At 37.4% G+C, this 102,915-nt stretch overlaps 1 protein-coding gene and 1 long non-coding RNA gene across 3 annotated transcripts; one reads left to right on the top strand and one right to left on the bottom strand.

Moving 5' to 3' along the window:
* Positions 1-7,141: 7,141 nt before the first annotated feature.
* On the bottom strand, positions 7,142-97,230 carry PPP2R5C (protein phosphatase 2 regulatory subunit B'gamma). 2 transcript variants are annotated; one of them, XM_068947064.1, is made up of 16 exons: positions 97,097-97,230; positions 95,311-95,376; positions 77,691-77,850; positions 43,509-43,708; positions 35,024-35,134; positions 34,246-34,338; positions 33,981-34,111; positions 29,961-30,020; positions 26,281-26,389; positions 22,034-22,087; positions 19,286-19,456; positions 18,478-18,605; positions 16,762-16,863; positions 14,398-14,470; positions 11,807-11,923; positions 7,142-9,780 (listed from the first exon to the last, which is right to left on the bottom strand). In XM_068947064.1, exons 1-16 carry the CDS (start codon positions 97,121-97,123, stop codon positions 9,649-9,651), a joined length of 1,734 nt encoding a protein of 577 aa, XP_068803165.1. In that variant the 5' UTR covers positions 97,124-97,230; the 3' UTR covers positions 7,142-9,648. The 2 variants fall into 2 exon arrangements, with proteins under 2 accessions (XP_068803165.1, XP_009673796.1); XM_009675501.2 differs by lacking the exons at positions 77,691-77,850; positions 95,311-95,376; positions 97,097-97,230 and adding an exon at positions 65,621-65,835.
* Positions 65,905-84,986, top strand: LOC138067528 (uncharacterized). The gene is made up of 3 exons (XR_011141651.1): positions 65,905-66,033; positions 83,560-83,667; positions 84,819-84,986. It is a non-coding gene; the product is annotated as an uncharacterized lncRNA (long non-coding RNA).
* Positions 97,231-102,915: the final 5,685 nt, after the last annotated feature.

The following is a 102,915-nucleotide window of genomic DNA, read 5'->3' as shown; positions in this document are numbered from 1 at the left end:
GAAGGACAGAAAGGACAAAGATGCAAGCAAAGAGACCTTTCTTTCAGAATCTCATCTCATTTTTGAAAAACTCTGAAGCCTTCTTTCCATGGCTGCTGTATCCCAGTGTACGTGCTTGCCTGACCTAAGCTACAGTTGGACAAGTCTAGCACACTGCCACTGCAACGGACAATCCTGTTCCTCCCTGCCTAGTCCTCTCCCTTGCCTGGTTCTAGCTGATATTTTTCTGTTGGTTCAATAAACTGGATTAAGTCAGACAGCACCTAGAAAGGGACAGGACTCCTCAGATCCTGAAAAAGCATCCTGGGGTCACTGGGTGACTCACAGACTTTCCAGAAGCTCCAGGTCTTGTTCAAAGCTGAAGAAGAGGAAGCCCTGAAACAAACAAACAAAAAACCACCACACACAAAAAAAAACCCCAAACCCCACATGCGTTTCCTCAGGTGGACACACAGGCACATGAATCTTGAATGTGTGCAGAGACCATCACACTCAGAATCTGTTCACATATATTGCCTGAGAAATAAGAAAGCCTGGTTAGAATATACTGCCTGATATAAGCAGTTAAGTCCCGATCTGTAAGCCACTACATAAAAGCAATTCACTCACATGCAAATACATTCAGGCATGTATTTCCAGCCAGAATACTAGATATCCAGGAAGCCCAACCACACATCCCAACTACTCTATTCTTACATAGATAACATTACAGTGTAGAAAACACAGGTGTTCTTTCCCATTGATATTTAGTAGTTCCAGACCTAGGTGTGAGATCGAAGCCAAGAGCTTTACCAAGTCTTGCTTCTAATGCCTAGATTGGAATATACTGTTCAAAATAGGATTCACGAAGGGAAGAAAGTTCTTTCTGAAGTTTATAGAGGAAAGTGTGCCTACGCTCATAAGGCCTAGTCTCCTAAGGGGTTCAGGAGTCCAACTGCACTTGGAACTGGTTTCTAAAATAACAGAAATCTCAAGCATTCTTGTCTGGAAGGAAAATCATCTACTCAGCAATTGAGTTTCAACTACAAGCACCAGAACTTGATACAGATGATTCATCCAAAACCGATCTAAAAAACAAAACACAACACTCCTAAAAGACCTCTCTATTAAAAAAAGTTAAATTTATTTTCGGTTAAAAATAGTGAAAATAGTGAGAGATATTTTGAGTTACCTCAGTATTGTATATACAGAATACCGTTACTGAGATACTGTGTGTTCAACGTAACGTTCACCTACTTCCTTTCCATTACTTTTTTTTTTTTTTTTTTTTTTTTTTTTTTTAAGTCCAGCTTATTCATTCCCTACCGTTCTTCTACCTGTAGTTTATGTTTGAGGATGACATTTAATATGGGAAAAGACCTTGTCTTTGCGAGGCTGTCTGAATCCCGCCAGCCTGCCACTCCACACCGGGTGCTGCCTGACTGCTTTCCAGTGGGGAAGCAAGTAGCTGCTTCTCTCATCCACACAGCAAGTGTCAGCACAGGCCAAGCAACCAAAAGCACAAGTTAAATCAACATCTTAGCTTTCAGTTTGTTCAGTAAAAGACTCGACAAAACCTAGATGTATTTTGAGCGTAACCTGGCCTCTCTTAAGAGGTTAGCTGAAGCTATGTTAAAGTGCTAGTACGCTCATTCTTCTAAACGGCCATCATCTGATGCACCAAAATGTCACAACGTTTTTACAGCTTACAAAGCAAGGTGCAGCATCTCATTTCTATAAAATTGCTGCCCGGGAAAAAATAAGGAAAGAAAAATACAGAAATATAGAGAAGAAAGAATGACAAAGATCAAGAATTCAGATAATTGTTTATATGCGTTGCTGCTGAATCACAGAGAAAGCAATGTAAAAAGATCCCAGCAAATCTCATCTTACTGTTGTTCTTTAAAAATACGGGAATATTCTGTATATGACAAGATTTTACAGTCAAGAACAAGTCTAGGGTTTTGATATTTAAATGCTAGACCATTTGGAACTAAAAATCAGCTCAGATAAGACTCTATAATCACTTTGGCCTTATCTCCTGTGCCAAAGGGAGTGGGGGGGGGAGGAGGGAAGGGCATTTTAAATCAAATTAACAGACTGAAGCAAAGACGAGATAAACTAGCTTTTTTTGCACACGTTCTCAGGTTCAGTCAATGCCTATGGAAAGAATAGGCTTTAGCTTGCTCCACCACCATGAAAACTAGTTTGCCTTGATCTGTCTCCAGTTAATTATGAATATCCTTTTTTCTGGATACAACAAGGACCAGGCCCTTCTTGCCGATGCATGAGAAGCCATTAAAATCAGCCATCCAAAAGGTAGGATTGCCAGTTTTTCCCCATAAACATAAAGTTTTCCATCAGACAAAGGTACTTCTTTTATAAAACTAGGCTTTAAATAGATTCAAATACGCAAAACCAAAACTGAACGTTGGTCCAAACAGCAAAGGATGAATTTCTATATTGACCTCAAGAAACTGATCTCTGTCCTCTGCGACAGGATCATCACAGCTGGCAGTAGGGTGAACAGTCTTCAAAAATCAAGAGTGTTTTGTGCTCATAATCAGCTCTGAGACAGGCACAAAGGAGAAAAAAAGCAAGCATGCCAGTTCAAGCGAAGAAATACATCTCTCTCCATTGCAATAATGTTGTCTTATTTTGTACTCATACGAAGTATGCACCCTTTTAAAAACACCTAATATTAACACCTACAAATTAAACTGATAGTTGCTGATAAGTTACGTTAGGGCCTATACGATATGGTATCAAAAGAAAGTTTTCAGAACAGCTAAGCTGCTTATTTCACTTAGGCTTACACTGCAATTTCAACAGTAACCTTTTACAACCCCTGTGCGGTTGTCTAAACATTACTATCTTGTCTACAGAAAGGGTAATTCTGTATTACACAGAAAACTGTGAAAGCTTACAAGAATTTTTAAAGACTTAATTCCATCGCTCATGCTTGTATCACAAAAAAAAATGAGTCATATGTTAAGTGAGTCGAGGAGTATAGTTTAGAACGTCTACACAACTGAGGCATTACAAGCGTTTTCCCATATAATAAAACCAGCTATGATTTTAAAATACTGTCAGATGTTTTATACAACACTTTAAATTGATAAAGATGCTCAGAAAAGTTAACAAGATTCCTTCAACTCTTCCGCACCTAGTATGACAGTCGTTTTGTTATCCAAATGTGTTCTAAAATTTATATTCAAAAATATACCTGAAGTGACCTCATCTTAGCATCAAAACAAGAAGATTGATCCTCAACACCGGTCTCAGAATCCTGGTGTTTACAAAACCTCCCCACAGGCAATAAGGAAAAGAAATCAATGTGATCTTACTCATCACTCTGTTAGTAAAGAGGTCAGTTACCTCGGTGACCAAAGATCAAAAGCAATCTTTGTTCTCTCCATTCTCTTATTAATTTTTTTCCTCATCTTTCAATTCAGCCTTTTCTACATTTGCTTTATACTTTCAAGCCTTTTTTTTTTTATTTTAACACAAGCCACTCACCTTTATGTAATACACAATAAAAAGAATTACTAAATATTTCATCACAGATGTTATAAATAAAAGGAGAACAATAATATCGAGTAAATTTATGAGAAAATCCTACTTTCAGATTAAATGTCAAATAAAGTGTTTGGAGCCTAGATAAATCACTGCACAACAACTGTTGGGGGATGAGATTAGTTGAAACAAAACTTCACATCCAAATTAAGCAATGTCTCAAGTGGGGAAAGAGAGTAATGCATTAAGAGCCTACGTTCAAAATAAGTGAACTAGGGACGTAAAAGGAGAGAAAAAGAACAGGCAGTTGCAGGTAGAAGATACTCATCTCCTCGTATTATACTTCGAAGTAAAATTTGTCATAGTTAACTTGAAAACTTAAAAACCTTGTCAGTTTCCAATTTTTCCCTACTACTCTTAACCCTCCTCCATTCTCATCGGGCTTGTTTACCCACATGTCACCTCACCGGCACCTGCCAATTCTTTACTCTTCTGAGTAGCGCCGTGCCAAACCAACCCATTTGCTCCCTCCCCCAGCTCCATTCTCATGGAGGCCAAGGACTGGCCACCTAACTTTTCAGCAACTCATCAGTACTCCTCCTTAGCATTCAGCCATGCCACCCCAAATTTTCCTATCCAAAAAGTCTATTTCCCATACCTTCGGATCTCCTCCTCTGTTTTGCTACTTCCTTCAAGCTCAGAAGCAAAATACCAAGCCAATCTTTACACCAGAAGCGGGGTCAGAGGCAGCAAGGAAAAGCTTCGCTAGGAGGAGCAGACAGTCACAAAGACCCTGTCTGTTAACAGGAAGGGCATTTCATTTTTCATATATATACACATATATTTTTTTCAATGTGATGTCCCCCTTCTGCTGCTTGTTGGGGATGTCAATTAAAGGCAAGAAACATCCTCTTCTTCCAAAGAGGATATCTGCTCCTTAATGGAGCGGCACTGAGGCAGCAGACATTACTAGTCTCAGCTATGTGCAATCAGGTTGCTGAGAACCGGTATCTCCAGGTGTCTAGCTATCCATGGTTAAATGGGTATCAAAATAACTTTGTGGCCTATAAAAAAAGCATGGAGCTGACAAACAAGAGCAACTAATAATAAAAGTGTCATACGTAGCATTAAATAGATACATAAAATTATCGTTATGTCATGCATATAAAGAATTCATACCCCGCCCTTTTATTGTGGTACATATACATTATGGGTAAGTTTAAAATAAGGAACTCTTAGGCTAAGGAAGACTAAACTTTCTGAAAAAACTTTAAAAGTATTTTAGGAGAATTGGAAAGAAAATTAGAACTTGTCAAGACAGAAAATTTGCTCCCAGTAAATGCTGTAGAAACCTATATAGAAGGAAATGTTTTTGCATAAATTGCAAAAGAAACCACTTTAGCAAAACATAAAAGCTGTATTTGTTCAATAGTAATTTGGTAGTATTTCAGGGAAAAAAAAAAAAAAAACCCACAACCTCTGCTTGAAAACAAGCAACATTGAAACAAAACAAACTTCATTTGCTTTCTCATCTAATTCTCTTGCAGCCATTTTCTACTGATAGAATACTGGAAAAACATCTCCTGGATCACACAAATGCCTAAAATAGCTTGAAGCAAACTATGTGAATACTCTTCCCCCTTGTATCAAAACAGTGGAAGCCCCCGCTCATCAAAACCCCAAAGATAGATGCTTATGAAACTTCGTCTTTTGTGCTTGCCGCTCTCCATTTGTTCAGGAGTGAAAACCGTCCCGGTATGAATGGGATAGGAGGAAGGGACGTGCAGTCATGCTGCTCTTCCGTTAAAAAAGGAGGGAATAAAGTAGTATCTTCCTCAGCTCGCCAATAAATTATCCCTCGGGAATTTTTTTCATACATAGTATTTAATGACATAAGTTTTAATCGTAAGGCAAAGACCGCCCAAGCTGAGTCAACTCATCAATTACAAGATATCATAATCTAGGGAGACAGTGATGATGATGAGAATGGCATTTCTTAATTAGCTATATGCAACACAACTTTCCACAATCCATATGCACAGTAAAGACAAGATCCAGCAAGCAGAAACGCTTTGCTTTTAGGTGAACTGGCTCTGGCACGCAACGGATGAGAAGGGGTCAGTCAAGGCCCCCCGTAATGGAACCCGAACAATCTCTCCATAGCCTGGAACCTTAGCTACCTCCTGAAGTCATCTTTCCACTGTACAACAATAGTTTCCATAAAGCAAACAAACAAAAACTCAACCACAACTGGAAGTGGTGCTGTGCTACCACCTTCCTTTACGTCTCAAAGAAGTCAAAGCAAGCTACCAACGCCAAACAAGTTGTTTAAAGCCTCTGAGCTTAATTCCCTCAGACAGAAGGGATTCAAGCCTCCTCCTTCTTCTGCCTGCTGAGAGTGCTCACAACTCAAAAGGATATTAATAAACACACATATATGTATAAATAAAGGGTGTTATTGTCACTATTTTAAAACAATACCTACTACTGTGTTTTGAGAAGTACTTTGACCCTATGCTTGCAGGGGGAATGACTGAATCCTCAGTCATTTCAACATCCAGGTTTTGGTTCACGATTAAACTTGGGAGTGTGTCTGATGAATTTACTTCTGGGCCCATGCAGAAAACCACTTCTTTCAATACCCAGAGGCTTCACAGAGCAATGGCTATCGAATTTAGTTTTTTTAGCGTTCTTTTGCATTTAGTCTTACGTTTATAACTCAAGTCAAAATGGTCAGATATCGATCCCAGGCTTACAAAGAAAAACAAAACAAAACCCAACCTCCCCCCAGCCTAGGATCAGTACAAAAACTGAAACATCACTTTTGAAAGTCAGCTTTCTGTGAGTCGTTACCTTAGTTCTTTTGCTTATGGAGACTTTTATTGATTCAGGAGGGAAGGAAGATTTGGAAGGAAGACACTTTCTACGGTGGATTTTAAAAGTTTTTTCTTATATCCTTGCCATCTGACAATGTCTCATCTACTATGCTGAAATCCTTAAATTTATGGCTGCTTTGCTGGAAACCTGTCAATAGAGAAGTGTTACAGGGGAAAATATTACGGTACGAATGGTATGAAAGGTAGGTCTTCCATATTTGTACCTAGATTAGAGATGCGATCAAACTCCTTTTAGGACTTGACATCTGTCCTAAAAGGTGTCTGATTTTTGTAGTGAATATCCTCATCTCCATATTTATTATTTCTTTTCCCCTAGAATTCATTTGTATTTTTGCTTTTGTGAAGTTTATGAATCATTTTATTCTTTAACTCATGCAGCTAATTCTGAAAGCTGTGATGACCTGAACATGCACCCAAAGGTTCTGTGCTAAATTTAGTTTCATGATGAGCAAGTAAAATTCATGTGTTCTTTATTTGTCCATATAATACACCTTTTTTTTTTTTTTTTAATTTTAAAGGTAGATAAAAGCATATTAAATGGCAGGTGTATGAGGTTCTTCAGAAACAATGTCAGAACAAAATATTGAATTACAAAACATTAAAAAATATGTAGGTACATTTGAACTTAACATTCCACTAAAGCATAAAGTTACAGATATAATCTAAAGAAAAATAATTGTGCCACTTACCTATTTTTGCTGTTTCTAGGAACTTTTTATTCTGTACATAGGACGATTCTGTACAAAATATGAAGTCTACATTTTTATTACTTATTACCATAAAACAAGGTACAATGTATGTACAATATTAAAATGAAGCCATACTAAAGCCACACTAGAAAGACACTTGTAATATTACTTTTGACATTCCTGATGTACAGGTGTAATTTTGGAAAACAAGGGGAAGGTGTCAAACACAGAACTTTATGAAGAACAACAGTCACCAAAATTCTGCTTTCATTTTTCTTTTTATTTTGGATGTATTCGTTCTAGAAGGGTTTAGTACACGACTGTAAGAAGTATATAAATGGTGGCAATAAACATACCAAACCATTAGTGGTGATAAATTTTGGAACACTGCCTAAGCAAATTTCTGTGGTCCAAAACCTCAAATATGAATTTGTGGAGAGCTTTAAGCCTCTAAAATACCAAAATATTTCCCTTTTTGGTGAATGTTTGTCTTCAATAAAGAACAGAAACAAAATCTAGACAGTGAAAGATGTTCTTATACGTTGAGCATCACAAAATCAACCAAACATTGATATACAGGTTTTCTCCTTGGTAAAGTAAGAATAATTCCTTCCAGCAACCTCTTGCACAAACATACTGAACACCCAAAATCAAAGGTATCTGATAATCTACCAGCTAAAGATGGAAGTTCAAACAATGGTATATCAAAATACATAGACATTGCTTTATACAATTAAAAAAGCACCCTTTTTCCCTCAAAAGGAGAAGGCATCTTTAAACTGTTTTAATATGGTTAATCATAATGGTGAAGAGTATTTTTCAAGTTTAACAGGAAATGTTTTCAGACACAGTGGACGTTCCACTTGAAGCTTGGGTTGGTTTTAAATTTAGTTGTTGTAAGCCAATATTTACCACCCACTATTTTCTTCCAATAGACAATGCAATAAATATTGGAAATTGTATGTTAAATGCAACCAACAAACAGCAGGCACTACATATGCACAAGGTTACTATGAATGTCTGCTTTGCGCAATATTTTTATGGATGCGGGAGACATTATACTTCCTTAAAAAATAAAACAAAACTATTTTTAAAGAAGCCACATTTTTATCTCTTTATGCATCAAGACATTAAACATTAAGTTCTATCAATGTTACTGCCAGAGACGAAGGAAACTAATCACCCATTTAGAATAGCAGAACACATTCCAAACAGCTCGTAAGCAGGATAAGTAAGTTAAAATACTGGCCACCCTGAGAGAAATCAAATATTGAAGACAAAGCACTATATTTTAAAAAGAGATTTTCCTCCCGTGCTTTTCCATCTACAACAAAAAGCTCTTTACATGCAAGTATTCTTGTGGAATATATAGCAGCATTTGAAGATCATCAGCAACTCAGATGCATTTTCAATTCACTTGTGAGGTGTTTTTGCAGCACATGTGCTCTTTACAACAACGGCAAAAAATATTTTCACGGTAAAATTATGGTCACTATCTTCTCAGCTCTTAGACTTGTTTAAGAAGAGGCAGAATGGAACTCAAGGGTCTGTTGTTTTACTGATTTTACTTTACTATATAAGCTTATGGTGTTGTGTTTCCTGACAGGCCATGTTCATCTTTCAGATAAAAACTGATGCAACTTAAATGACACACAATATCTGCCATAGAACGCTGAACTCCTAGAGCCCGAGAAAAAATGCTGAGTATTAAAAGCTCAGATAAGGGAGAAAACAGTGAAAGAGTATTTTATCAACTTGAAAAAAACTTAAACTGAAATCTCATATTCAGACTATTCCCAGTCACGGTAAACAGGTTTTCATTTTAGGAAAAATTATTCTACCAGTTCATATCTGGAATACTGGTGTGTGCTGTATTATACACTGAAGACTGGAAAATATGGCTTTAAATATACGTAAAATATTAGGATATGGTATATATAGATATATATCTTTATCCTAAGTAGAGGAGAAATCAATTTACAGAACTCTTAGAAAGGAATCATGATCAAGGATTGTCATGAAAGTTACCAGTTTGTAAGCCACGTTTTATAATATGAAAGAATAATTGTGTATTTTCAAAACTGCTGGTATATTACAAGACAGCAATAATGTGGAAACAACTGTAAAATTGAGAAATCCTAGAAAAAGTTTTACACTTAAGTTTGAAATATTTTTGCTTTTGAAAACACACACTTATTAGTACCAACTATTGTTCACTCAAAGGATTTATTTAGATGGAAATAGTTTATAGAATGCTCTTCTCAAATATGACTATAAAAACTACATATGTTATCACTAGCTGGTACTATGATAACACCTCCAGGAAAATGTATTCATTTGACTATAGTCAACCCAATGTTCTGCATATGGAACTGGGTATTTTACCATTGTTTGAACTACTGATCTTGAGCTGTGTATTCCATTAAGTTATTGCCTACAGAACTGGGTTGAAGAAAGCTTTGACTGTGTGTAACTGATTGGTATGGCACAAAAAAAGTTAAGTTCTACTGTAGAACTGAGTCCAGAAAAAAAAAATTTCCTCCAAAATAACATTTCACTGTAAGAGTCTAATGCCCATCATGTGATATTAATTCATCAGCTCTGCAATGGGATTCCAAGGCTTTCATGGTATAGATATCCTGAGGCAGTTCTGACTTGCGTCGCACAAGAGGACGATCTTTTTTCTGATCTTTCTGTGCCTGGAATCAAAATGGAACACAGTTGGCTAAAAATGTTAATCGCTAAACAATTACTTAAAATATTTCTTGCACGTCAGTATATTCGCTTACTGGAAAAGGATTAAAACGCACACTGAAAAAAGTTTACACTTTCTCTTCTTTACCCCATCTACTATCCCGTTTCAAGTCTTCAAACTACTTGTTCTTGCTAAGTGAAGAGGAAAAATTAACAACAACAAATTCAAAACATTTAAGCTGGTACCAATCGTGACATCAATACCATCATCACTTGATTATAATCTTTCTTCAGCTAAAACAAAACTATTATCTATCTTCTCTCTTCAGTTTTTCCATTTTGCTACTTTCAGGAACAGGACCTGGAAATCCGGTTCCTCTCTCAACTTACTGCCCTAACTACTAGCATACAGTTATACTTTGCTTTCGTTCTAGAACGACAGTTAGAGGACTCTCCTTTGAGGTAGGAGGTACGAGTTTTAATTCCCTCAGGCCAGGATGGAAAGTGAACCAAGGTCTCATACATCTTGATTACATGCTTATGCCCTAGGGAACAGCAGAATAAGAGATGGACACTATCATCAACACAACTCTAACAGTAAGCAGTGCTCATTTCTTTCAAGAATGGACGTATGTGCTGTTCTCCACTAGAATGGGTGCTAGGCTCTAGACCCAGTGGAAAAAGGCCTCCCAGGCCCCCGTGAGCCTTGCTAAGCTATCCGAGGTCTGAAGAACGATAGAGCTTTTGGAAACTCTAGTACGCCCCATACTTCTTGCTGGCTAACTCTAGGCAGCTTCCCATTCAAGGGAATGCCGCTCTTCATCCATTGTCCTCAACAGGCAGGTAATCCAGCCACCAAGATTTACATGTACCGCACAAGGTTCTGCAATCCTCTCCAAAGGTAAGTGTTTATAAAACAGCCTTCACAAAACATATCCTGGAAGCATTCCAGCATTTTCTGACTTCAATCTAGTGGACCCAAAATGCCACAGTAGAACAAATTACAAACAAAATATAATCTTGCAGGATAATCACATGGGGATTTTGAGAGAGTAATGTAGGAAGTTAGGTTGCCCGTACGTTATTTTTATTAAAACCCTCATTTGATACCATGGTTAAAATTAACTGAATGCATTTCTGATCTCAACTAGTTTCTGAGCTCCAGATCAGTTCTCTGGTTTTAGATTTGCTGGATATAGAGATAGTCACATGACTGATATTCCTACCAGACATCTTAGTTGTACTGCAGTGCTCCTTGGCACCTCTCCATTTTCCATTCAGCTCCTAGTTTAAACAGTTCTCCCAACCTTTATTTTGTCTGCCAGGACTCTGGTTCCACTTAACTAAAGTGAAATAAAAAACACCTGACAATCACTAAGCATTAGCTAAAGATAAAAAGATTAGAACGACCTTGAGATTTTTGCCTTGTAGTAGGTAATAGAATATGACAGATTCTGGACTGAGGAAGATGGCCCATTTGTGGGCAAGACTACTTTAATATTATGGTGGACACATCACACGCTTTTTCAAAACATACTGGCGTTAGACACTAAGAGGGCTCTGAACAACAGACAAAACCTCCCAGATGTCACCGTTAGAATTTGACTACATTTACACAAGTTTTCCTTAGCGTAAAATGAAAATAGAAAAGAGAATAGAACATGATACGATAGATTTTAGCCATTTTTTCAATTATCCTTAAAATAGAACCATTGTTTCCATCATCATATGAACAGCTATTTCTAGGTGAAAAGGAAATAAATGTTTCTGTAGAAGAAATCTCAAAAGAGACCCACATAGCATAAAACAGGCATTAAAAAGATTCCTGGCTACTACAGAATCACTTTAAAGTAGCAGCTCTAATGACTTCTATTACCGTAGGATACAACGGTGAAAGGGCTGAAAACAGAACCCCAGTTTATTTCTAGGATTAACAGTCACTTTAATTCATAATTTAGAGTCACTTGCCATATTTATAAATTTGTTAATTCAGTATGCAAAGAGTGGTTTACTATCTTCATACGGCTTTACCTGACAAGCCTCTTCTTTCACTGTCTTTTTCAGCGTCTGCAAATCTTCAATTAAAGGCCCATCTGTTTCCATTGCAACAGGACTGTTCAGCAAATTCGTGTCACTATACGTTGGGTACTAATAAAATGCAAAGTGTTAAAATAATCATTCTTAGTAGTAATACATAAATACTAAGAGTGATTTAGAGCATTTGAATGCCATGATTACTTATTTGAGATTAACTTCATTATCTTATGCTTCCAGGTACCCAGTAAGAAATTATCTACCAAGTGTAAATGAAAGATGGAGAAAAATTGAACTCCGAAACTTTCTTTTTGGCAGAAATGTCCTGTGGAAATATATAGTTACCCCCCCCCCCCCCCCAAAAAAAATATATATATATAAAGAGAGAGAGAGAGAGAGAGAGAGAGAGAGAGAGAGAGAGAGAGACCAAAAAAAAAGGAAAAAGCTCTGATCATCTGATTTTGAATTTTAGACTATTCAGATTTTACCAGTATTCAATTTCAGCTTTGCCAAACACGTAATTCTAACCTTATTAATACATCGTATAATAATCTATGAACAGTGTAGCAACACAGACATATAATGATTTTACTTACTGAAACAATTTTGTATTTGAAGAGAAAAATACATTGTCAAAAGGCCAAATTAGATTAATATAGATTTAAAATAGTTTCATAAACAAAAACTATTCGTTTTTGAGAAATTAGAAGAGCCATGCAACTCTCTTGGGAATAAAAAAAAAAAACCTGAATAAAGCACTTGCATAGTATCTAAAACAGTGTACAGGACTCTCAGTATTTTAAATTCTATTTTAATTCAGAAGAGGTGTATGTGCTCTTGAAATCAACCAACAAAACTGATTTATGAACACACACCCCCCCCATCCATTTTTCCTCATAAATATCGTAGCATCTGAGTGCGACAGTAACTTAATGTAGATAAGATAAAAAGATAAAAAAGAAAATTGAGAGCAAGAATTTAACAAAGATAATTATCATGAGCTAAAATAGATCTTAAGATGTATTCGTGTGGCATGCAGAGTCAGAAATAGCTCTGAACAACACGAACTGTCAAAAAATCAAACAAATTAGATAAAGGTCAATAGAAACTCTGGAAAAAAAATTGTTAAAATCCATATGTAGAGAGTGTTAAAAGTATCTTTATCCTTATGTCAATTCTTCATTCACTGGAGCACCTGGTGTTCAAATTAATCATTTTTATTTTAAATTGCTTGCAACTATCAACTGTCTTTCAAATATACTATGCAGAACAAACATTGTTTACAGGTTGTGCTAACCAGCTGCAGAAAATTTACAAAGTTAGATAAAATTGCTTGGGAAGAACAAAGGGTTTTACACTGTAGAACTGTAAATTTATGACTACAAGTCAATCCACTTATTTAGTCAGACACACAATAGTTTATCATTTCTGATAACAAATTACCATGTACATCAAGTACTCGTCAGTCAAAGCTTTCCTAAGACATATCTGATTAGAGAATGTTCTGTTACTGAAAGTCAATCACTGCTTTCATACAAATGGTTTTTTTTTAACCAAATTCAACTGACCTATTCTCAGCTGACTTATTGTCCAATTTTAACAACTGGATTTTATTTGAGCACTTTAGTAGTTGCTCCCTGAGAAACGTCACAAGAGGGAGGAAAAAAAATATTCATGAAATGCCCCCTTGTTAGAAAAAAGATGGCTGCATCCTTTACGATATCAGTGCCATTTTAAAACAGAAAGTGACTCACTCCTATTAATAAAGTACAGTCATTCAAAGTAACTGACACATTTGCATTTTTGCCTATAGCAGCAATCAGCATGACTGAGATCAAGAAAGAGGACCTTTCCGGGAAAGGAGAGAAAATTAGGAAGTTCCCCAAACAAAGTAAGCAAGAGGGCGGGAGGGCGGGGGGGGGGGGGGGGGGGGGGAAGGAAAACAAAAACACCCCACCACCCTAAACCATCCCTTCCCTCCCACAATACAAAATACCCTGAACAGTCTGAAATTTTGATAAACAAAAGTTTCTTTAAATACATCAGGTTACTTCAGGAACTGCCTGATAGGATGTTTCACTTTTAGTAAGAACCTGATGCGCAGGGTCCACACAAAACCAGTCCATTTCAAGTATGAGAACAAATGCAGCAGACGAGAAAGTGCAATATTATTTTAATCCATTTGACACAAAGGAAAACTGACCATTCATAACTCACAGTTTGCAAAAAGATCTCTTTTGTAATATACTATTTATAAAACCGCTTTTCAAGAGAAACCAGTTATGGCATCTCTATATTTTCCATAATTTTGAATAACTTTTCAAACCACAATACGGTATATCTTCTATTATAAAAAAGAAAAGGAAAAAGTACTTCACATCATACTTTCAGAAGCTTTTTTTTTGTTTTAAATAATTACTTGCACAAGAGAAAGGTTACAAATTTTAAAAGTATTTTTATTGTAGATCTTTCATATACAATTAGTGAAATTGCTTTATTTCCAGGATCAGTCAGACCCGTTTCCCCTACTGATATTTAACAAAACTAAAACACTTAAACACTTAAACATGTTAATCTTTTCTAAATACCTGGGGATTTGATTTGGCTAGATTTTCTATTTTAACCCATGCTTCTTCTCGTTCCTTCAATTTTAGCTTCTCTCTGAAAAAAAGTTCAAAACCAAAAATGGCAAGAGAACCTTGGTGAATCTTGCATCACAACTTGTTTACTTGCTTAAACATAACAAAATTAACTACAAGAATTCAACAGAATAAAATATTTAGGTAACATCGCCTGCTTCAGCTAACTGCCCAGAGTATCACTTACCATTGACAAGACAGTTTGCATCACATCAACACCGTGTGATATCAAAGCAACATTGAAAGGGAAAAAATTTGTATTTGCTCACAAAAATAACACATAAACTGGACAATATCAGTTAATCTTTTTTATAATTGTACACTGTTAAAGGGTTATGATTAAAACAGAAAGAAGTCTTCATCTATACTGAAGTGTGTTTGGGTTTTAACTTTACACTCTAGAATTTTATATTGAAATGTAGGAAACTTAATATATGACTATATAATGTGGGCGGAGATTTTTAATGTCAGACCAATGGCTTCAGGTAACACTCCTAAGTAAAAGACCCAAAGACATTTTCGAACCGAACATTAATGGAGAAATAGCTGACAAAACCACAATCACTCAAGGGAATCACAAGTCAGGAGGGTACCATGGGATGCTTTTTTTTTTTTTTTTTTTTAAAAGTGGTGGGGGGAGGTGTGTTTCCTTATACTTGATGTAATTCAAAATGATAAAACTTTATCTATTTTTGTTTCTTTCTTTCTTATAGATGAACAACTTCTTGCAGAGACTAGAACAGGCACCCACCTTTGAAACTGGGTAGGGTTTAAAAGGGCTTTTAGCTTAAGAGGGTTAAAAAGCCTCTCAGGCTTCAATGGACAGAGCAGACGAGCCAAGTGTTCGAAAACCTTGTAGTTACATTAAAACATATACACAATTTGCCTCCAACTCCCCAGTAAGGTAAATTTGGGGTGGGCAAAGCTCTTACCCCCCCAACCTCTTGTGCGGTGTGTGGGGGTGTGGGTGGTGTTTTTGTTTTGTTTTCACTAACTCCTCTTGGCCCTCTGCCCGTATTCGGTCCCATTTAAAGACACCTCCCCCTCAAAAAGTCAAACAGAAGAGACAAGATTGCTATCTAATTGAAAAAGGGTTCTACTTGTTTTTTTTACTAGGGACAAGAGATGTATAGCCTTTTTAGCCTTTATATATATATATATATATATATATATATATATATATATATCAAAATGTGTACATTCGCTTTCTAAAAAAACCTTTAAAGTCTGCATCATATTACAATCTCATTTCTGCCTAAATTTTAAGATGCAGCTTCAAAACTTGGATAAATTAATCTACATCAAGATTTTGTATTGCTTCCAGTATATTGGTTCAAAATAGATATCACTAAATAGTATATGTATGGCATTGCAGTCTGCAGAGCCACTACTTGAAGAAATCACTGTTCACTTTGAAATTAAAATCCGGGTATGTTCAATACCCACTTCCTAACTATGCTCCCCAATTCCTAAAATGAGAGACGAATCCAGATCGCACGTTATGAGGGCTCTGTATTTATCAAATTAAGTCCATTTAACAAATTCAAAACAGAGGAACAGAAGTTATACGATTTCATGATCATAAAAGTCAGCTGAATTTTGGAGAATAAAATGGAAAAATTCCAGCTTCTAATTCCCTGCTGGGTTCACTAGCCTATGCTATATTGTTCAAATAAGAACTTTGGAAAAGTTGTTATCATTGCTTGGTCTGGCAAAAGAAAGCCTCGCTCTCACCATTGAAACTTGGCGCTATAGATAAGGATGAAGTTAAACAGAATGGAACATTTCACTTTGCAGAGGGGTTGCAAGAATATATCGGATTTATCAGGATTATTCTGACAAATAATGTACCAACGCCCTGTATTACAAACGGAGTGACTTTTTCACAGGTAATTTTTAGAAAAAAATGCACACGTGCACATGTACAATGCAACGCTGAGAAACACTAGAATAGTGTTTTGGGAAGAACTCCGTGAAAACATGAAGCATGCTAAACGAAACACAGGATGTAAAGTAAACTATTTAATAGACCTTTTACACCGATTTCAAGACTAGCAGTGTCCATCTCCAAAAATTAAATTTTAAGATGGCCACCTGCAACAGTATTAGGCCAGAGACTATACAAAACAACCTACTCTTACGCAGACTTTACAGTTCATATATGATGGCAAGTTTCAACAAGCGAATTTTGAGACGGTTGTACTATAATCAAATAGGCATAAATTCCCAGTAAAGACACAGTAGTTTTTCAGAGCTAAAGCACTCTGAATACATTATTCAAGGACAGACAGACACACTGACATGAAAACTTACTTCAGTTTTTCTGCTTTAAATTGCTGTGTGCAGTCATCGAACAGTTTTTGGTTCATCTCCATGAAGAGTTTCAGAGCATTGTATATCAAGCCATGTATTGTCCTATAAGTAAAACTTCTGGTTGAAACTCAGAGTACTTTAAACTTTGAAATCTATTTTTTCTGGTCAACAGTAGCCAATAGCCTACATAACTGGAAAATTACATCATTTCAGAATATGTGGAAACAAAACTAGATAATGGAAGTTTCAGTTTACTGAATAAGGGCTAATAGAATTATTAAAATTATTAACTTTGAACGCAGTTTAGTTACTGCATAGTGCTGCTCGTCACACTTTTGAAGTTTGAACTTAATTTTAAAAACTGTATGTATCAATATAGGACTAAATTGAAAATGAGAAGTTGACACTAATCAAACCTGAGTTAAAAAAATACAAGACAGCATAAAAGACCTAGGTGTAAGAAACTTACTGTCAACAGACAAATTCCAGGGGGAAAAAAAAAAACACTATTATGATTAAAAGGAGCCTAGAAAATATACCATTCATTTGGAGAAAAGTCACAGAGCAACAGCACTCACTTCAACACAATTATACTGTGACTCTTTAGAAAAGTATTACTACTTAAATGTAGAAAACAGACCAATTAAACAGAAGAAATCACCTGCCTTGTATAGCACTTATTTTTATAGAGTAATTTAAAATCCTAGTCTGTAATCTTTTGCAAATTACTGATCGCCAGATCCACAAAGCAATCAGTTAAATGCTTATTTTGTATCATGCATGTGAGTTACAAATAAGAGTGCAGCTGTACTGGGTACCATGACATCACTCATGCTCAGAGCAGAATGAATGGATGGCCCTGAAAGCCAGAAAAACAACCCAAAGCAATCCATATTTGCTACGTACAATCACATCACTGAATCCACATTTTATGAAAAAAATAAGCGCGTTATTTGTTGCTGCTTACATCCAGTGACAGTAAATCGACCACTTTTAACATCACTGTACTTTTGATTTCTTTTGCTATGTTTAGTGGCAGATTCATTATGCATTCGTAGCCAAGCCATCATCGGTCCTCAATTCACAGCTAGCCCTAGACTGTGGGACTTCCACCACCCCAGCAGTAACACAATAGCTCAAACAAAGAAGTGCTTTACAATGAAACAGCTGTAGAAAGGATCTGACCAGGACTGTTTTCATGCCCAAGTACTACATTACTGTGCAGAAAGAAAGTGAAAAAACAAAGGAGACAGCTAACTGGAGAAAGGAGAGAAAATGGTAAATAAAAAGGAAAAAAGAAACGCATAAAGTGACCTGAACTACAATGTATCCCACTAGTACGCAGAAGAAATGCAAATTAGCGGAAGGTTTAGAAATCAGTAATCAAAATATGTTTCTAAAAGCATCTGAACTGCCGATAAATTAATGTCAAATTTGCTTCATATTAATAAAAATATTTCATTGATTAGATGCACTGAAACACTATTTTCAGTTTAAAGAAAAAAAAACTATTCTTTTCAATTCTTTCATATTTCCTGAGCGTTTTGACAACAGTAATCTCTCTCTCTCACCCACTAAATTTAATGTTATGGAAGAAACAGCTCAACACGCTGTTATAACTAGCGCTTCAAAAAACAAGACCTGAACCACATTTAAACCTTAAAGTGGAGATAACAGAATAAGTAGCAGAATTTTATTTGTACAAGTGTTTCTTACTTGTTCCAATGTGTCTTTGAATTCCGGTACAAGGATGGAAACATGATGGGTAAAATCTTTGCTGCATTATCACTAATTAAACTCATAATATACTCATTATTCCAGTAGTATAACGCTCGCTCTGCCACCTAAGACAACATTAAAAAAAAAACAAAAAATAAACTTTTTCAAATAATCTCTTAAACAGCAAATAATTGAAACATAATAGAGAAAAAAATAAGGGAAAGGTGAGAAAAATTACAACTTAGATTTAGATTGTTTCAAGGTAAACTAGAAGCTACAGAGGGAGCTGAGGTTGGGGAAAAAAAGGAGAGGTGGGTTTCCTTTTTCCTTCATAGTAACACGATTCAAACTATAGCCAATGAACTCTCAATTCAAGCTGTTGAACGAACGTTTTGCCAGAGAAAGTGTATTTGTAGAACTTTATAATATAAGCAGCAAAATATATACATTACGTACTGAAAGGGTTGACAATGTCATTAGATCTTTACAGATCTGCTATAGTGGTTCTTTCCTACTGACAGACTGTGGAAAACTTTATTGAACAGGTACTTCTGAAAACAGCAAGATTTTCAGTCGAATGTTAGACATTGAGCTGAAGTGAATAACCCCATATGAACTCACATACTGCATTCCTGAAAGGAAAACACAAAGCTAACATTTGGATCCCCAAAATTTGACAACAACACTTGAGGACATTTTTCCATCACAAACAAAGTTCATTACAGTGAATGACAGTAGGTAGTATCAATAACAAGTCTCTTAATATAAAAATTCTGATATTATTGTACATTCAGTAAGTACAGACCTGAAAGTGCGGACTAGACACACATTTGGCTAGCTGTCTGAAGAGAGGCTCCATGACTTTTACAAATTCAGATGGTTCAATAACATCTAAAATTTCTTCTAGTTCATTTAGAAACATGACTTCTTTTGGACTGTGAGTCTTTGGCCAGTATTTTAGCAGTGCCATTACAACCTGTAGAAACAAAGTTTGCAGCAAAACAATGAAAATAATTTTCACAGTAATTTACCTTTGCCTTGCACTAAGTTAAATGTCATTAAAAAGTCTGACATTTTATTACACAAAATCAAAGAACACAAAACTAAAATTTCTTGTTCTATATGACAGATATGATAGGGTTCATTATCATGGAAATAACTGTTAATAGGGTTAAAAACATTACTGCAGAAAACAAAGTTATACACTTAAACTTGATTTTTTATTTTTATTTTTAAGAAACAAAAAGACTAGAGAAAGTAACCCTGAAATCTAGCTTAACACGATTATCAACTCAAAGTGCAAATATGTTACTATGCTATAAGGAAAATCATCTGCCATTGAAGTGACATCAGCTTTCAATCTCTTTTTTCTTGAAGGCGCACTCTTAAAGCTTGAAAAAATAGGCTTCCACCGTTACATTTTAAGAAAAGACTTACAGTACTTTGTAATGGAAGGATGATGCTTTTTTCAAACACGTCAGTTTTCAAACCAATTAAAATGTAAGATTAAGCTTTTTGTTACTATAAAAACCATTTTCCATCTGTGGAAATTTAGTGATAAACACTATCCCAGTAGCAAGACATTTGCTTTTAAAGGGTATTTAAAATACACTAAATAAATGTTTCAAAATGACTGGCACAGCACTCCACCTTAAATTTAGGTATTTTTGGTATGAAATTCATACGCCCCTGATTATACAGTTTTTATGTTTTGTAGTTCAAGACTCCAAAATCTGCAGTCCTCGGAGGCTCTGGACATTTACGTACTTACGTCAGCTAGCAGTTTCCAGCTAATGGCGTTTTGATAAACTAAACCAACACACAAAGTGATAGCAACTCAAACTGCAATTCACATCAATATATTTAATGATAAATGAATCTGTATCTCGACAAGACAGTCATTTTCCCCTTTTCCACTCTACATTTTGACTTACTTTCTAGGAGAATACAGAAAGTTTAATACTTCTAATATCTTTTTCTCTGAAATTTTCCTTTCACCTGAAAATTTTTTTCCTCTTATATTGACTTCTTTTCAATCACTAAAATCTACTTCTTTCAACAAATTCTTTAAAAACTCTGTACCTTCTATGATGCCTTTCATGTGCACGCTTAATACTAATTAGTGTCAGATATTTTAAAACGATATCCTGGAAGTAAGAAACTTGCAATGGAAGTGCCTCCATCTGCATGATGCCATACTGAGAACCACAGCATACATCATGTTTGAAATTAGAACGTTACTCTCAAGTGTACATACAGCGCTCCAAAACCACATAAAAACCAAAAATATGATAGTGTCTGCCTAGTCCTAGAGATAGAACCGGGGAAGGGGGGAAGTACACATTTCTTAAACCCTGAAAACAACATTTATATTGCAATTGTTGATGTAGTTTGAAGGTGCAACAATCCATTAGTCATTCTCAGCACATTTACCTTCTCATTTAGAAAAAAGCAGCAGTCTCTTTTTTGTCCTCTGAAACAAGAGGAAGTGATTAAAAGGGTTTTTTTTGTTTGTTTGTTTTAAATAACTTAAATGATACTAAGTGTTGCTTATAGCTTTTAAGTGACAGCTCATTGAGAAATAAGTGTATCTTCATGTATCTTCTTGTATGTATCACTGGACTGTCAAACTGGACAACCTGTTCTCAGCAAAGCCTTGGGAAATTCATGCAATGTTGTAATCATTACGTAGTAACTTGGGATCAAGAAGAAAAACAGACCTGGATGCTTATTAGCTCAGAGTTGTACTAGGAAATATGTAATACCATAGCTGATGTCTGGAATACAGCTAAATTTTAAGATTTTATATAGCACGAGCGACAGAAACAATGTCTGGGATTTGAAACCTCAACAAACATTAAAACCTCCAAGTAGAAGAGTTCTTGCACAGCTGCACACTTGATTTGTTTCAAGGATCACAGTTTCTATTTTACAGTAGAAATAGCTATAACGTAACAACGTCCACTTTTGTTAGTAGAAACTGTTTTACTAATCGCTAACTAGCGATGAAACGTATTAGTTCTTTCTTACCTAACAGTGGCTTAGCAATGCAAAACACTGTATACTATTGAGGACAATTGAAAGCATTTGTCTATGCAGCTATGCGCGGACAGACTAAAGCTTGTTTTTGTCTGTGGTCCAAGCTTGGTAGACAGGAACCAAGACCCTACTCCAAAGCCTTGTACTGGTATCTCGGTGTGCCAGAAAGAAAGATCAGCCTCTCAAAAGAGTGCACTTCAGGCACAGCTAATACCTGAGTCAAGTGCTTCTAGATCAACTGTTTTGTATCCAGTCAGCTAAAACAAAATAAGTAGAGTAAACTCTGGTCTATTTGTAAAAGGTATACTCTGAAGGTTTTTTAACTAATTCTGGACATTGTTGAAATAACTGCTGAAAAAACGGCATTTGATTCACCAAAATGATTCAATAATTAGTTTTTACTAATAAAACTAATTACATATGAATACTTTGTCCCCCAAACCTCCTTGCACAGTCTACAGATGAAAGGAACATTAATATTCCAAAATATATAAAAATAGCAAGATAAACTTACCGGTTCTGTAAGTGTGCTGTCCTTTTCTAAGAATTGAACTACACAGTACGCCAGCTAAAGTAAAAGAAAAAGGCTGTATTAACATTCACCATGAAACCACACGTTAAAATTACTAGCATAAGTGAAGAGCTCTACTGAATTCAAATAAACACAAAAGTCTTTAAAAATAATTTCTCTGAATTACTTAGCAGGCAATTTAAACAGCAAAAAAGTAACTAGCCTTTTCTGATACTTTCCCAACCTTCCCACATTTGTTTTCATCTTTTTCTGAGTTATCATATAGACAAACACATAACCTTTCAACTACTGAAAGACTTTAGTACTATTCTCTTGAGAAAGCAAGAGTTCACAGAAGAGGGAGAATGGCTTCAACGGAAATTACCTCTACTACAGTTTTTTCTTCTCCTGTTGTACAGCAGAATGAATATATTGTTATCAGAAAACAAGGAAATAAAAAGAGTTAGGAAGAATGATACTGATTGACCCAATATATATATTAGGATGCCTAAATAATGCCCAGTGTGCAAAAAAGACATCAAAATGGAGAAGAAGAAATGATGAACGAGCACTTACATCTGCAGATGATGCCCCAACAGCTGCCCTCCAATGGAGGTGTACACAAGTGTAATAATTAGCGCATGTAATGGAAGGTTTGCCTCAAGCGGCTGCCTAAAACACTAGCTGTATGCAGCTTCCTTCCTCTACGAAGAGCCAGTTTATTTCATATAGTGGTAATAGTATAACCAACAGAAAAACTAATCTCCTGGATACAGGAACACACATCATTTACTTGCTCTATCACACTTTTGCCCTGCTTGTTCTACGTAGCTTTTGACTTGTCATCTTTTAACTAAACAAATTTAATTTTAAGCTCTCATTTATAGAAAACTAATTGCTCACTCTAATACAAAGACAAACTTTAGAATTTCCCTGAACCAAACAGCCAGTTGGAGGTCAGCACTGAATCAGCTTCTGATGGCAAGGCAATAACCTCCACATCTGTAGGTGCCTCGTGTCCTTTGCTGATTAGGGAGGGGAATTTGCACATACTTTTGGTGATGAAAGCATTCTGTAAATCATTGCTCTAAATCTAAAACTTCATCTCTTTATCTTGAAGAAAAAAATCCTAATCCACAGGAATCTTAACATTTGGAAATAAAGAATGTGGAGATACTGTGCAAGAAATTGAGAGAACACAACTGGCTTCATTAAGCCCGTATGCAGAGTAGCAAAGGAAGATGTTTCGTCTCCCAGTGGGCCTCATCAAGGCCGCTGGTGAAAAGCCAGAAAGTCCCAACAGCTGACTTCAGTAAGAATGGGAAGAAAATCTGAAAATAGGAGTCTCTATTGAAGATGCCCATACCTAGAAGCTGCTCACTTTAAAGGTCTGAATGCCCAATCTCCCTCTACACAGGCTAATCTTAGGACTGAAGCAGGGTGAAAAAAGGTACGGCGGCAACTGAAAGACCACGCCTATTTGCTCATAGAGGCACTCTGCGAGCATACATACAGACTTCTAGGCCCAAGCAGGAGAAACGTACTAATTCAGGCTGCCCCTGTGCATGGATCTCCCATCTCAGACTGATGGTAGCCCGGGGATCTCGAATGTCATTGCTTAGGACAGATATATCAGATTTCTTTCCAATGGTTATTTCTCTACTTCCATCTCAATCTTCTCGTCTAGATTACACAAACCATTTCTCCCCATCTGTTTTTACTCCTAGATTACAGCTTCTAGGACTTTCTAGTTTTGTCCTCTCTGTTCTTGCTCTTATTTAGCCATCCTTTCTTAAAGTAAAGCACCTAATACTGGACAAAATATTCTATAGAGGGCTCACTAGAGTTACGTGCGGTAGGACAGTTATCTCCTATACCTCATATACCTTCTAGAACAACATTTGTCTTTTTTTGCAGTAGCACAGCACTGCTGACTAACTCTGGTTTTAATTTCACAATAACTGGCATTATTCCCCCTTCCACATTTGCAAATTTGACACTTTCTTTTTAGATAGAGTACTCTGCATTTCAGTACATTCCATCTTTTTAGTCTTGCCCCTATATAAAGTGCTTTCTACTTCCTAGCCTTTTGGTGTCAGGCACTGATTTATTAAATGCTTCCTATTTCATCAGCTAGGCTGGTCATAAAAACACTGAACAATCCTAAGTCCTAGGATTTGCCATATATTACAAAGTACTACTGATAACTATGCATATTATTTTTCAAGCAGATGCAAGTCTAGGCTGAAATATTGTATTTACCAACTTCAGTTTTGAGAATGACATTTTAAATCTGTGCCTAAACACTCAATTATCACACCACTTGTATCCTACATCCACATCTCATGAACTGTTTAACCATTTGTTCTAATGTCTCTCCCTTTACTGAAGCTCATTAGCCTAATTCCTTTCCTCTTTTTTACGACAGCTACCAAGAACATCTCTAGGCAACTTGAGGACTGTACAAAGACTACTACACCTAGTGTTCTCAGCTATTTTAAAGTCAATTTGAACTAAACAGGGAGAATAGCTTGCTTTATGTATATCTAGATTTAGCAGTCCAGTCCTTCTGAAAATCTGCCACTGCTGGGGTACGAATCTTCGTAGTTTTACTCTACTGTTTCAGCAGACCGTGATAATCTTGTAGTATACACAAAAGGGTAGTTCTGTCCTTTGCAATGGTAGAAAGCAATCCTTTAAGTCACAAGCAAGATATTCAGAAGTTACTGCAACACATAGAGAATTTATGGCAGCAGCAGTAACACTTTGGTGTTTAAATACTAGTATTGAAAGCCTCTTCTGGGTTCCAAAAGCTGAATACTACACGTATACCCATGCCACCACTATGACTGAATAAAGACTGCTGACATTTTATTCACTCTAGGCCCTGTCAAATCATTTAAATTGTACGCTTCGAAGCAATAGTCAGACAGATCTTTCTTCTAGAAAGAAAGCCACTAGCAGTGAAGACAAAGGATAAATTCACTTGAAGTGCCTTCCCATTTCATTCAGTAGGACATACCATAGTGAAGAACAGACTGAACTGCCAAGAAATAACTGTGATGCCTCAGTAACTGAACTGCACTAGACCCAGAAATCTGACACAAATAAATAGAACAACAAACACAACATCGTGGCTTTGCAACACGGCTGTCGCATCTGGATAGACTAGCATGGCTGCTGACACGGCTAGTCCGAGTTAAGCCTCTACAGGAAGAGAGGCACCCCCTATGTCACTGTCGTGTTTTTACCAAGTACTAATAACAGTGATAGGCATGAGGAAGAAATGGAAGTCACCTGAAGGTTTAGAAGAACTAGTCTGTGAAGTAGGAATAAGTAAAGATCCAGCTATCTCAGGCAGGTTACAAGAAAAGGTGACCGTCATGCCAGATGTCTGTAGTAAGAAGGATTGTAAAAAACGTCAGACTGGCCACTTCCCAAGAGGTTTTTATCTTCACAGCATGGTGGAGGGGAGTAAAGGAGAAGTCTTGAAACAGGAGCCACTCTAGCCTGTTACCTCAGCAGGAACTGTTGCGAGACCCAATAGGCAAGATCTAAAGCAAGTGCTTATAAGCACCTTGAATTGCCAGAGAATCATACTTATACAAATATTATTATTATTTTTTAAAATATTCTAAATTGTTAACAGTTTTATTTTAAGAAATGGTACTTAAAACTTGGAGTACTTAAACTGATGCAGAAAACGCTTTTCCAAATTATAAATAAAGCCATATAACAACTTTTTATGAAGATAATTTCAGCACATCATAATAATGTCTCTTCTCTAACCTTGCATGATTTTTCACTCTTCTAAGGATTTTGAATGGAACTAGAACTGAGCATGTAGAAGATGCAGCTTGTTTAAAAGCATAACACTACTTGGACAACTCCCTTTTCCCTGTGTACTTCTAAAAAGGCCCGCTGTATTAAACAATTATGTTCTATTTAGTGCCTACTTCCTTTAAAAACAACAAAACCTGTAAGATACTGAATTCAGCTCAAATTCTCCATGCAGTTTATAAAAACTCGTTCATTAAAAAACACATTTTCCTGAAATTTATGTATCTTTATACATTAACGGCAAGAATACAGATACAGAGAGATTAAATAATTTCCCCAAGGCCTCTTAGCAGACAAGTGTCAGAGACTGGAAGAGATTCCAAGCCAGGGTGACCAGACACTCCATCTGACCTTTGTCCGCAAGCTTACTTTTATAATAATATAAAACAAATGCCAATCAAACAACTTACCTGTGGATGGTAGACACTGAGTGATTTCACTTTGTGCAATGGTAACAAAACCTTCAATAGAAATATTTTGTGCTCTTCTTTTAATGGTAAGGCAAACCCATTAATTATGCTGGCAGGGAAAAAAAATTAAAAATAAAAATCAATAATTACTCAAAATACGCACTGCTGTACAGGATATGTTAAAACCCTTCTTTTCATCATATCTTTTTTGGGATTTCCTGGAGAACATGATTCAACTGAAAAATTTAGAAATTATGCATCAGAGACTACAGACATTAGCATTTTTTAAAATTATCTTTTTACCTCTTTCTTTAAAGAATTCTTCTTCCACGTAACTTATATGATTAGACTCTATTTCAGATCTTAACTTTCCTATTCACTATGAACAAAGCTCTGAATACATATTCCTCACAGCTTCTTCACCTAATTGAAGAATGAACGAGACACTGCACGCTGAACAGATCAGTCCAGGACAGCAGACAAACGAACACATACATACACTACTAAAACATCACTAGTTCTGCAAGACCTTAAATGCAGCCAAATGGCATCTCTCACACATAATTTCTTAGTTCTAGGTAGGTGAGTGCTGATGTTACTCAATACTGGTCTATGGCATCTTTATCTAGAAAGACAGTACTAGAACTCTGTTTTGTGTTCATCCACTTTGCTGGCACTAACTTCAGCAGGTACCTCCAGAATCCTATCGTCTATTTACTATTTTAAATCTTACGTTACTAAGTCTAATGTTTTTCTCTCCAGCTAACAAGCACAGAAGACACCTAGGGAAAGGGACACTGACAAATTTCTATCTTAAAAAACACTTTTAAAGAATTCAAAGTAACACATATTTGAGATATCAGAAATTAGAAGATGCTCCAGAAATAAAGCTTACTTCATGGCACTTGCTCACTCCTGCCATGCACGCTTTAAATAATGTTCACTAGTAAGCGATATAATTATTGTGGAAGGAAAAAAAAAAAGTTACTCCTAAAGCCTCAAACTTGATTTAGTGCACATTAACATTTCTATGATGCTCTGGCCTTGACTTCCTTGAAGAAAAAACTTCTTCACTGTGAGGGTGACTGAGCATTGGAACAGGTTGCCCGGAGAGGTAGTGGAGTCTCCTTCCCTGGAGATATTCAAAACCCATCTGGATGGGATCCTGGGAAATATGCTCTAGGTGACCCTGCTGGAGCAGGGAGGTTGGACTAGATGATCTCCAGAGGTCCCTTCCAACCTAAACGATTCTGTGATTCTGTGATTCCACGTACTTGACATTTTACGTATACATGTACGCATACATGTACCTGACATGTACATATACATTCATTTCACCTTAAAAAAAAAAAGTTTCTCTAAAATGCTTCGGTATTAACAAGCACAGAGAGGAGTAGAAGTGTAGGGAAAGTTTCGCCTTGATTTTAGGTGTCAAGAACTTCTGCAATCCTGTCAAGGTCTGTGTCAGAAAAAACACGACTACATTAGTAGTTCCTACTGAAACTGTTCATTTGCCCAGCATCATATCATATTTGGCAAAGAAAAAAGGATGAAATCCAGTACTTCAGCATGAAATTCAATTCCTCCTCTTCAACATTCTGTTTCAGGTATCAAATCCTACTCTTTCCTACTCACTTCCTTTCAGTTGTTTCCTGCCTCCTCTCACTCCCAGGCACTGCTCATCACATATCTTCTCTTGAATACACACACATACAGCCCAAGGAAATCTTGACGTATTTTTGAAGAGCTGAAAGATGATCTTATGGGAAAAGTACTAGGCAGTCCTAACTCTAAGCATACAGTACCACGTAATACAGAGGCGACAAAAGAAGTCAACGAACCAGGAATTAAAACTGAAAACAGCTGCTTTTTCCAGCCTAAACTTTTAGGGACTTTTTTTTTTTTTTTTTTAAATAAAGAATTCTCCCAAAAGAATTAACTATGGATGCAACTAATATCCAGAAGATGAAAAGTCAAAACCCAGGAACCCAACTAAAAACCATTATTCTGAGCTGTATAAGAAGCTCTGTGTCAACAACAGGCTGTGTGAAACTCCCTACTCTGCTGTAAGGATAGCTGGTATACAACAGCTACAGGCCAATAGCCTAATTTAGCTAATAGAAATTTTGATTTAGAAACCCGAGTAAAAAGTTAAGCAATACTTAACTTTTAAGTTTGCAAACTCTTAAATCCATACTGACAAACCCTAAATTGAAAAAGCTGGTGGCTTAAGTATTAGTTCCCAACAGTTAGCTCCACATTCCGAGATTTCAGTTTTACAGTCTTCATTTTAACTTGATCAGTGATCATTTGATTATACAATGTTGAAATAACAATAAGATTCGTAACTTAAGAACCATTAAGCATTTCACTGAAAATTAAATAAAAGTAACTATTCTAGGCAGACACACAGGCCCAGAAAATTTTAAAACGTTTTTCAAATTTCAACAGTAACCCAGGCTGCATCAGGAAGAGCACTGCCAGCAGGTCGAGGGAGGTGATTTTTCCCTTCTTCTCAGCACTGGTGAGACCATATCTGGAGTGCTGGGCCCAGTTCTGGGCTCCTCAGTATAAGGAAGACATGGACCTGCTGGAGCAAGTCCAGCAGAGAACCATGAAGATGATTAAGGGATGAGAACACCCATTATACAAGGAGAAGCTGAGAAAGTTGGGACTATTCAGCCTGGAAAAGAGCTCTGGGGGAACTTGTCAGTGTGTACAAATATCTGACGGGAGGCGCTAAAGACAGAGTTGAACTCTTCTCAGTAGTGCCCAGCGAAAGAAAAAGAAGCAACAGGCACAAACTGAAATGCAGAGAATTCCACTTTCATGTAAGAAAATATTTTTCACTGTGAGGGTGGTTGAATACTGGAATAGGTTGCCCAGAGATGTGTGCAGTTTTCACCCTTGGAGATACTGAAAATCCAACCGGGCATGGTCCTGGGCACCTTGCTCTAGGTGATTCTGCTTGAGCAAGGGGTTGGACTAGACAATCTCCAGAGCGCCCTACCAAACTCAACGATTCTCTGATTCTGTGAAATCTTCCTAAAAGTAAACCACCAGTGTCATTAAACTGTTTATGCTCACATGCAAAGATATGGGAAAACTATGAAGTGAACCTAACTATTCTTTTCAAGTATATTAATGTATTTAAAATAAAAGTTTCATAAAAACACGCCAGTTTTGACTAAGCTATTGGCTTTTAAAGTTGCACAGTTTTAGATTCAAGGGCTCTCAGACAAATCAGTGAAGTTTACTACACAACGAGATTAACAAAACAAGGTTTCCTGAAGATTTAATTACCTATGTTTCCTGTTTGCCTACTATACGCTTAGTCACATGAGAAGAATTCAAAAATAAATTTTAACTAATTACTTGCAAAATAAATACAGTTTCATTACAACTAATCTTAATCATGAGAATCATAAACTAGAAAATAAAAGACTTAAAAAATAAGGTTTAATATTGTCACATCCCAAGACACTGTCACGAGACTGAAGTTTTGTTCTGTTTTTGCAAACTTATGCACAATTTGTTCTCAGTCACAGCTTTGCCACTTTATAGGAAGCTTTTATTAATCTCATCTCAAAACAATCTACCATTGCCAACCCGATTTTTAAAGTCTCATCTCTGAAATCCAAGTGGTTGATGAGTTTAATTAGACAAAAACTACAACTTACCTTCCGAGTATTTCCAGTAATTCTGCTATGCCATTGTGATGTTCTGTTTCATAAATAAACCTAAACAACAAAAGCACAGTTTTACTCAGTTAAGAGTACCAAGATAACCATCTAACATTACATCTAGCCTTAACCTACCAGATTTTAGTCACTTAGTAAAAGGAAAACAGAAACACACAGTGGAAAAGGAACCCTCAGCAGAGTTCACCTCAATGTTTTAGTAGTCTGAGAAACTTTTCTAAAATCCTCAATTTAGAAACATATTTAATTTTTGGATAATTGTGTTTTAAGAACTACTTTCTCGCTGTACTCAGAATATTCTAGTGATGAGAATAAGAAGCCATTTTGAATATTCTCATACTTTAGATGATAAATTGTAATGTCTGAGGGCTAAAGACAGTGTCGCTGTTTTTTTCTTTAAAAATCTGTTCTGTAGATGTGCATACTGCATACAGAAGCGCAAATCAATAGCGCGTCAAGCTGCTTTCAACCTTCAAACTTGCGTGCTCTTTTCTCCCACATTTAACAACAACGCATGCATTTGAACTTTCTTCTAGTAGTCGTATTCTATACCTTTTCAATAATGCACAACTGAACATAACAAATGATGCCTTAAATATTAAGATAACACAGAGCATCTGGCACAATTAAATGCCATGACTCAGCCTCCTGTAGGACATGTGAACACAACATGTTCAAACAGTCCCTACTTGCAGATCTAAAAAGCTCTCTGGCATTACAGACTTCTGTGCATACAAAAGGCCCTGTAAAAAGCAGAGGAAGTAACTTTTTCTTGAATTTTCTTTTGATAGAGACGCAGTTTACTATACAGACCCCTTTTCTCTTCCCTTTTTCTCAGTTGCCTGAATGCAACTTTGGGAGACTTCCACGGACAACTTCAGGTGTCTTGTAAATAATTATACAAAATTTCATACTTAAAAAATTATTTTCTAATGTAATAGAAAACTTGCCAGACTGGCACTCTAATAACTACTTTTAATCCAGAATATTTCATATGGCAGTTTTTTCTCCTTAAAAAGCACCCTACGTATAATTCAGGACAATGGATTTCAGTGAAACTGAATACACTGATATGAAAATCTTAAGAATAAGTCAACTGGAACATACTGTGCTCCCCTCACCAGTGTAACATATAAGATCAACACATTATCAGAACAGAATTTATGTATTTCTGGTTAGTGACTAAAAACATAAAAGACCACACACTCCTTAGGTAAGCCTAGTCAAAAACAGAAGACTTGCAGAAAAAAAGTGCAAGAAAAGGAAATCTCAGAAATTCTACACACACTTTAAGAGCTCATCATGCGCACTCTACTGATTCAAGACAGAAGCTGAAACAACTTTCTTCCCTAGTGTCCACATTCAGGAACACTACTTTACATTCAGAGGCAAAAAAATGCAATTTCTAGCTCCTAAGCATTATACAGCTCAGGATAAACAAGTGAGAGGTGTTTTTTTGTTGCCCCCCCTTTTTTTTTTTTTTTTAAACTTAACTCTGTACTGTAGAAACTGCTTTTCTCTACAAATGATATCATTTCTCACGTAAATTTTAGATTAAAAAAATTTTTTTTGAAGTTTAAACCATTATAAAGTTGATGTAATGATTAAGTGTTTCAAAAGTCAGGCACCAGAACAATCTATAGTCTAAGACTCTGCTTCCATTATTTCTGAACGTAACTAGTACAAGAAGTGACAAATAAAATGAAGTTCAGAAGTGAATTATAATAGACTACGATGTTGCTGTACCATCTGGCTCAGCTATTTTACGAAATTACACTTTTTAATATTAATTTAATGAAAACTATGCACAGACAAAAAAGTTTAAATCCTTTCATCTGAAAAATATACCTGTACCTTTTCTTCAGCAAACACTGGCTTTTCACACATCCAGTCAAGAGCTGTTGCCTGCAGGACAGCGAGGGCTTATTCACTATTTTAAAGCAGCTTCTTCGAATATCCTCTAAAGGCTTACTTGCTGCTCTCTACAGAGATGATAAACTCCCTCTACAGCTGGTACTGCTGGGTGCCATTCATAAAACAGCAAAAAGCTGTCACACATTCAGTGCTGTTTTCTTAAGGGGGTAGCACCACACATTCATTTTGGGAAGAAAATGACAGTGGTAGAGCAAGAGGGAAGCACGATGGAAAGCATAAAAGACTGCTACACAATATACTGACTTTAGGGAAAAAACTGTACTCAAACAAAGAGACTAAAAAAAGCTTTCTGTTGCCCCCTCATTAACATGAAGTGTCACAGTGTACGCTTACAAACAGAGAAACAAACCCAAACTGTTTTAGCACATACCCAGACTCTTGTTGTGTAACTGTGAAACGCACAAACACTGAAATTATTTGCAGAGAGTGCCTATATGTTTGGATATCTCCTTAGTAGATTTATGTTAGGCATCAAGCAGGTTGTATCTGCTGACTAGACGTTCAGAAACGGTCACTTCACGGCATTCTTGAAATCACAACGTGCATTTGTCTAGCTTTTGCTTTCTCTTCTCATGAAGTGTAAAGGTATTTCCAACCTCTCTATTTCAGAAAGTTAAGTACAGTATTTTAATTATATAAAATCCGCTGAATAACCTGCAGACATCCTTATTTTGCCAGTTTCATACTTGATAGTTTAAGTATTAATTTCAGTAACACTGACAACATGCAAGTGAAAATCTGTTTTGTATATATATACATATAGGTGGTAGAACCAGCTGCCAAATTATAGGATTTCTTATGATTTACTGCACTGAGAACGGCAAACTCACGGTATCTAACTGCTTTTTTCCAACATTCTGAATTCATATTTATTGCACTAACTTAAATAAGTTCCAATCTTTACAGTCTGTAAAATACAGTAACTTTGGTTATGTAGCAAGATACATAAGGGAGGGGCTCTATCCATGATTAAAGCTATAGCAGCTGAAATACTACACATTTGGTCTAAGATTACACAAGTATTCATGGATATCATGCAGGAATCTAAATAAGTTCCCTAAAAATACTGTCCATAATCCAAGTGAACAAACATTAAGAGCAATACTGAGGAATAAATAAGTAGGCAAAGTCAACTGTAAGTTAAATTTCAGCTCTTAAAAAAAAAAAAAAAAGTCTATACTGGTCTCACTTCTCAGTAATATATTCTAGATGGTAGCCTTCAACTCTTGTCAAGTTCAGTAGCATTGATGATTGGAAGCATTCCAACCCTAGATAAGAAGGGCATTCAGGTGATGACACAAGAATGCCAATATATTCTCTTATCTTTCAAGGTACAAGCATCATCAGTTAAATAGTAGCAACTGAGCACCTGCAGCACCCAATTCCTTAAAGCGTTTCTTGAATGTTCCAATCTTAGCAGTTCTCTCAATTCAAATGGGATTTGCCACAGTATTAGGCCAGAGAATTCGAAAAGGTACTGTAATTTTGTATTCACACCTGATACAATGGCAGTGAAAACACACTTCAAAACAGCTTTGTTAACACAGCAGGTTAATTTTTCATCTTAGACATTTTTGGATTGGAGGAGTAATACTGCAGTATATTTTATGGCAATTAAAAAAAAAAGTTTTCACTAGCCACAAATGGTATATCTTAATTCTAAGGAAAGAAAATGCAGTAAATATATTCCTTAAACCAAATTCCAGATTTCTCAGTCATTCCATTTGAGTAGCAATATGTGCATTATGAAGAGCTATGTTTTATTAAAGCACTACGGTAATAGAAATAATGCCACCCGATGATAAAAAGGCTTATAGATGAAGATACCAAGCCACCCACTGAATCACCAACAAACAAAAATTTCAGTTGCTCAATCTATGTTGCGTGCAAGACTTCCCTAACTTAAATCTCCAGACTGGTATTAGCTCTTGTTAGATGTAACATTATTAGGTTTAAACTTAAGAAGAATTAAAAATAATAATAATAAAATTGCTAACAGTGTCTTGTAGTATATTTAGTCATATATTTGATTATATGCACCATAATGTGAAGATATTGACATACCTATAAAATATATTATTAATTTGTTTCCGGATGTAAGCTCTTAGGCCTAAGAATTTCCCATATATTCTGTGAAGAGTAGTTTTAAGAAAATCTCTTTCACGAGGATCTTCACTGTCAAAGAGCTCTAAAAGCTGCAAAGAAGCAAAAAAAAAAAAAAAAAAAAAAGGTGTACTTTATTCTGCAATGCATTAGATTCAAGTAATTTTGATTCAGAGCTTGAAGTTAAAAATGCTTTTTTTTTTTTTTTTTTTTTTTAAAACCTCACCTGTAATACAAACTTCTGATCAATATATTTCTTAGCTATATTAGGTTGGAAATCCGGAGATTCTAAAAATCTTAAGAAAAATTCATAAACAAGCTGAAAGAAAAAAGAAACAGTGAGTCTTTTAAAGCAGGAACAATTTTATAAGCAGTACATTGCTAGACTTACTAATTAGCTACTCCAAAATGCACTATGTTTTTATTTATATACCACAGTTGTGTCAAAAAGCTATTGCTATGCTAACAGCTTTGTTCCTGCCCTCCCCATATAGTATGTTTCTATACTTTCTCCCGTGCCCTCCCATGTAGCATGCACAAGAACTTTACGTTCTTTAAACTGCACTGATATTCTGTAGAACTACATTCCTAGATTTCACTCAAGTGATAATCGGTAATCTAAAATTCACCCTGCCCAGAAACGTGTGTTCTGAAAAGTAGGTTCTCCTCTGTTTGTCTCAGAGGACCTCTGAAAACCAGAGCTGTACCAGAATCAGATCAAAGTATTAAGAGTGACAAACCGAAGCTAATTTAAAGTCACAGCAGTTATATTTGTACTGCAAGAAACAGGCAAGCCCGTGGCCTCTAATATAATAAATTAGGTTTTTGGAAAAGATCATCAGTATAAATTCAAGAAATACTTTAAATATTATAGACAAATATAATTGACTTAGCTAACTTAAGATAACCGCTAAACACATACCCTGAATTATTTTGAGTCAATAAACAATGACTTCAATGTCAAAATTCTTTTGGACTATGACTTCCTAGTCTTCATTAAATACCTGTAGATGAGGCCACGCGGCTTCTAAAGTTGGTTCATCTTCCTCTGGATCAAACTCTGCTCCCGTTGGATTGGAAGATGGTGGCAATGTTCGAAACATATTAACTGCAAACTGAAAGCACATGTGACCTTAAGAACTTGGAAACAAATTAACCACTCAAGAAAAATGACTTTAGGCTCTTTCTGTGAGAATTCTTTACATGAACTATTTCAAATATATGCAAAAACACAGGCTACATACTCCAGATAGTTTGAACAAAATGAGCTATGTTCATTTTTCTTTAAAGATTTTCAATTTGGAGAACACTTCACCATGTAGTACTCTCTAAAGCACAAACCTTCTGACAGGATGTATTTTATAAAAATATTGCTCATATTTTATTTACATATATATATATTTATATAAACACACACAAATATATATGTATAAACACACACACATTTTGAAAGTCCATGCGAATATATAAAAAAACATTTATACATATACATTTTACAAGGTCTTGCAACAATCATCAGAAGTGGAAGCCCCAGCCAGACATGCAAAAATAAATACTAGCTTCAACTGTTCTTCTCAGTAAAGTATTATCAGCGTTTCATTTCACACTGCGGGTACACATATGCAGGAACACTTCAGAACCGAATTCCTCCCTTGCCCTCTTAGTGGTGCTTCTAAGGCATTCTCTTAAACCTCATCCACCTAGCATCATGAAGGTGGGGGGCCTGGGGGAAAGAAATGCACGTGCTAATCTTTGATCTTTCATTTCATCTCAACTCTCAAACCTTCCAATAACCTTTAGGATCCTCATGGAAGGGGAGCAGATTACAGGGATGAAATGCTTTTAAAGATATTTATATACAGACAGGTAAATGACTTCTGTGCTGCCTAGTGCTTGTCCAGACATACATTCATACTGTGTGGGAATCCAAGCAGTAAAACCCCTTTAACGTGAAGTGTGTTTCAAAGTCCTTAATAAAGGCCCGGGAGAAAGAGAGAGAGAGAGAGAGAGAGAGAGAGAGACACAGACAGACAGACAGACAGAGTAACTCAACTGGCGACATTTAAGGAAGCTCTGCATTTCTCGAGACCAGAAACATTCCAGGAGGAAGACAGTATGCTGACTGTGCTCCTGCAGACTGCATTAACTAGTGTAGGTATTGCCAGTGTCATGATTTTATAACAAAATTCTGATATAGTCATTTACCCAGCGAAATAGCTTGTACTGAAATAGTCATTTTGTTCAATTTTTTGGTCACCGAAACAGAATACCTTTCTAAGGGAGCCTGTTCTAGGTAAAACAATCTCATCATTGGATGCATTTAGCTGGAATATTTTTTTATTATATGTATATTTATATATATATATATATGCATATACATGTGTACACATACACATATATTTTAAAAATCAGATATAATTACAACTGTATCAATAACATATAATCACAAATGCAAAGGAAAGTTATTCGTTGGCTGAGAAAAAACACTTACATGATTTTTGGGATAAGCTTACTCTTGAGGACGTGTGCTAAATCCCCCAAATTTTGCTCATCTAAAAAGTTTTAGTGCAGAGATTTAAAGTCTGCAGTACTTGAAATTCTCCACCTGAAATGACAGCTAGCACAGACAGCTAGCTTCCCTGTGAAGACAAGGAAGAAGAGCTAGCCACTGAGGGTTGTTCTTGCATCCCCGAGAAGCTGATGATTAAAGCCTTACTGATTAATTGGAGAGAATCGGTTTCTGAGCATGTCCGTGAGAAAACCTGAAAAACCTTTATGTGGATACATAAAACAGCTATGCCTTCGGCTATACTGAATGAGATTAATTCCTCAATTCCACTTGTAATCCACAGTATTAACTAGGGCAGACCTTGGGAGTTGGCTCCTTGGGAGGAGCCAACTACAAATGCCTCAGCCTTTCAATAAATTGAGCGCGTTGCAGAAACGATGACAAGACTGTCAAAATAGAACATAGCAGGGTACCGTCCTAACCTTTCGTAATGATTCGACGTATTAGGCCACATAAAGGAATTCTCTTCAACTTGCAACACTGAAGTATATTTTGCTTGCAAATATATAGACTAATCATTTCAGGCTTTATAAAAGCACTAAAATTTTTGTAAGTTTAAGCCGACACCTGCTCACGATGAGAACATGGTGGTTATGCTGAATGGAAGGGAAGATGACATCTTACATAAAACTGATTTATCAAATCCACTCTGCAGCTATCTATGCGGAGCTTCGGTGCAAGACATATATATACTCCCTTCTAAATACGCATGACAGATACTAGAGAGAAATACCCTACGCACTGTTATTGATATTCAATAGCTGCATTGGAGGTGTCGTTTTGGAAGTATTTAGGGGGAATTTGAGAATATGTTTCCTAAGTCCGGCCAAGTAAGAGATAACCAAACAACAGAGACTAATTTCCCAGGAAAAAAGTTCTCTGCAAAAGGCTACATCTCTGAGAGCAACAGAAAAACCTTTTCAAGAAAAACAATACATGGCTCAGCAAACATGCCAACACAGGGCACTTCCAGGACGAGCCAGGAGGAGGTGGGGGGGGGGGGGGGAGAGAAAGGTGAGAGCGAAGAGTATTCCTACACTGAATGTCCGATTCCTGGAGGCAAAAGAATGTTTTATTTTCTTCATAAACCAAAATGTTTCTACAGTTTGAGCAAGTGTACAACATAGTTCAATTTAAGAAAAAAATAAATAAATGCCGCAAAATAGAGCTTGAAGTCTGGTTACTTTTAATATAGCTATTCTGAACGTAAAGTCTACGCCAGTACAACAGACAATCTATTCTTTATGCCATAATGCCAGTGTTCATCGCTTCCAAGTTGTACTGGAAATGATCACACATACACATATTTTTGTTTATTTTCCTCACAATTGTTTTTTGTGTGTTTGTTTTTAAAAACAGCGTCAACGCTTTCTTGCTGATCATCTGAAGATGACCCAAAAGCTCTGGGAGATTAAGCTGCAACAGTGTAAAGATATTAATTAGCAGAGGAATCCATTCCACCCATCTTTGGCGCACATTGGGAAGAGCAACAGAACGACATGTCCCTTCACATTTTGCTTTATCATCTTTAACATGGTATAAAATCAAGCTGTAAATTACATATTAACTGGCACAGCTAAGGAGCATATGTATGTGCAATTCTGACATCCCACATCGGGCAGACAGGCAAAGCAGACAGTGGGAGGCAGTATCAAACTGCATTAGCTAAAATCACAAGAATTAGTGCATCGCATTTCCAAGAAGGTAAAGTCAACCTGATGCTCCTTTATGCTTCAGAATATTCTTTCCTTTCAAGAATAGAGATGTAGATCTGATACAGACCAAGACCGGCGTATCAAAGTAATGATTTTTTCAGAGAATTAGAAGTAAAGCTAAGACATCTTTAAACTCCCCTTTTAAAATAGCAGACATTAAGTAACAAACACCCTCTAGCCTTTCTTATAAAGAAAAATATCTTTTAAGTAAGGTGAAAATTTACAATAAACAACGCTCTTCCAAGAGAGCAAACCCAGAAAGGCTAAACTTGAAATTCCCACTTGCTGAGGTTCTTAGGCAAATGGAAGAGTAATCGGTCTTTTCTACACGAGCCTTTCAGAGAAAGGCTCAGTCTCCGGCTATAAAGAAAGAGAAAACGGTGCGTCGCACAGTGTTAGGTACAATGTTTTATATCCTTTTGGGGGAAGGGATATCAAATAAAAAATTAAAACTGCAAAACACAGAACAGCTCGTTCCACGAGCAAAGAAATCAATTCCTTACCGACTTTGTGAAGTTTTACATCCTCCGCCAACAGGAGAGAAAACTGCCGAACTCAAACTGCAGCATTTCCCGGTGAGGGCACAAATTGAAACTCTCATTTATCAAGCTACTGAAATTTCAGAAAACTTTCAGTGAGCTAACATCTTTGACACCTCTACCTTTCTGTCAAATGGATGAAGTTTTCCCTAACTTCTCAACCTTCTGACCAAACTAATGAGACTCCGAAACCGCAAACCCCAATTTCCTTTGGGAACAAAGCTAAATTCCTAGAAAAGTGCTAAGTAAACGTGGTATAAAGCATTAATTTTAAATCCTCTTCCTCCTCCAAATAAAAACAAACAAACAAACAAAAAAACCCCAATCCAAACCCTCAAATCCCAACAACTTTATCTAATTTTAGTTTTACTGAACCTGGGCTAACGTGCCTGAAGTCTCTCTGTGAACCATTAGCATTAACGTACTTGGCTCCAAAGGATGCAACTTAGGAGGATGGGAGAACAAAAAAGAAAAACAAACAACCTGAATTTTCACTGCCTCACAGGTATGTTTTATATGTAGTTTTGCACCCTGTTTTTCTGGTTGCCTATTCTGCATAACAGGGGAGAACATTTCTCAAGCAAGTTAGTGCCACAGTGATATTATTATACCCATTTTCTCCTTTATTCTGCTGAGCAGCCTGAACGCTGACATGAACAGCTCTAAGTGACAGCTTTAAAATCGGAAAGTCTTCCGTATTAACACGAATAAAGACACCTTAATGGATTAATTAAGCCACAAGGTATACACTTTTACACACAGTATCATCTTTTACTCCATACTGAAGATCAGAGTAAAAGATAGAAAAAAACAAAAACTAAAACAACAAAAAACACACCCACCCCCACCTCCACATATAACCAAGTCAGCTCATTTCAACAGCGCGGTGAGAACTGCTTTAGCTGCCAAAGTTTCCTATTATAAAATTAGATCCGTTCCTATAGATTTTATAAAGGACCTCTCCAGTGAAATTAACTATATATTAGCCATTAAGAAGTAATATTAGTTTATGTACTTCATGAAAATACTATTAACTTACTATCCACAAATATTTTGTCATCATCGTTATTTCTGTAGCTCTTGGAATAGTTTCCTTTAATTAAGCCCTATTCTTATGAATGTTTGATCTACTTGGAGAAGGTCTAGAGTTGTACTGTTATAAGAAACCAAAGTCGGGATTTCCCTAGCCTCCTCTTAGCTCCTTCTGATATCATCTCATTGGTTAGCTGGACAAATGGGTATCCAAATCAATGGTCATGTTGATACACCACATTAAAATGGATAAAATCTGTACATCATCCATACTTTCCTGAGACAGCAAGTAGCATTAACTTGGGTCTGTATTCTGTGTAACTATTAATTCTCACAAAAGTTCCAGGAAACCAATGTCCTCAGCTTCTGCCTCTCCGATGCCTCCGTTTGCAACAAAACAACTGCATAAAGCATTGTTTTCTTCAAAACCTAGGCTAAAAAAAAAAAAATCCTTTTTCTAAATAAGAATCTGTAACAGATGCTTTTGATCATAAACATTAAATTCATCATTTACATTTATAAGATTCAAACATGTCTAAATATCTTCCAGTTTTGGGAAAAGGTAAATTCCTGCTTTGAGGATAATCCATACTTACTACAATACATGTGAAGAAAAAAAAAAACACCCCAAACAGGTAACACAAGTGCTCAATAAAAATATTTCCCTTCACATCTTTGCTACAAATGTAAAGAGTACATGTCAGGTGGCTCTCCAGGGAAGGAGGGGAAGTCACTCTTGCATCCAAACTGGAGAATAATATTTAAGCCATTTGAGGAACTTTTCTCCCACATTTTTTTTTAAAGAGGAAACTTATGATTTACGTTAAGTAATTGAACTAAACTGCCAGTTAAGTATATAGCTTAAAGACATTATCTTAGTATAAATTAATCCAGGATACTTAAAGCAAGAACAAATTGGAGGGAGGGGAGAGGAAGGAGGGGAAAGGGGGAATAAAGAGCTATGACACAGCCACTGGAATTGTAACAGAATCAGAGGATAAACAGATATTTCTGTTTTATCGGAACAAAAGAAAAGTCCAAGACAGTGAAAAGGAAAAAAACATTTTTAATGTAGATTATAACTTGTGAAATTCATTGCCCAGAGTTTGTCCTAAATAATATATTAACAAATTCAAACAATAATTAGGCATTATATAGAAGAGTAACCCCCAAATTGTGAAAGCTGTACAGAATGGTATACTAAAGCCCTAATTTCTAAGCCAACTACCAACTCACAGAGAGACAGAAAGAAAAGCAACAACAACAAAACTTCATAATTAACACCCCTATGTCCAAAAACAATAAAAACAATACTAAGTATATTTTTAATGGCTGCTTGGACTCCATTACAATTAGAATTGTGAATGTCCTCAAAGCTAAATCATTGCAACTGTGCTGGAAAACCACATTTCACATAGATACACAACAAGGACAGCAAAAAAGAATGCTAGACGCTTGGTCAAGCTAGTGAAGGTATGTCCCCAAGCTTTCCAAACCAAGATAACCCCTGCCAAATACGAGCACTTCTTGATCAACACCCTCATACTTCTACTGGAAAAACTGCTCCTTATTAATATAGTTTAATGGAAGTAGCAGCACACCACTTACCAACATCTCTTGGAAGAGTCTGAAAGCACACAGAAACCATTAAGTTCATTTTTCCTTAAAACCCACACATAATCAACTCAAATCTGCTACTTCATTCTCCATAGAACTTAGCAAAAGTACATCTCAGGCTAAATGTACATGCCTGAAAGAGAGGCTTGTAACATCACCACAGGAGGAAGATAGTTGTTTCAGAATAGGTGACTGAAAGAAAAATGTTCCATAAAGGCAGCCTAAGAAAAATGCTATCAGAATTTAACCTCAAAAGTATGAGTCCAGGAGCCTTCACTGACAGTGTCTACCATAGCGCTGTGCAAGTCATGCTATGACTTGCATAGCATGACTAGCGCTCATGCTAGGGAATTCCAGGCCATTTAGAATCTTACAAAATAAAAATATTTTAAATTCACTGAAAGGCAATTGTCAAACTGAAAGACAAATTGTCAAGATGTAGTGCGCTTCCAGTAAGAAACTGGTGATTAAGATGACAGACAAATTCTGCCCTAAGATATATTAAAGTGACAGAAGTTCAGACTACATTATCAGTAGTTGTATCTGAAAGCGAAGGAAGTATATATTCCCCAGGACAAATGTATTGTGGCCATAGCTGCTTGATGTAAGAAAATTACACAGGCACATAACACACAAGTTATGAACTTATGGGTGGTTAAAACTTCACACACAGAACAAACGCTTATGTTGGACACTGAACCCCTCATCATGCGTTTAATTTTATCTAAATTAAATCTCAGTAAGCTTATTTTCTTTCATACCTTCCTCAGACAGAGCCAGATATTCCAAAAAGAGCAACCAAATAGCAAAAAAAAAAAAAACAAAAAAAACACACAAACCCAAAAAACAGAAGAAAAACAAGCTATCAACATACAGGAAAAGCCATGACCCCTTTTTTCCTCATTAACTGCCCTTTTTTTGGAACACGGTTGACATATATGGCTATATGCAGTCCTGCAGAAGTTCTCATGCAAATAAATTCTACATCAGTAAACACTTAGGGGGCTGACTTAGGCAACAAGCAATCTTCAGTATAAGTGAGGAGGCTATATTCAAGTCATACTGTAAATCCTTAGACTCTTTTCTGAAGAAGCTTTAAGGTCTCTATAATTTGAAGCAGGACCTTAACATTTGAGTTCATGTTTACGTTAAAGATGTGCCGTCTTCTTATTCCCTTGAAAATTCACCCCAAGCTATAAAGTCTTGGGAAAAAATGTCATGTCACACATGCTCAAGAGGTTTGTGTGGGCTTAGCAGTTAACTGCTCCAAATATTGCTCTCTGTTCTCAGAGTATCCAGCCAACAACGACAAGGACTGAGGCCCCAGCTCAACCGCTACTCCGGGCAACTGGCGTGCGGCGAGAGCAGAAAGACTCTCTTCTAGCTTCAGAGTCTCTTGCTCCTGAGTAGACTTCAGTGGATTTAGCATGACAGATAAAATAAACTATGCACAGTTGGCCAAAATCGGGATAGTGAGCTAGGAGAAATGATACAGGTCTAAACAGTTTACATAACTTGTTCCAATAGGATCCTCACTTTCCATCCTGTGTACTATATAAGGTCTGAATCCCTACCCCAGCTCTAACTACAGAGTTAAATCAATCACTCATGGGTACTGAATGTGATCATATAAGTGTCAAGCTTGTAAGGTGATCTTAATTCTAATCTCCTTAAATTTTTTTTTCAAATTTTCAGTTCTTTTCTCCCAATTTTATATATGCCTGTTCCAAAAATGATTCATGAAAAGAAAGTGTTTAGAAGATTTCATTTTGCCAACTTAAACCATAATTCTGCTGCTTACAGGCATAACAATTTCTATCTTAACAAGAAGAGGAATCGACACTGCCAACAGCATTTAAAAGTGTTTTCTTTTCTTTTTCTTTTTTTTGCAAATGCGCAAATGTATTGAAATCTTATAAAAAGGGATCAACTAAACTTAAGATAAATTAATACAGCTAAAGAAGCAAATGTGAATTAAAAAAAAATTTCAAAATGTTCCAATTGTTAAATCACTTACCATATGTACTACTTCTGGGTATATAGGTTCTGTAATCACATTGCGATTGTGTGTGATATATTCTACCATTTCACTTAAAGCTGCTCGTTTTACTTCCTTCCACTTTAGGTCACTTAGCGGATCAGAAACAAAGTCAAAAAGAACACAACATTGTCGCAACTTCTGGATAAAAAGCTTTTCTTGATCAGCAGGAGGAACATCTGAAAAGTGAAAATATTTGGTTATAAATGATATTGTAATGGACTTTACTCTTGTCCCCATTTTTATTTCCCCAAACACTGAAGTAACAGCAGTTAAGACTACAAGCAAACATTCTGAATCTTCAAACAACTTTCAGGAATCCAGCGGTCCAGAGTATGAGCCCCAGGACACCACATTGCGTGACAGGGTGAATCAGCGCTGCAGCAGTGATGCGTACTTGCCTTTCCTAGAAATAGTTACCGCATGGAGGAAAAGAAAACCCCAATACTGGAATAACCGTCTATCAAGGAATTCCCAAAAGAACTCATTTTGTGGACTACATCGGCAGAAATACTCTCTTCTAACTATTAGAGATAAACGGGTGGATCTTCAGTTTCTTTAGTAGATGTAACCAGTCTCACTTTACTTCAGGAGCTATCACCTCCCAAATCTCCCTGCCTGTTTTTCAGCAAGCATCACTACTGCAGTAATCACATCCAGGAAAAAGGGGGTTCACAAGTTTTTGAGAAACTTCATTAACACAAGAAACATTTAAACAAGTGGGAGAAGACAGGCTAAGGATCTGCAATTATTTGGTCGATTTGTAAGAATAATGACTATTTTGAATGTTTGCTTTGCATGTGCAAGACTTAACATTATCAATCTTTTTAACGTAAGCTTCTGTTAGTTCTGTTAATTATGGCCAGGACTGCAAGATTAAACAATATTGGTGCTCTAGAAAAGATCACACTTGATTACTGAGTACAAATCATGAACTGAAATACACATTCAGAAATAACATTTTGAACTCTCACCAAGGTGGGTATAAGATATGAAAAAAAGGTTAACGATAAATTTAAAAACAAACCTAGTAAACACCTGGGTTGATATTTACCCACTATTTAATCATCATTCAAGTGCAACTGGTAAGAACACATTAATTAATAGAAACTATAATGTTTCTGCTCCTTTATTTTCCTTTTAAAACTCCCAGTCCCTCTTCTGTTAATCATCATAACTCTTTTTCTCTGAAGCATCTTTGACCGTATGCCAGTCGCTATCCACTTTTAACATTTTTGAATAGGTAAGCTGGTGCTTTGTCAAACTGCTCCCCAAGTTTAGAGCATCTCTTATCCTCCTTGAAGACAAAGGAGGGAGTCTTTAGGCGGTGCTTTGTACAGTGATATTTTTAGCGTCTGACAAGGATACCTAGTTTCTCTGAAGAGTTTAAGTTACTACCTCCCTATTTTTGCTTCCTCTGCCTCACGCCTTAATCCTCCCTGCTGATCCTGAGCAATTAAATATTTAGTGCTTGCATGTAAAGTGAAATTAGACTGCATGGTTCAAACATGATGCAGAGAATTGCTAAGCACATAGCTAGCACTACTGTTACCATAAGCGTTTCTAAAATATTGAATCTTCAGAAGATTAAGTATATACCAACAGGTACTCCATAATTTTAATTTGAAACTAAAGGATTTAAGGTAAGCCTAAATCACTTTGGAGTCCATGTACAGGCATAGGACCTTAGTTTAAGGTTACTGTTAGGAAAAAAAAAAAACGCTAGACTATTGTTTATAAATATTCATAAAAATGTATCAAATTGTCAACCTATTTAATGGCTAACACTGAAACAATTATAAAACAAAAATTTATGCTTTTTAAATTGCTCAGTGCTTTAGCCTTGATGCCACAAAATTCTGTATATACCTTTTTCTTTTTCCTTTTTTTCCCATTTGCTCAGGTAATTCCATAAGTAGTTACACTACATAATATACCACAAAAGTATCCTGGAGCAGGACTTTTAACTTTCAATACTTTGGGTTGTACTTACCGCACAAGACACTGAAGGAAGTGGCCAGAGATAAACAAAGCAGCATCATACTTTGTCAGCAGCAAAAATTTATGCTCAATTGAAATGGCCACATAACCACAAAATAAAGTCTAGGACAAGAGAAGTGAATACACCACAAAGTCTGCCACAAATTAGAGTTGTAATAACATACTTTGTTTTTGCATAATGACGTTTTTATTGTTAGATATGAACCGCAAGGGCATTAACGGCATGTTAGAAACAAAGCAAGTCTAGACTGTTTTTCCAAATACTTCCACAGTTTGCCTCTGCTTCTTCCAAATGATAGCTTTTCTTTTTCCTTAAGAGTACCATAAAATGCTAAAGTTTTCTTAAAAACAAGCAGCAAGAGCTATCATCACTACAATATATTTCAAACAGTACTACTGAGTACATATAACATATAACCCGATTCATACACATCTACATGCAGTCCAATAAACTGAACATTCTGACAGCTTTCTACAGTCCAGCTGAGTAGTTAATACAGTGAGCAGCTCTCCTTTTAGTGCCTGACAAACTTAAGATAGTAGAAACCGGAGGGTTTTCTTTTCCCAGAAGAAGGTGCTTTCAAAAGTATTTCTGCTATAATAAACCTGGATTACATATTTGGTTTAAAACGGTTAGCAAATAGGTTAAAAACAAACAAAAAAACACCAACAAAAAAGCCCCAACCACATACACAGAGCTACGCACACTGAATTGCTCCACAGATTAATTCCAGAAAAAACTGTAAAGCAACAGACCCGAAGAACATCATAACTAACACCCAGCATACAGGAAAGCAACCATAACCAGCTACAGACCTCAGTGTCTCCTGCACAACACTGATAGGAAAGAGCTCTATACCTAAATGACAGGTGTCCTTAACCAGAGCAACAACTGTCTAGCAAATATAACAAAATTCCAGTATTATGAACAATCTGAAAGTACTTTAATCCACACGGACATAAATTTTGTATCTAAATGTACAAACATTGTCTATTTTGATTTAAAACAATACAAAGGAATGATTTTTCCTGGAAAGATTATTTAACTGAGTAGTCTGCATAGTGAAAGCCAGATATATTTATGGCCTATATTTAAAAGCTCTTGTATGCACAAAGTGGTTAAAATGGTTACCTTTTTCCAATTAATTGTAAAACAGAGAGTGGCTCAGCTTGAAGCATAACGCAATTTCACATAGGGATATTGTGTTCTGAGTGTACGCTACAAAATTCAAAGGGTAAATAGAGACCGTAATCATACACGTAATGGACATATGCTTATTACAATGATTTACGATACACTAACATGAAAGGAGAGGAAGCATTAAATTATTACTAACCTTTGAAGTCACAGAATGACAACTAAGAGGGTCAGGCAACACTCTCACAAGGCAAGCCACCTGCCTGACCATTTGTTTTGAATTGGCTTAAATTTTTAAATAACTTCAGTCCTCGTGCATGACTACTCCATACTAAGTGTAGAGAGACAGACGTTCTTTCTGCAGACTGAGAACCTCATGTATTTTTGAGGATTCCCGCCCCCCAAGAACGTTCATCAACAGCTTTCAAGTGTCCAGACCTCATATCTTTTGTAATACTCATCTGGTAATTGCTATCAAACCAAGATCATCTCTACTTTTAAGGCTTGAAGGGATGATTTTAGCACAGCAGAAAACAGAGAAAGTAGCTAAGAAGTTGACTTGATTAGATCATATTTTTGTGCAGAAAACTTATGCAAACCGGCAAAATAATTCTGAGATGCTACAAAAAGTCATTTATCCTTAGCCACATGCTGAGGACTATGTGACTATGTTCTTTCAGTTACTGTATGGCAACTGTCTCTTCTACATCACGTTTTTTTCAATTAATTGATAGCCACCGACTTCTGATTGCTCAACTGCCATATTTGAACAGAGTGGCATCAAGTAAAACTTTCACTGGGAAACTCTGGTGTTTGATTTCTCAAAGACTGAGAAGACGGTGGTTATTCAAAAGCTACTCCTTACAATTACTCTTAAAACCAATATTTGGAGTTATTCACCGAGAATTATTTAAAGAAATTCCATTTGCTAGCCACTGTTTGCATTAGGTGTTATTGAATACTTGCAGAATTCGTTTCTAAACGGTAGCACTATCATCATCTTGAGACTGTCTATCAATTCCACACACCTATCCTTGTCAGTAAGGATACTTTAACAACAGTACTATTTCTGGGCTTCCTCTAGAATAGAAAGTTTTTCAAAAATCAAGAACTCCATCAGTCTCATGTTTGGATCCGATGTCTAATAATTCTTAACGCAGGTTTACATAAACAAATACTATAATGCCAGATTTTATGCCTAAACCTGCACTATTCATCCTACTGTGAGACAGTTTCTAACACACTAGAAAATACCTACGTATTTTTGATATACTATGATTGCAAGGTTACCCTCTGGGCTTGAGTGGATCAGTATTTTTTCTTGCTGAAGTATTTTAAAGTTTCCCTTCTTCCAAGCCTGGAAGAACTCTGTTCAATAACTAAACAGAAACAACCTACAGAGATGCTTGCTCTACGCTTTCTATCTTAACGTATTTATTCAGAAGTAACAATTCAGTTTAAAATTCCTAACGCCAACTTGCACTGTGGCCTTGCCAGACAGACTTGCTGATGAGTATAAAGCAACTGATACTTGCCATGCTTTTATCATCGTGCTATATATACACCAATATCCTATCCCCCAAAACACAGCACCTTCAGTTGGCATTCCAATTTGAAAAAGCCAGAGAAAGACTAGGTACTCAGTGCACAGGACTAAAGGTAAATTAACTGCAAAGTAACTGTGCATAGTGATAGCAGATCCTCCTTCCTCATCTCCCAGCCAGTACGTGACATCATTCTGCACACAGGAGCTACAGACTAACTGTATTAACTGCTATGACTTTCTCAGAAACCATGGTTTTAAGTTACCTTGTATAAATATAATTAGAAAGGGAAAATGAAGCATAAAAATAAAGCAAAATATTTAAATTTAGGTTTTAAGTGCCTCAGCGTTAAGTGCAGTATGTGTATGATATGTGAATATTTTTGCAGTATAAGACCGCAGAGCACTTACTGTTCTCTGGATAATGTTTTTTATGTTCCTTCAAATTAAAACCAAACCAAACCACACCACATAACCATGTTTAGGTTTGTATTTTAACTGTGTCATCACTGGGTGTCCATGACTGACTCTCATGCTCTATGTTCTTCAGAGGAGCCCATTCTTCCACGACAATGGTGTGGTTTAATTGTTGGTGAATGGAGGAAGTAGGTGGCCTGGAGACATGGCACAGAACAGCTCTTTTCTGGTACCAATTTTAGCTAAAGTAAGGTTAGAAGTTCTTCCTGTTCTGACAGGAAGGACAGCTGATACAACTTCGACCACAAAACCCATACAGTACAATATGTGGCTAGTAAAATGAACTACATTACATCATTTTAAAAGCAGAAAACAAGAGCCTACATTAATAATTTGCAGAAAATGCACACAGAAGATAAAATTATTTTCCATTGTGCAAGCACTTTCTTGCTTGTATATAAAGGCTCAACTGAGGCCTCAGTTTCACTCAGGTGGCAGCTCCCATTTCATCAGCAGAAAAATAGCTCTTTTATTTAAAGCTGTCTAATATCAACAGTTACCAATTAGACTGTATACATACATTAGAAAAAAGATCCTTCATTTTAAATGGACAATTATTTCTTTTTAATGAACACACAAATATACACACATACTGTATATACATAAAAAATAAAAATATACAGACCATCATACTGAGGAAAAGGTCACAGAAAAAAGACTAGCTAGAAACACTTATTAAAAATAACTGCTTCCTTAAGACACTGGTGCAGAGCAGAAGTCCTAATGCGTAAGGTGACTCCTGCTTGTAAATAGTGGATAAATCTTGTGAAATGTGTTTACAAGCCTCCTGAAGACTGGTTAGGGTTTAATGGTATGAAACATCATCTACCTGGGAATTAAGGTGCTTCTCTGAGCATACCATCAAGTTTACTGATAACTGCCGGTCTAAAGCAGGTGCTATGTTCTTTCAAATCAGCTATCCACTAGGAAAAAAAAATGTAACAGCATGGAAGCTTAGGTGAACCTTTGTAGCTTGCACTATGTAGCTGTATTTCAACAAGAGGAGTCCAGTACCTTCTAGGCAAACCTTTTTTTAAAAACTTTTTTCTGATGTTTGAGTTTAGTGCCATGGCAGCATTTTCTTCAAAGAATAAGCATGGTGCAAAATCTTTAGTAAAGAAAATCAGAACTGCTAGACATGAAGGCAGAGGGACTGCAGAATATGGGAGAAAAACAAGACAAAAACCTGTCCAAACATGGTTTTAGTAGCACTTTTCTTCTTCTTCAGAATTAGCAATCAAATGCTTAAAAAGAGAGCAACATAAGATGGTAACTGAAAATTGGAGAAAAGGTTACAGTAGGCTTGTTTAACGTTTGACAAAACTATTTAAAATATTTGGCTTACTTCTGAACAGTTAGGCTACTATCCTAGCCCGATCCTAGGGATGCTTTTTTGCTTTATAGAAATTAATCTCTATCGAATTTCTATTATATGAGCTCTAACACCAAGAGACTCATTACAGTTTTCATGGATTTTATTCAGTAGATTTTACTGAAATGATGACAAGAGTAATTAACACTACTTAGTAAGAGACAAAGCTCTCCTAGCTAACAGTATTTTCTCCTAATACATAATATTGGAAATAAGGGTGAAAAAAAGATCTTCCAATTCATGCACGGAGAAGTTTGTTTAATGCTGTTACTTACTGCAGGACTTAATTATAGTAGTTTCTTGTATTCTTTATTTATTTTTATGTACAATATGCAATACATTCTAATACTGTAATTAACTAGCAACACTGGAAATGAGAGTAAGGCTTCCCTGTAAATAACTGAAAAAATATCTTGCGATATTGTGATATGTATACATTGAACTGGAAAATACACCACTACTGAATATAACAATCAATTTCACTGTTTTATTTGGAATACTACTGATCCAGTAGAAGCATTTCTTCCAAAAAAGAAACAGTTGCAGCTTTTTTTTTTTTTTTTTTTTTTTAAAGGCCACAATGATCAAAGCAATGGGAATACTCAGGGAAAAAACACTGATTGCTTACCATGGACATAAGAGAAGATGATTTAAAAAAAAGCATAAAAAAGGAACAAACTTCTTTATCTCACTACTGGAGATAAAGGCATGTAAGTGATGTAACATGATGTAAAAGAATTTAGGCTTATTCAAAAAGAACGGAACCATTAGTACAGTCAAGTCTTACTACAAGTTGGATAACACTCCTCATTCTTGCAAGTTCAAGGTCCTTCTCTAATTAGCACATATTATACCATATATATCATATATTATACTTGTGTACACCTCCCGAGAGGTTCTCAACATTTTTCTTTGAAACATTAATCACATTGCTGTCTGAAACAGGGCACTGAATTTTATATGGACTTTCAGTCTGATCTAGCACAAGAGAGCCCATGATCCTCAAGGAACCCTCATCAATAATCAAAAATACTTCACAGGTATTTAGAGCTTTTGCAATGATTACAATAAAACATTAAATGTTTCAGACAAGTAATATCCTAGTGAAGCTGTTTTGCTCAAGCCCAGTTAGAAGCTGAACTGAGAATGGTAGACAGACGCACAAGGGAAGTTCCCATTACCCCGCCTCAAGTAATGCTCGTACAGTGGACTGAGCTTGAACCTTCAAAGCATGAGCCTCTTCTGGATCAATTGTCTTCATGCAACACTATGATTCTCAGTAGCAGCGTAGGTGTTCAGCACAAGGGGAAAATGAGAATGAGCTGTAATTACTGGCTATGCCCACTCCACTGCCTCAAGGAATGGAGCTGCTTTCAGAAATATCTTTCAGCTGTTCTCTAGATAACACACACTTTCAGTGGAAATAAGAGCTGCTTCTCATTTCCCGGTCTTTGGAGAAACTGCACTGCTACTGACTCCTGCTTCTTCTCAGTCAGTAACATAACTGAACAAGACTAGCACCCAAAACACGAGAAATACTTCCCCTAGTGCTTGACAGAAAATAAAGTTTATAAACAGTGCTTGAAATTGCATGCATGTGGCACATTTTCTACCTAAAATTCAGAAAATAAAATCCATTTTAATATATTCTCAAGCAGTTCTGTTTTGGGAGCATTCAGGTACTCTACTGGTTTTATTAAAATAAGTTATATTTCTAGAAAATAAGTCCTGGCTAGTAGTAGCAAATGTTCAGCTATCTTTTTTCATTAAAGAAACAGCACTGATATCACTTCTATGCTGGCCTGCAGTCTGGATCTAAACACAATTCCATCTAAGATAAAGTTATTTTACCTACAATAGCTTGTGCATGAGACTAGCCTTAATCACAGCATAGAGAAACGGAGGGAGGCGGGAGCAAGATGTTGGAATCTGTTAAGTACAAGGGTACATAATATTTTAAATTCTGGGTTTCTGCTTCAAGAAATCTCTAGGCTAAAATTTTTATTCATCCAAAAGAGAGCCTTTTCACTGGATTAAGACTTTTACAGCAAAATACTTTTCAATGTTAACGGAACAAAAATACATCAAGGGCTTTTAGAATCAACTGAGTTATCATCAGGCCAATTTAACAGCAACAGCAAAAACACAGCTTAGAGAAGGCTGAAAGGAATAAGAAGCACTTGTTCTGTCAGTCCTAGAGCAGAAGTTAAAACAGGTGCTTCACTACACTAATCCGCCATGAAATTTAGAGTCTTCAGGGAATCCTGCATCTAAGTTCCTGCTTTACACAGGGTGCTACCAGAAAGCAACTACTTTTGTAAAAGCCATTTGGAATGAAAAAAAAACTTGAGAATTTAAGTTAAAAAAAAAAAAAATCTAACAGCATAAAGATTTTTACTAGATTAAGAGATGTTTAAGAAGAGGGAGAGAACAGTAAAAGTGATAACTGCATAAATACTTGAAAGGTAATGTGCTGTAAAGAAGAAAACAGGAATGCTTATACTCGAAATGACAAGTGAAACAAGTGGAAATGGACTTGAGCTAATGAAGTAAAAATTCCACCTGAACGTTAGGGAAAAAATGACAGCAAGGAAAATCAAGTAGACAACGGAAGAACCCCACCCTCAACATTGTTTTAATAAGGAAATAGAGAAACCAAACAGATAAAGACCTCACAGTAGACCTTTTGGGGATACATACAATTAATATGAAGCAAAACCCATCATTTTCAAACACGTGAAGCACTGACAAGAAATGCAAAGGAGGAAAAAAAAATTTCCTAGCTATTGCTGTGCTTCAAAAGACGCACATAAATCTTGCATCCATTTTCTACAGCATAATAATCTTAAGTTTTACATAAACTGGATGCATAAAAATAGGTAAATCTGAAGTTTTACACATACTTACCATTACGCATCATATTCAAACACATTTGAAAACTTTAAAATTATTCTAAAAAATATATAACAGTCCCTCTGAAAAAAAAAAAGAGGTCAAGGATATCAGCGAGACTAGACTTAAGTTACAATATAGAACATATCGCAGCATTCTCAGTAAGCTGAGTATGGCATACAGAATTATAATATACACATTAGATGGTAAATATTTAACATTAGTTGCATATATTAGGTGATAAATAGGTATGGTGTAAATTACAAAAAGATTTATATGAACTAAATTCTAGAACACCACATCTAGCACTAAAATTGCTGCTTTTAACACTTAGTTGAAAGAAGTACCAGCTAATCAAGTCTAAGAACTTACTATAAAGTAAAAATACAATTTCCTGCAACATATGCAACTCCATATACCAACCTGCAATTCTAGACAGCTACCACTCAGAAGTCTAACTCACCAATCAATATGAATTCTGTCACACACAAATGATAAATATAATACAATGCACAGCCAAATATCAAAACAGAAAATAACTTGGTTACTTTCTAAGAGCATATCAGGCTGGTTCCTCCTCTCCTGACCTCCTGTTACACTAAACCCTGTGGTGCGTTTTCTACTGGATGCTTCTGAATGACAAAATACATTAATTTAATGATGAGATTTAGAATAACAACCGATATCTCAAGTTTTCATTGAAGACTGCTGGGTAATGTCTTGGCTTAGAAAGAGACGATGTAATAGATTAGCAAGCATGAAGAAAAGCCATTCATGGTTTTCCAAAGTCAAACTAAGGTATATCAACACCCTGACGCAACCTAAGCGAAATACACAACCTCCCATGCAAGAAGTCTCAGGTAAGTCATATTTCAAGTGCAACTACATGCGCTCCCCAGTTTGTTTGAAGCCAACATTTATTTTTAAATTAATTCCTCACTTCCATAACCTTTCCTTGATGATACCACTGAACAGCTGATTGACAACTACAGACAGCCCAAATTGCCATTAGAGCATTCAAAATTCTAGCACTCATTATGAGATATACGTAAGTATTGCCAGATACCACCAGGACTGTTTTGTTGCTTTCCTGATAGCACTTTCTGAATAATTTCTAATAGACAGCAAAATTTCACTCTTTCCTTGCATGTTCTCCAAGAATTCTGCCTCTGAATTCGGTATGCAGTCTTTCCCATTGCCGGCATAAGCAACACTTCCTTTGTTCTGTATGCCACTGAAATTTGGGAATCTTCTCATGCGACATACCGAAAAGAAATGGTCAAGCATGACAGCAACAACATTTTCGGAAGAAGAAAAAGAAACAATCCTAGAGCCAGGTCAATACCTTGCTTAGCAGCCAATGCATGTCAAATGCTAACAATAATTACTAGAAGTATCCTGCTGGGAAGCAGAATCATGTTTCAGCAAGGAAAGTTTTGGCTCAAATATAGTAGAAAGCAAACTGTGCCCATTTCAAAACATACCAAAACATGCACTTTCAACATAATCATAGTTTAAGAAGATTAAACATGTAATATAACTGCACATTTTTTCAGGAATAAAGTGCTTACGACTTCTCCACTTAATTCAAACAACCCTTGTGAAAAATCCTTATTTCATAATCCAATATTATTTTCTTCATATCACATACACGAAGTTTTAAGGTAAATGTTTCCTTCAAACAGATGTCTTCAGTCTCTAGCCAAACTAGCCTTCAGTCTCAAACAGGAATTCTAGTACAAACAAAAATGGTGCCTGCTAGCAACAGCGTCCCTAACGATGTTGCTTAAGGTGCCAAGAAAGTCGACGTTCTGCTGATAATTTGCACTGAATTTGCACCATTCTCACACAGCAGAAAAGAGTTGATACTTTCACTATCTAATATATATAAATTGGGGCATCTAGCAAATCTGTAAATTTTCAAAGCACAAACAAGTAACTTAGCTGTATTAGCTACATATCCAAGACTGACCTGTCCAGAAAGCCTGAACATTTTTATAATATAAACATTTTTATAATATAATCATTCTCCCAGATTTCCCAAAATATAAGTTACGACTATTTTTAGTTGTGATTCTTTTTAAACTGAAGAGATTAGTGAGATGAATGATAAAAAATATGTATTTTAATTCCTTCTATTTAAAATAAGCTTTAGCATTCTTTATTGATTAAGCTACAGCAATGAATACCAAGCTCCCAAAAAGGGGGGAGGAGAAGAGTTAGGCAGTGAAATATTTGCTTAAAACTTTGCTTTAAAGGGCATATGTTTACTCCGATTCAAAACTCAGTAAGAGCTACTGGGACAAAACCAAAATAGGTTTTTATAGCACGCAAATAAGTGAACACATAATCCTCCAAACATCACGTGCATCAGTTTTTGCAGTTTAAGACACTGTATATAGTATATTAGACCTAAAAAAGCAAAACAGAAGGAAATGCTCTGGGAATAGGTTGGAAGAAAAATTCTGGCACTAAAACTAGACTTCCGTTGGAAAATATTTTCAAAGAAAAGCTTACTGTGCTTCAAAGGCTAGATAAGACACTGTTTCCTTATTCTATTTATGGGATGTCAAGCTTTGATCAATTTTGATCAAGTTTTCTTTCTCCTATGGCCTGAATGCATATAGGACACCTTTGAAATATCAGTGACATCGTTAGGCTTTCGTTTTACATACAAAAGCAATGCAAGAACTGGGTTCTAGAAGTTATGTAAAGATATGCAATTGGTAGCTCAGTCCAAAAATGCAAATCAAAAACCCTCTATAAAACTACTCAAAATGAAGAGTCACAGACTGCTACAACTACGAAAGCCCCAAATAAATAATTTTTACTTCATTTTTACATGCATTAGGTTTCACATATCATCTTTTCTTTATGCAACTTGTAAAGAAAATATTGATAATTATCTGAAATTTATGAAGTAAATAACACAAGCCATTTATAATCTCTAGCATCATGGAAACTGAAGCCTGGCATGAAACTGTCACTTTCCACCCTTACTGATTACCCTGCTGAGCTAAAAAAGCACCCTAATTTTAACTGCACTTGACAAAAACTATTAATTGGCAAACTGTAGCAGAAATTCTGTTGCATGATTTGTATATGGATAAAACAGAACTGATTAAAAGAGAGGCAGATTTGGTTCTGAAATACCAAGCACTGAGAACACAATTTAACTCGGCTTCATCACGTGAGACAAGTGTGCAGACAGAAGCTGAGCACGGGCTCCGTTATGCTGACCAGATGGTACTTTCACTGGTATAGGCCACTTATTTAGCTCAGCATAAAGGTTAGAAGGTATAAGCTACTGCCGGTAGAGGAACATCTTGCCTGCATATGATATAAACATTGCTGTCTCGGCAAAATATTGCTTGAGCACGCTTAACCTACATGGTTTGAAATACAGTTTCAGGAAAATAATATCTGATAGCTCACAGAGAATTAGCTGACTTTACAGCATTTGAAATCAATTATTAAGAAGTCTGAACACAAGTAGGAATAAAAATTCTCAGAAACAGATTATACTGAAATTTAATCTTAAAGTGTATTTCCTAGCAACAATCACAAAACAGAATATTTCTGATGTATGAGTAAAAACTGAGAAAAAGATGAATTTATGCTTATATAATTTTGCTTCCTTCGAAGGCACAATGCCTCAGCAAACTTAACTTTAAAAACTCCAGATTATTCTGGAATATTTTCAACTTCCTATAACTTAACTGAAGTCTCAGTTAAACAAGAAGTCCCCTTCCAAAGACTTTTACTGTCCTAACTGTAGAAATTTTTAGTGAAGTGTGAGCACTTAACATCCTCATTGTTTCCAGCAACTGATCTTACACACAGACACTTGACATGAACAGATCTACACAAAGGAAAAACAGCAAAGTGCAAGGAATGACAGCACAGAATACCCTGCTACATGGAATAGAAGAAATAACAAGGTAAAATATATCCTTTGATGCAACGTGATGCACACTAAGTGAAGAGTTAATAAGTATGTCAACCATGTTAAAACCAGCAGGTGTGAAAACTAATCTTCCTTTAAGTCTGCTCTGGGTCAAGTATTAAATAAAGATGTTCCCCACTAGTAGCCCTAAAATACAGTTGTTTCAGTCAGGAACTGGTGATTCGGTAAAAATACCAAACTATGCCTGGCTATGTACCTTCTCTGGATGTTTAAATGTCTTCTAAAAATCTAGCAAAATCTATCCAAGAGGCAATAAAATAACTAGGTCATTTATACTAAATACATTTAGCAGTCCTTTGATAATTTAGATAATTATCTAAAAGTAAATGATGAAACTGTTTCAAGTACACATTTCACAATCCTATTAGATAGGATTATTAGTTGGTTAATTAAGAATAGAATTGCTACTTGTTCTTGAGGAGGAGGATCTCGTTTCTCCTTTTTGAAGCAACACTTTTAGAAGGGAGTAGTAGACGGGTTTCGAAGCTAACAATTCAGTGTACTACCAGTTAGACAACGCTGAAGAGCGGCACTGACTGGTAACTCGCTGCAAGGATACAGGAAACTTGCGAAGAAGAAGGATGCCTGTGAATTCAGGAGTCAGGCTGAACGTTACTGGAGTCTGGGTTGGCTCAGTGAAAAGGCATACGTATGAATTCAAACAAGCAGCCAGTTCTTACACTTTCAGATTATCAGATAGTAATTGGTTCATATGGGAGAAAAGGGAAGAGCAAGCATTCTTCTCTCGTTTAACCCAGCTGAGGTTTATCCACTTGACTTCATGATCCAAAATAAACAACGGCAACTATGACCCACAAACAGGACAGAAAACATGCGCTGGCCATGGAAAACTTTAGTAATTTTATCAGCAGAGGTGAAGAAAGTTTTGAAGGTCTTCTGTATTAGACTATTTCCACAGAACTACGAACAAACCTAGAATTTTAGAAGTAGCCACAGATTTACGTTTTAAGTCAACTACATTAAAGGAGAATTAGTAAGGTTTGCTACCTTGATGGAAGCGCCTCTGAAGAAAAGAATCAACACGCCTACTCCATGTGCCTTTTCCCAGGAAATTTTTACTCAGTTCCGACAACAAAAACAAAAAAATCACAGCACCTTGAATTTTAACTTAAGTGTTTATTAAATTTAAATTTATTGAAGGATTAAAGAAAAGGAATTAAATTTCAAATAAATGCACGTGCTCAAACCCATTAAGTTCGTCGTCTTTAAAATACCTACTTATGTAGAAAATACAAGATGGGTATGCAAACATTTCCTCTTAGCTGTATCAGAAATATATGGAAATTAACAGAACATGCTTGATATAGCATTACAATTTCCATCAAGATAAGAGGTCCAAGCTCTTACCTTGGAATGGAAATTCACAGTATCAGATGTCCAATTAGCTATTTCAAGAATATAAACAAAGTACCGCCTCAATTTTTCAGTGCTGTAACATGTCATGAGGTTCACCATCTCTTCCAAAAGTAGAGAGGATTAATTGTTAGAATAGACACATTTTCGTCTCTGAGCAGTTTTATATTTTGCACACTAAAACTCTGATACTGTGAATCAATGGACTGAAGAACATTTGCAATTTGCCCCTTTGAGATATCTATGAATTGGTTTAAATTTCCTTTCCTTTCTGAACGTCGATAACTCTGGAACAAAACTTAAGAATTATTCTTGAAAAAAAATAACGATTATATAGAAATACTGAAGTACCTCTACTTCATCATGTGCCAACATAATATGCACAAGAAAGCATTTCATAGCAAACCCACGCAAATGCTTGTTTAAATCCATGAACAGCAGAGTTGTTAAGAAACTACTGAAATTGCAAAATATCACAGTAGCCCTAACTTCACTTTACGCAGTTAGGGCACAAAGAGTGTAATTATACAGGAAATACAGCGAGAATAAAATAGTATAGACTCTAATAGAAAGTGAATCTAACAGCAGAAAACAAAGGTAGCATGAAAGATGACATTGAGATTTTCTGGGTACACTTTCACGATCAGTTTGAGCCAGTTTCAGACCATAATAAAAACATGAATACTGAAAAAGAGAACAGAGCACCCGTAAAGGAAGTTGTGCTTCAAATTTATCAGAGTTCTTGGAAAGCGTTAGAAAGATGGTAAACAAAGGTTATCTCTGGATTTTTCAGAAGACATTTAACATAATAGTTTTCATAATGGAGGAGGATTACCAGAAGCATAATGTAAAGACCTGCGGTAGGACCTATACTGTTTAACATTTTCATAAATAACATAGAAAGGAGATGAATAGCTAGGTCACAGAGTTTGTTAATGCAGTATTCATTATCACTTTAAAGCTGACTGCAAAGAACTACAAAAAGAACTCACAATACAGAGCAAATAAATTATGCATATTACGTTTCTCAGCTTTAGGAAAAATATAACAAAATTAATGTTGCGGAAACAGCTGACTGTATACACTGATGAGTTCTAGCGTATTATGGAGTTACGGACAGCTCCACTAAGCAAGAGAAAAAAAAAAACAACAACAAAAAACCCGCCTTGCATGTAACCACATACTTTTTTTTTTTTTTGGACTCTGCGGAGCTGTTAGCAGAATAGTAAGAAAGGAATAAAATAGTGTTTTAATGCCCCAATATTTCTAAAATAATACATGCAGTTCCAGTCACCTTATCTTTAACAGTATACAAAAGCAAAATGATAATTGTTTAAAATATGGCAACAATTTTCATGAAAGGGGAGAGAGAAAGAGAAGGAGAGAGATTTCGGTTCAGAGTATCTTTGAATTTTGCTCTTTGAATTTTAAGTACTACATTAAAATAGATGTTATTTTTGTAATTTTTTTTTTAACGGACAGTAAGGTCAGTCATTTTTAAGTCTCACATGCAACAAAGAATCACAAAATAATTTTCTTCAGAAGGGGCCTTTGAGATCCTCTAGTCCAATCCCCCACTCCAAGCAGGGTGAACTGGACAGCCTGGGCTGCTCGGGGCATTGTCCAGTCAAATTTTGAAAGTCTCCAAACACAGAGATTCCACAGCTCCTCTTGGCAGCTTGTTTGAGCATCTAACCGCCTGTACAGTGGAAAAGCATTTTTCCTTGTACACACAGTTTCCAGTGTTGCAACTTGTACCTGCCACCTCTCATTCCACCACTGTGCACCTCTGAGAAGGGTCTCACTCTGTTCTCTGCACCCTCCCATTAGTTAGTTCAAGACAGCGGCAGTATCTCCCCTTAGCCTTCTCGTCTTCAGGCTGAACAAACCCAATTCTCTCAGCCTCCTTTTGTAAATTATGAAGTTAACGGTTGCTGTTCTGCAGGCTGAATTCGGCCTATAACATTTCTGAAGTGTGAGCTTTGGCCTCTGCCTCCCATTTAATTAATGGTAAAATGATTTTTAACACAATTCCTGCCATATTCCTGATTTTTAGCAGTATACTTCAATAGAAGTAAGTACACATCAATTATTTTCAAGAAAAAGAAACATGTGCTGGGTTCTTTTTTAAAATGAAAGCGCTAAGCTTTTCTCATTTGAGAAAAAAAAATAGCATACTTCAGGTTTCAAGGCACTACACAGCTCCGTCTTTTAGAAGTTACTTTCCATACTTATTCGTTGTCTGAGGGACCTGAGCATTTCATAACCAAGGATGAAAATATAAAGCACAGGAAAATGCATCTTGCAAGATTAGCTAGGTAGCACCTGGTTGCTTTAAGAACCCGTCAGTAGTGTATGGTTACTAGATAACCCTTTGCCTCCAGATCAGTAGTTCAAAGGCAACCAAGAGCATATCACCAAGGGTGCTTAATGTTATGCTAGGACATCTAGCACCTAACACAACAGAACAATAATCTTTCATCAGGCTCTTGCAAGAATTCCAATTTCTACACAAGTATTCAGATACGTACATCACAAAAATATTACCACTGACACTTTTGCTGATACCCCACAGAAAAGCACTACATGAACATGAAATGCTAATTATTCAGCTGTTACTCAAGATTAACACCACATACAGGGAGTACACAGAAAGAACGGATAAAGTTAACATTAATGTTACTTACACCTTTTCTGAAAAGCATCAAGGCACCTTTCACAAAACCTAAAATGACTTTTAAATGACAAAGTCAGATCTGATAAAAATTGCTGCTACTCTGGAAGGCAGGGGAGAAGCCTGGACAATGACATATTTTAAACAGATAGGTTACGGGCTTACAGGAAGTGTCAGTTTGAATTAACACAGTATCAGGGTGTTCTCATCCTCCTTCCCACACAACTTTCACTATGTCTTGCAAAACATCTTGAAAATAAAGTTTGAAAAGCATGAACAGACATTACCAATTCCAGTCAGTCAGCAACTAAACCACTAAAGTAATGTCCATACCCCACTACTTCTGCCAGTGCAGATCAGAGTAGAGTTTTACCAATATTCTGTTCAAATACCTGTCTTGCTTTCATAGAAATACTGTCAATAGAGCTACTTTTATGCTACTGATAAAACAACGTTAAGAGATTTTTCTCAACAGCAGTTCCTAAAAAAAATTTGTGTACTGCACCTCTGCCCCCTACATCAATAGACATTTATAACTTGCCTACACATAGATAAAAATAACCGATCTCAATTCTAAGTGCTGTCTATACTATAGCTACAGTTTCAGAAAGGGAACAAACAACAGTAAACATGAACTGGTAACTCTTAAGTCTAGTGACAAATGTTTATTTTGTCCTAATCCATGCTGTCTTTATAGCTGCTTTTTTTGCCAGGAGAACAGAGATGGAAACCAGAAGCTTCTTATTCCTTCTCCCAGGTTCACTTATTTGGATCCTTCTGTCATGACCCTGAGTGTACTCCCATCCACTAGGGGCTTAGCGACATCAGGAGAGCTCCATAAGGAGAAAGACATATCTTGAAAACACCATCCTGTTCCATTTCCCTCACTGCTGTAAAATCTTAAATTCATAGCCTTAATAACCCTCTCCTCTGTGCTGTCTTAATAACTAGTGACCTGTCTATACAGGAAGATCCTAAAGGAGCTCTCCTAGCAGATATGCCACAACCAGTTGCTTTAGATACTCGATTTCTTCTACAAATCAACTACAAGCTGAAGTCTGTATGCAGGATGATAAGCCACAGCGGTTATTCCATGGCCATAATGACTGCTCAAGCTGAAACTGTGACTTTCTTGGGAGCTTTGGGTTGTTCCAACACAAGGTAACTTTTCACTCCTCCATGGTGATTAATGGTGAGCAGTTCAGCTGACCATTACACACTGTCCTTGTACTCTAGGAGAGATCAATGTAGCAACACTGTAATTCAAATCTGGAAAACCTGTTGCGGTTGGAACTACCAAGGGCTATCCCGTTAGGTCAAAGGCTTCCACTGCTCCAGTGCTTTCAGCGTAAGCAAGTAACCTACAGTCATGGCCCCATGCCACCTGCCTTCACTATAGGCTCTTTTGGTGCTTGATGTTTTCCAACAATGGGTCCAAAGTCATCTTCTGCAGACCTGATTTCTGCATAGTGGTCTTGAACAGCTGCCAACAGCCTATGATTGTGACAAAGGGCACAATCCCACAGTACCTGTGCAAGGATAGAAGAGCAGGTCTACTGACAGTAATCAGGGTCAGCCAAAAGTCCAGTGGCTGCCAAACAAATCTGTAGGGAAGAGGCAGGTCAAACCAAAAAGGTCAAGTCAGCAGGTCAGGATCCAGATCAGTGAGGTACAGGGCCTGACACAGCCGTAGCTGCAACTTAGCTCAGACAATGACCACAGGCAAAGGCTTGAGCTTAAAAGACAACTCCTATGAGCAAGGCTTCTCACAGCTCCTTCCACGCAACTCTTCTCAAAGTAGCCGAGTTCAACTTCACACAGCTGCACCATATCAGAGCTAACCTTGATCAGTAGCAGCCAAACGAACAGCTAGAGAATGAGGTGCGCAGGGCCCTGACACCTCCTATCTCACAGATGCACATTGCTCCCCCTTACTGGTGATACGACAGATACGAGTGACAGCAACAGCAGTCAATACAATTGTGACAAATCTTTATTTCCTACTCACAGGGCTCTGAACACCAGCTTTAAAATTCACCTGTATCTATTTTTGCAAATGTGTTATTTTGGCAAAGCTATAAGAAGCCTAGACAAGAAAGCTGTCCGCAGAACTGGGGGGAGACACATGACACAGGGGGGACTTCCAAATCCTGCCAGATCAGATGATTTTTAAAAAATTTCTGCAAGCTTCGCATATTCCATACAAAGCAGGTACTGAATGCGTTTCAGAGTTAAAAATTGCAATCTTGGTTTTAAAGTTATTTCAAAATTGTGACAGCCTGATTCCCAAGCATTCACTGGATTTTTTTATTTTTTTAAAAAAAGATCAATGGCATATATGGTAGCTATGGTCTAAAGGTAAAATGAAATACCATCTCAAATTTTTAGTTCAAAGAGTACATGAAACTGGTCATAAAAAAAACATTTAAAAAAACCCATATCTACCATAAACAACTGAGGGGTTCCCCCCTCCCCCCACCTTTTTTTTTTTTTTTTTTTAAGAGATGAAGCTTTAGCTCTTACTGATGTAAAGAGGAGTTCTACTAGAAACTTAATCCTATACCACACAGATGATGTAAAGGACAACTGTAAAAGCTGTATGGATTGGGACAAACACTAAACTTTTGTCATTAGGCTTCAGAGTTACCAGTTCATATTTACTGCTATTAATTTTAAAAGAAACTTCATATATATTGTCCTAGTAGGCTTCATTTTTGGAGGCAAATCAGTACTGGTAACACTAGAGCAGCTAGTGAGATGAAATATTCACAAAAAAAGAAAAAGCAACTTCTGTACATAACCGCATGGAAGAGATGCATCTCTCCCCTCAGTGTCAGAACCTTCTCTGTGCTATCATCCCAGAGACCCATTTGACTTCCTACCAAGTGAAACAAGATAACCTGCTAGTTTTTCCCTTGACTTAAAAGGGGCTCCTGAAACTCCACTATGGATCACCCATTAGAACACCCTCAACCTCTACTCCACATTACCCAGCACACTAAAAATTTAGGGCTTAGAAAAAGTAAATTTCAGAATAGTTTATTAAAATGCATTATTTCCACAATTATGAGACTGATTTGCACAACAATAGGGATTACAAGGTCGTCAGTGAATTTATTCTCCTATTAAGACAAAGAATTATTAAGGAACATCATTATACCATTTCATAATTCTGCTTCCAACCTTGATTTGTTTTACCTAAAACTGACTTGGACCTAAAAGTGATGCTTCTACCCTTTTACATGGCAGCATATCAGAGAAATAAGGTAATTTGGCACGATCTGCACAGAGGGAAGAAGCCAAGGCCTGTCTACAGTTCAGGCAGTTACGTTTATATTCCCTTGACAACAAGCAGACTCCTTATTGCAACTCAAGGGAATTTTATCGCATCCCCCCACCTCCCCACGCAGACCAAAATTAGAGTCTTCTAGAATACATCCAGTCCCACTTCAGATAGATGAGGATACTGCTCTTCTAAAAGGTAGATAAGAAATTATAATTTCTTAATATACTGAAGACCAGTGCTGCTGCTTAAAAAGCAAGTTTCTGAACAATCTTCTAAAATTTCCAAAGCAAAATATTTTCAGTGCACAAAATATTCTTTAAAAAAATATTCTTCTCACTGTGAACACCTAGCTTACGTCAGTGAAAGAGCAGATGCAAAGGTAATCAAGAACAGTGTCAACTGTGCTTCTTGCATACGAATGCCATTGTTCAAGGCGTACTGATCCCATCTAATATATGTTTTGGTTTAATAAAAAGTTCTAAAGCAAAAGGGAAACAAGAAAGATGTTTAAAAATAAATGATTTGGTTGGTTAATAAATCTGTCTATCCTTTTAAAAATACAAGCAGCAAAACAAAAACACAGCAATGCTAGATTTTACTAACTGCAAAAATACAAAGCCAAAGAAGCACACACTCACAGTATTATGTGAAAGTAACGTACCAACACATATTTTCCTAATGAACTATGTAAAGTGTAAATTTGCAATGCACTAGTTCTATAAATCCAGGAGAACATATTCTGTGAAGAAATTTAACATTCAAAACTGCACAGGCCAACAGTCACACAAGAGCTTGCTTGTTAAAGCAGAACCACATCTCTTCTACGAAATGCCTTCTGAATACATAAAGGATATTTTCATAATAAATGTCACATCTCTTCCTCCCCTTCCTCCCCTCCGAGGCTCTCAATTCTTTTTGAACCTCCTGCAGTAGGTTTTTAAAGGAGGCCCATCTAAACCATTCACACACACAAAAAAGCCCTGAAGCGCACCAAATGTTTGCCCTTATTCTACAGGAACAGCATAGGGATAACTTAGCTCTTCCCTCCCCCCACTCAATACCTTTCTAGGGTAGTGACTTCACATCCTTTGACATCAGCACAGCTTGAAAGGGGGATGGGAGAGTTACGGCAGAAAGCAGCAAAACCTGCTTTTAACTATGGAATGCCTCTATGAATCCTTAAATCTTCCAAATCGCATTTAACAGTAAGCTAGCTTCTATATTCCCCAATTGTATTGAGCCTGTAATAAAACGAAATGGATTCTGCTACAAAGGACTTCCTGCTCCCCTTATCTGAGGATCACAATAGCCATTTATTAGCTAGTCAGAGAGGGTTACAATTCCCCAAAACACACACAATAACTCACCTCTAATATGCAAAAGGGCCACGGGCTGGAACGGCCCATTGGAATTGGCTGCATCTACCACCATCCTGCTGCCAGCTCTGTTACATGTCAACATCTAGGCTTCAGCAGGAAAGGCAATGTATTCCTTAAGGCGAGCACCCGGCCTCCATTTTAGTTTAAAAAAAAGACAGAAACTGAAGCGCTCTGCAGCTGGAGGGAACGGGCTGGTGCGTGATGTCAGCGGGCAGCAGCGGCCCCATTGGCTGCCGGCCGCGACTTCAAATGACACCGAGGAAGCTGCAAATGAGGAGCGGCCGCCGCGGGGCTGTCACTGCGCGGCGCCTCCGCCCGCCTGCTCGCGCAGCGGCTGGGGCCGCGCCGCTCCCGCGGAGGCGCCAGCGGGAGCTCAGGCGGAGCAACAGGAGCCCGAGGAGGTGATTTGTTTCGATTTTTTTTTTTTTTTTTTTGTATTTTAACCGGGGTGATTTTGCTGTTGCTCTTTATCCCCACCCCCTCCCTCCCCAAATAACGTTCAGCGCACACCTGTTAGAAACGGTGCATATATATATATTTTTTCGTTTAAAGAGCAAAAGTTTAAGGTTTCTTTTAATAGAATTGCCAAGAATCACCAAATAAGGGTTCGACTTAACAGTGAAAAATACTTGTATTAGCATCTCCTGCAACGCTAATTTTCAAAAGCCATATTATAAGGTGGCTCATGTAAAAATAGGTCTTCAAAAGAAATCTTGAAGTCAGCATGAAATACGAGCGGTTCGACTACTCAATGTCATTTGTATGCACATGGGGGTGTATGTGTATTACGTATGTTTTAGTTCATAACAAACGTATTAGCAAGTAGTTATAAAACAGCACATGGGAAAGCTTATTGTTAAGTTTGACATTTTAGAACGTCTAATAATTCAAGCTAAGAGTGGAGCTGTCTTAAGTTTAATCTAATGTTGCAAAATGTGAATGTTGCAAATGTCAGCGTTTCTCTTAAAATTTTCAATAATTATCAGTAACATTTTAAAATAAAAATTTAAGAACACAGTACTGCATTACTCTGAACCAACATATCACTGTATATAAGCATACAAGAAGAACAGTTTTTGCTGTAAAATCCCAGAAATACTGAAAAGTTGCAAAACAATTTTTAAACCTTTTACTTAAGTTATTTAAGGCATATGTAACACAGCTGTAGGGAACACTTTCTTTATCATATGAGATTTGAACACGTCTGCTTACTAACAGCTGTTTCAAAGATCATTGCCTCTCCTATGTACTGCGCCTCTGGGAGGGACGTTCGGAGAAATGGGCCATGCTCTACTTGCACCTTCTCCACATCCCTCCCCCCCCCCCCCCAAATACTATTTGCACCAGAACAGCACCTTTAAATATTTAAATTACTTAATCTAACAACACTATCCTAATTATATCTGCTCAAGAAAGGTGTGCATCAAAAAAGAGGAAGAGACTTTTAAATCACACAATTTGCTTATGAAAACTTGGAACAAAAGCAAATTACCAGGCATATGCATACCTGGCTGGGAAATGGTACCACGCTACAAGGAAACAACGTCATAGGTGCGTTAGAGCTGCACTAAATATTATTGAATTGGACAAAGGGAAAAGACCAACTAGGATATATAAGGCTGGAATATTACCCATAACATGCATGGTGAAATTAATTAGATTTGCTGACTGACTGCCAACAGGGCCTGATATGAAGTAGCACCTTTTGGATGTCACAGTTGAAAAAGGATGTAAACCCAATGAGAAAGCCCAAAGGAGACCAATCTAAAAAATATTACTTATTGGGGGGGGGGGGGGGGGGGAAGGGAACAGAGGGGGCAGCAAAACCAAACAAGCAAAACCCCAGAAAACAAAAACCAAAGCAACCCCACAACATGCTTTGGGGTTTTTGGCATAGAGGACTAGACTGAGGGTATCCCAAGTATTTTAAGCCGTAAATAGGAAGAGAATTAGCTTTTCTACGTTCACTATAGACAGTAAATTCCTACTACAGCAAGGAAGATTTAGATACTAAATGAAACCCTCACAATAAGCACAGTGAAGCACAAAATACTGCAAACTATCCATCCAATAATGTAAAACACTGTTGGACAAACATAAGGAATGATATAAACATAGCTCGTCCTGCTTTTGAGCACAGTAAAATGGACTAGATGAGCTGCTGATGCCTTTTAAAATCTTTTCTCTAAGTAGACAGCAATAGAGATCCAAGTTGCATGTCCTTCCAGTCTAGGCGAAACATGAAAGGTTTATTTCATGAAATTCTCAAAAGTATCAGATTTTACATCTAGTATTACTATTTTATATCTAGTATTTAGTATTTATGTTTTAAGGACATACCTTAGATGTGAAGTTTTAGTCTTAAAAAACAAAGACTGTCACAGCCTTTTAATAAAACTAGATTTAAAAACAAAAAACAAGGCTGACCTCAAACGACAAGATAATCTACAAGATCTTGATGGATGAAGGAAGAAAAAAACGGAAAAGGTTTGCTCATTTTTTTTAAACGTTATTTTCATATACAGAATTTTGTAAACATATCTGGTTTCTTTTCCATATCTAAAGTGAAATTAAACTGTTCCATAGTGATAAGCCTCAGTATCATGAAAGTGAAATTGGGTTTAAAACTCTGGTTTATCTAGTAACCACATCTTTAAAGGCAGCTGCTCTGTATCATCCTCCCCTCCTCTCCACTTCTGTCTTTCCTCTAATACTCAACTGCTGCTTCTCTCTCTTCAAGACTCCATGCAAAGATTAAAATAGGTATGAAAACTGCTAGTACAATGACACAAAACTTAACTACTGTACTGGAACACAACAGAGCAAACAGGGAACATTACCTTAGTTACAGCGCGGTTTCCTATTTTATACATGCTAAAGCACAGCCTGAGTAGTCAGATGTTCATTTGCAAAATTTGAGTAACGGTTTAAGAAGTCAACCCTCCCCCTCCTCCCCCCACATTGTTCTTCACTAAAGAGAGTAAACGTGACATCTGTAGTGCTAGCAGTACTACCAGGGGAGCACTAAGTCACATTCAAGTATGTTTTCTCTTGTGAAACTTCCAGATCCTGTTCACATTTCCTCCTCTTCCTAGAAGGACTCCTTTACATCAGAGGCCAACGCTTACTAAATTACCACAAAACTGGTTTAAATAGTCATTATTCAATATATTCCTGGTTTCTTTCTTATGGAACACGAACGGAGTTGCAGAACTTAAATCTTTACAAGACCTTTCTCTCTTTTACAAAATTTGGTATCTTCTTACCAGTTTTACAAATAAAGAGGAACATTCTGCTAGCTAGCTATCGTTGTATAGCCCCCCTTTGTTTCAGCCTTAAAAGATTTGATACGCCAAAGGAAAACATTTACTGAAGCTGAATTATTTTGAGCAACTTCATTTTGGAAAAAGATCACAAAGAAAAAGTAGTTAGGAATTGATTTACTAATGGGGAGGGAAAGGATAACACAGCCAGTGGAACGGAGCTAACGAATATCAGTGGGAGGCAGAAGACAGTGCTTGAAGAAATGCACGAAGACACTTCTGTTGCAAGAGAATCAAAAATTATACTAACTACCAGCGACAAAGTCAACAACACAGAGGAAAATTAAACTTGGATGAATATCTATTTACAGGAGGACCCCTTGTCCAAAGTCTTTTACCTTTCAGAACAAGTGAGGGTTGTTTTTGTTTTTCTAGTCTGAATGCTAAGGCAACTAAAAGGCAGAGTTCCATCATTACTGAAGCTGATATTCCTCAGCAACATAAGCCAGACCAGACGCAGACGGCGTCAGTGCCGTTCCTGCATTCCCACCTGCTCTATTCTGCTTCCATCTTCTCCAGCGGTCGTCAGATCTGTGGCAGAGCAGGTTTAGAGTCCACTAACGCAACAGAAAGCCCCTTACTGTTTTTGTCAGGCTGGTTTTCTGTTAACCCAGAACCTGTTATATGGCAGTCTAAGCTGAACTAAGTCTGTATCAGCTATCACTACACTCCCACCTCTTCCGAGTCCTGAGGTCCTAACCACGTGAAATCCTTGCACCCTTGAACCAGTGCAAGGGCTTGTACAGATGCATGCCTGAACTGTATTAGGAGATGGATCAGAGTTAAAATGAAAACAAAATAATTAGTTTGAGCCTTGTCAACTCTTATCTGGTTCACCAGACAATCACACAGAAAAGCGATGGGAACAGACTTTTTTTTTTTTTTTTTTTAATTGCAGCCCAAGCAAAGCATATCATTCTCACAGATGACATAAGGATGAAGAAAATTAGGATCTCTTCACAACCCTGACCAAGGAGCTCAGAAGGTAACTCAAGGACAGTAAAGTCACTGTTTTAGAGGCAAAACGTCATTGGATACTACACACTCTGAAGGAGAAGCTACAGCGATAGAAAGGTCACTAGACCTCTCATACAATATTCTGACTCAAGCCCAAAGGACAGTGTACAGGAAATGCTCTTCAAGGAAACTAAGGCTGTAAACTCCATGTCAATGCCTAACTATCAAAACAAACATGCAGATTAAAACAAGCAAACAAACAACCCTCACATGGATAAATGAAACAGGTATGGACTATCATACGACCCCCCCCTTAAAGGGTTCCTAAGAGACATGTAGAAGCAGCATAAAGATAGTACTGTACCTCACATGTTGAAAAACTGATAGCATTTACTCCTTCTAGTACAGGAAAGATCGATTAGAAGTAGAATTGGCAAACAATTGCCTTATTACGTAAGTCACGCAAGTCATTTGCGAGAACTGAAGCACAAAAATTATATTTAAGAATAAAAACTTGAGAGCACACTAGTTATCCAGCAAACGCTCACTTGTATTTATATGTATAAATAGTGCATTCAGTGTTTGATTAGTAGAGGTTTTATGAAAGGATACGTGCAGTGCAATGGCAAAAATGTCTAGATCTGATTATGATGAAGACCTATGCAAAGGAGTGAACTTTCTCCTTGTAAATAAGGGCACAGTAAAAGGTACGTTAAACTCTAAACTCTGAACAGACAGGTTAGAACCTAGAAAATAAGACGATGCCACGTTTTAAAGCCTATTTTTATGGATTCCATCCAAGCTTCAGTGGAAACAAGTTTGGTAGGAAATGCTGCCAGTGACAGATGTAGAGCATTCTCCTAACACTTTCAGCTGCTGACTAATGAGTAGGTGTTTGATAGGACAGTTGAAATGAAAAACGGCTCATTAATCCAAACCCATGATTTCATGTAAAGCTAGCTAAAGAAATTCACACACGAGCTCAAGAGAAATATTTCTCCCGATTACCTTTTCTGGTGGTTATTTCACCCTCAAAGTGTCATATTTCTTAATCTTTAAGATGTTACACAATAACTCAGACTATATAATAGCTAAAATATTTTAATATTAAATGATTTGATAGAGAATGTTTTCTTGTACGAACACTACATAATTACCATGTTTTGTTTTATGCTCTTCTATGTTTACAACATACATTTATTTCAGTAATTTAGCTAGACATTTAAAGGGAATTTAAACATAGGAATGTCTGTTCATGCAACCCTATGATAATGTTGTAAAGATCAGAGTTCAAAAATACAAAGTTACTGAACTAAAATGGCAAAAAAAAAAAAAAAAAAAAGAAAGAAAACGAAACACCCCAAACATCCCCACAGTTCTTTCACATGATACAATACATATACTTCCTGATACCTAATCATGCTTATGTAGGAGAGAAAGAGCTCCTGCAGTATTTTCCTTCATCTATTTTTTTTTTTGTTTCAACAAATTAATTACAAAATCAGGGCTGCCAGAATGCTATCAAAGCATGAACGCAGCCAGGACCAGAAGGACTTCACTTAACATACCGAGTTAGTCCAATATGGTTCACGTACAAGGGAGAAAAGCGTCAACTGTTTCAAACTGTATTCATTGATGCTTTGCATGAGAATTAACTTGTTTTGCCTTAACTTTTTGCCTTTTAAATGCACTATGTCTTAGGGCAAATTATCTTTTATAGTAGCATTATCCTGTTTAACCTACCATCTTACTTCGCATAAGATACTTCTGGCTAAACAGCAATGCTACCACCTTGTAACTGAACAAAATTCCTTAATTACTAAGCACGCACATAAGCGCGATTAAACTGGAATGCCTTAAGTACTGCACCTTTGTTCTCTCCTTAATTTATAACTGGCAGGAGTAGGTTTCTATGACAAAGGTACCATTAAACATTGAGATCTCCAACCTCAATAGCTTAGAAGAAAAGTGCTCCTTATAAAAAGTCTTTTGTCTCTACTATTCCCATAGACTCACTGGATATACATAATATAATTGAATCGCCTTCATTTCAAGAAAATGGATGGTAGTTTTAAATGTACAGATAATACAATTTGTTCGAGTTTGAACTTACCTTGATATGAGTCTGTGAAAACTATAAACAAACATAGTTGAATTACATTGTAGCATAGAGGGAAAAAAATATTATTTTTTTAAAATATGCTTTTTAATTACTTACTTTGACCATGAGTTTGACCATAAGGCTATCTGTACTCCATGCTTGAAAGTAACAAACAAGTCTGTTTCTGAACTCTTCATAAATTCTCATTTTTTCCTCCTTCCTCATGGTTAGAGGAGTTTTATCAACAAATATTTGGTCTGATTGTTTTCTGAAGTATCAGAATCTTAAACTGAAATCACCTCTTCTGAAATCTCGATTTATCAGACATCAGAGGATGAAAACAGAGCCATCTCTTAGACAGCCATTTATGACTTTAAAACATTTGGAAAGCTTTAATACTACTCATCTTCCTATCAGAGTCCTGTATTGGAGGCAGACAAGTTGAGACACCGTCCTAAAAGTTATCCTCTTGCACAAAACAGACTCAGAATATGGCATAACTCTACAGTGACGGGTTGAAAAAGAAAGAACCTACACTTGTGCTACATGGAATGCACTCAGAGAAACAGCATCCTTATGACTTGTCACATTATTTCAATTTTTTTTTAAATAGTTATGACTTACAGTATGATTTCAACATTAAAACAACTAAACTAGAAACTGACATCTTCACTAGAAGGTGCAAAACAGGGTTTGATCAAAAATGAAACACCACCATGAAATTCTACATCAAGAAAACAGTACAATAGTCTGTATTCTATATTTTTCACTACTGAAAAGTTAGTCTAGATGGCCCATCTGTCAGCTTAACTCATTTCTTCCTACTTTAATGCATAATTTTATAAGAAAATTGTATCCACATTTTCAAGATCAGAAATCTAACTCTGAGTGGTAAGTAGTAGTTCTGTAAACAAACTGGGAACCGTATTTGAAAATTAAAACTGAATGACAAATGCCATCTTTAAGACTTCATACAGCAATGTTCACCTTCATCTAGAAGAAACAAAACAAAACACCCAACACTCGTATTATAGGAGTCATCTATAAGGCTATAAACAGATTTCTATCCAGCTTGAAAAAAGGCAAATAAAGAAACGCTTACAAAAAGCATATTTATGAATCATGCCCACATTTACATATGTGTGAATGACACATGTTGGTTGGGAAATTCTGAAGCATTTCAAGGAGCACTGACCTTTTTTAAAATGTGTTATTCTAGGACTGAAAGAGAACATTATCTTTCAATGAATTACTACTTGCAGGTTAAAGTTAGTTTTCTGGAACAACTGTGTTTGGGATACAAGGTTCTATACACTGTCAATCAGAAAAATCTTCATATTGTTTTTAAGAATTCTTATTGCAACACTTACATATCGTAGGGATTCTGACCACATCCTTAAAAATCTCACCACTCTTTACAATAGCTCTTTCCAAACACCACACATTCACTTAGTTTACTGAAATAAGCACATTCTTGCAAAATAATTCATATAAACATGCTCACCTGTTCATACTGTTAAAAATCCCTTGTAGCATACAAGCCAAATGTCCATTGTGTACAAGGGAGCAGGTTAGAACTACATAATCTAGAGAGATTGCGCCATGCCAGAGAAACAGTCAACCTCCCCAGCAAGTATTACTAAAATTCTAAGTTCTGAATGAGTATTTTTAATAGTGTGTTTTTTAACCTTTAGTTTTACTTTTCTGTCTTAATAGTCTTGAACAGAAGCAAAAGCACACTAACATTTAAGTTGGTAATTAGCTGTTTATGAAATGCCACACTGCTGGCAGTTCTACTCTTCCCCCCCCCCCCCTTTTTTTTTTAATTAAATCTTGGGCAATTACATTCTCAGCAAGTCAAATAACGAGAAGAGCACCACAAGAGCGCTCTCCCACCGAGGCCTACACTGGCACGCTTCTCTCATTTGGTAAGGGATAACTATAATCTCGGTAAAATCAGAGGAAAAATAATTATTTTAAAAATAGGGCTGTTGAAAAAATTCCAGAGAAAATTCAGAAAACGTTAAGTTTGATCTTCTAACGACTTCAGATAGTAAACTAAGTTTACAGACCTTGCAAATGAGTAATAGTTTTCCTAAGATGCATTTAAAAGAAAAAAGAATCTGGATTTGGAATTAAATACAATTACCTCATACCAAAATAAAATATATCTTTCCTGTCCCTCAGCATTAAACCCAAATCATACAGATCAAGTCTCTGTAAAACATTAAACAACGACTCTGGTTACTAACAATTTGCCATGAGAGCTAAAACGAGAACATATTATTGCAGCCAGTCAAGTGTGCAAGCAATGTGCATGCAATTCATAACATATCAAGACACTCCATCCAAAAGTTTCTCTTTAGTCTTACTTATTAATGTGTTTCTCTCCAAACTAAATTATCATAGCTAAATGATTAGCACATGTACATCACATATGCAAACTCTAGAGCTTTGTCCGGTATATAACGTACTGGGATATCAGAAGTTCATAGAGGTAATCCTATGTTTAAAACAAAAACAAAACAAAACCAAAAAAAAACTGAAGTGAAGATGACCCATGGGACATCACCAGAAACAAGCATGATTAATTCCAGGACACAGTGATTATGATAAATTATAATCACAGATACTATAGAATTATTTGCTAGTTAACCATTAGCTTGTCCATGGCAAGTTTCTTGCTTGTAAGTAGGCAGTTGCAAAGACTTCAACTGTATCAGTACACCAGTGGTCGGGTGAATACAAGCTCAGATACAGTGCTTATTTTATATGCCTATGAAATATTCATATTGAACACGTATCCTGTTTCCCTTACACAGAACATTTTTTGGTATTTTTAAACAATTTCAATACATCCTTTCTTCAGAGGACCAAAAAAATGGCAGTTTCTGAAGGCCAAAACACCCTTTGTTGTTTATACGTTATATACTAAAAACATTAATTGAGAAGTTTTCCAGGAAACAAACAGCCCCCATCCCCCTCTAAACCAACCAAAACGAACTTTAGGCCAGTAAGTAATTCTTTTTCCAACAAGGAGCTGAAAACAAAATCAACTTGCCACAACCAAAGTACCTGTACTGCAAATGGAGCTAACAAGGAGAACTGGATAAGAAGAAATTAATGCAACATAAGTTTGTTAGCATAAAATTGTTTTTTGGTGAAAATAGGTAAGATCTTTTCAAGACATTCAATATCTTAGATCACAGTCATGAAGGCAGTTTCTCAGATATATTCCCTGCATTACCTGAAGTCAGATGAGCTATTTATTTTACCTGAGCTAGATCAGGTTGCATCACAGTATGCTGCAGAGAACTTTATCAACTTGCAACTTTGCTGATATATGGATCTCTGCGTGCCACAAGCCAATAGCATCACGGACTTCTCTTTTCTATGTTTATCTCTGCTCTTGCAGCCTCTTAACACACAATTTATTTCCTTTCCTTTCTGCATTATCTGAGCTACCCTGTTCCTCCATTTCCTAAACAAATTGAGGGTTTACAACGTTAATTGTAAGCTGCTTCAGTGAATATAAAACATACCAAACTAATACAAGTAAAAAGGGGAAAGAGACTGGTATTTCCAGAACTCATCATCAGCACTTTTGTGCAATGCCCAAGAGAAAGTTAGCAGCATGCCTCAAGATCAAAAATTGACACTATTTCAGAGTAAAAGTCTGAACGTTCCTAAATGAGAAACCTTGACGAGAACCATTTTGGCTTCTCCCCCATCCCAACATCTCAAGGGATCCACTGACCTCAACTCCAGCATCATAGCACAAGAAGAAAGGTGGTTGCCTCAGCCATGCTCCAGGTCACTTAGAGCCTAAAGGTTACAAGCCTATGGGTTACACTGACCTACTACAGAACTTCGACTACGAGATACACTGTGTTTAAAAATAGAGCCTCATGTAAAGTACATCACGCTACACAGAGTAATCAAGCCAACATTTGAGGAAAATGCATAATCTCCTTGCCAACTAGAGATAGAAGAAAGGTTTCCCAGTTACTGTAGCCATTTATATATAGCTACCCGTTATCAGTAACTGGAGTTTGGAAGCTGGAAACCAGTTAAACACAGCTAACCTGAGAAAATGCTACATTCTAATTCTTCACTCAGGTCAACCCCGCCTTAACCATCTCAAGTCTTCTTGAACAGTCTGCCAGTTCACTTGAATTCTTGTCCAGACTCGGACATTAAGCAACATTCTTACAGCGGTCCAAAAAGAAAATTTCCCAGCTTCATTCAACACACTGAATGCATGTCACATCACATATCTATTTACATATTAGGACAATAGTGTGACTGACCAACAGCGTTTTCAGCAATCCTAGTAGGTGGGAATTAAGTCACAAGTGATCGATGCACCATACTTCTGGCATTACTTGACATTTAGGCATGTTACAGAATTACAGAATAGTTGAGGTTGGAAGGGACACAGTCCTCCAGGTGAGGCCTCACCAGGGCTGAGGAGAGGGGCAGGATCACCTCCCTCCACCTGCTGGCAACACTCTACCTAAGGCAGCCCAGGATACCATTGGCCTTCTTGGCCACAAGGGCACATTGCTGGCTCATGGTCAACTTGTTGCCCACCAGGACACCGAGATCCTTCTCTGCAGAGCTGCTTTCCAGCAGGTCAACCCCCAGCCTGTACTGCTGCGTGGGGTTCTTCCTAGGTGCAGGACCCTGCACTTGCCTTTGTTGAACTTCAGGAGGTTCCTCTCCGCCCAACTCTCCAGCCTGTTGAGGTCCCTCTGAATGGCAGCACAGCCCTCTGGTGTATCAGTCACTCCCCCCAGTTTTGTATCATCAGCAAACCCCAAACTATTAAAATACTCTTAAAACATACCTCATAGTTTTTAGGAGATTGTTCTTTAAAAACAAAAACAAAACAAAAAAACACTCCAGCAAATCAGTTGTTCATAATCAATGGATCAGTACATCTGACCACCATTGGAAAATCCTACTCCAACACTGCTAAAAGCTACCATAAATGCACTACACTAGCATGCACCTACACAAGACAGGCACTGGTAAAAAGAAAAGATAAGAGCTATGTTAATAAGAGAAGGCTTATCTTCACAGAAGATGGTAAACAGAAGATCCAAAGTCTTAATATTGAGAAGGGAAAAATTCATTTTCATCTAAGAAACACCATCCTGCTTGACCCATACTCAGGAAATCCAGACCAATAAATAGCAATAGACCACGCTTATCTCTTACTTCCAAGAGATACCTTAGAACAAACTGCGTAGGTTTTGAGCATTTGAGGACAGATGACGGATACTTCATGGCAGAGGACAGCATACAGTCTATCTTCCAGGTTTATCTGAACCCTAAGCCTCTCCATGGCAACTTATTTTCCATACAACGCACAAATATTCTGCTTTTGTGCAAGATGAGCAAATTTCCCTTCCCATAAACTCTTTGGATTGAAGATACTTACATAATTCCTATATGGATTGCCAAGAAGGCAACACAGTGGAATTCCTCATGTAAGGAGTGAGGCAAAAAAAGGATGTGTGAATACGCTAGCATGAGCAAATTTGTGTGTGTGCATATTTTTAATATACATACCCACGTTTTCAGATATAATAAGTAATCATAGTTGAAATGCTTCTCTATCTCATGCCCAAGGTCTCCCGCAAGAGTCATTCCTATTTAAAAAAAGACATACCTTTTAAAGCTGGCAGTTTTTGAAGCTCCCTGTTATTGCTAACATTAAACCTTGAAGAACTCTGACGCTTTTCCTTCTTCAGTACTGTCTGTGGTGCTGGTACTTTGATTTTAGATAGCTGTGCTGGGGGAGGAGTACTGTTTGATTTTTTGTTTGACACCTATTAAAAAAAAAGAAAAGAAACCAAAAATAGTTAATTAGAATTGAATTTGTTATGAGAGAATCTTCTAAAAACATGTTTTTTGTTACAGCAATTAAGCAAAGTAATCAAATAAAATTTTTAACTGAATTGCTCTAATCCTCATCCTCTGAACATACAAAAACAAAACATCTCTTCTTCCATTCACTCTTTTCAGTGGTTTCTGTACCATTCTGTGGGATTAGATCATTCTACTATATGCACTAGCCAACTTCCCACCAACTGAAGATAAATTTTCAAATAATGTATTTCCTCAGTTACTGTCAATTTGCCTGAGAGGTCCAGATCTCCAAGGTATTTGCTATCTAACTTCCACTTCAAAGGGATCAGGACCTTGTCCATTTACAGCAGGTGCACCTTTCACTGCCTATTTGTACTCAGCCTCACTCCCAGGCTCTTAACCTTGGCTAGGGCATTCAGGCTTTGATGTAATATGAAGTTAAAGGGGTGGTTCTTATCACTATAGCGGATAGAGCATTTTAGAAGCTTCAACAGCTTCCAAAACGTACGCGAAGGATTTGTGGCAGTTTACTGCCTATTCAGAGCTGGTTGCTTTTACTGTACTATTCCTCATTGGATTATCACTGCAACTCTGGAAGAATGAATTAAATAACATACAATTAGAAAAAACATTTCCCACCTACAGGTTTGCAGTTTGCTGTATTTCTCAAACTATACTCAACAGTGGTCTCTCTCACAAGCTAAATAAAATACAAAATAACAAAAGCCTGCCAAAGTTTGTGATAAAGCTTTCCTCATTCCTTTTATGAGGTAGGAAAAGCAGGCTTAAAGTAGGCATTTTTTAAGCTGTTTTTAATATGAATGATTTTTGAGAGATTCTTGACAAGAAAATTAAAACATCTGAGTGAGCTACTCTATAAGAATATAAAACAATTTATTTAGCTGGAAATCTTACTATAAGCATTCAAATTCTTTTTACAGGATCTTAAATTGCTGTAGAAGACTAAGATTTGCAAACTATTTTACGGTGAAGCACACACATCTGAAAATAGACCTCAGCACTTTTCTCTTACAGGAAATACTACATTCTTTTCAATAACTGCATATATGGTAAGAAATAGCAAAAAGAAAAGAACATTTGTCCTGTTCAAATGGGAATGAGATTCAGGATGAATTCAGGTTGTAATGCTTTACTTCAGCAGTTTGAATGACTTCCAAGATTACCATTTTGCAAATTGACTAGTATAATAGCAAAAATGCTTACAGCCTTTTAGAATAAGTAAGGAAAAAAGTGAATGCACTAAGCACCACAACTTTTAAATTCCTAAAGACGTACAAGGATTCGTTTCAGTAAAAACAGCATACATTGGCAAGTTAAAACTATTTATATACGAGTAATATCTATTATTTTGCATTTTCAGAGTTTTCTTTAATTTCAAACATTAAATGCTTAACAGTCTTTTTGCTGAAATATAAGTGATGTATGAGGCAAAGCTTAACCATTAACTCAACTAAAAAACAAAAAGCATTCTAAAAATTATAGGGAGGCTAAGCAGAAAGGAAAATAGCACTAAAAATTGGGAAGTGATGATTTGCCACGTATAATACGTCATAATTAGCTTTTACTGTCTAATAAATGTTATTGTTACACAGGGTTGTACACTTTCAATATCGTGCCTGAACTTTGTTTTTTTTTTTTTCCTCCTCTTTTCTGAACTGGATATCTTCCACTGCCACCTGTTTGTTGTTCATTACTTGAAACAGGAAAACTCACTTTCCTGTTTCCTCTATTCCCAACCAAATTCTCAAATTTGAAATAACAAGTGGACACATGAACCTGCACACAAACACACTGTGGTATACTAAGGTAGCACACACCTCAGGGAGCCAAGTATTTTAAATTGCAGATAAATTCTAAAATTAGCCAACAGTGGTTATTTAAGAGGATGGGTAACACTTCTAATTAAAGTGTTGCAAGGAAGCATTTTCTGTTGCTATGGCAGCTTCCCTATCTAACAGGGATGACGCCAGCATAATTCTAGCCCTGAATCACTGGTCAGTTTATCCAATAGATTTCCTTCTTTCTAACACCAACTATGGTTATCCCCACTTTTTAAATCGTGCTTTGATCATCCAGCCAGCACATATCAGAAACTGGCTAAAACAGTCTACATTTTATTATTATTGGACTACTACTACTACATAGCCATAACTGATGACCTCTGCAAGTGACGCTACACTGCCATCAAGGGAGAGCTTGGCTCTAAAACTATCAGGTAACCAGCCCCCGGAGAGAAGAGCGCCTGGAGAAAGTGACTTAAATCACACAGCTCAGCAATCTAAGCAGCCCCCCACCGTTGAGGAACCATATTAGCAAGTTACAAATTAGTCCATCTCAGAATAAGAAAACGACAAATTCGGACCAACAGTTCCGTGCCTTCATTCACAAAGATTTCAAGGTAACATACTGAACCTTTTATGAAGGCAGAGTGTTTGTTAGTTTAGCTAGAAGAGCCAAGTTCAGCTCCCTCCCAGTGACAAACCAAACTACTTCAGAAATACCAACTCCTGAGAATAACTGATTGACTGTTTTGCTGTTGAGTAAGTTGAATCGTTTACCGATTTAGCCAAACTCAAGAAACATATCATGAATTAAATTCAATTCCAGCTGTTCTTCCCCTTCCTTCTGACAAACAACTCCCTCCTACCCAAATGTCTATATAGCTGCAGACACACTGGACTCCAGAAGTGGCTGACCTATCCCTAAAACACATACACGTTATACTTACACTTTACACATACACTTTGGAAATCATTAGACTGAGACTATGTCTCTTCAGAACAAACAAAACAAACAACACTCAGATTTTTGATCAATTTGGTGTTAAAAGCTAGACCTTTACATATTTCAACTAAGATAAACAAGACCAGAGATCTTTTGATTTTTAAATCATGCTTTTAACAATGATTGGGGGAAAAAAAAAAGTTTTTCCCCAATCCTAAAGTATTTCCCCCCTCCTATTAGCATTGTTTTGAGCAAAGCTGGAGATTTAACGCACCCCCGAGACACGTATAGATCAGAGCACACTGTGCTTGCAATGAGGTAAAGACACAAATGAGTGGACAGAACGTATCTCAAGAATATCTCAAGAAATCAGTTGCTTCCCATCCATTAACAGGACAAATGTTAGGCATAAACTGCTTACCTGAAAGATAACCCCAACTCCTTCTGCTTAGGCAAATAAATGATTAATAATAAGAAAAAAAGAATAGAACCAAGAACTTCATGATGACAGTTGAGCCACTTTGGATAGCTTACTGCCAAAAATCAGACCTCCCTCAGAGGGGACTTTAAAAAAAAAAAAAAAAAGCGCCCATTATTTTGCCAAAAGCAAGCTAAGACATCTAAGGCAGGTTACTGGCACCTGGAAAGAGTCTACCTTGCAACCCATGTCAAAAAGTCTTTCAGAAGACTCAGTTCCTCCCATCTTGACAGTCCCAGAGGCCCTGGTACTCAAGCTACCTTGACCAAACAGAGGCTACCAGAAGAACCTTCTGACCTTATCTTTCAAAGCACACTCACTAGTAACTGAATTACACCAAAGCATCCAAAGCTTTCTGCTCCACAATATCAAGAGGGTTTCTAAGCCAAGGCTAGAGCGGGGTAAACTCTGTAATAAAGCAGCAAGCTCTAAACTGGAACGAGAAGGGTAAGGATTTGAAGATGATAATAAAAACACCTAAATGCATCTGCTATTCAAAATTTAAAAAACTAGACAGCTTACGTACCAGCCAGAAACAGACCACCTCTTAGCACAGAGCAAGAGATATTCTTTCTCTCTCTCCCATCCCCTTGATGACATAAGAAAATATGGTGCTGGTCAGCACCCTACATGGCATTTCTTGATGCAGAGCAGTGTAAACATTGACCTGCAAATTTCTTCCTTAAAAGGAGTATCACCCCTGAATTCAAGTTTATATCAACATGTAATACCAACCCAGGATGGAAGCAGCAAGCCACGTACTAGCAAGAACCCTGATAAAAACAGCGGAATAAAAAAAAAAGTGGATAGATGAACCTCAAACAAAATAACAAACGATTAAGATTGCCAGTGAAATGCAGGAAGTAGAGGAAAAAAAACTGTCATATGCAATATAAAGGCAGGTGTTTTGAGAGGCAAACCAATCCCACTTCTGTAACACCAGAATGCTCTTGATGGGACTCACTATTTTGAACCCGAGAATAAAAGAAGAATGCTTATATTAATGCAAATAGATCCCTCTCTTTTCATTTTGGTATAATAAGTTAGCCTCTATGAAATTATTTTTTATTATGATAAATGGAGGTCTAATCTATAGCACCCAGAAGAGCTCATTTCTTGTTAAGGCACTCTCAGAAAGGGCTTTGAAAACGTTCCGGATGATACCCAAGACGGTTATTTGCAAAAATAAAACTGAAAACTGAAATACAGTTCACTAAATCTAAATGACCAACAGGAGAAAATGTAAAAGGGACACTTACAACTTCATTTTCAAAGATGTGTGAGGGTCCAATATGTAATTAAAATCAACTGGCTAAGAGGTTGAGGCCCAATGCATAATCAAAGTAAATAGGCTGAGAGGCTGACCTTTGTTTAACCTCTTGAAGTGAGAACTAAAATAAAAGATTAAGTCGTCAAAATGAGCAGAGAGATCTAAATAGAGCCTTGCATTCAGTTTTTCCCCTACTGCACTAACCTCAAAGCAGCATGAAAGTCTCTGAACACCCCAAGAATCTCAAACTCGGCCTTACAGCTGATGAAATAAATATCTGCTCTCCCCTTTGTGGATGACTGCTCTGAGGGACAGCCCAGGGAGGAAGGACCATAGCTGGCAAATTGCCCAGTAGCCATCAAGCAGCTGGGAGTGAGGCAAGAGTACTGAAATTCCCCCTCCCCCTGCCACCACACCATCACAGAGTTTCATACGTTCTAGAACCTACACGGAGGTCTTTCAGGTCTTCCAGGATCAAGCAATCTCTACATAGTAGTTCACCAGCCTGAATCAGAAAAACAACTGACAGTTATTCATGCATTTCAAGTTTCAATATTGTTTACTGCAACTGCTTGGCAATGACAGGAGATTTCACTCTAAACTCCATGCGTAACAGTCATGCTCCTTCTAAAAGTACCACACACTGTTGCTCTCTATCGGTCACCAATGCAGTCATACAATATGACCCGTTACACACACGGTTATCTTTTGGTGACCTCACATTACTTTGGGGCTAAAGTCTATAGGCAAACAGCTGCGCTGGGTATTTTCACAGTATTTAGCACTTGCACTTAGCTTTTCACTGTAATCAATGTGGGTAAGGTATTCCTTAATCCTCCAGCTGTGTCCCTGTAATTCTTAGGGTGTCATATTCTCCTTCCCTTCCTATATTTACTACAAGCACATTCTTTTAGTGTTTCCTGTATTCAGCGGTGCAGTTAGGTCTGCTCTTGGACTTCAACAGCATCAATACCTGTTCTCAGACCGCAGTGAAAGATAGTCTGCCATGGCATTTAGCCTGAAATTAGCACCACATCCTGAAACACCTGAAGACATATGTTACTAGTACCTTTAAATTTTTCTCTAGTCAAAGTTGCTATCATAATTTAGCTTATTACAGATAATAGCAGTGAATAAGCTTATCCAATATATTCCCCTATCAAAACATTCATGCAGGCTGAGCTACGCTGACTGCTTCAAGATTCCAGTTACTGGCAGTGTTTTAAGATGTCAGTTCTTCTTTTGCTATACAAAGGACGCCTCCACTGCACATACAGCCCTGAGGTATGTGATAACGTCCACGTTTTCCATGATTTGTGGTAACATAGAAGAAGGATAACAATTGCAGAGTATATTTACTTTTGTAAATATTTCATTCATATTGTAAATATTTGTCACATATTTCATTCCAGAGACACTACTATGATTTTACAATAGTTGCACCAGATCTGTTTTCTTCTCATGATTTCCTTCATCAGAGTGCTCAAGAGCGTGCTACCAGGATAGCAGCATTTGTCCACTGATTCAACACTGCATTGTTAATATCACTAGCTCAACATGTTTTCCAATAGGATAACGTTAGAATAAACTTTCTTTTATTATGCTGTTCAAGACAAATTGCTTGGCAGAGCCATCGAGACACCTTCAATAAATGAGCTAGAAGGACCATAAATTAAGTAGCATAGAATCACTGACAAGGAGTTTGTTGTGGAGCAACTAGCTACGACTTTTAACTCAAGTATTTTCAATCAGCAGAGACTCAATGCAAACTATACAAAACTAGAAAGGGATTCTTGACTTACTAGACATACAAAAAGGGAGATTGCTCCCTAAACAAAACAGTAAAAGAAAAGAAAGAAGTTAGCATGCTTTCTGGGTACCATTTTTGATAGTAAACGGTTCTGAGGTTCCAACTTTGTTGAGGATTCTTGCCACAATGCCATTATTGTTCACTAGTTTCACGGCCTTAAGATTGTTTGAACAGTCAGTTTGTGGCGGAGACTCGAGAGATATGGCTGATCGTGCTGAAGGCTTTTGCTAAGCCAACACAGAACGCACTTAGATTTTTATTGTACTTCTCTACATCTGCAACAAAATCATTTACCAGAACGACACCCGGGGACTGGCATGCTACTTGCTAGAAAGGCAGCTGAAAATATCACTGTTATGTTCATTATTCTTTCATTAAGGATTCTTTCAGTGGTTGAGAGGCACAGGACACTGCAGTGGTAAGCACAGCATAACCTATTATGCTTCTCTTTGGTAAGATAGCAAGGGCTTCATCCTCAAGCTTTGAGGATTCATGTCGTTATACTGATAAAGACTAACTCTTCAGCTAGATGGCAATGACAAAGTTCATGTATTCTGGCACATGCGTCATCAGCACTTACCTCGTGGTACTTGTTTAGCAACTGTGATTTTACATTTATATACAGGGATGTTACGGCTAGCTGTTCCTGATGCATACCTATGGAGTTCCACTACTGCTTTGTCAGACACGACATGGAGCTTGATTTGCATCAGGGATTGAGAAGTTCCCTACTAAGAACGAAGACAATCCTGCCGTCGTCACACTGAGGTGGTGCACCATTGCAGGTTTTACAGTCATAGGCCATTTTAGAAGACTGATCAACTTGCTGAAGCTCACCTTTCTCACCAACATTTATTTTTCATGACACAAAGCTTTGCTTGCGTTTCCTGTTAGTTGCTTAGTCACACACTTTAAGTTTCATATTCTAAATAATTGTTTCGTCCTAGCTTTAGGCAACACACTTGATGTGCAACACATCAAACCAATCCTGACAACGGTCAAAGATGTCTCAGCTCAGCATACTACATCCTTGAGATTTTTGCACTGTAGTCTGATATCCTTTGTTTGACTTCAGAGCTAAACCTTGGTAGCATAAGGCTTGGTTTCCATTTGCTCCTTGGAACCTTCCCTTTTTTTTTTTTTTTTTTTTTTTAAAACTGGTTTACTTCATTGACAAACTGATATTTGATTCTTTTTAGTCAGAGATCAGAACTGCACTCTGAGGTTGCATGGGAACGTAATACTGGCAGTGATGATCAGGATGCCCAGGCCTGGACTGTGAACATATTCGTGCCGTTTTGCGTTTGCTGAAACACCACTACGAGCAAGCACTCACTCAGATTTGTTCCCTGCATAGCTCTGCAATTCTCAGTTAACTAACTAAACGTGATTAAAAATAGATAAACATAATGTTTTGAAATAATACTTTGAACATTTATGATTATAGAAATGAAGAATCTGAATAATTGATGGCTTGTGTTAAATTACTTTAATCCTTAAAAAAATTTTCATTTGTAATTTCTCTCTGATCAGCCTGAAGCACCATTTTATCTTCAAAAAAAATCCAATAAATCTTTATTTTAATAATACTGTAGTATACATACACATTCATGAAAACTGGAGTCCTCTCAGAGCTTAAGGAACTCTTAAAAAAAATACTGAGAGAAACTGTTTGAAACAAAAGATGAACTATAGCATAATACCACCTTTCGCATTACACGTTCTCCGTTTACAGTGGAGCAACTACTAATACCCATTTTCCAGAACGCACTTAACTTCTTTTGATTAGAAAAACTGTTGCTTTCATTGTTCTGTTTCCATTCAGGAAGGATTCAGAGAATTTAAAAGCATGATTAGCAAGCAGAGAATAGTAAGTACCAAAATTAGTTTTAAAAAAAAATTAGTTTTAAAAGCATAAAAAGGTACGTGACACGCCATTAAGCTAATCTCTTCAGTACTAACGTATGTTTGGTTTGGATGCAAGAGGAAGTTCCAATTCCCACATATAAAAAGACAAAATGTAAATAAAAAACTGGAAACAAGAAACAACAAATGGAGGTAAAAACGTGAATAAGTTATACAACTGCTTTAAAAGTAGCACATAGCACATCTTTCTAGTTAGCAAACAGTACCACATTGGTGCAAACAGCACCTAAAAGGTATATTTACTTGCTACACCTAATTATTTGTCAATAGTTTTATCAACCCATTAAAAAAAACCCTTTTTTTTTCCAGAAAAGAAAATTAGAACTGCAAGCCATGAACAAAAATTAAGTTTCAAAGATTTAAGAAGCTGACACACAAGCCTAAAAAAGAAAAAAACGAACCACCACACCTCAGACTTTATTTACACACTTGATGCAAAAGTCAGTCCATCCTGATTTTATATGCAGCTAGTTTGATTTAAAGCCCCATTTTTGCTAATGTTAGAAATAACATTCCAAACACAACAGCCCTAGAAGGCTTTGAAAAATAGGTCTAATACTGTCCATTTAAAGTCATCAAGAAATTCTGTGATCCAGTGGATTAGTTGTTCAAAAAAATCCAAATTATTTTCATTACATGAAAACCTGTTCTTCCAAATCAATGAAGACAAATTGCCAAATCATTTTCACCTAGTGCTCAAGACTAACTCCTGAAAACATTAGCAGCTATTCAGCATATCAGTCCCACTGGAACATACTTCTGAACAACATATACTGAAGAAACAGGTTTGTTACATGATGTTACAGGGCAAGGTTTGTTACACGATGTATAAGCCGTAAAAAAACCATAGCTTATTGTTTTGGCCTGTTGAACATTTGTTGGATGCTCTGGAGATATTTCATTACAGGCTATCACACATTCCTGTTCTATAGGGTTGTATACCTGGGAGAGGAGCGGGTGGGGGCCAAGTCTAGGAGCCAAAAACTCTGTATTATAAATAGCTGTGGCTTAAGCAATCCACAGAATCAAACTGGCAGCATGGTAGGGAACATTACCAAAAACCCTTAAAACATTGTTTTACGTTGTTAATACATCACTATATAGAGATTAAGTCCAAAAGAAAAATCCTACCCTATGCCAAACATACTTCTTTGTAAAACCATTTCTACAAAGACTAGCATACACAGAAAAATCTCATTATACCTCCAAGTTCTTGAGCTCTACGTGGCTAGAAATAAACGCTGTGCCACTGAGTGGCAGAGATTGCCATTTGGCAACAGTAATGGAAGACAGAGCTTAAATGATAACTGCTTTATACAAGTTACAATAAATATATGTATTGAATCACATAAAGTACATATTAGCATACCAAACAATTAAAACAGAATAGTCTCAGCTGATTAAAAGAATGCCTTGTGGCAAGACGGTATCTCCAGAAATTATTTAGGAACAGTCCTAGTGCACATGAACAATTGAGGGGGGGGAAGTGGAGGAGGGTAGAAGCGTCTTCAAAGGTATCCTTCCCCTCAGACCTCAAGCTCCTCTAGCCTCTAATGAGGTGCTTAATAAACACTTTTATTTTTCTGTGCTAAGATGCTCAAATATAACTTTAAAAAGTCTGAAATAAAAGTCTAGTCAGAAGCTATACTGTTAATATATTAACAGTCTCTATGCACCATCTTCAAGATATGATCAGATATATTTGTTTGCCAGTATTACTAATAACTAGTATAACACCTTAAATGGCTTTGCAATGAAAGTCACAAACAGGGACACATGAGAAAAAACAAGCAATAGTATATAGAAAATACAGACTCAAAGACGACAGCCATTACATTTTCTAAATAACTTTTGATGCTATTAGTCACAAAGGACTCGTTAAAACAGAAGTACAAGATTTAGCTCCTCTGGTTTATTGCTGGTTTTCATCTTACCATTAGGATATGTTTTCCCATGATATCTGCTCAGAAATCCACACAAGTTAGCAGTGACACAAAATGTCAGTGCCACTTCTATTTTGGGGGCGAGGTGGCTTTTTTTTTTTTTTTTAAACAAAGAGAACAACAATCATGTATGCACATGTAACCAGGAATAAATAAATAATAAATTTAAAAAAGTAATGAGAATATTGATAGTCTTTCCCCACTATATCCTAGGCTGGTCACGGAAAGGTGATCACAAAAAAAAAAAAAACTCAAGAGCTACTTCATAAAGTTCTTTCAGAGAGGTGAAAAAAATCTTACTTTGTCTAAAGTGTTTTAAAGATGGCCAATTAAAGAGAGGTTTCTGTTACCACCATGCTAGATAGCTTAGAAACTTAATATTTAAAGAAAAAAGCCCTCATGCAACTGAAATAAATGCTGAAAATTTGCTTGACAAAATTTTTGCACTGGAAGCTATCATTTGCATTTAATAAAGGCAATGGCTGTGATATAGTGGCAGGACAGAAGCATGGGTCAGCACCTAACATAATTCTGTATTACTTAACAAAGCTATTTAGTTTGTTTTATCTGAAAATTGATTTCAACAGTGATTATAGTACCACATGCTGTCAATAAATCAAGCAGTTTCTGGCATGGTGAGAAAACCGGCCACTGTAGTTTATATTTTATTACATTTTGATTTGTTTGTATTCAAAAAGCCTTTAAACTAGAAAAAGGCGAAGCAGGGCAGCCCATGGAAACAATGAGATGATAATACATATACACAACAGTCATAGCACATTAGTCTTCCATTTGCTGTTCTGCCTGGCAGAAGAACTTGAAGAAAGAGCTATAATTTCTGTTCTTCCTTAGTGAAGGTCACCAAGCCAATACTTCCTTGAAAGAAACAGTACTCTCTCCCTATTATAGACTACCCAACATCTAGATTCAAGCTGAATAGAGGTCTTCTAAATAGAAGTTTCACGTCTTCCAAATCAGTCCAGCTAGACCTAGAAGTTATCACTCCCAGTCACCTATTACTGCCTTCTACAAAAGGCAACCAGCTACTTCCAACTCTTCTATCCCCCAAATGAACCAAACAAATGAACTGTCTAAGTGCTCCTACACCCTTTCAATGCAATCATTGAAGTTTCAACTTCAAACATAAAATAGTGAGCAAGAAAATGAACAATTTAGTGATTCATCTGCAGGTTCAGTATATTCCAGCTCAAGGGTGGTAAGTTATGGAGCCCTTCTAGCTGTTTTTGGTCACGCATCTGTGTCCTACCCCAGGGCCAACCAACCCGTGTTCCGTGTAACAGTAGGTATCATGGGTGAGAAGTGCAAGTTTCTAAACACATACATTTGAGCAGGCAATATAGACAGAAATAAGAGTCTGTGGATTAAATTTTCAACTTTATTTCCCTATAGTGGTAAATTAAAACTATTGGTAAAGTACTGTAAGAAACACTTGATTATTTTCCAGAGTGTTAGGTTTTGGGTTTTTTTTGTTTTGTTTTAAGAGAGAAGGAGTAATGCTTCTTTACAATCATTAACTCGTAACATAAAGCCCCTTCTTTCTAAAGAAATTCATAGAGAAGATAATGAGAGGCTATCTCCGAGGTTAACATGGTAGATCTGCAACAATCTAGGTTCAGAGAGACATAGAATTAAAACTAGCTTAATGGTGAAAAAAAGAAAAGGAAAGAGCTCATTTCTATGAACTCAGGTGCACTTGACCACGAGTTACTACTGTCTTAACTCAAAAGGAGACCTACCCACCTCTCTGACAAAACAGAACTCTACAATAAAGCTTATTTGCCTATAAAGTAACTTCTGCTAAAGTGAATTAGATGCTAGAGAGCATGTCCACAAGTTACTATGGGTTGACATAACCATGCCCACTCCCAGGCATTTTCCCCTGGAGATTGGTGTTCTGAGCATAGTTTTTGGGCACGGGGAAACAACTAAAGTATTTTACCAGAATGAGGCGCTACTCCCAAACAGAGAGGAAAACAATACTCAGATTTAGTCATATTACCTTTCTTTGTTCACAGCTCGAAGGCACTAATATCCTGAACTAACTACTGAAGTAAGAGGTCATACTTGAAGGAATAGGTCAACTGTTCTGGTAACTATTTAGTCCAGCACATTAATCTTTACTAACAGGATACATTCAGGCTAAAGGTAGATCTGGGCTGCACAGAAAAGTACACGTTTCTACCTTCCCGTTATATAAGAGTACTTCAGATTTTGTATCTTCTAGGAAAGAGCTACATCTAAAACAAACAAACAAAAACACCAAAAACCACACACAAACCAACCCCACTTTCAACTGTTTTCTGGCTTAGTTATCAAAGGTTAAATGAACTTCTAGCTCTCAGCAGAAGAATCAATGTTAAATATTCACAACTTTCCTCTTCCTCATCTCCCCCTTTCCCAGGAAATTCCACATGCTGAGTACTTCCTTCAAGCATTTCAAATTAGTTAGTATTAAAATTTGGTTTTTATTTTTCATTTACTTAACTAAAAATGATTTGTCCCTCTCAGCGCTTTGCTGTCCGTCTAAGATAAATCTGACCACGTAATCTACAGTTGATATTTATATACATAAATATGTATACATGTATAAATACATATACACATACACATTTGTAATCTCAGTTCTTTGCAATATCTATATTTGCCCAGCGAGCCCTTGGGTCAAAGACTGAGGCTTCCAGGTGATACAGTAAAAAAAAGACCATTCTGTCAGCTATGACTGAATTTTTGCTTATTTCAACAGCCACTCTAATGCCGGGTACTCGGCATTGGAAATAGAGGGAATATCATTTTTATGATCTACACTAGTTGGCAGTATAGAAGAGAAGGAACATGTAGTTTAAATGAAATGAAAAATAAAAAGCAGGAGCAGACGGGCCAGAGGTTGAAGGGACCTATCAAAATGTGTGTATTGCTTTTTGGGTACCTCATCACAAAAACTGCTCTCAAAATTATTTTAGTTTCAATAGTTCCAGAGATCATTTAGACCGCAAAAATCTTAGCAAATTATGTTTCCCTCCTCCCTTAAACTGGCCAGCTCAAAGAAAGCCATTTTTAAAAGATGTGACGCCATTAGCTCAAGCGGGAAAAAGACAGATTTAAATTTCAACCCCTTTCAATAGCGTGGAAATATTGGTCCATGTGATTTAAACTTCAGATTTATAAAAGATATGGCTATTAGAAAATAAAGTCAATTCTTGACTTTGCAACCTCAACAAGTTAAGCACCATAGCCTTCTTAAGATAAAGTCGTGTACGGTCAAGTTTTACTTCCTGGCTCATTCTGTGCATAGAACAGACTGGAGTCAGGGAGTGAGTCAAGACTGCACTATGAATAAGATTGCTGTGTCCCTCACCTCTTTTACTCACGCAGAATACACCCTAGAACAGCAAGAAGGCAGAAATACAGAAGATAAAGAAGTACAGGTCTCACGAATAAGCCAAGTGAACATCAACTGAGGGGATTTGTTTCTATCCATGCCTCTGCCAAAGACTTCAGTCAAACCCAAAACTTCCACTAGCAGCAGGTAAGAACAATGCATGGGGCTACATATGCAAGCAAAGATTAATTAGCAGCATGCACACTGCGTTTCATGGAGGGCACAGAAATACAGCATGTGAGCACATTAACTTAAAAATCTCTCTTATAAGCATATACATAGAAACAAACAAAAGATGTTCAGGACACATTTGGAAAAAGAGAACAGCCTTGCTTTTGAATGCCTGATTCTGCAGCCTTAGTCCTAACAATTTGTCCGGGCATTTTACAACAGTAGTTCTTCAAATACAGATTTGTTTAAAATAAAAATTAATCAGTTCAAGATGACGACATTCAGCACCCCTATATACACAATTTAAGAATTACAAAAACATATAGGCTTTAAAAAAAACTCCAAAACCTAAAGACGACGCATTTTAAAAGTATTTTGTCCCTGTTCACATACACAAATTTGAGGTATTGATTTCATTTAAATTCCTCAATCATATCAGCTCATTAAGTGTTCAAAAAGTGAACAATTTCAAATTGGATTAAAAATACAAGATAGTTGCATTATGGTACAGATTCACAGCATACCAGAACTGCACACTATGCATGAGATGACAGTAACTCAACCACAAAAAGGGTAACAGAACAGGGAAATAGAGAAGAACAATCAAAGGAATGGAAGTCCTCCCACTTAGGGGTGATTAAATAAGGGGTGGGGGGGGTGGGGGAATCTACAGATGACACTATAAAAAGTCAATGAAATCATTAATAATTTGAAAATTATTATTTACACCTCACCCAGGCAAGCTTTTAAGCCCCATGTTAATACAGACTAAAAAAAGCATACCAGGATGGAAGACCAGACACTTGTTCTGTTTCTAAAACTCTTCTTCAAGATCTGTTACTGATGCACATGGCAAAAAAATTTCTAAGCTATATGGACCACTGGACTTACCTAATCTGGCTCCTTTTGTATTACCTGAAGTAACCAAGACATGGGTAAGGGTAACATGAGAAGAATCACCATCTTTTTTCCCATTCTTATATTCTCTCCCCAAATCATCTGCGCGGAGCAACACTAAACACAGAAAATTAGGCAAGATGGACCTCTCATTTTCAAACATGACTACAACTGGATTCTTTGGGATTTAAATAAGCGGCCTACTGAATTAAATGCCTTTTCATGTGCTGTAGTCACTTCTTAATACTTTTGTACATACTAACAGGTACCTGTTGCTATTTACAAACTGACAGAAGTATCAGCTTAAGTCATTTGCAGCATGGGCATCATTACCCGACACACCAGAAATCTGACTTTTAGTCATTTTTCCATGCCTTCTTTCTATATAGCTTTATGAAGTAGCTTCATTCAACCTAAATCTTATCTCCTGATTGCAGGGCAGGAAAAACATTTGTTCATTTTCATAAATCACTAAGATCTGTTGTATTTTTCATCTATACAAGTCCAAGGCATCATGAATTTAGTTAAGCACTATACAAGCGTCTATAAATAAAGTATTTGTGGGACGCTGCTGCTTGTGTTGTCCCTGTTCTTTGAACAGCAGACAGTTTCTAGTCCTCACAATCTGCCGTTTTCCATACACATTAAATTCATTTCGAGGAAAAAAGAATATGAACCAGTATGTTTCCAAACCTACTTGTAGTCTAGAACCTCTTCTAGAGGCTTTTTAAAAAGCCACACTAAAACACAGGTACTAAAACATAGGAAGAAGGGAACGTTAAGAGAATCTTCTCTTAAAAACACAAACAGAAAATGCACAACACACACAAAACCCCCTTTTCTTTATAAGAAAATCCTATAGAGGTATTCCTAATATGCTCTAGAATATTTCTACGTTTACTAGTCTTCAATATGCTGACAAACCGCTTGCTTTCTGCATGTATAACAAACATACATGTTGGTTACAGCCAACCTTGTTAGAATGCAAAGTCTATACTATTATTTGTATGCAATTATTCTATTAATTAAGTTAATGAGTCAGGCACTGAGGTTTTCAGAGTTGTCTGGAGGCTAAACAATGCCCACTGGGAAACGCTAGCATACTATACGTGCCGGTCACATTCTCGTGAGTGCCCCAGTCCCTTTTCCCATTCTGCCCCCTACCCATACATGACAAAGTATCATTGATAATCTAAGAAAACTATACTTTGCATTCAGAATTCCAACTGAAAGGACAACTGAAAGTGAGGGGAAAAAAAATGCAGGAACAGTGTGCAATGTGTTGTCCTATTGAGACTCATCTCTTGCACATTTTAAGTACAGGAAAAGTATGAAAATAAAGCTAGATCTGCAAGTATGGAAAGATGTTCTGAAGAAAGCTACACACACATTTTCAGTTAACATTGAAAGTTCTTCACAAATTAGGATCGAGTGCAAAGTTCTCACAGTTAGAGTACCAAAAAGAAGTAACCAGTTCTGGTCTCACCAACCTGTAACTCATCAGCCTAAGTAAATCAAAAAATACCCAGCTAAGATATTGATAATGACAAGTCTTATAATTGCAAAGGAACCGGAATTCCAGTCAAGAAGTAATACTGTTTTTAATGCCACAGCAACATACTGCAAAGACAAAAACATATCACAATTAAGTATATGTATTTCTACTATTTATTATGAACTTCTCTTTTCTGATACAGTTCCGATTTCTTTCTAAGGGCTTTCCCTGTCGCTAGAATACCAGTTCCCTCCACCAAAATTCAATCATTGTTTTACCTGAATTTGCCAAGATACTAAAGTTCACAAAATCTAATGATTTCATTAACATACTGTAACATGCATCTTTCTGCACAAGAAATAAACAAACTCAATGAAGTGCATCAGAAAGAATACACACACTACAGAGCAAACACAAAAATTCTTTTTTTTCTTATAGTCATTTAGGGGAGGGGAAGTGGTAATTTTGGATAAGAATATGGTTTTCAAATGTATTTTTGCACAAACTTTTCAGCACTGCATTTTACATATAGGTTGGTATTAACACTTTACAGGAAATTCCAGAATCCACTTGAACCCTGTAGATTTCCAAATGAAGCAAAACCATTAACTCTGGTTTTCCAGATTAACACGGGAAAGCGAGTAAGCCACAATTTAATCGACCTCTTTGAATTCACTGCACCTTGCTAGCGAGCAAAGCAGAAAGCAATGTAAAAGTTTGAAAAAAGTAGCAGCAGCAACAACAGAATAATCAGTCAAAAATGGAACACTCCAGTATATACACCTATAAAAAGAAATCACACAACAGAAATAAGTTGGCGGCCTTTAATTAAGCCTAAGGTCTCCTGAGACAATATGGAACAGGATACTGACACTTAACTGACATGCTCACATCATGATTTTAAGAGAAGAGAGCTCCGGGAATTATGAAGAATGATAAAAAAAACGTGATAAGCAACTAAAAGACAAGTCCAAAACCTCATGATGAGACTAGAAAATAAGATAGATACACACCTCAGAACGAAAAAGAAAACAGAAAAATATCTGAGAAATATTTTGCATGTTCGCTTTAGTCTAAGTTGCTCTAAATAAAATTCAACTTCCTCAAAAGCATTTTCTCCAGTCTTAAAATATTTTTTGTCAAATACTTCACCAGAAGTTCTATAACCACTTTACTTACAGCCATCTATCACATCAAAATTATAACAATCTAGACAAACTTAATATGCTCTTCAAAAGTCATCACACATTTGCCTGGAAAAACTACACGTTTTAGTAATATTTACCTCATGTTCTTGGTTATCTTGTCCATCTTTACCACTTTTTCCACTCTTGCCTGATTTTGCAGGTTCCTAAAAAATGAAGTTTGCAGCCTCAGTTATTTTGTAAAGATTTAGATAGACTTTCACATCAAGAATTCAGTTTTTTAGCTACTTGCTAAGAACGTTAAAAATGGTGAGATGAGAATTATATTGTTTCACTGAAAAAAAACTTAATACTGAAAAAGCAGTCTCTACAAAGTTGCTTTTAACATTTTTCACCTTCAAGAAAATTTCTTACATTGTATTTATTCCTCAAAACCCACTTATAACGTGTTTAAAGAGAGGCTTGTATATAGGTAAACAAGCAGGGGCAAAGAATGCAAATGATTTCAGCCATGCCTAAGAACTGAGCCTTGCTGTCTTTGCTTTTTGGCCTCGGGAGTAGTTATATTTAGCTTTGAAACAAGCATCAGTGCAGTACACATTTTACACTTCATTATCTTGTCTCTTCTAGGTGTTTCCTCCAAGTAACTATAATGGGGCTAAAAACTCTAGTATGTGAAGTAGGTCTGCACCCCAAATTCTCTTTCCCAGCATTGCACTTAAGTTACATCCTTCACCCATTGCATATTTTTGAGCTACTTCTGTTATTCTCAGAAGAGAAATAAGTGTTGAGGTTCTTCAACATCAAAGAGACAAGGATGTTAGGAAAAAGTAAAAAAAAAAAAAAAAAAAGAAAATAGAAACGCAAAATCCGCCCAATCTTCCTACACCTAATTTTAAAGTGATGTTGAAAAACTAGAAAGCAGATAGAAGTCAAACAAACATAAAAAGGTCTGGTGGGATAGCAGCAGGACCATGCAGACTTATACTTCACTGCTTCTGATGTGCACTCATTCCCGTGACAGCTAATTGCCTATCACACAAAATAAAGTGCAATCCCGTTGACTTTATATTGGACTTAAAACTTTTCTGCTAACGTTCGTTACTTGTGCTAGCCCCTTTTACGGCTGCCAAACAAATCCCTCCCAGATGCATAGGGGAAACTGAGGCAAAGCGAGGCCAAAACAACATCCATCTTCCATTGGCAGGAGGAGCAGATGAAAAGATTTCAAGCGCTGATTAACGCTTGCTGAGTGCTTACGGTGATTCTCCAGGCACAACTTCAACTGCAGTCAAAGCAACGCGCCAGTGAAACTTCCCGGGACGAGGGCTGGAGAGGTGGCTCTCCCAGGAATCCCCCCCCCCCCCCCAAACGTTTATCCTGCCTCCCTCAAAACCACCCCTTCCTCCGCCACGAGAGACTCGGGCTGGTCCCAAATTAAGAGACACCCTCTCCAACTCACTCTTCCTCCAGGCGCCTTGTCCAACTGCGTGACCCCCCCCCCCAGCCCTCCGCCACACAACAGACCCACGACCGCCCTCCATCAACTCCCTCAACCCCTCGCCCACCCCGCCCCCGGCGCCGCGGCCTCGCCCGCGGGGGCTCCGCGCCCCATTCCGGCGGGGAGCAGAGGGGGGTGAAACCCCCGGAGCGGGGCAGGGCGATGCCAGCCCGCCACAGCCTCCCCGGGGCCAGGCCCCAGCCCCCCCCCCCCCCAAGGAGTCACCTCAGCCCCCACTCAGAGGAAAGGAAGGGGACCGCCTGCGTACAACGGTGGGGGGGGGCTGCCCCTGGCCCGACCCGACCCGCCCCAGCCCCCCTCAGGGCCCTGCCCCAGGCCCCTCCCGGCGGGGCCTGCACCCCACAGCCTCCCCGCGGGGCCCGACCCGCCCGGCCTCCCCGCGCGCGCCCCCGCCGCCGACTCACTTTCTCCTTCTTGTTTTTATTCGGCATGGCCGCTCGGTTCGGCGCCGCGGCCGGAGAGGCGCAACCTCCGGCGGTCCCGCTCCGCGCTGCCGCTCCCCCCCCCCCCGCCCGCCTCGGCGACGGCCGCGGCCTCGGCCTCCCCCCACCCCCTTCCTCCTCCGCCCCCTACCCCCCCGCCCGCAGGAGCCGGGACGCCGCCTCCCCATTGGCTGCCCCGGTCACGTGAGGCGAGGCTCCCATGGCGTCACCCTGTGGGCGGGCTTCTCTGTTGCTTCCCGCCCCTCCCCCCTCCTGTCACGCTCCGAGCGGGGCGGCGGCGGCGGCGGCGGCGACGGGGACCGGCCGGGGGCGGCGGCGGCGGCGGGGGCAGCAGCGGCAGCAGCAGAGCCGGGGCTCGGGGCTGTCTTCGCTCCGCAGAGCCCCCAGGGCAGAGCCGCTCCTCTGGATCCCGCCGCCTCTCGGAGGAGGGCGGAGGGCTGAGGCGGCGCCTCAGCGCCCCGGGCCTTCGGCGGGCTCTCGCGGCCGGCGGGGCCCCGCGGGAGGTGGCCGGGCGCCGAGGCTGAGCTGCCCCCCGGGAGCTCGGCCTCCCCTGGAGGCCGGTAGCGGGAGGGTCCGACCGGTCCGGGAGCCTCTCGCCGCAGGGCGGCAAGTGTTTAAGGAAGAGAAAGTTAATATAGGGCGTATACGAAGCGTGCTGTCCCTGTCGTACACACCCAGTCTGGTCATCATCAGTCTGAGGACTTCAGGGTGTGCTTGCAGTATGTGGATAAGGAAAAGGTGAGCTTTACATAGATGCAGCCTGATTTTGTAATAGTATCTTTGTCCCCGCCCCTTTTTTTAATGCTTAGGTGCATATGTTTTCTTTTCAATTATGCCCACCTTTGGCCAGAGGTTAGTGTTAAAACAAGCCACTCTTTAACCTTTCCGAGCAGCAATGCAAAAATCGGAATAGTCTTCTGACACAAAAGAAGACAGGTATGACACTTTATCAGGAACGTTTACAAATTGCATTTATCATGTAGCCTGACCAAGCCCCAAGTTACTATTAAACTGAGGAAAAAAGCATAGGGAATTGTAACCCAAGACATAAAACATCTAAAATGTATATTAAATACGTTTATTAAGCTTTAACTATGCTGCACTACTAAAGGATGAAGAAATTACAGGTGCCTATTAAATACTAGCATTAAAAAATTGACTTCCTTTCTTTCCCACCCGGTGAGTATAAAAGCCAGCACCAGTGAGCAGCTGAGGTCTCATTTCTCAGGAACTGGGATTTCTAATAACTGTTCCTGTCTGATGTGATGATAGCTAGCATCAGCTTGTATGTGTCGTAGGGGAACACTTTGCTTTTGCTGTGGTCACAAGGCGAAGAAATTTTCCCTTATCCAAGCACTGCAAAGAAGTCTTCTGACTACGGGGAGTTGCTTCCTCTTGCTTCAGTCCCCTCCCCGCCTCTTATGTGCTAGAAAACAAATTATGTCTGCCTCTTAGCCTTTCCCTAATCTTCTCTGGTTAGAGGATTTAGAATGGAGGTGCCACTATCACTATTGTGCTTCTGTTAGGAATCGGTCATCAGTGAATTTCTACTCATTATAAATAAGACTTCTGACCAACCCAGAAAGAGGAATGTGGGTTAGGAACATACTCAGAAATAGTAAGGCAAAGCAATCCAGCCCTCTTTTAAGCTGGAGTTTGATCAGCGTATGAAAGGATTCATATAGCTGAGGATAAACTCCAGAACTTCCAGTTCTTTATTAGGTTATAGTTTCACACAAACTTAAACTGTTCTTAATTCCAAGCGGTTGTGTTCCCACCTCCCTCCTTTGCGCTGTTGCTAGTGCTGTGCCCCTAAACCAGTTCACAGAGTTGATCTGGCTGAAAACTATCCCACCAAAGTGATGTGTTTTTTGCCTTGAACTGGCACACCACCTGCTTTTGTAAACACTAGCAATGGCCGAAGGAAGCGGGTGGAAATGTGTGGCGGGGGAGGGATGTGACCTCAACAGACTAGATTTAGATCAGTTTAAGCTGCTTAATGAGTTTCTCATTGGCTCTTGGCCTCCTTTATGCTTCCTAGTGCCCATAGTTTTTCCAAATAATAGAAACACTGTGTCAGTATCGTTGTTACCCACCTACTCCTGAATAGCAGCAGCAAAAATTGTCTGTTTTGCTGGTAGTTGGGAAAACACTGAATCCGTGCATTAGACTGAATACAGGTTCAAAAGATGGCACTGACTCAGTTAACATTTGGGAGGTTTTCTTTGTGACCACAGATGTAGAGACTCTTGTGAAAACTTGACTCCCCCTCACCTCACTTGCTAGGGAAAGACTCTCATTCACCAGTAACAGAAAGCAATTGTATTTTCCAAGGCCTGCTCTAGTATATCAAATAATCAGTGGGTGGAGGTGGTTTGCAAGAAAAATTGTTCCATCTGTATGCTCTAATGGCTTCATGAACTATGAGGACAAGAGAAGTGACATACCGTTTTATGCAGCGATGAAATTTTATTTTTACTACGGTGTTACATCACTGTGGGCCTAATTATTGTGTTACAGAGTAGGAAAATAAGATGATGTAATGGGAGTGTGAATATGACTATATTAATATTTGTATTAACTTCTGAACGTGCTTCATGCAAACTAGATGTTTCCAGAAATCAGAACAGTTTCAGACTGATTAGGCTGTCTCTGTAATTAAAAATGTTGTGCCTACTGTCCAACTTTCTAAATCCTTTCAAACTAGTGCATGCAGTATAGCTAACATTTTGCATTTCTTACTGTATTGATTAAATTGTCTAACCTTGCAAATGTTAAAACAGCTAAATAGCTTCAGTTATACATGAAGCAGGTGAATAATAGTTTGAAACTGGGCCAAATGCCCAGTGAGCCAGTGAAGGGGGGATATTTACATATTTAGCCCTTTCCAACCTTTTTGGATATATATAAATATATAGATAAATATTTTTTGATTCCCGTGCAAAGCCTGATCATTCATGGTCTGGCCTGAGTTGACTGAGCAGATCACTATCACTGTGAAGAGATGCCTTGTTCGCAGTCTGCCTCTCCCAGTCCCAGTTTTATGCTTTTACTGCTTTCCATGCACCATCTTGGTTTGATTGCGTGGTATGCTAATTCAACTTGCTAAAATGGCAGAAAACTGACTGAGCAGGGAAGATGGGAGACAATGAGACCCTTTGCCATCAAGCTGTTAATTTGGCTCAACCGAAACTATGCAACTGTACTTGTGGACAAGGTTTGAGAAGCCAATGAACTGTCATCATTGTATAGAACTGTCAAATATTGGCAGGCTGTTTTTCAAGGTACTTCTTTCTCCCTATTGACTGAAGCAGATCTTTTCCATTTTCTGGCACTCTGTGACAGATGTAAAGAGAGAACTGAAAATTCACACACCACTGGCAGTAAAAAGAGAGGCTGAAATAGATGGGTTGAAATATAAAAAATTTTTCCAGGCTTGTTTTCAGGCTGCACTGCTAAGTAAGATAACCTTCCTATCAGGAGTAGTGAAACTGCGAAATTATGTCTTAAGGAGCTATCTGGGATAATAAACTACTTCATCAGGCTTGAATGCCTGCAATACGCTCTGCTTCTATGCAACCTAGCATCAAGAACTGCAAAGCAAGTATATTCAGCTTCACCAAAAACTTAAACGTCTTTCAGAAACCTTCTCAGCTAGCATGGATTTATTCTGCCTACCCTGAATTACGTTAAATAATTCCTTGGCTGGTCTCAATCTAAATAGCTAGGTTTTAATTCTTTTCAATTCTGTTAATATCCATTAGCATTAGATGTCCCACTGTTATGATCTGCTGTGTTGTAAGGGTTAAAAAATATTTTATTCACAGCTGTATAAAAGTCAGACTCTTTTGAGGTAATGAGTAACAGGTCAAATTTCAGAACACGTATGTATGCGACATAATATTTCAGCCCTATGTGTGACTGCAGTTACAAATGGTAGTTATTGACGTCACTTACATAGAACCAGAGATGCACATCCAAAACCATAATTAACTGATGTAATCATATGTAAATGTAGTAGTGTCAGTACTGTACATCTTCTCACTGAGTATAATTTCTGTAAAATTTGGACTGGTCAAAAATGAAAAAACCTCTCACGTATGGTTAATTATGCTATCAGAATCTCAGCTCGAGGAATTTCCAGTGAATATCTGGAAGTGAGGATGAGATTATATTTGCATTGAAATACACATTTCTTTGCATTATCTCTTTTGAAAACTTTTCATTCTTTCTTGCCTCTTTTAAATTTCGAAAAAGGCAAGATTTTATTTTGAGTTTAGTGAATAGCATTAGCCGTTAGTTATTCAAACAATCATAGCACTATAGGAAACAATTATTAGAATATTTTCCACTTCTGTTAAAAGTTCAGAACTCTCATTCTTTCAGGTAAGTAGGGAAAGCTTATGTTAAGCCCCCTTTTCACCTCCCAGAAGTTTATTGGCAAAAACAGAAGTCGTCTCACGTTAGACCTCTCTATCAGGGAGCAGCAAGAGGGGGCCTGCTCCACGAGAAACAACGAGCCGGGAGCGGAGGGTGACTGCAGCACAGGGAGGGTGTTATCACCCACAGTGCCGTCCCACGGTGCCTGAGCAGGGCTGGGGTGGCAATAGTGTCAGGTTCCGTCAACAGCCTCAGACAAGGCAAGGCCACAAGTCAGGGAGCCCATCCAGGAAGTCCAGTCAGGAACAACAGGAGACAGGGCTGAAGAACGGAAAGATGATTAACTAGAATTGAGAGCCAGAGAGAGGTCTACTGCTGACATAGGTCTAATATCCATCCAGGAGACTGAGCCAGAGAGAAGACTGCCTACAACATACATCAGCAGTCCATCTAGAAAGCCCAGTCATCAAGTCAGGCCAGAGGGAGACACAGCCGGGCACAGATACACCTACAACATAGCTCGGGCTAGGTCTGGATGCCCAGGCCTGAGCCTGAATGCAGCTCCTGGGTCGGGGGTGTGTGGGTAGAAGACTGAGGAGGTCAGGGCAATTAAGACTATCAGTGCACTCAGGGCTCTGAAAGCCTCACAGTTAGTTCTAATGTAAAACACTGGCAAACAAGCTTGAAAAACTAGTCAAAAATCACTCTTTTAAAATAAACAACTGAAAAAGCAAAGCAGCAACTGTAAGTTGTTTAAAAATATTGTTCAGGTTAACCTTGTATGTCTTCTGGAAAATATTTCCTTCATGCTTTCCATCTTTCCCTCACTTGCAAAGTAAGCATAACTACTTACCAGCAGAGGACCTGAGATAAAGTCAATACTCAAAACTGAACTGAAAATAGCTTTCTAAGTTTGAACCCTGTCGATGTATGGTTTTTGGACTTTCTGAGCCATAATGTTGTCACATATGGCTAGTAACTGTCCTGGTACTATACATTGTCAGTAGCTATTTTCCATAATCATTAACGTATTGACTTTGAATTTCTATTTGGGCCAATGTACTTATTTTTAAAGTGAAAATGAAAGAACATAAATAACGAGCATGGAGAACTCAGTGATGCAGAATGTTACTCGGGCATCTTTATTGAGATTCAGTAATATTCTGGACAAATATGTGTTCATACAACAAGAATATATAATGATAATTAAACAAGTATTTTTCTTTGTTTCTGATCACAGAATGCAGTATTTATGCCACTGATTGCCTATTAATTATTAAGGTGACCTACATATCAAAATTTGGATGATGGCAAAAGTAATAGGGCAGGATATTAAGGTGGATGAACCATTGGTCTTATCCAGAATGCCAATTCCTATGTTTCTAAAAGAGCACCTGAAC

The sequence above is a fragment of the Struthio camelus genome, chromosome 5 (genome assembly GCF_040807025.1).
Source record: "Struthio camelus isolate bStrCam1 chromosome 5, bStrCam1.hap1, whole genome shotgun sequence".
Taxonomy (NCBI): domain Eukaryota; kingdom Metazoa; phylum Chordata; class Aves; order Struthioniformes; family Struthionidae; genus Struthio; species Struthio camelus.
This window is presented reverse-complemented; position numbering and strand designations above follow the sequence as displayed.

Coding starts and splice junctions, on each gene's coding strand:
- PPP2R5C (XM_068947064.1), bottom strand. CDS start 97,123: ATGCCGAATAAAAACAAGAAGGAGAAA. Junction 35,135..43,508: donor ACCCAGAAGTAGTACATATG/GTAAGTGATTTA, acceptor ATGTGCTTTCAG/TTTGCAGTTAATATGTTTCG. Junction 16,864..18,477: donor TCAAAGACACATTGGAACAA/GTAAGAAACACT, acceptor TTTTACTTATAG/GACAATACATGGCTTGATAT.